This window comes from Argiope bruennichi, chromosome X1 (assembly GCF_947563725.1).
Source record: "Argiope bruennichi chromosome X1, qqArgBrue1.1, whole genome shotgun sequence".
In the NCBI taxonomy this organism is placed as follows: domain Eukaryota; kingdom Metazoa; phylum Arthropoda; class Arachnida; order Araneae; family Araneidae; genus Argiope; species Argiope bruennichi.
Genome location: NC_079162.1, coordinates 100,738,629 through 100,882,807, shown reverse-complemented (window position 1 = coordinate 100,882,807; position 144,179 = coordinate 100,738,629). Strand labels below are relative to the sequence as shown.

General features: G+C 28.8%; 1 long non-coding RNA gene across 2 annotated transcripts; it reads right to left on the bottom strand.

The window, feature by feature from the left end:
* Positions 1-23,299: 23,299 nt before the first annotated feature.
* LOC129958105 (uncharacterized) lies at positions 23,300-135,004 on the bottom strand. Of its 2 annotated transcripts, none has more exons than XR_008783148.1 (3): positions 134,943-135,004; positions 86,381-86,529; positions 23,300-23,385 (listed from the first exon to the last, which is right to left on the bottom strand). It is a non-coding gene; the product is annotated as an uncharacterized LOC129958105 (long non-coding RNA). The 2 variants fall into 2 exon arrangements; XR_008783147.1 differs by lacking the exon at positions 23,300-23,385 and adding an exon at positions 77,989-78,115.
* Between the last annotated feature and the right edge of the window lie 9,175 nt (positions 135,005-144,179).

Sequence of the window (144,179 nt, the reverse complement as noted above, 5' to 3'; positions counted from 1 at the left end):
TGGTAAAATGAATTTTACGCCTTTTTATTGACTTCCTTATAAGATTAAAAAAATGTAAATAAGATATAAATAAAAAAATTCTGCATTGTTAGCTGTAAATAATTTTGCGGATTTTTTTTTCTTTTTTTTTTTTTTGTCATAGAATTTTTCAGAAACAACTAAAGTTCAAAACTATTTATATAAATATTTAATATTCAATACGGACATAAATACACTTTTTAAATATTTATGAAAAATGGCAAATAACTAAATAATTTTAACTAAACTATGTAATCAGGTTCAAAAGGATTTATGGCCATTTCTGATTATAAATCCAAAATTACCTCGATATTTGAACTTTAATTAATTAACGTCCATTTGAAACTGTAAAACTCAAGGATATATTCCAGTCATCTTGAAAGGCAAAGCACTGAACCACTGTTTATGACTTTATAAAACACTATTAATCACTATTTACAACTTTATAAAACAAATGACGCAAAAGAATAATCAAAAACTAAATTCTTATTTACTTAGCTTCTGAAATTTTACATATTGATTATGGTATTTTTTTTCAATAAATACTCATGAAAAATGAAAGATTTTCGTAAAATTCTAATCCAACAGATGGCAGACATTTTATAGTTCAAAGTTTGAAATCGTATTTATTGTTTGCCAAAGAATTCTAAAACTCTCCGAGCATTTGCACGTGCATTCGACAAAATAGGGATGAGACGAAAGATGAAAGGAAGAGATGTTTACGTTTAACAATAAAGTAAATTCCAGAAATACGCACATCCTTCTGTGGCTCACCCCTTAATGAGATAGAATCGTTAAAAAGTAGTCGTCTCAGGATATTGAAATGAAATAGCCTTTCGTGTCGCTTTCCCATTACAAAGATGACTAAATATGAATTAAACGCTGTCCAATTTTTATTACACAATTATATGTGGAGATAAGTTACATTTCTAAAGATCTAGCATTGTTACGAATATTTCACTTGCTTCTTCGTATCTTAAAGTTTAAAAATTTTGTATAATCGCATGTTGTAGATGAATGTAAACATTTATAATATTTCCAGAACATATCTGTCAAGTTATCAATAGATTTAATTAGATTTCGATTCCATGTAAGTGGTGCGATATGGGGTAAGAAATTACCATATCGTAACACTTATATTAAATTGTGGAAAATAATTTTAATAAAAAAATATCCTTTTTCTAGTCCTTTATGAAAATATTGTTTTTAAAATATGATTTCACTAATTTTTTTTTTTGAAGTTCGAAAGTATCTTTGAGCACAATTTAAGCTAGTTAAGTTTTAAATATATATAATTATTAAAGTTTCATTAGATCTAAATATCTTAAACCATATCCGTAAAAATTCATCTATATATATAAAACAGGACCTTTCCTTCACAATATAACATTCGGTATTAATTTTCTAATGATGAAATAACAATCAGGTATCTTAATATTCGATTTTGAAATATTAAATAATGTCTTATATATATGGCTAATGGTATGGTCTTCTAAGCCTTTAATACTAAAAAGACGGGGTTGGTCATTTTGACAGCAAATGAATTTTAAAGTTTCTTATTTTCCTTGCTTATTCGTTGAATTTTATTTATTTATTCACTGAATTCTCCTAATTATTCATAAAGAATGTGTAGAACAAATACTATCTATTTTTTTCATTATAATCGTCTCTAAAAAAGCAAAACCTAGAAATACGTATTACGGTCATTTTGATCGTTGCAAAAATATGTGAAACAATAATGTGTTCTCTTTTCTAATTTTAGTCTATCTGCGCATTATTTGTCGTTGATTTCCCGGGCATTTTAATATGATTTGATTGAAAATGGTATAAATAAATAGATATCATTGCATAAATAAATATTATTCCACGTGCTTGTTAACTGCGCTGTTTTTGTATTTTATTGGTTGGTTGAATTGTGTTTTGTGGCGCAAGAGCCATACTTGGCTAAACTGCGCCAATTTTTGCATTTGAAATCGACAATTTGCATTTTGAGTCAGTTTTTTTCCATAAACTATTCAACATATATTTTCCCTCGTAATGGTACAAAGAACCATTGATAAAAGAATTTTTTTACAAATCTTCGAGAATTTATGTAAAACAGATACTGTTTCGGGTCTTATCTCTTATTTATCTCATGTTCAATATATTCTTGACAATGACAGTAAGTAAACGTCAGTGATCTAATGCTAGTTTTTTTTGTTTTTGTTTTTTTTACAGAAAGTGTATTCAAGATTTCTTTTCTGAATCAGAAAATGAAGGAAATTCATTCATAAACTTCGATTTTTTACATGCAAGTCATTCTAGATAAATAATTAGACGACAAGGATGAAAGGGTTTGAAAAATTAAGTAATAGTGTCTTATTTCGGATCTAAATATTTTTAAAATAATAACCAGTATGTAATTCAAAGAAATCATGATATATTTATTATAAGATCTCAAATCTGCGGTATTCAAAGGACTTTCAAAAGATCAATTTGCTCTAGTAAAAAAGATCTGGAAAATGTTCAACGAAAAATATTTACTTCATTATAAAATAGGTCAAAACATAACAATAGGAAAGAACTATTCCAAGGAAATATACTTAGACTATTAAATAATATAGATTGCAAAAGCTGGATAATCTCGAAGCTAAATTTAGGATAACAACTTATGTTTGGGGGAAAAACATTTGTTAAATGTCTTTCTATATTTTAAACACACACACACACACACACACGCACACACACACGCACACACATGCACACACACACACACACACATATATTATTGTTTTGATAGTTGAAAAATTACATATAGATATATTGATAAAACTGCAGGACCATTCCATAATATTAAAAAGAATATTTGAATTAACAGCTTCTGTGTATCTTTAAATTTCGTCAAAACTTTAGAAGTAAGAAGCTATGAATTGTAGAATTTACCTAAATAATTGAATCTCAAAAAAAGGATAACTGCATTCATGCAAAATTCTTGATCATAATAGTAACCCTCTTAGGCTATACTAAGTAAGAAAATAGAATGAAATTATAAAATGTAATAATTAAATATATTAATTAAAACTTATTTTAGCAAAAAAATGTAGAAAAAATTTAGTTTAGGGTCATTTAAATAGAGTGGCCAAAATGACCGCTCCCAATTTCAGTATGTGGAAATCGTCATCTCATTAGTATTAAACTTGAAATTTCTTTTCATTTTTTAATTATTGATCGCTGCTTTTGCAGAAACAAAATATGAGCAAACTTGCAGTAGAATATTCCCCGACAAACCTATAAAAGAGTATCAAAAATTTTAATTATATCTGCAAAAACATTTATCTGGATATCCTGAAATACCATTTTGACTGTAAGAATTATGTAAATATTTTGTTTATATTTCGATTTACTGCATTTTATGCTTTTCTGGTAAATGTATTTCCAATGTCAATCAATTTTCACCACATTTAAAATATCCACGAGATACTTTACATTCCACTGCAAATGCAAGCTTATTTTGCATTAATTTTTTGAAAAAAATATTTCTTATTACAAATTTTAGTTTAAATATGCTAAGAATCAATTAATATTTTTCATAGTATTTGAATTACTTTCCACAAAATGTTCAATATTCCATCTAGTATATCTAGTGAAAATCAAAATAAGGTTGAATTTCTTAAATAAATGGTAAAATATTTGAAGATTTAGCAAAAATGATTTATGGTTTTAAAGAAATTAATTTCAAAATCCCTAATTAATAAATGCGTATTTGGATTATCAGATATTTCAAACGATGCAATGAATTTATTGCGATGTATTTTTTATAATTTTAAATCTTCAGTTTCACTTAATTTGTTCGGAATGGCAAAATTTGAATTTTGAAACCATTCTTCACTCATTTAACGATACATTATTTTGGGGGGAGGGGGGATTTGATACATTTGTGCATCGTCAGTTATAATGCACTTATTTAATACCTTCAGAATAATTAACTGAGAATATTAAATAATTTGTCAATGTTAACAATTTAGTTAAAAGACAAAACTAATTTAGTCTATTAACTAAATTAAGTTTTGATTCTCTGTCAATGGGATTACTTGATAAGTGAGTTGAGAAAAAAATTTGATTTTCCCATAATGCTTATAATAATGAAATGTAAACTAAGAAAGAGGAAAATAATTTTTTTAAATGGTTTCGATTGTTTACTACGTTAATAAAAGTTATTTATAAAAACTGTTCAAATAAAAGCTTTTTCCTACTATTTCTGAGTGTTTTAATATATATTTCCATTTTGAAAAAATTAATTTATTTAGTATCTGACTCTTGAAAGAAGTTCCCCAAGTAATATATCTTTTGAAATTCTAAATAATATACTCTACACCCTTCTGTAATCTAATAATTGCATCATCTAGCATCTTTTCAGGGCAAAAACAAGATATCTTCGTGGAAAAAATATTTTCAAATTTTATTCTATTTCTGCGATATTTTAATAAAAATTATTTATTAATGGAACCATAAGTTTACATTTTATTTATAATATATACTGAGACGCAATTAGAGTAATTGAATAATATTATAGAAAATTCCTTAAATATCATACATACAAATTTTAACAAGCCAATATTAAGAATGAATCAAAAATTAAAGATACTTTCCTTCAATAAATTGAAACTTAAGAAAGAGAAATTTCAAATAAATAATCACTCTTTTTTTTCTAGAATCAGCATACTATTACACTATGACAGAACTCATTTTCAAGGACACGTTTCAATAAATAAACATTTCCAATAAACTTGCAGAGATAATTTTATTAACTTTTTTCGTTTTAATATCATATGTGTAAATCAGTACAACTCCAATCTAAATAACTCAATACTTTTAATACCAATTCCTTAATAATAATTGCTCCCGAAACTGTTTTCGGAAAGGCACTGATAGTTTGCTTTTAATTTCTGTTTTCTTTTATGCTACATCGACTTTTGATTAAAATAGAAGATTGCGTCTTTTCCAGGAACTAATATTCCTTTGCTTCCAAGGAGCATATTCCAATACTTTCTGAGCCTAATGTCTTCCGTAGTTTGTATGCTGTTCTCTTTGCCGGAAGAAATGTGTTGTCAATATGTAGATATTTCACTATTACACTTTCTCAATTACACAGGATAGCGTAAATTTGTTTAAATCTTTCTTTGGGTTATTTAGGAGCAATTTCTATTTAATACATAACTATCAATTGCTGGAACGTACACTAGATTTTTTTTAATATCATAGTGCGCTTATCAATCCGGAAGAAACATCATTTCTTGATAATTTTGCATCCTTTTACTTCGACAGTCGCTTTTTTTATTTCGTATCATTTTCCGAAGTAGATTTTCTCTCCTTTTCATCATGGTTTATTTCATTCAAACCTTTCTATTATTTTACATATCAATTTTTACTTTCTGTTTACGATTTCAAAATTTCTTATTAATATTTTGTTTCTAGTATTTTTTTAGTTCTCATATTACTTGTTTGAAAATCTATTCCTGGATTGTGCGCAATAGTAAATAAAAAAACAAAAACAGTTAATTTTCTTTCCTCTCAGACTTTCTATTTTTCCTCCCTTTTTCTTTTCCGCTTTTTTCGTGCGTTTTAATAATTTGCTCTGAAGTTATTTAACTCTAAATTGGCATGAATTTGAATGTTGAAATGCTATATAATCGCATATTTATTATAATTTTCGATCGCATATTTCGATATCACATATTATTATGTATTTCATCATTTATCATTGTTGTTCGTTTGTTAATTCAGCTTTTAATCCTTTGCGATATATATGCATTTAAGTTACTGTTGACAAAATTTAATTTATAAGAATTATCATTTATTTCATATTGCGATACTCCAATCCAACCCGAATCGGATTACAATAAGTAATAAATCGCGACTTGACATAAATTTATTTCGAATACAAAGCAAAAGACATATAGATGAAATGAATCTAATTATCAAGCTTACAGCAACAAAAATTTTTTCTCAATTGTTATTTCATGAAGAAGGGGTTTTCATAGGGCAGCAATAATAATAATTTACTGACAAACTAGTCATTCTTAACAATATTATTTGGAATATAATTAAACTTAATTTTAAAAATTCCACAAAAATTTTCAAGACATTGAAAATCAAATAGTATGAAATGCGGCATTGTAAGATATTTTTTATTAAAAATTGACTTTGGTATCGAAAAAATTACAAAATGTTTCCTAAACATAACCAAAAAAACCCATCAAAATTTGACTTTACTGTATAACGTCTTTGATTCATGATTAATAAGTTATTGAAAAACTGAGTATCTACATAAGAAAATGATATTAAACTCCAACACTTTCATTTATGAAATGTAGAATAAGAATGATAGCAAGATGATATATCCAGTAAACTTTCATATACCCATCTCTCTCATTAACTAGCATTTTAAGGAAGTTTAATTCAGGAAACTTAAAAAGAAAACTAAGTTTTACATATGGATTTTAGTAATCTTGATTCCATGTAAAGAAAGAAAAAACAGGAATTTGAACTGTTTTACAGATATATTTTAAAGTAGCGAAAAATGTTGTATAATTTGGTACATTTTATAATTCTCTGTTCAATAAACATAAGTTTTGATATTAAAATGCTTTTTTAAACAAACTTCTTTAATCCAACGTTTATATTAATCCAGTAATCCTTTAACCTGATTTCTGCCGGACTGTATTTAAAATTAGAAGCAGTAACTAATATTTGCATTAGATTAAAATACTGACAGTTCCTCGTAATAAAAGACACCAAGAGAAGATACAAGATTATTTTCTGGAAACGACAGTAGGATAAAGAAATATAATGATTGGAGATTTTAATTTTTAGTATCAATATTAAAAGAAAAGCGAAATATATAGCTATTTTCTATTGTAGATGAAAACAGAGATTTTGATTTCTACAGCACTAATTTTTAGCAAAAATATTAAAAGTAAGAAATACCGCATTAATTTTTAGCAAAAATATTAAAAGTGGATGAAAATATAGATTTTCTAGTCTGCAGCATTACTTTTAGCAAAAATATTAAAGTAGATGAAAATAGAGATTTTCTAGTCTGCAGCATTAATTTTTAGCAAAAATATTAAAGGTAAGTAAAACATATAGCTATCCTCTTCTGTAGATGAAAATAGAGATTTTTTAGAGTGCAGCATTACTTTTTAGCAACAATATTAAAGACAAGTAAAATATATACTATCTTCTTCTATAGATGAAAATAGAGAGTTTTTTGTCTGTAGAGTCTACAATTTGATAGTGAGGACTATTAATTTTCATAAATAAAATGTATATCATTATGTGTGGAAAGAAGTTCGAAAAGAAGTGAATTCATTGTTTAAAAAATATTTCCTTAGTGATGAGACAGAATACATAAAAATTGCCTGAAGCAAATACATTCATGTTTTAATGAAAAATTCCTCGAATTGAATATATGTTTTTAAATATCGCTTAATAAATATGAATGCTTTTCATAAAGAATATATATTTAAAAAAAAACTTTTATTTTCAAACTTCAAAAATAATGTTTTTCTCTTCCAGCTAAAAATTCCGTTTTGTTTAAGGAAAGATATAATAGCAATAATAAAATTCTTTCTTATTATGTCTAGAACTTTTTTAGATTTAATAATCAAAAAAAGAAATTTTGTAACTTTTGAAGCTTCATAGTTTATAATAAACAATTAAGTTTAAGTTTAAGATTTCATTGAATAACAAATTTTATATTTAACTAGAAGTTTCAACGTTTCCTTGAATTCAAAGGCAGGCAAATAACAAACATGTTTATGTGTAAAACTTCAATGTGAATCATTAACTATAGTTTCAAATGCAATTTTTTGTTAATATACGTCATATTTTTGTGAAAATTTTGCACATATTTTAGAATAAAACGGAAGCAACAATAATTATGCGTAAAAAACGCGATTTGCTTAGAATAATTTAAGATGGTACAAACATCATTAAAAATGAATTCAAAATCTAAACTACAATTTTATTTACTGACGATTATTCATTAGATGAGTAAAAAGCGTATTTATTTAAATAAAACAACATTTTGAATTTAATATTTCTTCCCATTTGAAATGAACCCTTAAAAAATGTATCAACGATCATTATTTTAATTAAAGATGAAACTCAAAAATCACAATTCTAACGAATTAAAATAGCTTTTTTTAACAGTAAATCTCAATATTTATAATTTAAAATATACTCTTAATTTTTCTACATTCTATACCATTGTTTTTACAAAAGGGTATTTTCAAAATATCTTTAATGTCATTTTCCCATCCTGAAAACCAAAGAAAGCAATTTTAAAAGCTTACATTAAAAGGAGCTTACATTTAAAACTTACATTTTTTTTACCATAACAAAAGAGTTGAAAACATTGTTCACAAAGGGAGTAAACAGCTTTTTAACAACGATTGCAAAATTTCAATGTTAAACAACAATTTTAATACCCAGTATTTCGATAATTTTTTATAAAATTTCACTCTCTTCACTCTTTTCTTCTCTTATTAATTGTAAACATTTTCCCGCTGTTTAAGAATACGATGATAGAAAATTGCTGAACCTTATTTATTAAATAATTCGTTTTTCATATAAATAAGCTTTATTCACAAAAAAAAATTAATCTTGCTTTTAATTGCCCAACTGAAAATCCGAAAGAACAAAAGAAATATTTTGCGAAATGAAGAAAAAAAAGTTAAGGTGAATTTTTCTGATTGATATAAATATTTGTTGCGCTTATTAATCCTTATGTTTATCAGAAAAATGTGTTGTTAGGAGGAAAAACTCAATTACCACAACTTATTTTTATATATTTTGATGGAATAATTATCAAGTATGTTTAAAAGTCAAGCGAATAATTTTCAAAATTAAAAGATTCAAATATTGATTCTTATGTTCGCAGTGTATTCGGTTAAATATGTAATAAATCATTGCTTTTCACTATGCTTGCAGAGATTCAAAGATAATGATGAAAACTTGAAAAAGGAAAAAGATTGCCATTTGCTACCAATGCATCATCAACAAAAATGGGATGTTTAATGTGGAGATGTTTATCAAAATAAAAATATTTTCAATACTTGAAATTTATAACTGTTTCATAAAATGTATTACTTTCAGTTTCTAAAATTTCTGAGTAAAGAGTTTTCAGAAATATAGTAAAATATGAGAAGAATATTTTGATAAAAGAAAAATATTTTCAAAATAAACTATCATTGAAAAGGCATCATTATAACAACTTAATCCTTAAGAATGATTCCTGTTTGCGAAAGCTGAATCTTATAAAATATATAAATATTCCTAGACTAAAGTTATATAAAATGTAGTAAGAATATTCATTCCCAAGTGAAATTTGAAACTTTTTTTGGAGCTAAAGTTTTTCTTAACTGTCGGGCTATAATACACTGTCGGATATAAATTTATTTTAAAATTCCAAGAATTCCTTATCGTTTTCTAAGTTATTTTAAAACAATTTAAAAGGGCTTAGAAAAGCTTTTAGATAGCTTAAAAGCTATTTAAAATAGCTTAAAAACCGATGAGTGATGTAGAGTAAAATATCAAAAACGTATTCCTAAATTCCCCTTGAAATTTTTAAATACCTCATATTTTATTTATATAATAAGGGATATTTAAATAAAAATGCAAGTTTGAAAGACACGTTTTCCTAAGTGTATTAAAATGTAATTTTTTTTAAAAAATTACTTTCTAATTTTGTATTTTATACTTTTAATCCATAATATTGAAATCTTTCAAAAAAATTTTACTAAACTTCTTATTAAATGCGTAACGTATACGTGATTCCAAGTCGAATTAAATTAATTGATAAACTTCTGAAAATATTACAGATGTACCGGGTGTCCCATAAATTTGTAAATACTTTAAAAATTCATAAAAATTAAAGGAATGAATATATTATAATGTGGTTTGCGAAACTGTTATTCTCATGAAGGGGGATTTTTTTTTCATACAAAAAAAAAAAAAGAAATAGTTCAGAAATTTGTCGATAGAGGGCGCTAAACACAAGCAAAACATACAATTCTACAGGAAAAATACTTTTATTTGCATGCAAGCAATTGTTTACATGCGTATCACACCAGTACTACAGTACTTGTTCTATGTGTCCGCCATCACCACAAATAACAGTTTGGAAGCGGAAGACAACACTGGTAACTGCATCATACAACATATCCGGATGAATGCATGAGATTTCGTGGCGAATGGCTTCCTTTAGCTGCACTAACGAAGTTGGCCTATGGCGGTACACCCGAGACTTAAGGTAACCCCATAGCCAAAAATCAAGGGGTTCTTTTTTACAGGGCTTTTCAAAGAAAAAAGGGCCTACAATAATGGATGCCGTGAAACCACACCAAACAGTAACCCGTGGTGAATGCAGGGGCTTCTCAGTGTAAGCATGTGGATTCTCATGTGCCCATATTCTACAGTTATGGGTATTAATTGCTCCATGCAAAGCAAAATGAGCCTCATCTGTCCACAATATTTTCAGCAGCCATCGCGGATCATCTTCAATTTTCGCCAAAGCCCAATTTGAGAATTCCAATCTCTTAGCTGTATCATTTGGTAAGAGCTGATGTAGTGATTGCAATTTATATGGGTACAATTGCAATACACCATGAAGGATACGGTACACCGAAGTCTTTGGTATACCAGTTACTCGTGCCACTTCTTGTGCGCTACTGACTGCACTTGTAGACTGTTCCCTTAGCGTGTCCATTTGCGAAGAGACATCGGGGGTACGGACTGTTGTTAAACGAGGTGCACCACTGAGTGGCCGATGACACAAACTTCCAGTTTCTTCGAAACGGCGTACTAGGGAAACAAGTCCAGCAGAAGAGATCGGACCTGAACCTTTCTTCAATCTTTTCTGGGTCCTAAACTTTCGTAAGGCTTCAGCCACCGATTCGTTGCTGACATAAAACAACTTTACCAATAGTGCTTTATCCACCAGTGTCAACATCTTAATACAAACCTTATGCAAACCTTTAGAAATGATGTGTCAATCGCTCACTCTGCCTTTCATAAGACTTTAATTTGCATTTTTCCACTGATTTGCTTGTGTGCAGCGCCCTCTATTGACACATTTTTGAATTATTTTTTTTTTCTGTATCAAAAAAAAATCTCCCTTCATGAGAATAATAGTTGCGCAAACCGCATTCAAACATACCCAGTAATTCAATTTTTATGAATTTTTAAAGTATTTACAAATTTATGGGACACCCGGTATATTATCGCCGAAAACACAGAATTGTACAAAATTTGATAATTCTATTATATCAGCGCTTAAAATATCAGTGGTGAAATTTCACCTTTATAAAATTGAAACAAGTAAAGTTATATAAAAATGCATAAAACGCAGTCTGAAATTTTATTTTATCAATTAGAAAAAAATCATTAATATCAGCGCATGTTGTAATTAAGGAAGAAAATTTGCCTGCATTCGGTTGGAATTCGGCTTTTGTGCGTAAGGAAGTTCAAAAATCTATTCTTCAATTTAAAGTAACTATTGTAAGAGAGCTAATTTAGCTCGAATTTAAAACTTTCTATGCCTGAACAGGCTTCTATTCTTTGTAGATTACAAGTTTTAAAATTTAATAAATATTAGTTGTCAAATTTTTAATTTGTTATATGGCTCAATACATTTCGTGTAATTTTAAACCTAACCATATTGTTACGAATCTGTAATATTGCTTCCCTGCTATGTTCATATTCTTGTAAGTAGAGAATTTTACATGTAGCTCTTATCGGTGATGAAAGAGTGTCGGGGCAATCACCCCTGTTTTAGTGACTATTTGGCGATGATTTGTAACAATTTGATTTATTTATATTGGTAACAAAAATAAAAGGCCCGGAATATTCGACAAATTTGGCGACGGCCTCTTTAGAACTAAATTTTCAGCGTTTGTTTTAATAAAGTCGATGACCTGCCATGGAAGCTATAAAAAGCGAGTTCGTTCGTTCGTGTTGAGCTGAAGCGAATAGTTGAACGCGTTCATTCTGAACGTTTTGTGCTATTATGATTGTTTATTATATATAGGATTATTCAAAATTATGAGTACAAACTATTAAGGGAACTAGAAATACTAAATAAAATAAAATTCGTGTGTGTTTTTAGGATTGGAAGTGGCATTCGGATAAGTTTCAGGCTACACAATGATTTAAAAAATGGTAAACTAATAACGGATAAAGATTCTTTAATTCCAGAAATTTTTCCCTTGGAAAATGCTTTTCCCTAATAACTGTTTCGTGAAAGATCTTCATAGTTGAAAAGCATGAAATGACGGGCTCTTTCAATGCCCTCATGCAATCTGCCTACGGATTCTTGCAAAAGAAGTGCGAATGTATGGCATCTGAGCATTCTTGAACTCTTGAATTTTTTTCCATGAGCAACAAAAATCTTTAACAACAAGCACTGTAATTCAACAATTTTGTTTTGTTTCCGTGATGCCTACCTCCGTTGACAAGTTGTACGTTGAATTTTGAACTGTATTGTATTGTTTCATAAAAGTCGGTACAGACTTGGTAGAAAACATAAAAACTCATTTTGTGAGTGAAAAATATTGACCACATTGAAGTGGTGTCTTTAAATTTTAATTTTTATTTTATGATCTTTTTGGAGGCTTAAGAAAGTGGAGAAAATTAGCAAATATTTAACTACTTGGACAGCATGAATTATATTTCATTATGTACAGAAAAAAAAATTAGTTTAGATAATTCGACGAAAATGATAAGTTAATAAATCAGTTTATTATAAAAGCCTTATATTCGTTACATATATCAGAATAAACAGAATATCAAACTAATCATTGTTTCGTTTGTTATCACCAAGTTTAAGGACTTGTGCATGATTTGTTTAATTAAAAAATCACACTAAAGCATAACATATAAGTCTATATGTTAACCTAATTCCTCTGATGGGAAAATACTACAACTAATAAAGAAATCAAAATAATTAATCAGATATTTTTAAGAAAAGAATCTGCTGCAGGCGACAGGTTTGATCTTATATTTCTGAGAAGTTAATGGTGTAGTTTCTTTCTATTACATCTATTTTGATTTCAAAAGTTCATTATTTATTTGAAATGTCTATCATGCTTATTAAAATACCTATTTATATATACCTGTGACATACGAAGGTAATGGAATCGATACAAATGGCATCATTTTCATGAATCAAGCGTTATGGAATAATAGAACTCGTGCATCGCTTAATATCAAATTTCACATCTTCTTATATTGTGTAGTACTTCACTGAAGTAAAAGGTGTAGTAAGTGAATGAGAAGTTATCACATAAGTAAGCAGGTTCTATCTTCCCCCATGTTTATAGCAATGTTCTTTGATCGAGTTACCTTCAGTCCTGTGACAGGACTTACTTTCTACCGGAGAAATTAGTCCATCACTGTGAATTCTGCTGTTTTAATAACCAGAGGGTTATATTTGCAGGGGCATGAAGCGGTGTTGTGTTGTGTTTTAGTCACGACTCCAACCGCAGTTTCCTGCCTGATATTTTCAATAATGGATGACAATAATTCAAATAAACGCCCGAACTCAGACAGGACGCGTTTAACTCTGATGTGGTTATACTGCGTTGTGTTGTCTCCCAGAGTGCGTGCATGAAAGATCGCCAAATAAGTAAGTGGGTTCTTGCTTCTGATAGGATTATAGTAATATAATTATATTAGCTCCATTTCCGATTTGGAGGGGGGCTCCTCCTACTTAGAGGACTCTGTACCCCAGCCAGGAAAGGAAATTAGGTTACTCTCCGCGACTCAGTTTCCTGCATCCTGTCGATAAATGGTGCCTGAGCCGCTGTAGGCAGGAAGATAGTAACTCATTTATGACTACACTGCGTTAGTACGAGACTCCTTTTTACTCTTGCAGTATGCTGAATCAATAGAGAAATTAAATATCTACATTTCTTTTTATGTATATCTTGGATGTATTAAATGATTTCATTGAATGATATTCTAGTTTGGGTGTTTTTAAAGGAAGAGTACAGTAGTTGTCTTCATTTTCTAGTGTAATTTTAATTGTGATTGAATAAAAATTAAAATTCTTCATTCACTAGTGAAATTTCAATTAGTGAAAGAAGCGAAATAAAATTTCAATAATAGCTCCTCGTTAAAATGTCTAAGTCAGTCACCCTTCCTTCGCTCTTTGTCTTTTTTTTTTTACCATGTCTTAAAGATTGAAGTTTATTTTAATAAAGAACTAGTGTAATTCAATAAAAGAGATAATTTCAATAAAAAAATCTGTACAAAGAATTTAAAACCGAATTATTATTGTAGCTGAAAATAATTCAACAGTTATGCAAATAATTTCCATCAGTACAGATGTTAAAGAAAAAATTTCAGTCTTAATATATCAGTTAATGGAAGATTTTTACTGTAAAGCCGATATTAGAATAATAGTTAAAAGTCTTAAAGGAAACTAAATAAACATGCACGCAACAACCTTACTTTATTTATTCTATATTACCCTTTAACCTACTTTTAAATTTATTAAATCTATATTACTATTTAATTTAATCTGTAAACATTAATTTGAAGGATTTAAGGGATTAACTAAGTATTTGAACAGCTTATTTTTGCGACACATTAATGAGGCGTTTCGACTTAAAATATAAAATAAATCAAAGTAATTTAATTTATTTTCCTTACTGAATACCCGAATTTATTCACCAAAGGTAAATTCATTATTGTTATGGGTGCATTTATTTCCCAAATACGGCATTTAATTTGAAAAATTACAGTTCACTTCCCTTATATCTCCCTTCTGGCAGATTTTCATTTCTCCCTCCACTAAACATGAATACCAGTCCCTTTTATTGCATTTAATCAAAAATAATACATTCAATATACAAGGTGGTTATAAATAAAGTAGCACTTTTAAATAGTCATAAAAGGAAAACTACTGGAGCAAATGTTATCCAACTTAGCAAATTGGATAACATTTGGAAAGTTCAAGAGAAAATTTATGAGTACATGGAAATTTCTTTTCTTCCAAAAAATTTCAAAAACTCACCACCAATGGGGAATGGGCGCTGTATCCAATATTGTTAAGCAAAATAGGACATGAAGACTCCAGTTTCAAATGTGTTTAATCGTTTCTGAAACTTGCTACAAAGCATTTTCATTGTGTGTTATCTCAAAAGCATTGTTTATGGTGATACTCTAAGCAATTTGGCGGAACTGAAGGATGCGATACGCCGACATGTGCGTAACATTCTTCCTGATAGGCTAAGAACTACTGTTAAGAATGAAGTAATACGATTTAATTTGATTTCAGAAAATGGTAGACGTCACATTGAACAGGCTTTATAACAAGTTTCAGAAACGATTAAACATATTTTAAACCGATGTCTTCATGTCCTATTTGGCTTAACAATATTGCATTCAGCGCCATTTCCCCCATAGTGGTAAGTTTTAATTTTTTTTTTTGGGGGGGGGGGAATAAATTTCCGTGACTTTCTTTAATTTATTACCAAGTTTGATAACAATTGGTCCAGTAATTTTCATTTTATGACTGTTTAAAAGGAGAAACTTAATTATACTCACCCTGAAGAATAAATACTTCCTGGAAATACTAAAATGTTTTTCATCTATTATAAAACTCAGTAAGGAAATACCTATAAATTTTTCAAGCAAATCTTTCGATGTTAATTTAATCGTGAAGAATTTCATTGTTATTTTAAGATTAATGACTTTAACAGAACTTAAAAGCATGTTTCTGAAATTGTGCTTAAAGTAAAGATGGGAGTTAACAGGAAGGAGACCCGGTACCCAAATTTTTTTTCCACAATTTTTATTAAAATTTTCAAATTTTGTAATAGATAGATGCAAGTTGTGCAGAAATATAAAATTCTAAAATATTTTTCAGATTCAGAAGTTACAAATTTAATTTTTAAAAAAAATTAAGCTTTGTTTAAAAATGCTTCTTTTTGGACAATTTTCAAAATATTTTCCCCAAATTTTTTAAAGAGACCTCGGAATGCATGTAACATAATTAGGGATCGGATTTTTGATATCTATATTAGTTTGTGAAAGAAAAAAATGTTCCACAAAATTTTATGAAATTTTTTGGAAAATATCGATTTTTTCACTTTGAACATTTTTAGAAAAAAATTTAATCAAAATTTTAACAAATCCATCCCTCATTCTATTAAACATACATTTAAGAGTGAGCAGAAAAAATTTCATGCAATTACAACAAAATGTGATTGACTTTTAACATTTTGTAGCAGATAGAATTTTGAAAAAAGCAAACTGAGAAAAACAGCTTTAAAATTTTCATCACAGTAAATTTATAATAAAAATAGCTCATATCAAGTTAGTTTTTTCTCAGAGAAATAATATGGCATTTGTAAGTGCTAAGATAAAAAAAATTAATATACATTATTATTATAATTATTAATGACCATTATTATAAATCGGGATTATTAGAAAAATGGGGGGGGGGGGAATTACAAAATGTTCCCTTTTTTTACTCAGTATTTTTTTTTTTTTTTGTAAAAATATTTATTAAATGATCTGCTGTTCTGTTTATCAAATATCTAATAATACACAGCAAAAATTCTAGACCATATGATTGAAATTCAAATGAAATTAGCCATTTCGAAATAGGTAAATTTTCTAGACAATGCATACGGCGAAAAACAGTTTCAAAAACATAAATACGAAAAATTTCCAATATCAAATAGATTATATAAATACAAAATATTTTAAATAATATATTATCATTCAAACATAATTCTATAAAAATTTTGTGTTAAACTGAAGTATATAGATGAAACAATCAAAGTATTTATTGACATACGCAATAACGACATATTTGAAAATGGCCAAAAGAGAATGTACAAATATTTGTATAGCAAGGTAATATAATGTGTTATTATTCAATGCAATATATAATATAATGTAATTTTCTGTGTAAAACACTTATAAGATTTACTGATTCAATTTAAATTATCAATTAAATTTATCATCAGCATAATTTGAAGAGGGAGTCGAGTTGATTTTTTTCACAACAAGAGCAGCATATAACTTTCAGTTCATAAGAAAAACAAGATTTAGCATCCAGCTTCAAATTCAGAGTCTTTTTAAGGCAGTCTGTACAAGCTACATTACAAAACAATTTTGAAATTGGTTCTGTTGAAATAAAAATATATTTGTTTTCTTCCAAACAAATATGAGTTTTATCATCTAGTTTCGATTTCACTGACGAAGCTGACAATCGCGATTTTGAATTGGTTTCAATTAGTAGATTTGATTCAATCACAGATACTTTGAGCGGTTTTCCACCTCTTGTTATTTATAACAAGTGAATGGGATTTCATTTTATGACGAGGCATTTCCAAAACCAATTAAAAAGCAGGTAAGCTATAAATAAATTCTGTAGTCTTGAAAAAGACAGTTTAGTTTTCAAAATGATTATAATAACCAGTCAGAAATTCAATCGAAAAGAACAACGAAAGCAGTAAAACAATAAACAAACAAGGATTTAACCGTTATAGTTTCAAACAACTTTCCTACTTTTAATTTCATGGAAAAAATAAACGGTTTGGCTACTCGCACATGAAATATGTTTGATGTAAACACATGAAGTGGGCGTGGCACCCGATAACGCGTTAGACAAAATAACTCCATATCTCGCTAAATACTTGTCGGATTGTTTTGAAATTTTCAGATTAATAAGTCAAAGCTTCAAGTACCATTATTCACTAAAAATTAAAAAATCGATATTTTCATCGATTTTCCGAAATTTTTCTGGTACCGAGTCCCGAGTAAGGTATCGAGTGTATTAAAACATAAAACATTAAGAATCACTTTCCAAATCCTTGCTTACCTAAAAGATAAATTAAAAGAAAAAAAAAAGAAAAATTTCAAAACGATGACAAACTAAAGGCTAGTATATGTCAGTTGAAACCTGTTTAATAGTGTGAAAATGCATATTGACTTGTTATGAAAGATAAAAAAAAAATAGGTTGATTTATTGGTTTATCCAAGAGAGGAAAATTTGACACTGTCCTCTAAATAAGAACATTGGGCCTGAATGGGTTAATTGAAATCTTTTGATTATATTGAATACATTGGGTATCCATTTAATATTAAATTATTTTATTATTTTAGTTTTGAAGTTTTACTGTAAAACCGGAGTTTTATTTTTAGTATTAAGGCAGTTTTGCCCTATCCTTTCCAAAAGTCACGCCTATCTTTTCCGTAAGTTGATAAAAATCTGCGTGAGGGAAAGGAAATTTAATTTAATTTATGAAATAATAATATTTTAGTGTATATACAACAAAAAACAATACAATTTGTTATTATTTACATATTGAACATATGACACAAATTTTCAATGATGTTTTCTACTTTTCGTAATTTTTGATACTTTCCATCAATAATTTTAGAAATACTTTTATAGGAACTATTTTTACAAAAATCAAAATGGTTTTCAATCGTTATTTAATCATTTTCAATCACAGTTACAGTAATGATCTCTCAAGCTAAATTTTCACTGGGTGCTGAGACAACATGAGTTCGCATTAATATAAAAACTAAAATTAAATAAAATATTTTGGCTTTTAAGTTCATATATGTAAAATGTAACGTAACATGAAACGTGATAAAAAAAACCATGTAAAAAAGATTTAAAATATAACATTTTGATATCAAAATTGGATAAATCTGAAAAATTGATGCTGAACTCGTTTGTGTAGGATCTGAAATGAATGTAGAATAAAAGAGTTCAGTAAGTAGTAAATAAATTTAACCTATTCTTCGGTATGAAGAGAGTATAATGGCACATTAAAATGTTACAATAAATCAACCAATTTTTACAGTAATTGCCAAGACTAAATTATGTAATTTTGAACAGAATTTTGAAAAGATTTCATGATGCATCAGTGAGAAATAGTTTTGGAGAAAAGTGATATATAATATGATGCGCTTGGAACAACTGGAAATATTTATCTAATTTGATTCGCTTTTATTTCTCTGAAATAAATAAGCCCAAAATTGTTCAAAACCTACTATATTATAATATAAAGAGTAATTTTTAAAAATATTTTTCATTTTTTTTTCTTTTCGATTTTTGTTTACTTTAGTTTCATTACATTAACGGACCATTTTAAAGCAATAATACGCCTATTTTCGAATTGACCTCCTAATTTTGAATCATGGTCAGAAGAACAATATGGTACCTCAACTGACAGGCTCCCCTTCAAACTTCCGCACCTCATCAGCGATGTTTTGTGAACATTTGATCCGAAGTATTCGATGTGAATCAGAACTTTTAAACAACTGCTCTTCGTTAGAATTGACAATTTCTTTTCGGATATAAATTGTTGATTTGTTTATTGTCAAACAGTTACAAGAAAAATTCACATCAGATGCTTGGCAATATAAGTATAGATTAGAAATCAAGGGAAAACATTTCAAGCGAGACATCCCAAAAAATCGATATTCAAATGCATATGTGCTATATTAATTTTGTGGATAATATTTTATATGTAAATTGAAATTTTCAGACTTTCCAATATAAAAGCAATAGTCGTGGCGTAACTACAAAATAGGATGTTAACGCAGAAACTAAGAAAAGATAGTTTTCTTAAGTAGGTTTTGGTCCATTCCTTGAAATCATCCGATATCGTCCTTATTATATCAAAATGTTGTATGTCAAAAATCATATATACGATACGATACGATGTGTAAAAGCGGGAGCTGCAGGCTACAGACATGATTTTGGGACAACATTCAACAATCACAAATAATATATATTAAATTGATATCAGATGTAACTAATCTATATACATATTTTACATCAGTGAAATATTCCAGTAAATCGTACATAAGAAGTCTTGATATTATATTGACCATATCTTTCTTTTATGAAAATATTTCTTCTTAAAAACCATTAACTTAAATTAATAGAACTAAATACCTGACTTTCTCATTTATTGCCGTTTTTTTCTCTGATTCTCCCTGAACCAAATTGTTAATTTTCTGACTCACAGTATCCAGAATCAGATTTTTTCCTACAAAATTAAATAAATAACTATCAAATATCAATATTTCTCTCTATATATACTTATCATATAAACTGTTTGACTTAAAAGTCATTTATTTGAAATATTTGTAAAAATAACTAAGAAGAAATGCTTGTAAAAATAATTGGATAAATGCGATATCTCTGCATTTTAAACCTTTCATCCATGAATCGCATAATATTTTTCTAATAGATTTTCTGACTATAGTATGCATCGTTATCCAGATTGAAATTTATTATAAATAAATTCAATATTAAGAAAATTAATAAAGATATTTTCATGAACTTCTTCATTTTACTAATTATTCTTATAAATCACTTTTATTAAAACAACTGGAAGTCTACATAAAACAAAAATTTACAAATTCGCTAAAGCGGATAACGCCATCATTAATGTTGCCAAACATTTTCTATGTGAGATACTTTAATTATGATAATTTTTAAGTAGCTTTTCATATTATGTTAAATTTATCATTTACGCTTTTAATAATTATTATTAGCATTTGAGACAAGCCATAAATAAGTAATTTCTGTAACTGGATTCTCTAAAATATAAGTAATTCCTATTTTTATATGCCTTCTGCTATCAACAAAAGTCACTTATTTACAAGTATTTCCCTTTTTATGAACACCATAACCACCTTTAAAGACACCAAAGACAATAAAAAACGCGCATTATATTTTCAAAATAATATCTAAGATTTCTTAATTATGAAGATTGTTTAGAAAAGCTTTTTTTAAACATCCCTCAAAAAAAAAAAAAACTTATTATGAAGCATTATAATGAACCACGTAGTCTCAACCTTTTTTTTTTATTATAAGCAAATATTCGATTTTAAACTAAGCAATTTTTTAATGCTCTTGCATATGCTTTTGTCCCAAAATAGGATGATTAGCTGGAAGTTGTTTAGATTTAAGAGAATGGCTTTTGTTTCTTAATAATCTTAAAAGCCAAAATTCGTGCAGTGTCGACAAACAAGATCTTTAGAAGAAGCTTATGTTTCATACAATTGCTCCCAAAAGAGAGCTTAATATTTTACTCTAATATAGTCTGCATTGTGTGCTTACATTTTCTAGTGGTTTAGTGCTCATATTACTGGAAAGTATTGCTAATGAAAAACATATGTGCTCTAGATTGTTTCTCTTGATAGACAGTGTAGACTATTATAATCATGAAAGCTAATGTAGGAGACTTTCTGAAAGACAATTTTGTATTTTTTTTTAATTTACTTCTTTCTTTATTGCTTCTGTTTTCTTAACAAAATAAGCGGCATTATGTTGCAGTCATGTTTTAGTATGATTATTTTCAGTTATGTATGCAAATCATTGTATCGAAATTTACTCACTAGAAATATTTTTATAACCTTTCTTCATTGTTTCTAGAGTTCCTTTTGAAGAATGAACTTTTAAAACATTTCGGTTACTCCATGAAATTTTTGAGAAATGACTATGAAATTTATAAGAAAAATATAGCATTAAAAAGAAAAATTAAATGATCCCAAGTATTCAAATTAGCAAATTAATTAGGTTACTTTCAAATATTATTAATAATGTTCATCCAGTAAAAAGTAATTTAGTATATAATCATTTTCACTTTGCATTTATAGGGTTTAATTTAATTAGGTTGACATGCCGTTTCAAGTCTTCAAAAGAACTATATTGTAACTGGTCTTGTAATTTCGAATGACGGTCAGATAATGAAAAGACAACAGTTCTCATCTACACATCCATACCTCACTAAATAAAAAACATCCGACCACAGTTATTATAACGTATTCCAGATTCGTATACTCGAAGAATTTCGCGTAATTGGGTCTCAAGCCCACGACTGTCAGAATCTGACCATGAGTCAAGCGTTTCTGTACCAGTATTTTTTTCTACCTGTTATTTCGCAGAGTTACTAATTCGTGCATACCTGAAATGAGTTTTTGGAATTTACGGATGATTTCACTACCAACAAATGGAAACCTTCTTATGAAACAAGAAACCATTCTTTTATAACGTAAGTTCTAATGATATAAAAACATTCAAACGGGGATATTTGCTATCTTCTTAGATGGTCATACGTGCAAAGCTGAAAATTCATGTAAGAATCGGCTTTATAAAAGAGCCAATTACAAATGTTTTCATTCATCGTCACCATATTTAGATCAGTATAGATAGATCAAATTAATGCTCGATATCCTAATTTTTTGTGAATTTCTCTTATTTTTTAAAAGCATGTGTAACTCGAATGCATCCAAATTTTATAAACCCCTTGACCAATGAATTTACTTAATTTCCTAATAGATGACACATCCTATTTGGGACATTTATTATTATTTCAATCTTTATAATAATATAGAAATATTACAGATATTGAAGCGTTTCTGATTTTTTGCATTTTAAATCACTTTATTCTTTCACTTTATTACAGATTTAAAATTGAAAATTCAGCAGTTTGATGCTCGAGTTAGACTCGTCATTGTGTACGAATGGGTTAATAATTATAAAACTTTTTCTTTCAAGGTTACAACTATTTCGCTTATCTGATGGTTGATACTATATTTTGCTACTCTCATCTAACCTTGCGTATGTAAGACTGTTTATTTCACTTTTCTATAGACCTATAGTAAAAAAGCAGATGATAATTTCCTTTACCACCTGCTCTTACATGACCTTCCCAATTAATAGATTCTCCTAGTATCTCTAGAAATTAGGCGTGCAATGCCAGTTAAATGTATGTATCTAATGAATCTGAAAGATGTAATACCGTATGTCCTTTTTCCAGTTTTCTGGTAAACAATAAATTTTAAGAAACTTATTTATAAATTAACTCGATAAAAAAATATAATAAGTGCCGGTAATATTAGTGGTTACATTCGAAACATTATGGTTCGGATTCTATCCTCGTTGTCTGACCTTTGTTAAGAAATCATGCTTTCATTACGTTTATCCGATGAAAAAATGCAATGGATGTCAGAGAAAAGAAGCTTTACACGCTAACAAACATTTTATTTAAGAATATTGTTTAATTTTAGAAGATGTTTTCAAAATACACTTTCAGTTCTAGATTATTTTAGTTCTCGAGTTTCTTCAAGATTTTCTAAATCCTAAATATATGGCATTCTGTTCCAAATTGTTACCTGTATTATTCACATTATTATCTTCTCAAAAAGTTTAGATGTGCTGCTCTTCTTTTGGAGAAGTTTGAACGATTCATCTGAATAAAATACAATTTCAGAATCTTATAGCATACTTTCATCCTCTGTAGCATGTTATTTGGATTCCAGTATTCCTGGCGCCGCCTTCTGAAATCATATGTCATATGGTATCAGTTTGACATTTCCAAAACAACGCATCATTTGTGATGCGTTTGTCAATAGAAGCAGACATTTCTGAAATATTATTCGTCCTTTAGGCATTGTTATTAATATGAAGATTTACGAACATCTCCTATAGGCGTCTATATGGAGATTTTTTGTCATTGTAAAGGTCATCTTGCAATTTATTTAACTTTTTTCAACTATCGTCAAAATTTGACTTTAAAATTTCATATTTGCATGTGATCGCTATAAAAATATGATGCTAACGAATAAATTTATTTAAATATGTGAAAATAAATTAACGGAAATAAAGCGATTTTTTTATCATTATACTAAAACAGCAAATTAATTTTACTCTGAAAAGACTTTAAAACGTTTTTGAGAAACGATAGCATAGATTTGCATCCTGCTTAAAATATGAGTAAGTTAAAAAAAAAATCATATGACTCAATAAAAGGTATCGCTTGAAATTTAAATGAAGTTTTTTTATCCTGACATGAATATGGAAAAATTATACAATTCAATCATAGACAGATATTTTCCTATTCATTCAGACATTCTTTATAATTACAGAACCAATATAAAATTATTTAATCAATTTAAATAAATCTAATATTCAGTTAATTAAGAATATTTTCCGATTTCAAATTCTGCCTATTTACAAATCAGTAAACAATGCTGAAAATTCTTTTCGGGCTTTCTTTTACGAAAAAAAAAACATATAAAAGCCTTAAAACATCTTTTTTCATTTCTTTAGATGTCATAATAAATAAAATGAGTTCCATTTTATATATGAAGAATAATAACGATGGGTTTGTTGCGCAAATTAAGTAAAGAATACTGAATTTCTTTCAATTACTATACTGGAAATCTTATTCAAACTTCCTTAATAAAATTGAACAATATGAATAAATTCTAAAATTTCTAGATTACAATAATGAAGGAATCCTGACATCTATCCTAGCATCCTAGCATCTATTTATTAACAAACATATTCATTAAGTTTTAGATAAATTAAGCACATTATATGCTGAAATGACTCATCTTCAATTTAATATTACCTTTAATGAAAAATAAATATTGATTGGTTATTCATAAAACATTGAGGAAAAGTTTTTTAAAAGTAATAATAAAAATAATAATAGTTCTGATTTTTTATTTTATTCAAACACCCTTTTTCAAATAATTTTCTTCAAACACTTAACAACAATATGACCGATACTAAAATAATTTTAATAAAATCCTGCTTAAATCTGAAAATTTACAGTAAAAAATAGCTTGAAAATAGTTTGCTAAAAATGCACAGGGTCAACATAAATTTTCTAATAGGAAATTTTCTTTCGTAAATTATTGTAAAATGAAAGAAAAAGGCATTTACATACATAATTTAAAATATCATAAACTACGGTATAAAGAGTACAGGCTGGTTGTAATTAAATCCCAAGGACCCAAGAAGAAAAACTATTAAGAATATCTTGAAAAAGTTGGGTATTTGTAATTTTTACAATATGGGGAAATAAATTACGCAATTGAAAGACGTTAATTAATTTTCTTTCAATAGATGACGCTTTTTAATTAACCTTACTTTGCAGATTGATATTGTAACTCATTTTTCTTTGTCAAAACATGAACTGAATTATTACAATATGTGCTCAATGTGAGCTTTCAAGTCCAATCAAATGCTGCAGATACAATGCAGAAGGACCCACAGTAACACAAAGTTTCTTGCTGAATTTTCAAGACATGTTTAGAAATGTTGCTTTCTAAATTAGCAATAAAATTATACTTGTCTTTATAGATGAGAAGTTTAGGACACTCCTACAATTAGAAGTCCCCAGGATTCAAATGTGAACAGGGTGAAGAAGTATTATGGAAACATCTGTTAACTATGTGATCTTCATTAAAAGTAAGGTGAAGCAGACGTTTATCAAACTGAACATTTCTTCTTGTATAAATATTTGTAAATTAGACTTTTTCTCTCTTGAAAAACAGGGTTCACATTATTTTTTGAAATTTTACTGCAACTTGTGGCTGTTACGGTACAGCAAATTAACTTAGTCGGTGCAATATTTTCGAAAATGTGGACCAATAATAAAATCAGCAGCTGTACCACACAAAGCTAAAACAAAAGTTGAATGCAAAGATTTTCCTAAAGCTGCATGCGAATTAGATGAACCCTGTATCCTACCATTCTGTGTGTTGGCTTACCCTTATAAAATCAAACGTGCTTTATCAGTCCTCCAAATCTTTCGAATCCATAATACGCTGTCATCAATTTAAAAAGAGTGAAGTTGGCAAAGTCAATTCTTGGTTGTGGGTCTTTCGTTGTAAGTCTGCAAAATTTTATTTTCATACGGATAACGTCGTAAAATGTAGGACAAGATTTTACGACAGTCTTTCATGGTATTGATAAATTGCATTTCTAGCTCTTGTAAGTCGATGATCCACTGACCATTAATAAATTGCTTCCTTTGTTTCTTCCACAATTTTCTGATTCACAGCGTTTTATCCTCTCGTTCCAGAAACTCCCCGATTTTTGTAGCTTCAAATTTAATAATCACTTTCTTCATGACGTTCACAGACATCAGTCTTCTCTGTAGGAGGAGGATATTCTTTCAAACCAGCGGTATAATTGCCATTCTTTTGGTAAAAATATTTTGAGAAAAAAACACTTCTTATCACCGATAAAGTTCTGGTTACATTTTAAATGTAATCTTAATAATTTTATAAGCAAAATATCTTTAAAATTAAAGTGATGGACGTTTTGACATAAGGAAGGAAAGGCTTTAGCAAGCTACAATGCAATCTGTCGAAAAAAATGAACTAAATATTTTATTTTGTAATTGATGTCCCAATGCTATAAATATTACAAATATCAAGTTTCTACACTATATTGTAAATAGTTTACTTTTAAGGTCCTGCAAATACTTGAAAATTTATAACTACCTTGTATATTTATTTATACATAAATATTCTCAACATTTGCATTCAAAATTTAAAGAAGCAAATTTATATCTTGAGATAAAATGATGCATTGCAATTCCAGATTATGAATTATTAAGATCTTCTTTTAATTAAAATAACTTGTGGATTAATTAATTAATGGATGGACTTATTAATCATTAACTTTATGGTTTTATTTGTTTCAAAATGTATAAATTAATTATCGACAAACTCTAATTATTTATTTTCGAATAAAACTTTTGGGAAACTAAACTAAAACTTATAAATGGCAGTCAAACCCACGTCTCGTCTAAGAAAATCTATCAGTACAGATGTTTTCCTGTGAGCAATAGCTCTAAAAAATAATAAATTTGGTATCCCAGTTTCCCTTCTTATATTTTTACCATTTAAGAAGATACAAAATGTATCACAGGTGAGAAAAATCTATCACATCCTTTCAAATATCTAGCAGATACAAGCAATAATAAATTGTTCTCTTTCTTCTCATTCAGCACCATTCTTTTCGACGTATTTCAGTATTAGGTAAAGAAAAAAAGAAACGATAAGACATTTATCTTTATATATGGATAAGAACTTTTGACAAAGTTCAAAATAAAGTAGGGTATTGAATGACTTGAAAACAAATATTTCAAAGTTCCGACGGAAATATGAGGAAACTAAAAAGGGCAGAAAAGAATTGCACAATTCCCTTATTTTTAAAAGATGGCCTAATCAGGAAGTAACTCAGAAATCTTAAAAAATAGCCCAGAGGGAATATAAAAAGTCTAATTATTATTCATCTAAAACTAAATGTTCTTATTAATTCACCACAACAATGTTTGGACATGAAATATCAAAAGTTATCAAAAGTGATTGCACTGACAGGCAATAACTTAAAACTGTCATTAACTACAAAATCATAAACAAAAAGCTCGAGGGAATATCAAAAGTATAATTCATAACAGTCTAACATTTCATTTATCATTGACTTGGTTTCAAAATCTTAGAAGACCAAATTCTCACTTGGATTTTAAAAAGTACAAATCATTTGGAATCCAGCAAAAATAAATTGAGAAATATTATTTTAACTATCTAGTGGACCTTGTAAAACCTTAAATGTGTACCTAGAATAAATTTTAAATAGTTATTGGTGTCTCCTGAAAAGTTTCCATCGTTTGACTTAATTTTTAACCGACGATATTAACTTGTTTATCTTATTCCATCATACTGGTCTATAAAGATATGTGCTCAGTCAGAATTCTCTCTGAAAGTCTAGACTAAAAAGAAGAGAATGTTTACTGTGCGTCTAAAGTTTAGAATCCGGTCTTCTTTAAACGATAAATTCGTCTTTCTTGTTGAGTTTCCACTGTAAATATTGCGAAACGTGAGTTGAGTACAAATTCATCCAATTTCCATTTTGTAAAAGCTCAAAAATACCTTTGAATTAAATTAATACTGCACTATTATCAAACGTATGTAAAAATTCAGATTTTCAGCAGCATCTAAGTCACTTCAGGAATGAATTAAAATATTGAAAATAGTTTTAGTAAATTCATTTTTAAACTGATAGGGATATTTTATATTTCAGTCATCATGCATCAGTATTTTATATTTCAGTTATTAAACTTCTCTTTATGCTTTATACAGCTGTATTTTACATTTCATTTAACATTAACATTTTTCTTTCTAATCTTGAAATCAATTGTTTCTCCTTTCGCTAGGAAAGGGCATCCTTAAAAAGAAATCGCAGTTTAATTGATGATTATTGTGTGAAGGTATTAAATTTCTGTTCTCTCAACGATAATACACAAATGTCCGAAATGTTAGTTTTAATTGTGTGTGTGTGTGTGTGTGTGTGTGTGTGTGTGTGTGTGTGTGTGTGTGATATATTATCTATCTGATTACGATTATGTTCAGAACCTTTTTTTTTTTACCTGATATCTAAAACCATATATTTCACTTTTTTTCTTTTCTCTTTCATTAGTATTCTCTATACAGTTTACACACAGTAAGTACAATCCGTTGTTACCATTTGTTTTTAGGGATTTTTTTTCCCTTTATATAATTCTCACTTTGCTAAAACATTAAATATAGCTGTGATAGGATGTGACACCGTTGGGATTCTCTGTGGAGATCCCTGGATGGTTTGTCGTATCTTTCTTTCTTTCTTTCTTTTTTTCTCTTCTTTTCCTTCCATCTTATGCTCATCCAACTGGTTAGATAACTCAATGTTATAGGAAAAGGGAGCTTAGGATGGAGTTATGTTATGTCTTTCTCACTTTCCTTTTATTAATATCTCCTTCGCGTGTTAGCATTTACACGCACCATTTCAGTACACAATCTGCTTATCTGGTGCCCTTTTTTTATTTATTTCCAGATAATTTAAGGATTCCTGGTAAATCTGGAAACAACTCTTTAATCATATATTCCATATTTATACTTTATAATATAAATTATAACTTTAACGTTAAATAGATGCCATTTATTATCCAAAAATAATTTTTAATCCAAAAATAAATGCATCGCTTGGAACACTTTTGGAAAATACAGCCTCATTGAGAAATATCTCAACATATTTATAGAGACTATGGAAATAATCCCATTCTTCTAATTGAAATAGAATTTGGATTGCAGCGATAGCAAATTTTATGCATTATATTTCTTTAATAAAAAAAATTTAGCACCGAATTTCGTCAAAAGATGCTAATATATTAAAAACAAAAAAAAGCATTTATTTATATAAATAAAGCATACAAAACATCAATTGCGCTGTAACGCTATATGTTGAAAATATTTATTAGAGAAAAAAATCTGGCTGTATATTTTATTATATTATTTTTTTATTATATGAGAATATCCAGATTCCCTTGAAAATAAATACTTCACAATAAAATTACTTTATCTGAGCCAAATATCACTTTTACAATAATTTCAAATTCTACAGAAAAAAGAATTTAGAAAAAAAGAATCTTTGGATTATTCAGATTACTCTGTTATGAATACTATACAGTAATTTGAATTATCCAAACATTTTGATATTTTTCCAGGAACGAACTAAATCACTTTCCACAAATATTATGTCTACAGCAGTCATTAACGCTATGAGTCTTACTCCAAATTAAAATGAGAATTGCACTTTTTTCCCGTGAAAAATATAACACTTCATGTTATATTTTTCCCATACTCTGTGTATGTCATATTCTACTACTCCCATTCTCGGGCAAATCGTATCTTACAAAAGTAAGCATATTTAGCAATCGCAAGATGGGAATCAGGGAATAATCAAAATTTCCGCATCTGAATTCCTTATTCGAAAGGTAGTTGGCATCACTACGGGACGATGCCAAATGTGAATTGGGAAAGACCATTTCTGTTTCAATGGCAGATACACCACCCAGAGTTGTCGAGCCTAGACAAAGAAAATCCCTTATTCAGTACCCGAAGAAATTTTGCATCCTAAAAAAGAAATAGTATGGTATAGTTTAACACACACATTCATCGACATACCGTCAATTTTTGAGAAGTAACAGTAAATCAAATCCAAACTTTCTCCGGCATTAATGGCATCTAGACATGTCAAAATATTTTGGGATCCAGGGACATAAACACTGATGCAAAAAATTAGTTTCATACAGGATGGCAGGTGCTTTTCCTTATATTTCTCATTTTGTGAAACGTTTGATAAAGCAGTATTTCATAGAATAACAGGTAATGAACCATGATGTGACTTTTTCTGACACTTTCATCGTCATACCATCAATTTTTAGAAGTAACAGTAACTCAAATCCAAACTTTCTCCATCACAGGATAATGGCATCTAGATATGTCGAGAGATTTTGAAATCCAGGAATACAAACATTGAAGCAGAAAATTGGTTTCATACAGAATGGCTGGCACTCTTCCCTACATTGCTCGTTTTGTGAAACAATAATAAAGCAACATTTTATATCATCACAGGTAATCAACCATGATGCTCCAAACACAAAATAATCTCTCTAGCATGATACCATTCAGGGGAAATTCCAGTTACAGTGTTTTTTGAAAATTAAAATCTACTTTAACAAACTAACATCTCCGCCAGATCTGAAGGATCGCCTTCAGTACCATATTCGAACCGCGGTGGTCTGGTGGTAAGTTCTCGGCTTGTGAGCCGTAGGGTTTAAGGTTCGAGACCCGATTCCACCGAAGGACCGTCGTGTAAGAGGGTCTGTTGCACGTTAAATCCGTCAGACCAAACGTCCTCCCGCTGGTGTGGTGTGGTGCGGTGTGGAGAGGGGGATGCCAGTTCAGGTGTCGTCCTCGTCATCTGCCCGCGGTTCAAAATTACAAGGTCCGTCCCAAAATAGCCCTAGTGTTGCTTTACAATAGGACGTTAATATAACTAAACTAAACTCAGTACCATATTCTGCATATTCCATATCCTGCGTACAAAATATAGTGCCGCAACTAGAGAACATCGTTCATATTTAGGAAAAAAAGTGTTAAATATTGAATATATGTGAAAAGAACATAATGCCAACCATCGATACATTTATTTTTCGGTGTTTTTTAACTAATAAGTAGCAAATGCATGATTTGAATAGCAATATTTCATTCTTTAATTCATGCTTAGAAATAAAACCCATTCCAAAAACTGCTGAATAAGGATATTTCTCCCTAACTGTGTATCTTGATGTTTATCTCCAATTTTTTTTATTCTTTTCTTCCTTTGATCGTACTGAATCTGATTAAATTAGAATTTCCTTTCCTTACCATTCACATTAATTCTCCAAGAAACTATTTCTATTGCTTCTCTACTCCCACGGCTTCCGCGGTTTCCATGGCATCTTCTCTGCCGGAAGAATCTCGTTGGCTGTCATTTAAGAAATACTTTCACTGTTATACGATTCTGTCGCTGCGCAAATTCAGTGTTCGTTATTTTCGAATTGCATTTAGCGTTAAATTGTGTCTTTTAATTTGACTACATGACTTATTTTCACCCCTCATTTCAAATTTTTGTTTCAGTTTGGGTTATTTGTTGCAAAAGAAAAGGAGGTAGAGGGTTTCAGTTTCTGCTTAACATTGAATTGTCACCTACCTGTGCAGAAAACAAAAAAGATACATATTTTCACTGTAGTGGACTGTTTTTTTTCTTTCTTTTTTTCTTTTTTCTCCTTTTCTTTTTCTGCAGAAGCAGATTTTTCTGACTATGGTATATCCAATTTTCTCAAAATTTTTATTTGAATTTGCATTTCACTTCGCATTAGTCTCTGGAAGATCTTTTGTCTTGTAATTCTGTGTCTCAAAGATTCCTAATATCGGATATGCAACATTCATTTTCAAATTTGTTATTATCATTTTTCAATTTTATCAAGTGTTATGTAACGAAAACAATTCATTAACGCACAAAGAGAATATTTCTATGCTCCTTTCGGCAATTTCTGCATTTAATGATAGCTAACAATTTATTATTTTAATTTTTAATTTGATATTTTCAATCATTATTTTAAAATGAAACACTAGATTATATTCTTTGCGTTCACTGTCGTGTTCGTCTTTTTTCTTCATATTTATTACTTTATACTTATTAAATATGAATGCGAAATATTTTTCACGAACATTTAAAAAGAATTTATTTTTTTGGAGTTTATATTTTCTGATATCCTTACTGAAAACAACCTGTAATCATTATATTCAGAAATGTTCCTTTGAAAAATCCTGATTTCAATTACAAAATGGCAAAAAAAAAAGCATTAATATTTATATGCAAATCAGAGACAACTGAACAAAAAGAAAGTATATCAGACACTGTAGATCAGATCATCCGATATGAAAATTTTATTTTTCATCTACAGATTCATGGAAAATTAAAGTTGCTTTATCGCAATAAAGTATAATTAAATTCAAAATCTTATATTTAATAAATTCGTAATTCCATAGTTCCTATTTTCTAATATTAGAATTCAAAGCAACCGGCAACATCATATTCAGAAATGACCCTTTGAAATATCCATATTACAAGTACAATATTATAAAAAAATATTGAAATTAAATTATTAATTAAAAGTTAAAAAATTTCAGTTTGTTAAGTATACTATACATCAGATACACTAGCTTAGATCAGATAATCAGACATAAAAATTTTGCTTTTCATTTACTGATTCATATAAAATTATTCATGTTTTGTCGCAACAAAATATAAATAAAGTTTAATTACACCATTATCTAAATTCATAATTATTATCTATATACAAAAAAATATTACTACTTTTCAATTTTATTTCAAAATTTTACGTTGTCATGAAGTATTTTTACAAAATAGCTGTTTAAATAAGCATTTTAACTAATTTCAAAGGTAAAATTAAACAAAAAATGAATATCATATATATGTTACGGTGAAACACCGAAATCTGGAGAATGTCGACATTCACCGGTGAATGTCGACAAACACATAGTCGCTTGGTGTATATCCGAAATATTTGCTAAATACCCTTATTTCTGACTTTCACCGGTGAATGTCGACATTCACCATGCACTAATGGTGAATGTTGAACATGTCCGAGATTTATATTTTTTCTCCGTAATTCAGTCGCGATAAATTTTTCGCCTCTCTTTCTTAGAGGAATAACTAAGAACTTAAAACACATAGTACTTTCAAAATGAGAAAGGACAATAATAGAAGTAAAAAACTTACTTAATTATACAGTACGTTCTAAATGAGAAAATAAAATAATAGTAATAGAAAACTTACTGAATTATATGAATCAAATCTTATTTATTGCAACAACTTACACTATTCGCCAGGATTTGGCGGGAGACTCCACCGGAACAAAGGATTTGGCGAGAAACAGCCAGTCGCATCTTTGTCGGCTCCTCTCTTTTCGACCTCCACCAGATCATATCTGTGATTGTCGACATACACCGGTGAGGGTCCGAATGTACAAGAATGTAATGAAATATTCGATCTTTCACCGACGTATTTGGTGTTTGTCGACATTCACCGGTGAATGTCGACATTCTCTGATTTCGGTCTTTCACGGTAACATATATAAGTTTATTCCGTGTATCTCGGAAACAGCTCAAACAATTTGGATCAAATTTTATATTTAAATAAAATTTTGCTTTTTAAGTTTTTTTAAAAAATATAACTAACTATGAGAGCCTTTTTCTATTTGCTCTCTTACTGACAATGTCATATAGCACCCTCTCAGACCCGATTTCACCATGGTAAAAATGAGTGCAAGTTCAAAAATATAAGAAATGATAAATAAATTGCGAAATGAATACTGCAATATAGCAAATTGTTTCGAATATCGTGTTTAATTAAGTGAATTCATAATTTTATTTTTATTTAAATAACCAGTAGTATTATGTAAGTAAGACTGAAAACTATTCATACGTAATCAGTATGCGATTGATATCTAAATATTTTCTACTGAAACACATGATTTTACAAAAAAAAAAAAAAAAAAAAAAAAAAAAAAAAAATTGTTTGAAGATATTAGTTTTTCAAAAATCCAAAGTATTCTTTATTTCAATTTTTGAATTTCGGTGTAGAATGAATAAAAATAGTGAATGAAATACAAAATGTGCAGCTAAAATACAAAACTAAAGAAATGAATTCTTTTTTTTTTTATTCATGACTTTTGATAATGTTGCTTTAAAAACGGGACCTTAAGGTGTACGTACACACTAGATTTTTTTTTAAATTTAACTTTAAAAATCCAATTTTTTCACAGTAGGTCATTAATATATGTTTAAACTCATTTCAGTGAGAAAAAACCATTTTACACTAATTATTAATTAATTAAATAATATTTAATGAGCTAATTAGCATATTTTTTGAAACATGATTTCTTAAATTCTAATTTCTACAGACACACAATTCTAGTTGCAATTTATGCCTAATATCAGTCTTCATGTTGTCTGCCTCAGTTATAAAAAATATATAGTTTTCTTTTAGCAATTTTTTTATCAACGATGAATAGAAAAAGCGAGATTTTTTCTGTCATTTTAACTTTTAAATAGCTATTAAAAATTTATTTCTATAAATATAACTTTTATTGAGGCGCAAAACATCCACTGTTTCATACAGATTATTTTGATATATCAATAATTGCATTTGGTTCATTTCTTGTTGAGTTATGATTGTTTCAATGAAGCAACATAGTGGAAAAATATCATTCTTCCTAAAATGAGTAAAAAACACCGAAACTAGAGTTTTTAGTGAAAGTACCTCAAGAAAAATACTTATAACTCGAAAAATATTCCGAATATTGACAACATCTTGGTATCGTTTGAAAGGTAAAGAAACAGGGAACATTTTAAAGCAATAAAAAAACATTCGATATTTTGAACGATTATCGAAGTTTCAAGTGTGTATGTACACCTTAATGTATCTAAACTAAACTAAGGACATTTGATATTAAGTGTACTTCTGGATACAAATTTGAAACGTTTTAATTGATGGGGAGCAAAGTCTCATTTCTGCCTTTATATACAATGGAAATGAATTTGCTGTTTGAAAATACTCTTTTTTTTTTTTTTCAGATGGTAGAATGCACATCTATTTCGAAAGAGACATTAAACAATAATGGCTTGCTGAAAAATTCATAGTCCGAGAAAACTTTATTCAACTCATGTTTTATTCAACGAAAATACTTAGAATGCTTACATAAAAAATGCTGTTAATTTTCAGACTTTAGAAAGAAAAACCTTTCACTTCCTTTCCCAAACTGAATTTCAAAACAATAAAAAGTAGTATGGAATTTTAAAAGTCCTTGTTTATTTGTACTGTTCGTTTGTAAAAGTTCTTTTCAAAAACTAAAATCGCACATTTTAAAAAAAATTCTGCTTTATAAAAGTGTTAAATGCAACTTAAATATGCATTTAAGCATTGATTTTTTTATTTTTAGAGATTCCTAACATTTAAAAACTTATAAACCTTCATATAAAGAATTATTTTATAATAAAATAAATATTCCTGTATATATTTAATATAATATTTCACATGTACAAATGCGATGCATTATGAATATTTTTTTGAAATTTAAATAACTTTGAAAAGAGATTTGATTTCTATGGAATTATTTCAGCTGTAAGCTATTCTTATTACTAGTAGAATCAGTTAGAATAATTAGGAAAGAATTTCGAAATTGCTACAATCTTTTTCTTTTTCCAATATAAATTGTTCTTAATAAAAGTAGAACCAATTTACGTTTTTCGGGCATATAATTACACTCTGCAAAGCTCACTAAATGATGCATTTTTTCTCAAATTGATTTATGTGTTAATCAGCTTAATTTAGAGGAACGCTTCTAATCACCCTCCTATTTTACCAATTACCTTACAGATTATTAATAATTGTGAACAAATGTTTCGGCTTCTGACCACAGAAAAAAATTAATTAGTAGAGTCAATATTTGAATTTATGAGAAGCTACTATACATATTATCCCAGAATATTTTTTACTGCCTGTATTTAATTATCTTCATTTTTGATGTTTTTCTGCAAAAAATTCTTTTCTATTTCATGGAGTATAGCATCGTTGCTATTTATAACTTTTAAATATATTCAGTTTGAAATAATTTATGACAATTCTTTCTCATTTTTTTTCAGGAAATGAATTATTATAAGAACAGAAATGACAGCACATAAATACAAATGAGAAAAAAAAATGTCTAGCAAAACAGACTTTAAAAGTAGAGTTTTCACTGCAAGCAAAGTGCAAAATCTACAATTTATCTTATTATTATTTATTTATTTTTGTATTTACTCAACCTGAAAAAATACTTTAACTTTCAGAAAAAATCTGCTTCTGCCAGTGGATTTGGGAATATAACTATTACCTCACTCACCATATTGCAAACTGGTTCCTAACTACCAAAACAACTTTTGATTTAGACAAACTTACGCTCTTCAAAATCCTTCTATGCAATTCATCACTACCAATAACATCAGTTCTGGAGACAAATGATAAATGGGTCTTGATTCCGGACTTTATTGATCAAAATATAGTATCCTTGAAATATTAGTCATAAAGATTCTAGATATGTTACTTCTTCCATCTCCACAACTTCTATATTTTATTGAAATTAGTCAAAATCATCACATCAGATTCCTCCATTAACATTACATTTTCTTCTTCCTCGTTGACAGTTTTTTTTATTTATAATTAACTTCAAATTATAATTAATAATTAATTTTTATATGTTAGCACATATGTAGATCACATAGTAAATTTTTAATGCTAGTTTTTAATTAAGCATCAAGTAATATACATTTATTAGTGCAAATGAGAACTCCTGCATTCCTACTTTCAACATTAGTTCGCACCACATAATAAATTGTTCCATATATTTTTCTATTGCATTAAAGCCACATTCCTAATTATCCTGCACTGATAATTGTCAGAGGTAACTGAGAACACTAACCCGTTTGACCGGAAAAATTTCAGAGATAAAAACTTAAATTTCACTAAACAGTTATATTCTACAAATTCGAAGAAATACAAAGCTTAGCAGCTTGTCTGCTCATAATCCAATGATGGGTCATCTATTAGGGCTGCAGAGCTGCTGCACCACCTAATCTAACTTTTAACGATAAGATTTCCTTTTTTTTTTAATCAAATTCTTTTACTTTTCCCCTTTGAGACTTCGATACTGTTTCCTTACTTTGACACTCTGGGGATCCAATTAATCAGTAAAAATGGAGAAAAGCAATAAAAACTTAAAAGTAAGGCAGTAAATGAACTATCAAGGAAGAGAAGAGCATATCAGGGTAATCCATCTGGCAGCCCATGAAAACCCTCTGTGCGATACAACCCATTTCCCCCTTCGAATTTAGAGGCTCTGGAACTGCAATCAGAGCAGACCCACTTTGGAACGGCGATCGTTATTTTTTTTTCTCTTATTCCCATCTAAATTCTACCTTCATTTTTCTCTGTTCTGTGGTGTGTCCCTCAGTACATATTCATTAGCTTTGGTTTTGATTATTGATTTCTTAACAAAAACGCAACTGCTTTGCTGAATATTCCTTTTCTTTTGTTAGAGGTGAGTTGATAATTTTCCAAAACGTTAATTAGGGAATGTGAGGATCAGTTATTATTAATTATCACATGTAAAAAACGATGAAAGTTGCAAATAATTTTTTATGTAACTTATTTGGTATTCCTCTCTGGGCGAGTTTTGTCTAGCCGACTGGGCAAAGATGGAGATTAGGAAGACTCAGATAATTTTATATCTTGAATTGTCACTTCCTTCTTCACATAATTTTCTATTTACCGAACTATAAAGGATTTATATTATATACATGTTATTTAATATGTTTGAAGTACAACAAACTACTTTCAATTTATTGAAGATTTGAAATTAAAAATTTTAGACTACTTATAAGTAAGGCATGTTTTTTTCTTTTAAAATAATAATCTCTCATTAAATATTTTTGCAGCACTATCAAATTCTAAGCTGATAAGCCGGTAATGTAACTGCGAAAAGAACGAACAATAAAGCTTGTGGAATACTAGGTTTCTTCTTTTTTTTTAACTCTTAGATCCAATTAAAATAAGAAAGTGTTAGAAAACAATATTGAAAAATATGGACATATATTCTTCTTTTAAAAGTCTTAAATGAGACACGTACTTCCCAGTCAACTGAGGCCTCAACACTGTGTACAACATTCATAGTTCTCATTACTCCTTCTTCCAAACTATCCTGCTTGGCCTTATTTGAATTCAGTTTTAAGTTTCTTTTAAATATTTTTCTGCGTGGTTGGAAGATTGGCCAGGAAGTTGCTAGTTTAATATCCATTCTTGTTATCTGATGACTAATGAAAATTAGAATGGTTCCAAAATGTCCATCGAGTCACTTCCAAAAGCGTCGTTACTGGAGATTAAACTGTATACAACATTTATGTGTGGTTGGAAGATTGGCCAGGAAGTTGCTAGTTTAATATCCATTCTTGTTATCTGATGACTAATGAAAATTAGAATGGTTCCAAAATGTCCATCGAGTCACTTCCAAAAGCGTCGTTACTGGAGATTAAACTGTATACAACATTTCTGTGTGGTTGGAAGATTGGCCAGGAAGTTGCTAGTTTAATTGCCATTCTTGTTATCTGATGACTAATGAAAATTAGAACGGTTCCAAAATGTCCATCGAGTCATTTCCAAAAGTATCGTTACTGGAGATTAAACTGTATATAAACATTTCAAAACAAAGTTATATGTACTTACGGTAATTTTGGAACTGCTCACAAAAAATTGATCAAAAGATAAACTTCTTTTATTATTTTATATCTGCAAATATTTATAATAAAAATTTCTTTGGAAAAAAGATACGATTTCCTAAAATATTTTGAAGAAATTACTTTGCCAACCGAATAAATTCCATAATCTTCTTTGAAGCCTTTAACTCTTCTTTCATATGTGCGGTTGTTTTTAAAAACTACTTTTCAAAAAGCATGTAATATCTTTTGTCGATTCATTGTATTCTCTTTCAAAAATTAAAAAAAAAAAAACTTTCACTAAATAAAGGCTTTCGCTTATAGATTTGAATTGGAAAATGTCAATGATTTGTTTATTCACTCTCAACAAATTTCAATTTTAGATAACAAGCTTTATTGCCAGATCAGTTTCAGTTACATTTTATAAATTTGTATTTTTATTCATTAAGTATATTTTCAAGCTGTTTGAAAGTTCCTTTTATTAAACTCTAAAAATGTTTAATAAATATTACATTTATGAAAAAATTAAAGTATTTTATTGTTCCCGTAAAAAAATATTTTAAAAAATGGTATTTTAATATAGTATTTATAACAGCCCAATTTAAATTCGGGGGAAAAATAAAAGCAGTTTTGAATTTGCTAATATAAATTAAGATTTGATCAATAAAGATCAAAAATAAAGTTCATTATTTCACGACTGATATGGGTATTTTCATAACTTTTCATTTTATTTTTATTTTAACATCAATTGCTATCTATTTATATTAACATAACATCTATTGCTATCTATTTATATTAACATAACATCTATTGCTATCTATTTATATTAACATAACATCTATTGCTATCTATTTATATTAACATAACATCTATTGCTATCTATTTATATTAACATAACTGTAGGTTTGTTTCCTTGAACCTCAGACATATCTCTAGACAGAATCAAACAAAATTTAGCACACTTATTTTTTAGCATCTAGAAGGGTTAAATGTGCCATTAGAAAATTTCAACAACCCTCTGAAAGGAAAGAAATGGAGGTAAAATAAATTTAATTTTGCACGCTATAGTTTTAGAATATATCATTACACATAAGTAATTGTGCACCATATTAAAATGTAATAAATTGACTTTTTACTACCGTATATTTCATTTATGTGCTACAATTTTTTTAAATTTAATAAATTTTTCAAAATTAATATAAACACAATTTATAACGATGCTTTTTATTCTCTTAAAATATTAAGCCATTTTTTCTGTTTAATCACATTTTGTGCGCTTTTATAAATTTTAAAGTTTTATTTTCTTCATTCCTTTTCACTTTTACATTTATTTCTTAGTACCTGTTAATATACGAAATAATTAAATTAACTTTAAATACTATCGTTTAAAACGTTTGCGATTTCTTTTACTGTTTGCCTTAATTTTGTCTCATATTTAAAATTCGTGTCCCAAATTTCATTTCCTCGATTGGCATTTCATCTCTTTTTCAGATTTTCACTCGATAAATTTGCTTAATTTTTATTGATGTTTTATCTAAATTTATATACTTTATTGCACCTGTTTCAAAAACTTTTTTAAACGTTTCAAAGGGCATTTTCTATTAGTTTTGAACTGGAAAATTTTAACCTTTTTAACTTCCTTAACTTTAATTTATCTTAATAATTCAGAGATGTTTTTCCCTGTTACCCGTTTCTGTTACCATGCCGGCTTTTACCTGGTGTCCCAAAAACGTCTAATGGATTTTGAAAATCAATATAAAAAGATGGAATTCGATAGAAATGTATCGTTCACGGCTTTACACTTGGGAAATCAAGAAATTTTATCCCATGAAAATGAAAACGTAGTTAACATTGCCACCAACAGATGGAGCTGTGAAAGATGGTTTTTTTATAGATGTCAGGAAAATTTGTCTTATACTGCACCCCATTATTAAAGTAAATGGGGGCTACATTGAAAACATAATTGTTTAATTTTTTGAAATATTTTCATATAGATTTTCATTTTTCCTATTTTGCAGTGCCATCTTATGGTGGCAATGTTAATAAAATTTGCAATTTAGTGGAAAAAATTCACTGATTTCCAAACCATAAAGCCTCAAATGTCTGTCGCATTTCTTCTTTTATTATTATTATTATTACTTATTTTCAAAATCCATCAGTCATTTTTGGGATACATTGTATGGGCTTGAAAGTTGCTTACAAAATCTGCATAAAACCAACAATACTTCCTCAATAAATAAACACAACGAAAATATTTTCACCTGCGCTGGCTTTCCGTTGAATACACGTTGCATCGTGTTCCGTGATAATTATTTACTTGAATTTAACTAAATTTTATAACTATTGGAATTTAGTTTTAAATAGAAATGAGTATTAAGAAATCTACATTCAGTATTACATCAAATATAAATCAAACAAGTATTTCAGGCCAAAAATTGCTTTTGGTTGTCTACTCTTAAAATGTATATTCTGTTAAGTTAAAATTTGATATCTTAAATTTGCCAGAATAACCTTAAAAACTTCATATTTCTCCCACGATCAAATATATATATGAAAGTTCTAAAACATCTTGTGGAGTTCAATATAAGAATTCAAAAACTGTACAACATAAAATTATGTATATTTTATTTTTTTACACATATATAAGACAAACAAACAGAGGTGGGGCGGCCTCAGAGACAGTATGTATAATTATTATAGAATTATTGTTTTTGTTTCTAATGGCACTTGTCATTGACAAGCCCACTGACTTCAGAAGTCAGTTATTTTAAACCAAGTGAGCGTCTCTTGTTTTTACAGTAGCGCCGTATAGGGATAAGAGTCCGACCTAGCTACACATGTCACAGCCCTTTTTACGGGGCAGACTTCAATCATGGATTTCATTCACTCATCCACAGATCGTAATTTAGGCCTGAATCAGAGAACGATCCCCCCTGATCAAGTACCCCCAGTGGTATTACTCTCGACATGGAGAACTTTGTGACCACGACAGATTTATACGTGTGCCAGCCACAACACACACGGAGAGTCTTCAGCCGGTGAGGTTCGAACTCGCAATCCAAGGGACGCTAATCCAACGCCCTATCAACCAGGCTATCCAGGCCCATAGAATTACTAACAGCTATAAACTGCTTTGTTAATAATACTGCAGAGGTCATAGGAAATTAATATTATTCTTTAGAAAGAAAAAAGGCACCAGTTAAAAATTATGTATATAAAAAAAAGAATATTGAAGCTATGGAAAATTGTAAATATATGATTTAATTAGAAATGTTAGCATTTGAAAAAATTTCTAAAGTGAACTGAAGAGAATTTCTTGCCTGTGAAAATGGACATGTATAGAATTTTAATATTAAAATTTGGCATGATAAGAACACTGAGTAATTCAATGCAAATAAAATGAGGAATTGACCTTTTAAAAATCTCTGGGATGTATTTCCCGGCTACATTCCTTATTCACTGATTATACTGCCTTGTGAGATTACGCTTATTAATCAATTTCAAAGAAATAAAAGTTTATTTTAAAAGCTAACACATTTGGAATCGTACCAGAATTTATCCAAATGAACCTATTCATCAAAGAGCATAAATACATTTTTACATGTTTTTTTAATTACCGCTAAAATTCAAAAAGGCTATGAGTAGAAATCCTGCAATCAGTTTACGGTTAATGGATAATCAAGCAGAGAAATCCTTATTCATTCAACAGACCACCAATCGGAAGTTTAAAGCATTACATTTTCTTAAGATAAAAACAAAACATTAAAATGCGATCTTTTAAGCAGCTTATTTCGATTCTCTTCCTTCAGTTTAAAAAAATAGGAAATAAGCAGATTCCATGGTTGAGATCATTTCACTGATCATGACAACGAGAGAGGCATTAACCTTTTGTTTTTCAATGGAATTGAAATCTTGTACCACAAAAGGGTCAATAAGTTAATTCATTTTTGAAAAGAATGATCGGAATTTTATTTTCTGCCTTTGAATGAAACATATGGTGATTTTTTTCATAGAAATCTATAGATAAATTGAGTTCAATTCACAGTAATAGAATTTACTTCGATGTAGTATCAACTTTTGCTCACAAACTTAACTTTTACTTTTTCTCCGTTAAAGCGAAAAATGACCAGTTTCTGAAAATGAATAATTAAAATACATAATTCATACTGGCATTTCTCTCAATATAGAGAAATTATATTTCAAAACAAATAGACTCGTTGGAAGTTAAGTGGGAAAAAAAATCAAATAGGAAATAGGATCTTGGATTGAAGTATTTCTTTAATTTGTTCTCTTTAAATTCCTGACATATTTATCAAATATATCCATAAACATTTGCAAGTCTGAAAATAAATGAGTTACTCAAAATTGATGTAGCTACCAAATTTCCATACATTTTTCCCAATTTTCATAATACTGCAAATTTACTAACATTCATTAACTCATAACTAGGATCAAAGTCTATCCTTTTGTTGTTAACAGTTAACCAATTTGAACATAATTAACTTCTTTTTGAAGCTCTAACTTACATTAAAAAGAAGTAAAAAAGGGCCAGTTTTTATTCTGTAACGTTTAGGAAACAAATAAATATATAAAATGCAAATAGAAGACTCAATATATAATAGCAGAATCCTAAAAAAAAAGGATTTTTATTTATTGATGAAGAATTTGTGAGTATCATCTTAGAACTATTCCCATAAAAAAAGAAAATTTTATGGATCAGCAAAAGTACTAAATTTATTTGATTTAATGCTTTTAATTTATCAACATAGTATTACATTTGTTGGTATGAAAAAGCACTTTTTATATAATAATGACTTTAAGAATATATATTCAATACTCAAACGATTGATACGAAGGATTTTGAGTGGTATAAGATTAATATCAACCTTAAATTTCAAAAAAAATATATCGTTTTGTTGTAATGATCTTCTTAAAATTCTATCATTTTATTCCATTTTTTAAGGACTGATACGGGTAGTCTCATTAAAACGTTTAAATAAATTGTTTTTAAGTCATTTATTAACTCAGATTGGTCCCCTTGGGCAAAGAAGCATTTTTTGTGCTTCTATGAATGAAATATAAACTACTACTGATTAAACAAATAACATTCTACTCGGTGGCCAACGCGAAATAGTCCCATTACGAGTAGCTTATTCACTTACCCCTCAAAAAGTGGTACGAACGTCCACAGGCGATGGGAGCAACCAAAACAATTGCTGTTCTCACCAGGAAAGTGAGAAAAAATCACTAAACAGGAAGTGTGTCGTGACTATATCTAAAGACAAAGCAAATAATTTGTTTCAAGATGATCAATTTTTTTGCATGATTTCTCTTATTGAAAAGAACTGTGAACATGAATATAATATTTATTAGGTATGCTTATGAGGTGAGAAGTAATCCTTTCAAACTTTGACTCTATTAATACAATTAATTACTGTGACTGCAAACATGATGTGCAACTTAAAATTCCATTCAATTATATTCATCACACGTCTAATATTTTCCTAATATTCTTATTTTCGTTTGCGTATTGAATATATATTCTTAAAGTCATTATTATACAGGGTGTTTATAAAGTCCCGGACCCATTTTGATGTTTAATAACTCATAAAATAATAAAGATATAAACACACTTATGACATTTATTGATGGAATAACTCATATATTTTCCTTTTCAGGTTTGAATATTTTTACTTTTGTAAATATCATCTGCGCGTGTGGTTAATTTCAGATAATTTCATTTTCCAGTCTAAATATCTGTACTTTTCTAAATATTGTCTGCTTATTCATTGCATTTTTCTCTCTTTTGTTTTTGTCAACTATTGCAATGTTATGTTTACTTTCGATGTGTTTGTTCGATGTACTTTTGTATGTGATGTTTTATTCGAGCGGATATTAAGGAGAATGCATACACCACAAGAGAAAGCACAGATTTTATGGTGGTTCATAGAAATGAAATCGATAGTGCAAGCACAGAGAAATTTCAGAAGAATTTACCAAAAAGATCCTCCATCCAAAAACAGCATCTTGCGGTGGAAAAATTTTTTCTAGAAATTGGAAGTATCGAAGATAAGAAACGTTCCAGACGTCCTTGCACAAGTGATTTTGATGTTGAGCGTGTCAGAGAGACATTTTTACACAACCCTAGAATATCTGTGAGATCAGTGGGAACAGAATTGGATATGCCAATTTCGACGGTGTACAAGGTTATTAAGAAAAAATTAAGACTGCATGCATACAAAGTTCAAATTGTTCAAGTTTTGGAACCGAACGATAGGCCTAGGAGGATGGCCTTTGCAACAGATATGCTAAGGAGGATAGAAGATGCTGCTGATTTTCTGAAGAGCATAATGTTCTCCGATGAAGCATCCTTTCATGTTTCTGGCATTGTTAATCGCCATAAAGTGCGCAAATGGCTCTGTGGATGCCGACATGCTTGTCGCTACCTGGCGTGAAATTGACTATCGACTTGATATTCTCCGTGCGACGAAGTGGGCACACGTGGAAGTTCATTGACAAGGGTCATGAAACTTTTTGAGTCTATTTAACCATTTATGTTATTAATTTTAATCTATCTTTATTATTTTATGAGTTATTAAACATCAAAATGGGTCCGGGACTTTATAAACACCCTGTATAAAAAGTGCTTTTTCATATCAACAAATGTAATACTATGTTGATAAATTAAAAGCATTAAATCAAATAAATTTAGTACTTTTGCTGATCCATAAAATTTTCTTTTTTTATGGGAATAGTTCTAAGATGATACTCACAAATTCTTCATCAATAAATAAAAATCCTTTTTTTTAGGATTCTGCTATTATATATTGAGTCTTCTATTTGCATTTTATATATTTATTTGTTTCCTAAACGTTACAGAATAAAAACTGGCCCTTTTTTACTTCTTTTTAATGTAAGTTAGAGCTTCAAAAAGAAGTTAATTATGTTCAAATTGGTTAACTGTTAACAACAAAAGGATAGACTTTAGTTGATTACTTTATATTGGTTAACTTAACTGACAACTAATTTGTTAACTTAATTGAAACTTTTTTCGGTAACTGTGTTAGGATGCAAGATGCCCTTAGCAGAATGGTAGCAAGTTTGTGTAGCAATCCTCTTGTGAATCAATCGGCGAGCATTAATGAAATGGAAGAGTTGCATCAATTTATTCAAAATCCATCATTGATGTAAATTAAATAGAAATTGAGATTGTAGAATGCAGTTAATACTATATTGATGGAAATCAGAAAAGTAATTATCTATACATGCAATGTCGATTTAATTCGTAAAACAAAATTAATATTACATGTAAAAGAAGATTATGAGATAAACTATAAAAGCTATTCACTGTTTTGAAATATAATTTAATACATGAAAGTTAGAAGTAAGGAATCTGACTAGCATAAATTAATTCTTCTATATTTATGCTTTAGACACCAGAGAATTCTCTTGAACCCATAAAAAGAAACAAGATGTCTATTGTGATGGAAAAGTTTACATATTTGATTGAATTAAAAAAATAAAGTAAGTGAATATTCGATTGAATTTTTTGTTATTAATATATCTCGTTTTCCTAATTTTCTTTTTTTCAAATTAGACCGGCATCAGTTTTTTTCTGAAATATACAATAAAGCTCATTAGACATACAACTATATTTTCGAATATTAGAAATATAAGTTTTAATAAGGTTGTAGATCGATAATTGGGGCGGTCAGCGATAATTGATATTTATTGTTCCATCCTTATATCTCGAGGTTGCGAAATTCAATGCAACCTCCCATTTCCCAACTTCCAAGGGCGATACAAATGCACGAAACCTTATGAAGTGAATAATTCTGCTTAACGGAAAGCTTGTTCGAAACATCAAAGCCACAAAATTCAAACATCGCTATCAGTCTAGTAGTTTCATGAAATATAAATTTACGAACTGCCTTTTCTTGCACTAAGTTTATTTGGGTTTAAAAGATTTACGAATATCCTTGAAAATTTATGAACATTCATCATCGATTCGTTTCAAAAAATGCATATTTGACTAATGATCATTTCGGTTCAACTTGTTATTTTAAGTAAGTTATGAGGGGAAGATAAATGTAGTGTGTGTGCGTGTGCGTGTGCGTGTGCGTGTGCGTGTGCGTGTGCGTGTGCGTGTGCGTGTGCGTGTGCGTGTGCGTGTGCGTGTGCGTGTGCGTGTGCGTGTGCGTGTGTGTGTGTGTGTGTGTTTTCCGGTTTTTAAGCAATATTTGGAGTTGAGAAATTAAGAGTTTTCTTTTAGGAGGAAAAATGCAAAGAAACCATAAAAACTCATCTCCTTTTTTTTATGTAATCATGATTGCGGTTCTGACAATAAATATTGATGATGTTTTAACTTTTCTTTTGTTTATTTTTCTTTATGTTGTAATTTCTATAATGGAAAAATGAAATCTATCAAAAATTTCTGACAAGGAAATTTGTTATTAAAACGCTGAGACTTTGATATTTTACAGAAAATAAATTATTTTTACTTTGACTTTGTTTCACAAAACATTTGACAAATTTATGCCTTTCTACAAAACATTTACCCGATTTCTTTACTTATTTCTGTTGTTCTTGAAGTACAATTATATGGAATAGCATTGTAAGCGTACTATTTATAATATTATTTTAGAGAAAAGCAATAAATAGTAGCATTTAAAACACTGCCATTATTTCTTACTAAACCGATAATATACTAATGGTGGAAATTTGAAAGATAGCAGTCGCAATATAGCCGATACAATATATATATTTGCTTGAAATATTTTCAGATTTTCATTCAAAGAGTTGGAATGGGCATGAAATCCATAGAATACTCGAAACAACGCCAGTTTTATTGTTGGTTTGCACGAGTGATCTATCGAGACAGGAAATGTGTGTAGAGTTTAGTAAGCGATTGTAAAGATTTTGTAGCGATTACACTTTCGCATTTCAATTAAGTTTGAAGAATCAATCGGCATGCGGTTTATTCCGTACCTAGGAGTTGAATCAGAAAGTATAGCGTACTAGTACGGGGCATCTTTAAGGCGTATTTTTACGTTGTCGACTGCAACACAGAGATTAAGTAGCATCATAAAATATCCTTCTAGAAACCAATTAAAAACATATTTATAGGGAGATAGATTAGAAGACATTGGGAAAAGCCTAAAGACTAATATACCATTTTATACAAATTCTTTATTATTGCTAAATTTTGAAGTTTGTAAAGATGAAGTTCCAGTTCCGGTGCTATAATTTTCCAACTAACAAGAATTACGAGATTTTTCCTAAAATATCTATAGTAGCTTGAAAATACGAAATCTTTTTTATTAATCGAATCCAAATTGATACGCTATATGAAAGAAGTTGTAAAATATTAATGTGAGCAGATTATGAACTGAAATTGGGGCCATCTCTGATTTAAATAAAAATGAAGGGAAATAAACTAAATTCATTGGAATAGTAAATGATTTTTATTACATGATTTTATTTAACTTGCCTGTTTTCATGCTTATAATGCTTATATTAATGCTTATTCTTATTCTTATGCTTATATAAATTCTTATGCTTATTCTTATTCTTATGCTTTCATGCTTATATAAATTCCGCGCTTATAATGTTGAAATGTTGAATCATTTTCTGCAAGACTACAATTCTGAAATTGTGTACAGCTGTGTATTCCCAACAGAAGGCAATTATTTAATATTTTCAGATATTTATTATTTGTAAGGCTCTTAATTAATTTTAAATTTCTATTTCAGACCAAAACTTTGGAATGGTTCAGACAACGTTCTCCCGAAAAGAGCTGCAATTGATTTTAACTATTTTGACAAAATCAAAAATAATTTATGACAGAAAAATAATTACTAACTTCCGAGAAAAAAATTATTTTTTATCTAAGAAAGGATGAAAATTATAAGCATTAAACTTATTTTTAAAATTAAGAAAATTATGAGTATTAAAATATTTATTTTTAGAAATTATTAATAGCAGAAATTTGAATGTATTTTTACATAAAAAAATTCATTAAAAGATTAAAAATGATTATGAATTACAGAATACATTAAAGATTAAAATATCGAAAATAATAAATAGAGCTTTTTGCAACAATCCCGCTTTTATCAGTGTATTAGGCAGTAGAAAACAAATTTTAATTAAAAATGCAGAACGTGAAAGCTTAGTTCTCAGAAGATAATACGATTAGAAAACCAAAAGGTAATAAATACCATGAGATAAAATACATAAGAATTCATTAAAAATGATTCATGAAAGTGATGATAATTATTATTTTATTGAGAACATTTGTATAAATGCTCGAAGCTTTTCTTATTTTCTTTTAATTCTAAATTTGTAATAAATAAATTATTTTCCTCCTTTTAATAATTAACAAAAGAATTTTTTTTAAAGATTGTATTTCTATATAATTGTATCTTTTTTAATAATTCAACAAAAAGCGTACAAATATTTCCTTTTGTCAAGTAAGTTATCCAAATTTTAAAAAACACTTGTTTAATAAAAATATATACCTACTATAATATATTGGAGGCCAACCATTCGGAATCAAAAAGGAAAAATCATTTTTAATTTTGAAAAAATTAACACTAATAAAAATATATAAATTTTTTTAAATAAATTTTCGGTTCACAAAGTTTGATATAATTTTTTAGATATAAGTGCAAATTATAGTATTTAGCTGCGACGTTATATTGAAATCAATAGCCTATAACCAAAAACCTATTGAAATCAATAGGTTTTTACCCACATATTTAAGTTTTCTTCATCTTTCTCAAAAGTTTTCACATTGTTTTTACAGCTGAAATTTTATATTTTAATCCTGAAAATTACAGTTTGGCGCAGCATAGCCAACATCATGGCTCTTGTGCCAATAAAATCCAGAAAATCCATGCGACGTTACACATTTTGCAAGTATTCTTTTATAAGAACTTTATATACAAAGTGTGCAGTAAAATAGGCATCTGAAAAAAGTGTAAAATAATTTTTAGAAAATTAAGTTTTAAAAGAAAATTCGGAATTTGAAAATAATCTTCTTTATCCTAATTTCATTAGAAAATTGTGTGACATTTAAATTCATTGGAGAAATACATTATATTTTAAAAATTAGAATTCAAAGAGCTTTTCAATCATCCAATAAAAATTAATAAAACTAATTTATAGCAATAAACTTAAATAATTTTAGGTATTGTAGATATATTTTTTGAAAAACTGTACTTTTCTCTTCTTTCAAAAACAACTCAAAATATTATTAAAAGATTTCTTTACATGAATTTTGAAAATTATTAATAATATTAATGCTTTATGAATATAAAAGATATAGTCAATGAAAAACCAAAGCAGGTGACATTTACTTCTTTTAGAGTAGCAATACAAGCTTCATTACTAATTTTATATTGGGAAGATATTAGTAAATTTTTAAGTATTTTCCCCCTCCCTTTTTTTCCATACGCAATTCTCAATGAAAAAAAAATATACAGAAAAAAACGAGGTATCAAAGCCCACTTCAACTTCACTAATATAGACGACGTCAATACCAGTTATTTGCCTCAAACCACAAAATTCTCATATCAGAGAATTTCTCTCCAAATTGAATCCTAACAGACAGTTTCCCCGCAAAGGCGTTTCAGTGGAAGCATGAATGCCCAATACAATTGCCATTATCTCATTATTCTCACCTACTATATTCAGTAAGCCCACTCTGTCTATTTGAGATCAAAGTAAATGGAAGTCAGCTGAACGTGTGTCTCGAAGCATTCAGTTCTCTAGCACAAAGACTCTCTATACGAAGCTGTGTTACCATGTATAGAATGCGGGATAATTATCAGGTTTGACGGTTATTCTCATAGGCAGGGTCGAGCGTAATTAACGATGGAAAACTAATTGCTTCATCATCCGGACGAAGAACAAAAGACCCTTCACTTGCATTCGTTGATTTAGTTTTTGATGCAGAACAGGTGGTATCGTGAATGCCACTTTTCGAGACATTGGTGAATAAATTGGATTACATATCAAGTATCGAAATGGATTCTGAAACCTTTGTCGAAAAAGTAACTGTCTTAAAGAATCCTTCAAAGAATATTTCTCATAAGGAGAATTATTAAACAATTCTTTCTTCCCTTTATGGAATTGTCTTCATCAATAGAGAAAATAGGGATATATCGAAAACAAACTGTTCATCTACGGGACGACTATATTAATAGGATTAATCAGAATAGGGCACTTGATGTGAGGTAATATGAAAAGTCTGCACATAGAAAACATGTCTTATCCATGGGAAATGGAATTAATATTATCTTAATTTTTTATTGCTTTTCTGAGGGATATTTGGCAATTTTTCACGATCAATAAATTTGCTTCGCTCTCTTTCAAATGAATAACCATTTAATTTTTTTAACTACATAAAGTAAGAGTGTCAGGTTATTTTTCAGAGTAATTTTATAATTTTTATGGTCTAATATATTTGTTAGGATTAAAATTATACATTCAGAAGAAAAGATAATCACATAATCGTATAATCATTGAATTTATAATCAAATACTTTCTGCTTACTAACTGAATATAGAAGTTCAACGCATTTAGGTGCTGCGGAAGGCTTTTTCATAATATTTTAAGGAATATTTGGACACTATGATAGAATCTCTTGTACCGTCCTCGATATCTAACCTGATTGCATTTCCCCCAAACCCGTCATGTCAAATCCTGTCGATACTGCTACGTTTAGTGGTGGCGGGGTGGTCGGCTGTACGCAAGAAGAAGAAACCCGTCATGTAGCTTCGAAATGGTGTGCATTTCAAAAATCGAATAATAATTGTAAAAAGAAACCAACATAAATATTTTTCTTAAGCTCCCAAATAAAAAATAGCCATGTCTGTGTGAAGAGGTACCTTCTTAATTTTCAAAACATTTGGATAGTGAAACTTTCCATTTTGGAATATTTCTTAATTATTTTGTTATTTGCATTAAAAATGTTATTTGACGTTTGAATGTTTTTATTTTTTTATTGTTCATTATTTATGTTTTTTAATTTTTTCAATGGAATTCCAATCTACATTGTTTATAAAAGGGCAAAACATAATTGCATTTGGTGTATTCTAATGCAGCTGTAATATAATTATCAAGATAAACCAAAGAATTAAATAACCTGAAAGATTTTGTAATCGTGGTACATCAATAATATTAAGGCATAGATATCATACAAAATATCTCTCTTCACAATTCTCAAGACGAACTTTATGACCTCACTAATGATCAACCATGATTTTCCAAACGTTTGACCTTTAAGCTAGCTGGATACTACTCCATAAAACTTCCGATAATGCAATATCCTGAAAATTAAAATCTGCTGTAATAAACCTACATCTGCTCCAGATTCGAAGGAAAACATTCATGACAATATACTCTGTATTCCATATTCTGCTTACAAGGCATAGTTCTAGACTAGAGCACATTGTTCAGATTAAAGAAATAAAGGATTAAATGGCGAATACACATATAGATATATTTCCACCATCTGAGCGAATTTTACACTGTTTTGTATTGAATAGATAACAAATGAACGATCTCAATTATCAATATTAAAAGGCTTTATGTATTCGCAGAAAAAAAAGCAGTCCAGATACTACTGAAGTGACCGAATTATTCCTCGCTAGCTCTTAATATTGATGTTTCCCTATTAATTTTTTTATTCTTCTGTTTCTTTGTGCTCGTACTGCATTTGATTAAAATAGAATATCGCTTCCATCCCAATCCCATTCATTCTCCAAAAAGCAAATTCCATTAGTTCTCTAGCCCCGCAGCTCCCGCGGTTTCCATAAAGTCCTCTCTGCCAGAAGAATTATGTCATTTAAGAGATATTTCATTGTTATATGACTCTGTCACTACACAAATTCATTGTTAGTTACTTTCGAGCTACATTTGGGCTTTATTACTTCTATGCTTTATTTTTAATACAAGACATTTTCTCTCTTTATTTCAAATTTTGGGTCGGTTTCTTTCTTCTTTTATTTCTGTGGATTGTTTGATTGAAAAGCAAGAGCAGTGTTTGCTGCTTCTGCTGAACTTGTAGTTGAGAGGGATTAAGAAAGAAAAAACATAGGAACATATTTTTAATATTACTGCTGTTTTCTTTCTGAAAGAGCAGATTTTTCCGACATTTGTGCGTCTAATTTTTGAAACTCTTCATTCAAAATTGCATATTCTTTAGCTTTAGCACTACGCAGTCATTTTTTTAAAAATTTTATGGGACTTTTGTTTTGCGAAGATTTCTTATTTTCCTATGCAATTTTCATTTTCATATTTTTTATTATTGATTCATTTTATCAAATATCATATACATTATATTTATATTTACATTATGTCACATTTATATTATTTACATTACATCACATTTTCGCAGCCTAAATAATTAATTCATACTATAAAGACTATATCTCACCTCCTTTAGCCTTTCACAGCTGTTATTGATAATTTTTAAAAACAGATTTATTTCCATTCTTAATTTATATATTTTGAGTCGGCATTTTAAGATACAACAACAAAAATATATTCCTGGTTTTTACCATCATGTATGTTATTCCTTATTATTATTCTGAATTCCTTCATTAGTTTTCTTCATGTTTACTATTATATATTTAATATACATGAATGTGAAATATTTTTTCATAGATGTTTTTAAGAAGAATTTTTCATGTCATATTTTCTGAGATACCGATATAAAAACAACCTGGAAACTCCATATTTAATAAATTACTCTCTTAAAAATCTTTATCTGTATTGCAATAGTCTAAAAAGTATTTTTAATATTTATATGAAAAATAAAGACATGTGAACTAAAGGAAATTCACATATCAAATTCGATCCTTAATAATGGAAAAAATGCTTTTCATTTAGCAGTTCATGGAAAAATAATATTGTAGCAGCCAAGTATAAATAATTTTAATTATTGCATTATCTAAATTTAATTATTTTTATATACAACAAAATAATATTACTTTCCAAACTTGGCTTTAAAAATTTTGCAAACAACGTTATGAAGCATTCAGAAAATGCTTAAAATATCTCAGTAGAAAGCAGCCATTTGAACAAGCACTCTGAATGAGTTTCTAAGCAAAAAGTAACCAAGGACAAAGAGAAAAATGGGGTTAGATTTACAGTGTAGAATCAAAACCTCAACAGAGAAAATCTTCCCTACAATAAAATTGTATTTCACTGCTTACATCTGATGTCAACCATGACGACGGGGAAAAAAAATTCCAGCGACGGAATTTGTAATTGAAATCACATGCACTAGCTGGTATTTGTATTGAATAGATTTCTGACGGCTTCAGCAAACTCAAGAATAACAGCTAATTCGTTTGAAGGATTTGACATCAAGAATAAGGAAAACACGGAGATTGGAATCGGAAAGATGTGGCAAGAATGCATTCAAAAGTGATTTCTTATTTCTCCTCTATTGATGACACTTGGAGTTTTATATCGTCCAGGACACCAATTTAACGGCCTTTATTACAAGTAGTGCGAAGTTTTCTTTCTTTCTCTAGATATGATATGTTCCTGTAAACAGTAGGAGGCCTTCAAGTAATGGATTTATTGCTTCAAACTATTCTTTTTTTCTAAATGATCAGAAGTACTTCTGTGTTAAGACATAATATTTAATTAAAATTGCGTGTAATTTTTGAACTAAAGAAAATTATCTTCTCTTTGTTTCCAAGTTTATTTCATATGAATAAGATGTAATGTGAAATTTTAAAGACCTTTATTCGTATAAACAGTTCTTTTTCAGGGCTTAGTAATAATAAAAAAAAAAATTGTGCAAGATCTCACATTTTGTGTTTTATCAAAAACAGATGAATGCATTTAAAAAGTTTCTTTAGGTATTAAGTCCGACAATTTCTTGCAATTTCTGGTATAAAAAACATAGCAGCACTTTCATAGGCAATTATTTTTGATGAAATAAAAAATCCTGCGTAATGAATATTATTTTTTTGCTATTGTTATGAGCCTGTAAAGTTGTTTCCCAGCGCTGTTAGTTCTATCCCCAGAAAGACTGATTTACAATCATCTGCATTGGATGCTGCTCGGGTGCCGAGCCAGTGACCCCAGAGCTTGGTGCCAAACTTGGCGACCATTTGGCGACTTAGTAACGAATTTGGTGACTTTGGCTTCAAAATAGATAATGCCGGAAACTTCGAAAATTTTAATTATCTGTCCATTAGGAACCGAGATACGCCTGATTGGCCTAGAATGTTCTCGGCACGCTTCCCGGGAACTATAAAAGGACAGCAATCTCAAACTGCGAGTAGTTGTAGTTGGAGTCGTAGTCAAGTATCGAGTCTTCTATAGGATAGTGAAGCAGTGGCGGAGTGCCAGCGTTGTGTGGAGCCCAAGCTATTGCTGAGCTGAGCTGTGTGACTAGTCCTGTTGTCTATTGTGGAAGCAGCGTCGTGTAGTGTGTGGAGTAGCCAGTCATTTAGTAATGAGTCAGCAGCTGGATACAGCTAAAGCGTGGAGACAGTAAGAACTTCAACCGTTTGGAAAGACCGTAAAGCGAAGCTCCGAGGATCCCCTCTTCTGCTGGATTCTGTCTGGCTTCTTTGTGTGCTGTGGTCGATTACAACTTGGGGGCTACTGTTTGCTGTAGTATGCTGTCTTGTGCGTACATCTCGGCTGTATATAGTTGTCGTCTTTGTATTCGTCGTTTGTATTTAATAAACGTCGTTTTTTTCTACTGAGGCCTGCTGATTTTGTTTTCACACCACACACCCACTATAGGCTAACCCGGTGTTCCATAACACTATTATATATGAGTTACGTTATGAATAATTTCTGATTTTATTTTTAATAACATATGATTGAGTCAATGAAGATTTGATTTCCACGAAATTATTTTAGATATCAAATATGCTTATTATTAGCAAGGTCAGTTAAGGTAATTAGGAAAAAAAAATTTGAAAACTCGCGTTGTCATTTTTTTTTTTTTCTTCCTTCAATTTAAAATGATCATATGAGAAGAACAATTCTGCATTTTTTGGGAACATGCAATTATGTTCTACAAAGTTCTGATCACAGTAAAGAATTGATTTGAAAAATATGTATTTGAAATGACGAAATGCTACAGCACACTGCTTCAGAATGTATTTTACTACCAATTATGGATTACTTTCCTTTTTTTTACTGTTTTTCTATGAAAATATTTTTACTTCATAGAGGATCACATATAAAATATCATAACTATTGAATAATTTCATTTTGAAGTAATTTATAATAATTCTATCTCCAATTTTATCAGAAAATAAATCGTTATAAAAACAAAGATGAGTGAAAATCCTGAAGCATGAGAAAGAAAATTTTATGACTTAGAAACGGTTATTAAAATCAGTAAAATCTAGTAGTTCAATTTATTATTAAAAATAAGAACTTTCATTGCTAACAAAGCGCAAAACCAACAGTTCATCTCTTTATTGCTTGACATTTGCGCAGCTTGAACAAGTACATTAACTACTTGAAAAAATCTACTTTAACATTGGGATTTGAAAGTATCTTTATCATCAGACGTATCAAATCATAAACACTATTAAAACGAATGTTTATTTAGCCAAATCGGTGCTCTTCAAGCCTGTTGTATCCAGTTCATCAGCTTTAATTACATCAGGGTAGGAGAGATACGGCTAATGTACCTTTCTTCTAGACATTATATCAAAATATACATATTTGTATAGAAATACACTTGTACATATCTAGATCAAAATATACATATTTGCATAGAAATACACTTGTACATATCTAGATCAAAATATACATATTTGCATAGAAATACACTTGTACATATCTAGATCAAAATATACATATCTGTTTAAAACTCAGTCATGGGCGATTCTAGATAAATTATATCCAACATCTACAAAACCTCCAATTATTTTTGAAAAGAGATATAAATCCTCCTCTTCAAATTCCACCATCAGTAATATTTTCTTCTTCGTATACGAAATTAATTATTCTCTTCCGCCTCTCATATTAAACAGGTTTAAATTAAAATAAACTACCAACTTCCGTACTTCCATATGCTCCTGATGACAAGGCGATATTTTAATATTTTCATATCCCAATTATAAGGAAGTATTTTAAGCTTCAGTTTTATTCTTGAATAAGTGAACTGTTTTCTGACATTGTTCCCCTCCCCCCCCAAAAAAAAAAACCCCTTCAGTTTGTACTTTTGACGGAAAAAAAATATACTTCAAAGAACTAAAGTTTGCTTGTAGATAAATATATTTTATTTTTAAAATATGAAATCAAAAAATTTACTAGACTTCGAATACTTAAACGTGGAAATTAAGAATAAGGGATAATTGTTTAAATTTATATATTATATATTGATTAGAAAATTGTAAATGGCTATAAATTATGAAATATACAAAAGACTAAAATATCAAAACTAAGAAAGAAATTTTTTGCATGAAAGTCACTTTTATCAGTGCAAAAAAAAGTAGAAAGTATTTTTTTGCTAAAAAACACCCTGATGGTAAATGCTTGAAGCACTAAAAATTATACGACCAAACAAAAATGTATATTATTAAAACGAGAAAATCTAAGCATTTCTTTATAAACTATATGATAAATGTGATTGAGATTCTAATTCGTTTGGAATACTTGTATCTGGGTATGACACTTTGCTCTTATTTGATAAATAAACTATTTTCTGCTTTTCAAAACACTGAGAAAAGAATTTTTGAAAAAACAGATTATATTTATTATTAACTTTTTTCATTTTTAATAATTCTTCAACTCAAAATATTTTATTTTGTCAGTTAACTCATCCATAATATTTATTCCCATCAAGTCGTATTCCTATCTCATATAAATATTTGCTTATTATAAGCACTGATAAGGGAAAGAGCGGGAAAAAATTCTTCATATGAAATTTAAAGTGTTTAACAACAATTTTCTTCTAATGCAAACATTTTGCACATTGAGGGTAATTCACAGCACAATATTCAACATCTTATAGAAAACAGCATGTCAAAAGCAGCTATCTACCATACGGAGCGGAATCTCACATCCGAGAATGTCTCTCCAAATTGAATCCTAATAGACAGTTTCTCCGACAAGACAAGTTTCAGTGAAAACATGAATGACTGGCGTATTTATCAATATCTCATTACTCTCCTCTACTATGTTTAGTAAGCCCACATAGTCTATTAGAGATCAAAGTGAATGGAAATCAACTGAACGTGTGTCTCAAAGCATTTAGTTCTCTGGCTATAGCATAAAGACTCTCTTTGCGAAATAGTGTTACCATTTTAGAAAACGGAGTAATTAGAAGGTTTGACGATTATACTTGACGATACAGTCGCGGATAATTAACGGCAGAAAACTGATTATTTCAGCATCTGGATAAAGAATAATATACCTCTTACTTGATTTCGTTGGTCTTGTTTTTAATGCAGAATGAGTGGAATCGTGAATGCTTCTTTCTGTAATACTTTCGAGACAGTGGTGAATAAATTGCATTACATATCAAGTATTCGAGATGAATTCTGAAACTTTTTGACAGGAGAATTGCTGTAATATTGTTGGTTAAGAAAAGTATGAAATTTAACGATTACTTATTCCTTTCTAATCTTACTTCACGAATAGCAAAAATAGAGATACATCGCAATTTGACTATACAGTTCTGAAACGGCAATTTAAATTGGATTAATCAGGACAAGACTTGTTTCTCAAAGTATTTAAGATAAATAATCTGTATACAAAAGACACAATTTATCCAAAGAAAGAATTGAGGAATAGGAATTTTAACTATCCTAGTTTTCTTATCTTTTCTTTAATTGTTTTGTTATTTTAGCATAATATTTTTTCTATTTTTACAACTATTAAATTTTCTGAATGAATAAACGTTACTGCTACTTTTTTAAAGTGGATAAAGTATAATTTTCACACTCATTCTTAATTTAAGAGAACAAGGAGTCTTTAGGTTTGAGTTATATGCTTCGAATAAAAAGTATTTACTAAAATACTGACAGAGTCTTCGCTTTGGAATCATAGACTTCCTCCTCAAATCCCAATAGACCATGAGCAGAATGTATTCATGCCACGTGCACGACTGTCTGTGGAATGTTTGAATAGTATGGCAGAATCTTATGCCGTTTTCTGCATCTGATTCAATTACATTATGGCCAAACTCTGCTGAGTAGCTTCCGAATAGAATATATTTCATTAATCATGCAATAAAATAATAAGCGAAAAGAAAAATATTATTTTTCTTCCTTCGTCTCCTTCACAGATCAAAAAGGCTTCCACTAATGTGCAATTTTACATTATAAAATTTAAATGATCCCCTGTTTATTTGTGTCAATTTTTTCCTTTCTTAACGAAGCAATTTGATTATTTTGACAATACAATTTCCATGCCTAAATTTAGTAAATTACAGTCAGAAATATTATTATCTACATGTTAGCTTTTTTGAAAAATCATTTTTTAGAAGAAGCTTTAGGAAAGGTCATAAAAAAAAACTTAAATACAATTAATAAATTAGACGAACTTATTTTTCTTCTGCCTCTTGCAATAACTTATTATTATTACCTGTTTTCATAAAAAATATATTGTGAAATTTTTCCTTTTAACATGTATTAAAACATTCCTTATTTTTTTTTATCATTTTAAACAATATAATTATTTGTCATTTGGATATTTGATATCATTATTGAATAGTTTCATTTTCTTTTTGTTCATTATTTACATGTTTTCTAACGTTCCAAGTACATTGTTCCTTCAATTGTTTAAACAATAGTATAAAATATGGCATCTTTTCTCTCTAGTTTATCCTAATGGAATTGTAACATAATCACGAAGGCAAAGCAAATGATTCAATAGCCACTATTTTAGACATGATTCATTTTATTTTAATGAAAGCCTTTTGTATTATAAAAATATGCAAAATTGGTTTAAACTGGAACAAAGCACTCGATTTTATTGTGTTTTTTTAATTGTATCAATTGCAGCGAATGTCTTTTGAGACGCACATTCTCCCATAAATGAGTCCTTAATTTTAAAACAAAATACTTTTATGAGCTCCTTTATTTCAAAGGAGCAAAATAAAAAGAAATATTTGATTATACTCTCAAAAAATAACAGAGCTTGATTTCTTTTTTATGAAATCTCCTTAAGAGACCTTTTTTTTACAAATTATTAAATATATATATATTTTTTTTGCATAACAATGCGTTTGACGATCTTTTTTTTTTCTAAATTAAAGCATTATTGAATAATAAATTAATGTTTTAAAGTAGCTACCCGAACTTTTAAATAAAAGACGATCCACTATTATTTTTTTAGAATAGAAAAAATATCTTTTAATTCAAAATAATGAAAGATGTTTCAATTTGTTCCATAATTTTAAAAACAATTTCTTTAAATAAACTATCATTTATTAATTTCATATTTTAGTTATAGAATTATCTCAATAGAATTTTTTTTTATTTTCTGTTTGTCGTATGTATCTAAAGAATATTTGGAATGAGATATTTAAGAGAACGTGAATCCATTTTTCTTCATAGTACAAAATTGAACAGACATTTCTTCATCTATAAAACCTACACAAGTGATTTCCTGTGAGTTTATTTTTATTTTTTACTTTCTCGCATGAGAAGTATAAAGAGAGTGCTGTAATTGTCAAAAACTTTGAACTCGAGATTTTTGCAAATTTTCGCATTTTAGAACCTCTCTGAGTTCGGAAAACATATTTTTTCGAAAATGTCCATCCGTCTGTCTTTCTCTACCTCTGACAAAGAACTGAAAAACAATTAACGGATGAAAATGGCTCAAGAAACTAAACGGATGAAATTTGATATATGATTTGATTTTGAGGAAAATCCTGTCCGGCTGTCCGAATATAAGTTAACACGATAACTATAATACGAAGAAAGCTAGATAGATAAAATGTGGTGCATAGATTTAACATCTATAGTGTAGGCATTTATCAAATTTTGAGTCATATCCAGGGAACGGTTGACCGTCTGTTGGTCATTACTTTCAGAAGCATGTAAACTCAATATCTCAAAAACAAGACTTAAATATATGAAATTTGCTATATAATTTTGTTGCTTCAAGTATAGCTTTGTATAAATTTTTTGTTTCAATCGGAAGGAAAAAACTTTCCCAAAACACAAATTCGATTTTCGGATACTATTAACCACTTGCCGAGGGTTAATAACCAAAAAATTAGTCAAAGATCATGTAGTAAAAATTCCACATTCACGTCAAAAGTTAATAATTCACAATTATTATTTTATACAAGGTGTTTTCTGTCTTAACTTTATAAGAGAATATGCGAGAAAATTTTGGAAGACTACTCCTGCTAGTTTGACTTAAGTTTCTTTCTCTATCTCTCATTTCTAAACGAAAGAAATAACATTGACCTTATACTATTTAGAACCGCCATGAATTGAACTATAAATACAAATTGTCGGAATAAATGTTTGAAATAAGGTCTAAAATATTTAGAAACTATTCTAGATAACTTTTGAATAGATTTGAATGTCGAATCATTTATTATATGTTAATTATCTGCAAAAAAGTTTCCAAGAACTTACGATGTTTATATAAAAAATAAATTATCTTAGGCTACACAGTAACCTAAAGCTGACAAAAAATACCCCAAAATTCTGCCATTTACGAAGCCTATACAATTGGGTAGCTAGATTCCAAATTTCAGATTTCATATTTATATATTTTTTTTAAATATTTGAAGTTTTCTGGTGTTTAAATTCTCAAATTGAGGGCATGTGGTTAGCTTCGTTTTCGTTTTGAAGTAATTTCCAATTCTTATAGTTAATAAATTAAAAATAATTTTGAGTACAAATCAATTCATTACTTGAATGGATATATGTTTTCAATACTCAAACTGTTTTTGTTTCTGTTTTGTATTCTTTTTGAGTTTTCAGAACTACGTTACGAATATTTCCATAGCTTTTCAAGACCAGATTAAAACTTCTAAAGGCCAAAAACAGTTTTTACACGAAGTGTTTATCACTTATTTATTTATTTATTACTGAGAAATTTTATATTCTAATTCGTCGCTATTTCTTATTCATTCTTCTACTGACAAAATAACATGACTGACTGTTCTCATATTATTTAATGTTTTGAAGAGTTCGTTGACTAATGAAAACAACAACCAGCCCGAAGGCACACAGATAAATAATATTGATTGACCGGACCGCCGCAACAGCAACACTGGTGGGAACTGTGGTTTCACCGGCAACGGTAGAACCCTTCCCTAAGGAAGTACGTCCCATCATCGATGGGAAAAGCCAAACCTCCTATCTTTACGTGTACCCTCCAGGGTGGTGAGAATCAACCACCATTCCGGAAGATTCTAATCCTCATTTCGAGGTGCCCCCTGGGGGGATACAACAATTCTAAAAACTAGCCTTCTGCCGACACTTACATGAGAATTCAGAATGGAAATGTTTCTAATGCAGGTATGAAATCAATGATGTATAAAGACGTGCAATAAAAAATAAAACTAACTAATTGTGCCGATTTAAAATTAATTAAAAATTAGAAGGTATTAAGCATAAAAGTTAATATGAATTATTATTATTATTATATAGCTGTGCATCCTCTTCAAAAATTTTATGAAATTATCATGTTTTGATTAAACCGAGTAATCTGCTGCTTAACTATACTAATGTTATTGATATTGACCAAAATAATTATTGAAATTTTTCAGAGTCAGCTTTTCAATTCCATATTAAATTTTGTTGCTGATAATCCAACTAATTAAAAACGGTTGAAATAATTGAATTATTAAAAATTAAATATTTTATAAGAGTTTATTAAAACTTCAGAAATTATAATTTTTCAAAATTTTAACTAAAATTAAAATAGCGGTATTTGCTAAACTGACATTTTCTGTTCAGATCATGTTAATGATACAATTTTCAATAAAAAGACAAATTACTTTTAATATTAGAATGTATGATTTTTTTTTTTTTTTTTGAAAAAGTATACTCAATTGCCTTAAACAGAAAGGCATTAAACTACTGCACTTACGCAGCTTTTTCCATTAATATTCTAAATTTTCCACTTTTGTTTACATTTATAATTACTAAATCCAAAGAAATTATTTGCAATAATCTACCATTTATTGAATGAAATGCTATTCTAATTTATTAACAGAATAAAAGGAATCGTATCTGCAAAGAAATTTTAAGTGCTAGTTGCTGATAATAGTAATAACATATTGCAACTTATTCGAATTCTTAGTAATAAGTCATATTTCTGAATCCGAAATCGAAATTCGATTTTATAAATTTTGAAAAGACTTTGCATAACATTTTAGAATGCCATCTTCACATCCAGTTGCAATGACTACATTTATTGTGGTCATGTGCAAGTCATAACAGTCAGACCTCATTATACCTCGACTGCCAGCTGAAATAACGTCACTTAATAGGGATTTGGGAAAACAAAGTAGCAAAGGGTGATTATTGCTATGAAAACCATGCCGCCATGAAAACAATAAGCGTTCGCGAATTTCATGGTTTATAAAACAGTATTTTCTCTCATTCCTTTCTCGTATGATAACCCAACAAGGATTTTACATTCAGTAGTCATTTAGAAGTAGAAAATTATTCATATTCTTGCTCTCGCTCCTGCACTTAGCCATTCGAACTGACAAGGAATCTTCATGATTCTAACAGGGAAGTGTGTATTTAATGTGATTGCTTGGAAATTAGGTTATAAAAATGTATAATAGAACGATTTTTCATTTCAGTTTTCTAGTAAAATATATCGTATTTTATAGAGTGTTTTTTTAATTAAAACCAAATACAATTTAACACTTTCTATTCTTCAAAATGATTAATAAATACATTCAGATCGAGGTTTTCTCCAAGACATTTGACCACGATTAATAAATACATGGCAAATATACTTTAATGAGAACACTGGTTACTTAAAATCTCCGAAATTCATGACCTCAAAAATGCCAAAAACATGCCTATAATATTTTTATCCATTCAGAAAATAAAGTAACTTTTTGAAGTGAAATTTCATCTTTATGGTCAAACAAATTATTTACAATTATTTCCGATAGTTTGGATTTGTTATCAAATCCTTAAATCCTTTCCATACATTTGCATGCTTTTTGGAAATTAAATCGGTAATATTTTTTAAGGTATCACAATCTTTCCTAATAAAAATTAAAGAAAAAATTGCAAGAAGAAAAAAATATTTATTCTTTTCAAAATCGGGTTAAAATATTAATAATTTCATTACTCTTACACTAAACTTAAATTAGTAAGACGGTAAGTAGATTGGAATTAATAGTTATTAGTCAGTAAGAAAGAAAGTAAACTATTTATCAGATTTACAATCAGGTAGTAAGGTTAAAATGTACTAATGCAAGAAATAAGATTACATAACTTCATTTTCAAAAACAAAACATTTCATAATTTTTCTTAAATAGCTATTACAATGCTTATTTAATGGTATGAATAAAAATGTACAGAGCTTTAAGCAATAACTTATTTTTTTATTCAAACGAATAAAATGATAAATAGTTTCTTGATAATACAATTTTTCCACTTTCATATATCAAATGTAAAAGCTAGTAATATTAATAAAATATATTATTGGTGTAGATCCAACATTTCAAATTAATTACTTATGATAAAACATTCTATATACTTAAATTAAGTCATAATATTTTTTTTTCTGTCATTTTTGGCAAGTATTAAGTTATTCTTACACAAGACAATTTTTTTTTAAATTACGAATGTAGTTTTATTTTACGTTTTCCTGATAATTTCTGCTGAATTTTTTAAAAAAATACCAAATGATGGATTATCCAAGTGAATGAATATTATTTGGGTAAGTAATGTGCCAGTAAGAAAGTTAAATCAGCCTAATGATAAGAAAATGCTGCATTTCCCATTATTTTATCACATCACAATTTAGAAAATTCCGACCAAAACAAACGTACATTTTACGTTATCTACTCTTATCATCAATGTGTACAAGATTTCCTATCGGGCTAAATCAGTGATGCTCTACAACTATATTATTGGTTCCTTTTACTTTATTTAGAGTGGTTGATCCCGTTATAAATTGAGTTAAATGTGTTCGATGTAGTTGAGTTCAAAAAGGAACAGCTGTTAATAAGAATTCGATTCATTCATTTTTCAAGAAAGGATTTTAAAAGCCGTTCTAAGAAATCAAATGAAACTTATTACAGTGTCAAGTTCTAGAAAATTAATCAATATAGCTGTCGTTCATTCATCAGTTTCTAAGAAAACATCACTCATGTTTTTTCCACCTTGTTTGTACATATTACGAGGATGAAAAATGTCTCAAAGATGAGAAAATAATCTTTCATATCTGTTCAAATACCTAGTTGATAAAAACGATAATAAATTGCTCTTTTCCCTCTCTATCGCTGACTCTTCGTAACGTATTTAAGTAAAAAAAATGTCAAAATGGCATTTATGAGCACATGGGGATAAGAAGAGGAATTTTATACCATTTATGGAACGACAATATTACTCTGAAATGTGTTGCTCTGAAACATTTCTGCAATTCTTGTTAAAATTTTAGCCTTTAAATTTAGAAGACGAATTTCTTATTATAAATGGAAAAAAAAAATCACGGTTGTGTGGATTCGAGTCAAATATGTCAAAAGCAATATGAAAAATACCTTTCAAATTTAAAAAATGTATATATATGGTTTATTTAATTAGGGTTTTAAATTTCATTTTAATTAGAGTTATAAAAGGGATTAATGCTGCCATTAGTGACTTATTTTCTTTAATTTCTTCAAAAACTGACAAACGGTAAAATACTAATTAAGAATAAATATTCTAAAGTAGAAAATTTTAGATTGTGATTTATTTTGAAGTCAGAAATATATTTTAAAATTTAAAAAAAAAAAACAGCTTACAAACAATGTCGCTTAGTTTTTGTTCTGTGTTTCATTTTTCATTAAAAAAAATGTCGCATGAAAAAATACATGCTAAAAATAAAAATAAAGGAAACGTCTAATTTCATTAATTTTAATTTCAATTATTATTTCTACACATTTTTGTTTTCAGGATTATTTGACTTTTTTAAAAATTTATCATGCAGCTTTTAATGCACTTTTCGAATCATTTGCATTTTATTACTTGCATGATGTGCTTACAATTCTGTTGAGTCGTTCACAAATTAAAATGTTACAATTTCTTTGAAATTCTTTGAAATATGATATTTATACTAAAATTTTAACAATTTTAGCTACAGACATACTGGCATACTAGAAAAAAAATGCGAAGTTATCATATTTGTGAAATGCTCGCTAGAAACAGTAAAAAGTGTTCTAAAGGATCCGCCTTCTTATAGAAAAAAGAGCTCTGTTTTATTATGAAGGGAGGTGTGCGTGTGCGTGTGCGTGTGCGTGTGTGGGCGCGCGCGCGCGAGCGCTGGTGCTCTACAGACCAGACCGTCTGATGTACAGCTACCAAATTTGATACATATATACCTTGAAGAGAGATGACATTCATTTCGTAGCGATTTTTTGAAGTTTTTATTAGAGTACCAGTTTAAAAATAATTTACATTTTGCTGTTTTTTCGCTATAACTTCCAAGAATATTTCACAAATGCTATCAGGACATTTAATTAAAAACTGCCCGATAGTATAATTGTATAAAAATACTCTCAGAAGTACCAAGAAACTAAAGTCTTCCAAAACCAAAAATAAAAGATTAAATACCCAAAATTTCTAATTCATGAACAGTTTTTAAAACAATTTTTATATTTCTCTTGCATAATTCAAAAAATGATACCTCACATACCTTAATTGTCATTGTTAAAAAATGCCACAATGTCTTTTGTTAACTGGTTTATGCACTTCAGTGCCTTTAAATCAGCAATTTCCTTTAATTTGATTGCTGTTTTTGCAGAAGCTTTGCAAGAACAAATCTATGATATAATAGTCAAAAACGTAATATTTGTATATTGTAAAAATATTTAGACTTCGTAGAAATCTCTATATTTGTGGTTTTAAAATATTTTAGCATTAAATAATTTTTTTTGATAGTCAAAGGTATATATAAATTCAAATTATGGCGATTAAATTTCAAATATGTCTTATTGTTATAATTTCAATATATCTTAGTTCCTCAAACTATATCCTTAAGAAATCATCCGCTTATAACGTCATGGTCATGCGTTTTTTGGCAAAAATAAAAAATAATATTTTTGAAACGAAGGAACATCAAATACTTTAAGAGTCATTGTTAAAAGATGCCATAATATCGTATATCATATCGTAACATGGTTTATAGTATGCACATCTATGCCTGTAAGTATGCAATTTCCTTTAATTTAATAATTATTGGTTGCTGTTTTTGCAGAAGCTTTGCAAGAACAAATCTATGATATAATAGTCAAAAACGTAATATTTGTATATTGTAAAAATATTTAGACTTCGTAGAAATCTCTATATTTGTGGTTTTAAAATATTTTAGCATTAAATAATTTTTTTTGATAGTCAAAGATATATATAAATTCAAATTATGGCGATTAAATTTCAAATATGTCTTATTGTTATAATTTCAATATATCTTAGTTCCTCAAACTATATCCTTAAGAAATCATCCGCTTATAACGTCATGGTCATGCGTTTTTTGGCAAAAATAAAAAATAATATTTTTGAAACGAAGGAACATCAAATACTTTAAGAGTCATTGTTAAAAGATGCCATAATATCGTATATCATATCGTAACATGGTTTATAGTATGCACATCTATGCCTGTAAGTATGCAATTTCCTTTAATTTAATAATTATTGGTTGCTGTTTTTGCAGAAGCTTAACAAGAAAAAATCTATAAAATAATATTCAAAAATGCAATATTTGTGTAGATATCTAAGATTTCAAAAATGTCAGAAGAATTTATCTGGATAGCCTGAAACTATATTATTTTTACCGTAAGAATTCTGAAGATATTTCAATTGAGTTTCAAGTTGTTACATTTTATACTTTTCTGCTATCTATATCTAATATGTGAATCAGTTTTTGCCAAGTTTAAAATATCCTCATGATACTATATATTTGAGTACAGCTACAAAAGTATACTGCGATAAAATTTTGCATAAAAATGATGTTTATAATTACACACTCTAGTTCAGATATCTTAAAATTCTTCTAATAATCTGCATAGTATTTAAATAACTTTAAACAAAATGGTCAAATTTTCTTCTTGTAAATCTAGCGACAACCAAAATAAAGTTGAAGTTCTTGAATAAAAATTTAAATGCTTGAAAATTTGCTGAAAAAAATTATGGCATTAAAAAAAGGATTTCAAACTCAAAAATTAAATTTTAGACTATAATATCTTTATTATGTAATTTTGCATGCTTTACTTTCACTAAATTTTGTTCCGAATGGCCAAAATTGAATTTTGATATCCATTCCCCAGTCCCTTCACGATGCATAAATTGGTTTTGAATTTTGTAGATTTGCATATTTCCAATGATAACACTCTGGTTTGATATATTTAGAATAATTATCCGTTAATCTATTAATTAAATTAAATTTTAATTCTATTTCAGTGGATCTTCTAGTAAGCGATCATCGGGATGACCAAAAAAATGATATAATTACGGAGTATAATTCCGTCCTCAGTTATATGTTGCCTATGTGATTGTTTGACTCATGTACAATTTGTAAGGGTAAGCCCTTCTTTTAAAAAAATACCGTAGTGTCTAAAATGCCTTATTTTTGAAGTGCAGGTATCACGAAAAATCTTAATACCGAATCTAACATAAGTCACCGTAAGTGTTCCCATTTATTACTTCACCCTTTCACCAGACCTCAATCCTTGCGACTTGTTTTATGATTTTATCTCGAATCCAATGTTTATGGTGATGATAAAGAATTAGGAAAGACAAAAAACTACAATGCACATACATGCCAGTCTCATTCCCAACGATACGCTAATATCCAGTGTTCTGGGCGCCATAATGCGATTTAAATTGTATTGAGAAGATGGTATAAATGATTTTCAGCACTTCTAGGAACGATTAGAACAATTTGAACCGATGTCTTCACGACTTATGTCGTTTATCAATATTGTATTCAGAATCTTTAGCGTTTGTAATGTGTGTGTTTTTTCATAAAATAAATTTTTATGGCCTCCAACAAATCATCACCAAGTTTTGATAAGATATTCTCCGGTAGTTATTCTTTCATAGTTGCGTCAGGTGTTTACAAGTAATGTTAATTGTAAAGATCTTGAATAAGTAATCTTAACCCTCGGTAATCTGGAAGTACTCGTACTCGTCCCTTTTATGCTCTGGCTTCTTCAGAAGGTTTAGTGGAAAGCGTAAAAAAAAAAAGTCTTCACATACGAATTTTAGTAGCCTAGATTAGATGAAAACAATAGAATTTTAAGCCGCTTTTTTAAATATTTATTACATATAAGATAATTCTCTGTATAATTCGGTATGTACTGTAATATTTGTGCAATAAACATAGTTTTGATATTAAAATACGCTTTTTAAAATGAACTTCTGTTAATGCGATCCTTATGTTAATCCTGCAATCCTCGAATCTCTCAATTATACTGATATCTGAGAGTCCATAATATGAGATTAGAGGATTATTGGAAAAGAAATTTCCGGCAATCTGCTTATTTAAAATTACATAAAATAGCTGGTATTTAAATAATTTCCTAACAGATCCTCATATGTAACAACACCAGCAGGAGACGGAAATTTACTTTTTGGAATAGACAGTAGGATAAATAAATATGAAGGTCGGAGAGTAAAATTTTTAGAAAGAATATTGAATGAAAGTGAAAAATATAGCTGTCGTCCTAAATGGATGACAATAGAGATTTTGTGGCTTTAGAAACTACTGACAGGTTGGTTGTGAGAAATGTCAGAACATTCAGCAAATAAAATGTATATTTTTGTATGTGGAATAAAATGCCAAGAAAAAGAGATTTTACTTTTAGAAATATTTTTTTCCTAAGTGACAAGACAAAATCTATCAAAATTAATTATCTGAAGCTAAAACATATATTTTTTAATGAAAAATTCATTAAAGTTTGTAGAAGTATTTAAACATTGTATTCATATATTATTATTTTTCATATACAATACATAAGAATATAATACATATGTATGAGTACATATGAATATGTATAAGTATAATGTCTATGAAAATTATTCATATCAAATTCGTTAATAAAACTCTTAATTATCAGATTTTAGGAGTAAAAGTTTCGTTTCCTGTTAAAAATGTTTCATTAAAAGAATGAAAGTACAGTAGTCTCAATACATCTAGCCTTCCTATCAGATTTAATCATTGAAATATGAAGTAAAACTTCAAATTCAGAAGCATTTAATAAACAATTAAATACAACTTATAAATTTCCTTCATTTTTAAATTTAATAATTCCTAGAATTTGCCGAATGTACAAAGCTGTTAATATAAAAATTTTAAATAGTAAAAATGAAACTTTCCGTATGTAGGTTATATAGTGTTTTGATAACTTTTATAATATTTTTGTAAGAATTTTGCACAAATTATTATGAATGAAACATTTCAAAAACTAATAATAAACTGAAATAAAAACGCTATTTGATTAGAGTAATTTGAAATGTAAAAAGCCATTCCTAAACATAATTGAGAATTCCGATTTTTTTTTCTGGTTATTTTCCTGATTTTTTTTTTCAGCAATTCAAAATCTCGACCATAATTTGATTTACTGATAGTAATCCTGTAATAAAAGACAGAAAATAAATGGAAGAAAATTTTTTTTTATTTGAATTAATAAAATATTAGATTAAATATTTCTTCGCAATTGAACTGAAACTTCCTAAAATTCTTCCGAGATAATTAGTTTACCGAGCGATGAAATTCAACAATCATGTTTCTAACTTAATAAAATAACTTTTCCGTCATCAAATTTAAATATTAATCATTTAAAATACATTTCAATTCTTTTCATACTTATGTTTTTTTTTCCAAAAAGTATTTTTAAGATATCTTATAATCAGTTTCCTATCACAGAGACTCAAGATCTTAAAAGTTTACAACTAACAGAATTTTTTTTTTGCCAGCAATATTTATAAATAAGACAAACAGTTTGTAGTTAAAGAGTACGATAATTCAAAATCAGATAACAAGTTTTCATGCCATGTCTATTTAAATTAGTTTTCATAAAATTTCGCTCTCTTTTGTTTATTGCAAATACTTAAGAATGCCTATCCATAAAATTACAAAAAATATGTGCGAAATAATTCGTAGCACTTCGAAATAAACTTCATGCCTGAAGAAAACTTTAAGACCATGATAAAAATTATCTAATTAAAATTCCGGCTGCATTGTGTAAGAAGTTTTGAATTTTCCGCGTAAAAACCAACCACTTATCGGAGAAGAAAAACGTAAATGTAATTTTTTTTTTTTTTTTGTTATAAATATCTGTCTTATTTTATAGTTATGTTTATCATGAAACTTTTGATGTTAGGAGAAAAAAAAATCTGAACTATCAATTAATACCTAATTTCTTTTTTATATTTTGGTGAAATAATTATCAAGTAGATCAAAAGTCATGTGAATAATTTGTAAATTTCAAAGAATAAATTAGGTTCATTTTGAAACCATGAAATTTATGTAAGATTATGTAAGTATACTGTATAAATATAGTTCATTTCGACGGGGTAAGATCTGTTATTTTTGGAACAACAAGAAATTCTAAAGACCTTGGAAAACTAAAATTATTGTTTGAAACATTAGCCTTTATTTTCTACTTAATGGACATCTCTAAACCATTAATGCCAGAAACCGCAATGTTTTTTTCTTCTTTTTTTCTTTCTTCACATCTAATAAATTTGCACGATGAGTGCTTGCATAATTAGAAACCGATCCGACGTCTAAAATTGCTCTAAAACACAGTCTTTCTCCATTTTTAGATTCGATATAAACATTTACTGTATCTAACAAGACGGTTTTCACTCGTTAAAAAACAGCTGGTTTTGGAAAGCAATAATTATTTTCCTTTCGCGCTGTTTATATTTCAATAGCCACTAGGCCATATGGCGGGAATACTTGAATCGAGAGATCTATTGATATTAGAGATTGTCGCCGGCAATGAGTCATTCGACGAAACATTCTGCTTATCGAAGGCACCAGAACTATTTAATTCTTTAGAAATATGTAGCAGACTATTATGCTTTTTCTCACATTGATTGCATAATTATTTCGATGAACAATTACTTAAATGATGATCCGCGATTAAGCAATTAATGCATAAATTATGTGTTTTGACTACATCATATCCTTCTTTAGGGGAGAGAGTTTTTTAAACATATCACAAGAATGTACTGGATGCTATAAATTGCGCAAGATACATTTTTTTTTTTTTTTTTTTTTTTTGCATTCGAATTTAGCACAAAACTTTTGTTTCGAACTTGAATAGAGGGTCGTTTCGTTTTCAGCAAATTATTCCTGTGAACGTTTTCCAAGACCTGGCTTCTTTTTTCCATAAAAGTTAATAACTTATCCAACTCAGGTACTTCGGTATTATTCAATGAAAGCGCAAACTGTTTTTGACTTTCACGATCCAATTTTCTCAAAACAATATTTAAAATAATGACATCAGACGAATTGTTTCTTTCAAACTTTAAATTTTTTAAAGCTCTTAAATTTCTATTTATGTTATCAACAATTTTTCTTAAATCTTTAGGCGATTCTTGTAACAGTTTTTCGATTTCTAGAATTGATTGAATATGGTTATCAACAATAATTCGTTTGTTTTCATATCTTTCTTCCAATGCCTGGAATATCATCTTCTGTTTCCAAAAGTTCCGCTTCATTTTTAAGCGAAATACGAAGATAATGTAATTTTCCATTATGTGCCAAATTATTGTTGCATATAATAACACTATTAAATTGACTTAAATATTGCAAATACTAAATAATTGCCTGAAAATTTACACAATTTGACATAGAAACTTTTTTTTATTATCTTTAGTATTATTCATATCACTATTTATTTTACAGTTTTTAATGAGATATTTAATTGTTACCTCTAATTTTCAAATTTTGGAGTCGATATCCAACAGTTCATCTTCGACTTTACCCATTTCAAATTCATTCTTCATAGTGTCACAGTATTTTTCACTCAGTTCGCAAACGGATGATTTTAAATCTTCTATTTAATTTTGTTTGTAATTCGATTTCATTACTTAATTCTTCATCTAATTTATCTAAAGATAACAAAATTTTCGAAACGAGCTGACTGTGCTTTGACGCTCCCTTTAATATTTAGTTTTTTCCATATTCATGAAATGAACATTATTCATACACAATCAAATATTCCACGAAACTAATCCATGTAAACGAAAAGGAATTCCTTCAAAAACTCCGACTCCACGTACCAAAATGTAGAAAGCAAAATGAATTGTATGCTTCAATTTTTCTATGAACTTTTGGCGAGTGCTGGTTCGTTTTCTGAATGATCAAACTAATTTCTAGTCAACAATATTTAATTAATAATTCCATACTTTTCATTACAGAAAGCTCGCCATAGAATGCCAACCACGAAATGAGACACGAACAAGAATAATAAAGAACAAAAATCAGAATTTATATAGAAGAACGATTGCCACAATTGGCGAACTATCATCTGGCATGGCTATAATAACAATATTTTTCTTTGATATTTAACAGATGAAATGGATCACTAAAACAGAAAAGAATTCATTTTCATAATTGTCTGAACACTTCAGTTTTTTCCGATGTTGTGTAGATGTAATGTTCCTTCATGCTCCATCAAAAAATCCCAGTAGGAATGGTCTCCTTAAAACCTTCTCACTTCCTTCCTATTATAGAGGTTATCACCCAGTATAAAGATAGTAGACATAGAGCAAGATCGTGAGCAACATGAGCACTCAGATTTTATTTTCAGTGTCCTGCACATCAGAGCTTTGTGCTTCTTGTTATAGGGATAAGAAAGGAGAACGCATTAGGACATTATTTTTTTCCAATGATTATAACCAAATTTCAACCTAGTACTACAATTTTAATTACAAGAATCCATACCAAATTTTATTTTTCTAAGTCATTACATTTTTGAGCTACGCCGTTTATGCATGCATATATAAAGAAAGACGGACGATCAAACCCCGATGAAGGCAGTTCAAAATTCGAAAAACACTTGTGACCTAATTTCATCTGTCTAGCTCTTTGCGTTTTGCAAACATCGGGCTCACTTGTTAATAGAGAGACAAATATACATTCTGCGCATGGAATTAGTTCAAAACTTGATCCCAGTTTCATCTTTTCAGCATAAAATATTTTTTGAGCCATCGTGTTCACAGATAGATTGACAGAGCCATAGACAGATAAATATAATTCCAAAAATATGTTTTTCGAACTCAGAAAAATCTAAAACGTGGTCAATCTCAAGTTTGAATTTTTTAACGAATGCAATGCTTTCTTGTTATATACTTCGTATACAAGAAAGTTCAAAGAAATCAAAATAAAAAATCTTAATTTTATTTCAAAATCGAAATGATAATGTATTAATATATCAAAAAAATAACTTAGTTAAATATTACGCCGTTTCTTAATTTTAAAAACAGACAGCAATTTTTAATTGGTCCGTTATAGGGCAAAAGTAATGTCCTTTGTTCAAAAAGGAACTTGCGCTTTATAAGAGATTTCAATAATCGTTCTTTTAAAGAGTATTCCTTAGTTTTTTTCCTTCTGTTAAAAAGAAAAAAGAAATAAAACAAGTTAGTAATTGCAATCATTCAACTGCTTGCGACACGAAAGAGGAGGACAAACATTCGTTTTCCCCGAAATTGGGTTTAGTTTAGTTATATTAACATCACGTTTAAAGCAACACTAGGGCTATTTTAGGACGGACGTCGTAATTTTGAACCGCGGTCAGATGACGAAGATAACACCTTAACTGGCACCCCCTCTCCACACCACACCACACCAACGGGAGGACGTTTGGCCCTAACGGATTCGTGCAACCGACCCCCTTACACGGCGGTTCTTCGGTGGGATGGGGTCTCAGACCTGAAACCCTACGGCTCACAAGCCGAGACCTTACCACCAGGCCATCATGGCCCTCCCCGAAATTAGAAGGCTTGTACATTCAAACGGTAATCCACCATTCAGTACTCTACCCCTTCACAGCTTTTTAACTTTCTCGAAATATAAAGGAAATATTGTGAACGTCCAAAAATTTGAACTCGAAATTTTGACGAATTTCTACGTTTCAGACCTTTCTGAGTTCAACAAATACATTTTTGGCAGTATGTCTGCTTGTGAACATAATACATATGAATATTTTTTTTTTTACTCATTTATTTTTTACAACTAAAATTATTCAAAATTTTCTAGCTATAATACATGTGCTGTTTCTTGATATTAAATATCAAATGCATAAACCAAAATACAAATTTTAAAACATTTGAAAAATTCATATACCTTTTAAAAATTAGAAATATTGTTAAGAAATTTAATAAAAACACTTTAAATACTTACTCATTTTTGTGTATAAAGCAGTAAGTATTTTTTTTTGTTTGTTTGTTTTAATCGAAAATTTAAAATACATTCTAATGAAATCTTAAAACAAATTTTTTTACCGGATTAACTATCTAGGGGACCAAAATTTATAAATTCAACATATAATTAAATTAATCGATTGACTGATAATTAAGATCTAAATCTATTAAAATATTGCGCAATCAACGCGAACATAAAAGTGAGTAACATTTCATATCTCTATCATACTTGGAAATGAAAGAAAAATCAATTGTGGAATTCTATCCTAAAAATACAACAAACCAAGTTCTATAGAAGTGCATAGAAAGCAAAAAAGGTCTTTATTGTGATCAAGAAGCATCGGCCTCAAAATATATGTTAACTCTTGTGAAAACCATTTTGAATCGGCCATTTTGTTGAGTACATTTGGAAGTATAAAAAATCCGAGTACGTTCGAAATGAATTTATTGAGAAAAGTTCTAAAATAATTTATATATATTATATTTAATTTTTGCATTAAAAAGATTGTAAAAATAAGTACGAAACCAAAATATGCCAATTATATTAAAAAACGTTTTTTAATTAAAAAAAATTGGAGCGTATTTTTTTTTTTTTTTTGGTTAAAAAAGGATATAAAGATAAAATCTTTTAGCTTGAACGTTTACCATGTAAATTGCTTAAAATTTGGTAGATAGATTAAGAAAGATATTATCTAGTTCCCGAGATAAAAATCAGATGTATTTTTATCCACTCTTAATATATTAGAGTTTCTATGATAAATAAAATGAAATTTTCAATTTTTTTCACATAATGAAGATTTCAAATAACTATAAAATATTTCTGAATGAATGGATTACTTATTCTGTCGTTGAGAAACTGCAGACAATATAAAGAAAATACTATACCAAATTTGAAAAATACATATGACTTAAATTTTAATTTCTGAGGTTCTTCGTAAGAAAATTCTATCAAACATTAAAATTTAAGAAAATGGCGTTTAAATATTCAAAATAGCACTCAAACGCATATAAATGCAGATATAAAAATCAATGCAATTTCCAGAAAAATGGACTTCGAAATAAGAATCAAACAGTTTTGCAAAGAAAACCGTTCAGATATTAAGAATATTAAATAAAAAATTCATATTTTTGAAAAAAAATGGACTTTTCAACTTACTCACCTTCCTTAATTTATAGGAAGGACTGTCAAGAAAGATAATATAGCTAAATTATAATTTTTTTTAAACGGAAATACATTTCTAGTATTTGTGTTTTGGAATTTCTTAAAAAACAAAAACGTTAGTTTCTAAAAAAACTCGCGAGTTTGTAAATTTTTAAATAAAATATATTGCGTACTTAATTATGAACATATATTGCATAATAGTTTATTATTATAAATTTCAGCAAAATTTATAAATTCATGGTTGGGATGATTCAAACAGACAAACCTACTAAAGTGTTTTCAATAGTTACATTAAAAAAGATCTTTTGTTTGACTCAACATTCAGCCTCATTACCAGTCATCTACAAAAATTAATAGAACTTAAAATATATATTTTAGTTATCTACTTAAAAATACAGGCTAGCTTTTTCGATGGGGAAATAGCATCTACAGGGAGCCAGAAAAAAAGTATGTCTAGGCTGCCAGAAATTTAATTAATGGACGGAAAAAAATCATAACCTTTATTCCTTAATGAAGGTAATTATGAATAAACGGAGTGTTGTTCCTTAAACTGGCCGAAACCTGAACGATGTAGGGAATCTTTCATCAAATTAATGACCTTGCAAGACACCCTGGCTTAATCATTTTGATGTTTCTTTATTCATTCAATTCAATGCCCAGCTTTTTTACGTGTTCTTATAATCTTAGTTATGAGTCTATCTCGAGTATAAATATTCCGAAAAATATTAACTTATATAATAAATTCAAAAATATTATTACTAATAAAGACAACAATATATTTAATCAGATATCTTTAAGACGAAAATAAATTGCATGCAGTAGATATGGTATTATTTTTTTCTGAATGTGAATTGTGCTTGTTTTTATAATTCCTCCTTTCGCTAACAGATTATGTGTTAAATTTTAAATCACCCTGCGATGGTTAATGCTTTGCTGCATAAACATCGATTCAGATTTTATGAAAAATGAAAACGTTCAAAATAAGCCAGTGAAAGATATGAATAAAGTATTAATGACCTTGAAGTCTGAGTGGTTAATGCCTTAGTTATCTTAATTAATGACTTGGTTTTCTTAGTTGACGTAATTTTCTTGGATAATGACTAGCACATCTATATTTCAAGATTTATCATTTAATCTAAAATAATGTTAAGATTTATCAAAGTCAGAAACAAAATGTTTGCATGAAATGGCGTCACTGTAGCAGCTGTAATACTCATGCATCAAGCGTTATTCCATATGCCATGTAACATCAACATGTCTTACATTGTACTGTAACGGGACATCTACTTGCTCCTGCAAATTACTCCTTCTGCTCCGAAATAGAATAACACGCCACTTTCAGTTTTGAACTCTTGTAATACTCATAAATCAACCGTAATTGCAGATGTCATATAGCTTTTAACTTCACTGTTTTGTAAAAGAATGCCCTTTTTCTCCTGCAAGTTGCTCAGTCAATTGTAAAATAAAATTACTATACCACGTTAAATATATTGTAGGCGCAACATTAACTTATCAATTGTAACTCCACATATCACATGACATTTAACTTCATATCTTCTTACACTCTATTGTGACGGAGCGTCCATTTTCTCAAGCAAGATGCTGTCAGTTCAAAATAAAACTACTTTGTCACGTTTAGAATGCAGTCGAAACAGCATTCACATGACAATCGTAACTGCACGTCCTTTTGTAGGACAGGTAACAGTTTTCACCGGTAAGATACTCAATCAGTTACTTAATACAACTTTCACAGGACATTTGTCGTTGCACTACTTGAAAAGAGATTGTTTCAACTGATTTTCTTTAATTGATATTGCCACTAGTAAAACCAGTAAGTCTAAAAAGGAAACATCTTTTAGTTATTATGAAGTAATAACTATATGGTGTGGTATAATGGAAATTGTTTTAAGTAACGAGCAAAAGAAATAAAAATAAAATATCCATATCCTAGTCTTTTATCCTTTCTTTATCTCTTTTATAATCATATATATTAAATTGGAAAAAAGTATATCTCAATAAAATAATTTCGATATAAATAACAATTTAACTCGAATTGTTCTTGATAATAATTTTAACATATATATAAACAGTTAGCAACAAAAGAGAGATTAAATAAAAATATCATTATTTTGGTCTTATAACGAAACCAAATAGCAGGAAATTTAAATCGTAAACAGAATCTGTAAATATTAATTAAAAGTCCAGAAAGACACGGAAAAACAATCATGGGAAGTAAGAATAGAGCTTTAATTTCATAAACCTTTATCTCATGTTTTCTACGTGATAAACTGTAATTCGAATCGGAATAACAAGAAGTGTTTACGGGATTAACTTGCCATTAAAACCAACTATTTTTCCACATAATAATAAGGTACATCAACGAGAAATATTTAATTAAATAAACGTCATTTAATTTATTCCCTTTGTTAACTTCCCTTAATTTATTCACTTTAGAATTTTTTTTTCTAATATGGATGTACGTATCTCTCGCATATGTCATTTAATTCGAAAAACTACAAATTAGTTTCCGTTTCTTCCATTTCAGGCGCATTCATTTCTCAATCCATTAAAATGTTTAAAGTAATCCTTCTTTATTGTAATCAGTTGAAACTAATGTATTAAAAAAAATGAATATTCCTTGAAAAAACTAAAATGTCTCGCTTTTAATAATTCAAATCTCTCGATTATCATAAACAAGCTTGAATCAATAAACATCTGATAACAAAATATTTTAGTTTTCTGTCTTTATAATATTAATAGGTGGATTTGGCTTCATTATACTTTCAAAGCAACCAAAACTTATCTCCCCCGAGTATCTGCTAAATTTTTTAATATACAAAAAAGCAGATTAATTTAAAACTACGGTATCGATGATATTTTTGACACTTTTATGTAATTAGATTTCTTTCATGCTTGTAGGTATTGAATTTAGTAATCATTTTTCCCCTTTCTTCTTGAAATGGAATGATTGAAAATAAATTTTTATTTAGAATTTAATTAGTAGTTAATCATTAATTTAATCAAATTTTGTTTTCCCTAATGATGGTGATGTGCTGGTTGTGAATTTGAAAAGCACTAAATCTCAAAACTAAAAGGAAGAAAATTATTTTAAAAAGTTAATTCAGCTTTATTAAACTAAAAAAATTGCGTTCTTTTGAAAACGTTTTTAGTTTAAATTTTTAAACGTAATAAAATTTTAATATTCTCACAATATACATTGATGCATTCATTTTTTTTAATTGAATCTGCCTTCCATGGAAAAATTGTGACACTTTTTAAAATTCCATAAAATTATATAATCAATAATAAAATCCGTTTTTAATTATAACCAGCACCCACGTGCCCACAAATAAACTATTTAACATTTTCACTGGCCGCTGAGTTAAGCCGCGTTTACATAAATATTACAGCTACAAATTAAAAAATAAAACAAAGTTCTTTTTAAGTTCATAATTTTAAAATGTAAAGACATTTTGAAATTACAACACTGAATTAAAAATAGTTAACTTCTTAAAAGATTTATTTATTTATTTTGTCAATCGGATTAGATAGCATTTTATATTTTTGCATGTGTTTTTCTATTGATTCCACTAAAAAGTACCACAGTATTTGAAGTATTTGTGGATTTTGAGCAATTTTTGATCGAACTATAGTATCTCTTAATGATTTGATATTTGCTTTTAAGTTCAAAAAGAGATAATTTGATGCACGTATGACACATAGGTACGGCGATTAAAGCGTTCAATTTTTTTTAAAAAATGCGATGTCAAACTCACAATATTAATACTTGAAATAAATCCAGTATAAAAGATTTTATAAAAAGGAATGCGGTTATTCATCTACTTATAAAAGATATTCCGGCACATAAAAAAGTCGCTTTAACTCGAAATCCTTTACAATAGAAAATAAAACAATTTTTTTATAGATTTGCGTCGCTCTGGAAGGGGAGGAGCAATGAGAGTACATGGCTAAGAAACTTTCGGATGAGTAAGCGGATTCTCTCTTCCATTGAGGGTATAGATAATGGTGAAGCGCCCATATTGGCCATATCCATACCTCTTAAAGGAGTGCTTACAGTTGACTTTAATATTGAAATTACTATTACCTTCGGACGGTCATTTAGATGTACTGGATAGCTTCAAACTAGAACAAGATGATTTTGTATGAATTTTATTGATTTCCAAAAATATTTATATTGAAACTCAAATGTGCACAAATAAAAATGAGGATATACCTATCTCCAAGGATTGCATTCTTTAAAGTGATTTCTCTTAACACATATGTCTAGAACTATCATGATTTATTACACTTCGTGTACCAAGTAATTCTGTTTGAATATATATACTTTTAAAAAAATCAAAGTTATTAAATTCGGAAAAGAATTAATCGTAAAATTTCATGAAATCTAAAGTTAGCACATGATTTTTACTCGTCTAAATTATTTTGATTCGAAACATTTACGATTATGACTTACAATTTATAAGCAATTTGTTTATATTTGGATTTGTAATTGCTTACTAAACTAGCAAACTATTAGATTTAATTCTTTTAAAAACTTATTTATTTCACTTGTTTCATGTTTATAATGATAAAATACTGTAATCGATTTTCCTCTCATTTTCTTGCCGTATTGTAACTATACATCCTGGCGTTTCTCGATAACAATACAACTTTTTTAAAATTTTCGGAATATAAGAATAAGATCATCATCAATTTAAATTGATTTTGATTCCTTGCCAGTGCTACTATCTGGTAGTATGTTTGAGAAACAACAATTTTTATGATTAAAATACAGTAGAAAATATTTTTTTAAATGTAATTTGCTATACAGCACGTCAAAAGTAGTGGTTTTGAAAAATATTTTTAGTTAAATTCTTTAGTTTCCGGTAAGTTATGAAGACGAGGACTCCATTCTCCAGATTTAAACAATTACTTTTCAGGTCAGTTATGAGGATGAGGATATATGTATGCTACTTTTGCTTATTATTTCCGTCTCCAGGTTTTAACAAATGAAAAGGAAGGTAAAATTATGAATTGCTTATAAGTAGAGGAAAAGGAGATGAAGCATAAAATATTAAATATTGCTTCAGATTATAAACGCAGGTGACATAATGCAATTTCAAACACTTTTTATTAAAAGCTTTATCGCATGTTTTTAACTGTTTGCCACATTTTTCTTTTCATTAGTATCGAGCGAAAATAATAAAGCTTTCCCAATGTAAATATTTATGTTCTGTTGCTCAATACAGTTATGTTTTAGATATGGAAAATATTTTAAACTTTAATAACCATTTCTTTAGTTTCTACTTCATTCTTTCAGTTCAAACAAATTTCTCTTGGGATAACTTGAGAAATTATTGCTTAAAATACTATTTGACAGAAATTATAGAATAAGACCTGAAAATAGTGGTCTGAGGAATAAAGTTTGTAGAAATAGTAGAAAATAAATAGAAAGATCCTAACACCAGGATTTAAATTTTCATCTACCAATACTTGAACTATAATTTAAAATCGAAATATCTGATATTTTAAATATTAAACTAAAACTAACAACATCTATTATTCCATAGGCAATATTTACCAACTAGAATTTTAAAAAATTTATTCTAGTTTTCTTAAAAGGCAACAGAGAAGTATATAAGTTTTATGTTTATTCTGGAGCGCTATACAAAGTTTAAAACGAACGTTATTTTCTGAAGGGATGGGAATAAAACCTTGAAAACAATTTTATTCAGTAAATATTTACAGAGTTTTTATTTTGAATGGAAGAACTTTCTTAAATAATCAAAAGTTCTAGGTTAGAATATAAATCCCAAATGTAATAACATTGAGAGAAATTTCTCTTATCAGTATTTCCTAGAGTTATTTGCATTTTGCTTATTTAAATTTTTACTTCATTTCTATTTCCTAAAATTCATCTTATTTCATTGTCTATATTTCGACAAATGCATGGCTACGAAAAATCTTAGGAAAAAATATTGTTAACATTCCCTCGTCGATTGTAACACTAGGAAATTTCCAATAAGTATTTCAATCTAGTACATTTCCAATATTAATATTTCTGTTAAAATACCAAGATATTTCATTGGATTCTGGATTTCTTTTTAATCGTTTCAAAGAAAATGGGCTGAGTCTGCATAAAAAATAATATCTGTTACACTGCAACTCAACTTTTACTCCATAGATTATGAGCTACCAGATTAATTACTAGGGAATAAAAGGACTATCATCTATTTCTCAATATGACTTTGCTCACTCTTTCCATTTAAACGCAATGATTCCATTAAATACATTATGCGAATACTAATTATAGATGTAGATGCCACTTTATATAAAAATACGCAACCAAGTTTCATTCCATTATATTATATTGAGCCATGATGAGTTGGATTATATTATATTGAGCCATGATGAGTTGGATTATATTATATTGATCATGATCAGAGGGGCATGGGTTTGATACCGGCTTCCACTAAAAATGAAATTAACCTAGTAAAGTTTAAACTCGTCAGTGTCAAGATTAAACAGAGGTTCAATCATTCCTGTGAAGGTGTACAGTGTATGTGTGTAAATTAAATGCCATCATCATCATTATCTGATCACGCTTTAAAATTCTCACCATACCTCCTATCTCACGTACTAACACAACATTTATCAAACTAATCAGACATGCAAGTGAAATTGCTGGTAATATTCATCGTTTGTATTTTTTCCTTGAAGCAATTAAAGTTGAAAGAAATTTTTAAGAAAATATCTGGAATTCAGTAAAACATTGCATTAGAAATCATACATTCGTAAGCTGAACCTACAAATACTTTTTTTTAGTTTCACTTAAAGTGAAGTCTTGAAATTTATTAAGAAACGACAGACATTAAAATCAACAGCTACTTTCTATTTCATTGTTTTTTTTTTCCTGCTTTCAGCTTGGTGTTCACAAGCTTTTACTTTCATTGAGATTCATTTCCATAAGTCGAAAATGCTGCATTTATTACCTTACAGGAAAGGGCTTACAATGATCGGATGTATCTGCCAAGTTATTCATTTACCACTCAGAGCGAAAGTCTCATATCAGAAATCTTTTCGGCGAAATAAAATTTATTAGGGATTATAGTACATTTGTCCGCGCAAACAAGTCTCAATTAAACCTACAATGCTTTATACATTTGTCCTTTTATCTATCTAGTCATATCTATAATATTTAGAGTACCCATACTATCCATTAAGAGATCAAAGTAAATGGAAGTCTGTTGAAAGTGCATGTCGAAGCTTTCACTTTTCTGATTGAGAATATAAAGACATCTTTGTTACCATGTTTAGAATACGGGATGATTGCTGGACTTGACAGTTATTCCCTTCAGTAGAATCGAACGTAATTAACGATTGAAAGCTAATTACTTCAGGGTCTAAGCGAAGATCAAAAACCCTTCACTTACACATTCACTGAATTTACCTTTAATGCAAAATGGATGAATTCATGCAATCTATGATCATATTACTTTCTAGTTTTTGGTGATTTAATTGATATCAAGTAACAAGATGAATTCTGAAAAGTCTGTTAAAGAGAGATTCTCAGAAAAAATAGTGATAAAGAAGTGTTTCAAAATTTAAGGTATTTTCTTTTCCATTTTCATGTTATTCAACTTATTTTTGCCAAAGACGGGAGTAAGGATTTTTTTACATCTGATTGTAATCTTCTTAAACAACTATCTTAATACTAAAAGATATGAAAACACTTATTTTATGCTATTCAAGATGAATATTTTTTCTGGAAAGTACCTTTATAAAATATAAAATACGAAGATGGAAATAAAAACTATTTTTGTAATCCTTACCTTTTCCTTCATATATTTTGCTATTACTTTAGATCTGCAAAGTATTAAGAAATATTTCAAAATTTATAGCTTTGTCTTTCCTTTTCTTCCTGTTATTTAAATTATCTTTCTCAAAGACTGAAGTAAGGATTTTTTCGACAGCTGATTGTTATGTTTTTTAACAGTTCTTTTATGTTCTTAACTGTATCTTACAGCGAAAAGTGAGGAAAATACTTTTATTTTATGCTATTTCAGTTTAAGAATGTATTTTCTGGAAAGTACCTTTACAAAACAGTAAAATATGAAGATGGAAACAAAAACTGTGCCTTCCTGTCTGACATTTTACTATTACTTCAGATCTGCAATTTACAGTGATCATTTTTGCATCAATAAACACGTTTAGCTTTTCCTATTTCCTGTTTGTAAAGAAATTTTGTAATCAATGTTTCAGTCATTTCCTTATGTTCTAAATGACTGAAATTTTGTATGGTTTGAACCCTGTATTCAATAACACTATACTATTTTAATATTTTGAAAACAAAAATTATCAACTTGTTATTCATTGAATTAAATTATGCTTCCGTACCACTAAAATTGAGAAAAAATTAATTTCAAGATTCTATAACATTTATAATAATGCATTATCAATTCAAGATTAAAAATAAATCCTAAAAAAATAATTTCTGCCGGTTAGTACCTAAATAAAAGTGTACCTTTAAAAGCTTATAAAATAAATTTTTCTTATTGGTAAGTAATATTGTCTAAACTTACTTACAGATGGAATTTATTTTGGTGTGACATCAACTTTTGCTCCCGAACTTAAATTTTACTTTTCCACTGTTGAAGTAGGAAATGATCAGCTTTTGGAAGTGAATAGTTAAAATATTACTTCATATTTGCATCTCTTTCAAATACAGGGAAATTAAATTTCAAAACAAAAATACTCTTTTGATTTTAAATGAAAAAAGTTTCCAGTTGGGAAATAGGATCTTGGATTGAAGCATTTCTTTAATTTACGCCTTTTAGTTTCTAAACAAATTGATCAACATTTGCAAATCTGAAAGTAAAGGCATTTCTCAAAATAATTCAACTACCAAATTTCCATAAATATATCCTCATTTAAATCATATTGCAAAATTATTAACATTCATTGACTCATAATGAGTTATATTTTAAGTGGGAAAATATTAATATTAAACTTAAATTTGAAATATAGATTTTTTTTATTGTAATAATCTTTGTAAAATTCTAACCTTTGATTCCATTTTTGAAACACTCGTATGGAAATTCTCGTTGAAATCTTTAAATAAATTATTTTTAAGTCCTTTATTTCCTAAGATTGGTTCTCATTGGTAAACAAAAGCATTTCTTATTAAAAAATTGATAGTGTTAGTTCGATTGTCTTTATATTTTTTTCAAATAACCTTTCATTCAAAAATAAACGTAAAGAATCCCCCCAGTCTAGTTGATACATATGAGAGGATTGGAATGATCCGGTCATCACCACAAATAATCTCCTACTCGGTGGTCGACACCAAATAGTCCCATTAGAAGCGGCCCATTTACCTACCCCTCAAACAGCGGTACGTACCGTCACAAACGATGGGCTAAAGGAGCAACAAAAAAATTGTTGCACTCATCAGGAAAGTGAGATCAAATCATTAAATAAAAAGTTTATCGAGACCATATATAAAGAAAAAAGAAACATTTTTTTTAAAGTTTATCACTTTGTTTGTACGATTTATTTATTGAGAACTGCGAACTTGAATATACTTCTTGTGATATAGCTCCGTACGAAGTTTGCATTTCAACATTTGACTGCATTGAATTTTTAATGTATATCAATTGACACATCAACGCATTGATTATTAACTACAAGCATGCTATTTAACTTGAGATTCAATTCAGTTACATTTATCACACTTCTTACATTTTTCAACTTCCTTATTTTCGTTTGTCTGTTCAATATATCTTCATATTGCCTTTACCAGACAAAAAGTCTTTTGTCCAGACAACAAATGTTAAATTATGTTGATACATTAAAAAAGGATAGCTTGAATTCAAGGTTCTTAACCTCTGGATATACAATAATGGCATTTCAATGACATTACTTAGTAATTGGTTATGCAAGGTCAATTGAGGAATTATTTACAATATAACAATTAATTAATAAATCAAAAGAAGAAAAACAGAATTTACATGAATGAATTTTGGCAAATTCGGTTCATCGCTAAGTTAGTGGTAAAGCTAAAATGATTTCCTAGACATGCAGAGATGGTGAAATTGCTTACCATTTCTTGGAAGTAATGGATCGTATACTTCAATTTCTTTAAATGCGATGTTTTAGCTTTTGTTGATTTTTTCCAAGAACCGTGTTGAAGGTTTCTTATGAAAATCTTGCAAGGTTGCGACATTCAGATCTTTTCCTATGCCTTTGTCCCTAATAAAATAAAGATCACATGTAATAGAAGATAATGAGAAATTATAAAACATGTCCGCTATTTTGAAACATAATTTAATGCATAGTAGTTAGAAAGAAAATGAAAACGAACAAGTAATGTAACTAGCATGCAATTTAATCCAAATTAATTCCTACATATTTAAGTATAGGCAGACTTTCAATAGTTAAAACCATGAAGGACAACAAATGTATATGGTCGTGAAAAAGTTCATTTATTATACCGAATTTTAAAAAAAAATAAAGTAAGTAAATAGATTGAATTTGATATTGATATATCACATTTTCTTTTTTTCAAACTAGGCCGACGTCAATTTTTTTTTCTTAATATACAATAAAGCACATTACTCTAGACATACAACTTTGTTTTTGAATATCAAAAATACAAGTTTTAATAATTGGATATATCGATAATTAGGACAGTAAGCGGTAATTGGTAATTATTGTTCCTTCACTACACCACCAGTTTGTGAAATTCAACGCAACCTCCCATTTCCGAACTTCCAAGGACAATGCAAATGCATGAAATCTTAAGAAGAGAACAATTCTGCTTAACGGAATGCTTATTTGAAACAGCAAAGCCATAAAATGTAAGCTTCGCTATCAGTCTCGAAGTTTCATGAAATATAAATTTACTAAGTGCCTTTTCTTCCGTATAGTTTATTTGGGTTTAAAAGATTTACGAAGATCCTTGAAAATTATGAACATTCATCATCGATTCGTTTCCAAAAATGCATTTTTGACTAATGATCATTTTGGTCCAACTTGTTATTTTAAGTAAGTTATGAGGTGAAGATAAATGTATTGCGCTTATATTTTTTCTGGTTTTTAAGCAATACTTGCAGTTGAGAAATTTAGGGTTTACTTTTAGAAGGAAAAATGAGAAAAAAACAAGGAAACTCATCTCCTTTCTTTTCTACAATCATGAGTGCGGATCTGACAATAAATATTGATGATGTTTATCTTCGCTTCGGTTTATTTTTCTTTATGCCGTGGTTTCTATAATGGAAAAGTGAAATCTATAAAAACTTTCTTACATGGAAATTTGTTATTGTGTCGCTGAAACTTTGATATTATACCGAAAATAAATTATTTTTACTTTGACTTTGCTTTACAAAACATTTAACAATTTTCTGCCCTTCTACAAAACATCAACCCAATTTCTTTATTTTTGTTGTTGTTGAAGTACAGTTATTTGGAAGAACCTTGGAAGCTCACTATATTTAAAATATTTTTTTTTCGAGAAAAACAATCAATAGAAGTATAAAAAACAATTGTTATAATTTTTTACTAAATAGATAGCATATTAAGAGTGGAAATTTGAAAGGTAGAAGTTTTAGGCGATACAATATATGTATTTGCTAGCAATATTTTTAGATTTTCACTAAAAGAGTTTCAATAAATTCAGAAGCTGTAGAATACTCTAAACACCACCAGTTTTATTGATGACTTGCATGAAGCGGTCTTTTTGCGATAGGAAATTTATGTTAATTTAGTTATAAAATTTAGTTGCTTCTTTGAAATCAGATTACTTGTGCATTTCTATTCAGTGATGAAGGATCAATCAGAATGCAATCTTTCCCATATCTTTCCGTTTAATCAGAATGCGTTGTGTATTGATATGTGGGCATCAGTAAGGCGTATTTTTACCCCACGAAGATTTAATATGAATCATAAAATGTCCCCTTGTAAATAAATGTAAAAGTATATCTACTATGAAATTGGTCCGAAGGCATCTGGAATAGGCTAAAGACTAAGATCCCAATTTTTAAGTAATTAATTGGTAAATTTTTGAAATTTCCATTTCAGGGTATCACTTTCCATCTTACAAGAATTTTTTCCTAAAATAATTACAGTAGCGGTGAAACTCTTAATAATTCTTATTAATCGATTCAAAATTAAAAGCCATTTGAAAGAAATTCGATCATGTGAATGTGAGTTGATTATGAACCGAAGTTTGAGCCGTTTCTGATTTAATTAACAGCTGATGGGAAATAAACATAGTCAAATTCATTAGAATGTTAAATGTTTTTATTGCATCATTTTATTTAAATTGACCGTTTTCATGTTAGTAAATTTCATGCCTAAAATGTTGAAATTTTGTAATAAATTTTGACTCATTTCCTGCAAGACTAGAATTTTGAATAGCTGTGCATTTACAACAGAATGCAATGATTTAATATTTTCAGATTTTTATTATTTGTAAGACTCTTAGTTAAAAATTTTTATTTCAAACCAAAATGTTTGAGTTGTTCAGGCGATTTTCTTCCCTAAATATAACATAACGCCATCCTGTGCCCCCGGTAACACCTAGTTATCTAACCAGTTGGATGAGCACAAGATGGAAGGTGAAGGGAAAAAAAAAAGAGGATAAAAGAAAGAAATAGACGACAAACCATCCAGGTATATCCACAGAGAATCCCATCGGTGTCAAATCTTACACGACCGTATTTAATGTTTTGGCGAAGTTATAACTAAATGGTGGAAACAAAAATACACAAAAACAAATTGTGACAGTGCGTTGAGAACTTAAAGAGAAGAGATTACTAATTGAAAAGGAAAAGATTGATAAATACATTGCAAAAAACATCAATATGGCATGTATAAACATATAAACAAACATTGTAGAATCAGAAATCTGTAGTGTCCGTCTGGGTCCTGTGGTTTTTATTTTCTTAGTGGAAATGTGGTTCGTTGGTTCTGTAGAGTATTATACTTTTGAGGGAATATTTTCGGCTGATTTTGACAATTGGAATTTTGGTCTTAGCTATTGTGTGGTCTTAAAGAGGTCTTGGTATTTATGAATGTGATTTACTATGTAGTGGATCTTGCCGCGTGAAAGGGTATTCGATGCAACTCTCTCGTAACTTTCTTCCTCGAGACTTGCTTCTGACTTTCTGATGTGCCATGAAAGAGTAAGCAGTCGGCGGATTAGTGAATTGGGGATCCTATCTCCCCACAGTGGAAGCAGGGAAAGTTGGTCAGATGGAATCTGTGTAGGTATGTCGGGAATGGGCCATGTCCAGTGAAGAAAAGGACATCCGTTCTGTTCCAGTTGGCCGCGTAGAGAGAAACTTTCGGTATTATGGTGAATGTGGACCGGCCTGTTTCGCCCTTTTCTCATTCCTTTTGCCTTTTGTCATCATCTCGGTTTGGTGAATATTCTTCAAATCACATCTTTGAAGCTTTACTACATTCCGATCTTGATTAGTACTCACCGCTGTTTCGGCTGGTTTGTCCACCGATTCACTCCAGTCAGAGTCTACATGTGCCTTGATCCATGAAATTTTAATGTGGGTTACAAGAAGAAGGGAGAATGTATCGCTTACTAATTGGCTGTTGGATTTTGGAAAACTTGAGATTTCTATACTTGCTTTATAATCGACATAAATAATGATTGGATCTGATGAAGGGAGAGAGGTTGCATATTTGACTGCTCTATTGAGTGCTAGCGTTCTTCCCTCAACAGCTGTAAATGATTTTAGATGTTTTGACAAAAACAAAAATCATTTGTAAAAGACAAAAAATAATTACTAGCTCCTGAGAAGAAAAATTGTTTTTAAAGCAAGAAAGGGTAAAATATCATAAATATTAAACTTATTTTTAAAAATCAAGAAAATTATGAGCAATAAAATATTATCTTTAGGAATTGAGAATGAAGAAAATTTGATTACATTTTTATTTTAAAAAATTGAAGATTAAAAAATGATTATGAATTCCAGAATACATTAAAGCTCAAAATACTTAAAATTATAAATAGAGCTTTTTGTGAGAATCCCGCCTTTATCAGTATATTAGACAGACGAAAACAATTTTTAATTAAAAATGTAGACAAAAAAGAGAAATTCGAAAAAAACAATACGATTAGAAAACCAAAGCATAATAAATATCATGAGCATTCATTAAAACTAAATCATGAAAGTGAAAATAATTCTTATTCATTGAGACCATTTGTATAGATTCTTGACTCTTATCTGATGTTTCTTAATTCCGGATTTGGAATAAATTATTTTCCGGTCCTTAATTACTAATAAATGTATTTTTTAAAAGATTGCATTTCTATTTAATTATATATTTTTTAATAATTCAATAAGAACTATACAAATATTTCGTTTAGTCTCATCAGGTTTGTTTTATCATCCCAAAATTTATTAAAAAACACGTTTTATCATTTATAAAATTATTTACCTGTTATAATATGTTGGAGATTAACTGTTCGGAATAAAATAGTAAAAAGTGTTTTTATTTAAAAAATTAACACTTACAAAATTAATATAAAATTTCTTAAAAGATATTTTCATTTGACAAAGAAAATAAATTTTTAGATGTAAGTGCAAATGATAGTATTAAGTTTAGTCCTTTTAATAAGAAAACTTTTGAAAACGATTCATCTCGTTTTCAACAATATGAGTGGCTCATAACACTTTATTTAACATCTTATAAAAACGGAGTACCATAGCCCTCTTCAAAATTCAATACTAATAGCAAATGTCAATGCCAGTTACTTGCCTTGCATCATGTAATTCTCATATTCGAAAATTGCTCTCGAAATTGAATCCTAACAAACAATTTCTCCGCAAAGCACTTTCAGTGAAAGAATGAATGCCCAACACAATTGTCATTATCTCATTATTATCACCTACTATATTCAGTAAGCACACTCTGTCTATTTGAGATCAAAGTAAATGAAAGTCAGCTGAACGTGTCTCGAAGCATTCTGATCTCTGGTACAAAGACGTCCTGTACGAAACTGTACTACCATGTTTAGAATGCGGGATAATTATCAGGTTTGACGGTTATTCTCATCGGCAGGGTCGAGCGTAATTAACGATGGAAAACTAATTACTTCATCATCCGGACGAAGAACAAGAGACCTTTCACTTGCATTCGTTAATTTTGTTTTTGATATAGAACAGATGGTATCATAAATGCCTCCTTTCGTAGTACTTTCGAGACAGTGGTGAATAAATTGGATTACATATCAAATATCGAGATGAATTCTGAAATATTTTGTTGAAAGAGTAACTATCTTAGAGAATCGTTCAGAGAATATTTCTGTTAAGGAGGATTATTAATTCTTTCTGTTCTTATTAAGAATGTCTTAATCGATAGTGTAAATAGAGATATAACGAAAACTGATTGTTCTATTACGAGATCACTATCTTAATAGGATCACCCTGAACAGGGCACTTGTTTTAAAGTATTTAATATGAAAAGTCTGTACATAGAAAACATATTTTATCCATTGGAAATGGAATTAAAGTTATCTTGACTTTTCTTGCTTTTTCTACGTAATATTTAGCTACCTTTTTCAATCAATAAATTTCCTTCTCTCACTTTCATATTAATAAGTATTCACGTTCTTCTTTGAAATTGAATGACATAAGAGTGGTAGATTATTTTTCAGAGTCATTTTTAATCTTAAATGTATAAATTATATACTATTTAAAAGAAAAAGAGAGCCACACGAGTAATAGAACATTAGATTTATGATCAAACATTTTCTGATTTCCAAATAAATATAAATCTGCAAAGCATTCAAGTGTGGCACGTGGCTTTTTAGAAATATTTTATAGAACATCTCTGCACTATAATAGAAACTGTGCGTCCTCTGTATCTGACCTGATTCCATCGCCCCCAAAGGCATCGTGTAGCTTGAAATTGAGGTGCAGTTTACAAATCGAATAATAATTATTAATTTAAACCAACATAACTATTTTATTTAAGTTTCCAAAGAAAAACAATCAAAACATTAAATTTTCCAATTCAAAATATATTGGAGCATTTTTCAATTGTTTAGATATTTACATTAACATTATTATTTGATACATGATTTTTTTTTCTTTTCGTTATTTGTGAATGTTTAAAAAATTTTCAACTTTATTCTAATCTGCATTGTTCATAAAATAGCAAAATATGATAATATCTGCCTTTGGTGTATCTAATGGGGATGCATTCTAATGAATTTATGAATTAAATACAAAACTAAACCAGAGTATTTAGCAACCTAAGGGATTTTGTAATCGAGAAATATGAACAACGTTAGCGCATAGATAGAGCATAAATATTATGCTGAATGTCATTTTCCATAAAGTTGAAGAAGCACTTCATGGTTTCAAGAATGATCAACCGTGATTTTCCGAAAGATTGACCTTCTAACTAGTTCGATGCCACTCCATGACACTCCGGTTATGGGGTATCCTAAAAATTAAAATCTGCTGTCATGAACCTGCATCTGCTCCAGAATTGAAAGAAAATATTCGTGACTATATTTTCCGTATTCCATATTTTGCTGAGAAAGCATAGTTTTAAACTAGCGCACATTGTTCAAATTAAAGAAATAAAGAGCTAAATGGTGAATATACATATAGATATATTACCACCAGTGGGGCATTTCTTGTTCTGTTTTGTATTTAATATATAACAGATGCAGATCTGAATTATCAATGTTGCAAAGTTTTATTTATTTGCATATATAAAAAGCAATCCAGATACTACCGAATTAACAAAATGATTCCTCACTTTCCTCGCTTCTTTACATTGATGTTCCCCTATTAAGTTTTTTATTCTTCTATTCCTTTGTGCTCGTACTGCATTTGATTAAAGTAGAATATCGCTTCCATCCCAATCACATTCATTCTCCAAAAAGCAAATTCCATTAGTTCTCTAGCCCCGCAGCTCCCGCGGTTTCCATAACGTCCTCTCTGCCAGAAGAATTGTGTCATTTAAGAGATATTTCATTGTTATACGATTCTGTCATTACACAAATTCATTGTTAGTTACTTTCGAACTACATATAGCAGTTATTACTTCCATTCTTTATTTTTAATACCAGACATATTTTCTCTTCTTATTTCAAATATTCGCATGAATTCTTTTTTTTATTATTATTTCTGTGGATCATTTGGTAAAAGACGAAGGGAAGAGGGTACATTTTCTGATAAACTTGTAGTTAAGAACGATTAAGACAGAAAAAACGTAGGAAGATATTTTTAATATCACTCCTGTTTTCTTTCAAAAAGCAGCCTTTTCTGAGGTTTGTACATCTAATTCTTTTCAAACTCTTTATTTAATTTTACATATCCTTTTGTTTTGGTACTATGCAGTCTTTTTAAATTTTGTTATAATATTTTTGTTTTCCGTAGTTTCAAAGTTTCTCTAATTTCCTATAGAATTTTCATTTCATATTTATTATTATTATTATTATAGATCGGTTTTATCAAATATCATATGCAATATTTATAATTAAATTATATAACATTTATTTTATATATACATTATACTTACATTATATCACATTTTCATAGCTTAAATATCTAATTCACACAATAAAAAATATATATCTTCTTCCGACATTTGTAGCACTTATTCTAAATTTTTTTAAACTAATTTGCTGCCTTTCGTAATTTAAATACTTTGAATCGGCATTTTAATATGCTACAAAAAATATATTCCTTGTATTTACCATCGTGTGCGATATTCCTTACTATTATTCTGAATTCCTTAACTTTTTTACTTCATGTTTACTATTATACATATAATATATATGAATGTAAAATATTTTGTGATATTTTTAAGAAATATTTTACATCTTATATATTCAGATACCCATATAAAACAACCAGGAAATTTCATATTTAATACATTACTCACTGAAAAATCTTTATCTGTATTGCAATAGTTTCCAAAGCAATTTTAATATTTATATGAAAAATAAAGACATGTGAACTAAAGGAAATCCCCATATCAAATTCACCAGGTCGAATCAGTTTCTTAATTATGGAAAAAAATGCTTTTCATTTAGCAGTTCATGGAAAAATAATATTGTAACAGCCAAGATAAATTTTAATTATTGCATTATCTAAATTCATGAATATTTTTTATATACAACAAAATGATATTACCTTCCAAACTTGGTTTTAAAACCTTTGCAAACAGTTATTTGAACAAGCACTCTGATTCAGTTTCTAAGCAAAAAGTAATCAAGTAAAAAGATAAAAATGGGGTTAGATTTACAGTAAAGAATCAAAACCTCAACAGAGAAAACCATCCCTACAATAAAATTGTATTTCAGTGCTTACATCTGATGTGAACCATGACGACGGGGAAAGAAATTCCAGCGACGGAATTTGTAATTGAAATCACATGCACTAGCTGGTATTTATATTGAATAGATTTCTGTCGGCTTCTGCAAAATCAAGAATATAACACCTAATTCGTTTGAGGGTTTGACATCAAGAATAAGGATACGGGTATTGGAATCAGAAAGATGTGGCAAGAATGCCACACTAAAGAGATTTCTTATTTCTCCTCTATCCATAACACTGAGTTTTATATCGTCCTGGATACCAAGCTAACGGCCTTTATTGCAGGTTGTGCGAAGTTTTATTTCTTTCTCTAGATACAATGTCATATTCCTGTAAAACGTACGAGGGCTTGAATTGATGGATTTACTGTTTCAAACTATTCTTCTTTCTAGATTATCGAATTCTTTCTAGAGATAGAATATACAAAATGTTTTGCATGAAAAAATTCAATTGTTCAATGATAATACATTACATAATTCTTCTATTAAAATTGCTGATAACTTTCAGACTTAACAAAAGAAAACTCTTCTATTTCCTTCCCATGTGAATGAAGAATAAGCATTTCATGAGAATAGGAAGTTGTATGAAATTTTAAATAATTTTTATTTTTTAAATAGTCCGTTTTTTAGAGCTTAGTTATCAAAAAAAAGGGGAATTGAGCAAGATCTTAAACTTTGTTTTATTAAAAACAATTAAATGCATTTTAAATCCATATTTTGGTATTAAATACCATAATTACTAGCAATTTTTGACTTTGAAAAGCACATAAGCCATTTTATAAGAAATTATTTTATGAGAAATAGGTTTTAATTTGGAATTTCATAATGCATTTTATATATATATGTAATGATATTTTAAACTCTTAATTTCAATTTAATTAATTTCCAAGATTTTATCTTAATTTAACCCATCGTAACTTCATTCTAAAAATATTCTCTTATTTCGTGATCCAATTCCACTTTCTCTACTTAATTCAAGATAAGCTTTATAAAACTGCTGAATCTGCTAAACGCCGATTCTTTCACACGCTCGGCGTGAAGGGGTAAAAAATGTCCAGTAAGCAATTCTTTTTTAAAAGTTCCATGTGTTTCCGTGACATGTGATTGACATGCGTCAGAAATCCCTACTGAAATCTTAATATATTAGCACTGTAAAGAAATATTTTCCCTATCAAAATCTGAGGTTATATAAGACCAGGGATAAAATGTCCAAGAGCTTTTTCCTCATTCCTTTTCTGTGTCGTTCTGCGTTCTCATCCCTTGTACATATGCATGCTTCTTCAAAATGAAATAAAACTGCGTCACGAAATTAAAAGTATCTTCACTGTCTTCAAACTGCATTCTGCTTCACATAAAATAATGCTTACATATTATATAATATATATATATACACGATACATTATGAATATTTGTTATTTTCACTAAAATATGAATAGAACAAAAAAAAAAAAAACGTTGAAGAAAAATTTGATTTCCATGGAATGATTTCAGATTTTAAATATGCTTATTACAAACAGGATCAGTTAGGGCAATTGTAAATAAAATTTTCGAACAAGAACGTAGTTACTTTTTTTTTTTTTTTTTTTTCATTTTTCCATTTAAAAAAATCTTATGAGAAGTACAGGTCTGCATTTTTTATAAGCATGCAATTTGTTCTACAGAGTCTTCTAAACAATGCTTTTCATTACAAATTTATTTATTGACCAATATAATTTACAGTAACTTTCCTAACTACTCCGATGTCTTCCAAATCACCTTTAAGATTAGGAATAATTCTGAACATATCTTTCGATGTCTGATCACAGTAACGAATTTATTTGAAGAAAATTTATTTTTGGAATGGTGAAATGCTACTGCATACTGCCGCAGAAAGTATTTTACTGCCTATAATACAATATTACTTCTCATTATTTTGTATGAATATGTTTTTATTCCACAGAACAATGCATCTAAACTATCATCACTAATAACTTCAATTCGAAGTAATTTGTAATAATTCTATCACCAATTTTATCAGAGAATGAATTGTTATAAAAACAGAATTGATTGAAAATAATGATGCATGAGTAAGAAATATCTATGACTCGGAAACATACATTATAATTAGTAAAATCTAGTAGTACAATTTATTATTAAAGAGGAGAACTTTCACTGCAAGCAATACGTAAAATCAGCAGTTCATCTCTTTATTGTTTGATGGTTGTACACCTTGAACAAGTACATAAATTACCTAAAAAATCTGCTTCAACATTGAAATCTGAAAGTAGAGTTAACATCTGGCTCATTAAATCACAAATAGTTCCTTGATTATTAAAATATATTTTTTTTATTTTTTCCAAATTGGCGCTCACCAAACAGGTCATATCCAGTTCCAAAATTAATTATATCAGTTTTGGAGAAATACGAATGATAGTTCTTCTTTTTGGATATTATGAATCAAAATATGCATATTTGTTCAAAAATCTGCCATAGATAATTCTAGATAAATAACATTCATCATCTCCAAAACCTCTCATTTTTTTTGAAAAGAATCATAAATCATCCTCTTCAGATTTCTGATTCAGATCAGAATTACATTTTCTTCTTAGTATACCAATTCCTTTTTTCACTTCCGTAATTGACATCAAACAGGTTCAAAATAAATTTAACTATCAGTTTTCATACCATTAATTATATAATAGTAATACCAATTAAATAGTGTTACAAACCTGTAATTTTGCTTCCCTGCGCGAATAGTGTCATCATAAGAAAGACTGATTTATAGTCATCCGTATTGGATGCTGCCGGATGCCGAGCCAGCGATCCCAGAGCTTGGCGACGCATTTGGCGTCCTTGGCGACAAAATGGATAATGCTCGAAACTTCATGAATTTTGTCGATCCGTCCATTAGGAACCGAGATGCGCCTGACTGGTATAGAAGATTCTAGTCCCGCCTCCCAGAACTATAAAAGACCGTCACTCTCAAGCTGTGTGTGTCGTGTAAGTCGTCCAGAGTCATCGGCGGGAATTGTAGTCGGAGTCGCCGACCGACAAGTAACGAGTCTTCGAGCGGATAGCGAAGAAACAGCGGAGTGTCAACGTTGTGTGAAGCGAGTGCTGAGTTGAGCTGTGAGCATCGAGTCCTGTTGTCTACTGTGGAGGCAGCGTCGTATATTGTGTGTAATAGTCCGTTGTGAGAAATAGTGAGTCGGCAGTTAAAGCAAAAAGAGACAGTGAGAAGTTAAGCTGTTGGAGAGACCGTATAGCGAAGCTCCAAGGATCCCTTCTCCAGCTGGATTCTGTCTGGCCAATTCGTGTGCTGTGGACGATTACTACTAGCGGGCTATTGTCGTCTGTAGTGTGCTACTGTGTGCTGTCCTGTGTTCGTCTCTGCTGTAAATATTTGTCGTCTGTATACTCGTCGTCTTTATGTACTCGTGTCTTCATGTAAATAAACGTCGTTGTTGTTTGCTACTGTGACCTGCTGATTGTGTGTCTCCACACCATATCACTACCACTATCTATACGAACCCGGATGCAGAAGAGAAATTCGTAATAATACAGCTAATATACTATTGTGTTATGTATATAGTAGTATATTAAGTAGAACATACGGTCGATTATTTTAAGCATCAGGCTTTAATTCAACATAAAATAATAAATATTATTTGCAAGACTAAACGCTGTCGCATTTCAAGATTTGATATTATTTCCTGCCATATTATGAATTATTCCACAAACATGAAAAATGCGTTCAATTCGAGCCAAACTCTAACAAAGGCTTCTACTGCGTTAAAAAAAGCCTGTTCTTAACTATTCCCATTAGTAAATGTTAGAGATAATTAAGGACACTAGCCTTTTTCTCATGAGAAAATTTAAAAATGAAGATTGAAGGTTCGTCGTAAGTCTTTTACCCCACATACTTAGCACTTGACCAGCAAATAACCAGAGTCGAGACAGAATAAAGAAACTTGCGAAACATTTAGTTTTTCTTTTTCCTCTACTCAGATGCAATTAAAGTAAGCAATCGCTAAATATAATACTGCCAAATGTGGGAAGGATTTTTTTCTTCTAAAGTGTCTTAAACAATGCATTTGCTTTTTAGCTCCCTAAGACTTTACCAATGTATATTATATTTAATATTTTCTATTAATCTTCGTTCCAAGTTAGTTAACCTGACCATATTTTAATTCCAATTTAAATTTCTATTGAATATTTTTCTGTGGATCTATAGTTCATGTTAAATCTGCAATCTAGGGTCATTAGTTCTCCAAATAGGGTGGTGTGAAATTTTAGATAAAGCAATACCTGCGTATTTGTTCTCCCCATCATCAGACCAAAGTTCAAAATTAGGAAAATGGTGCCAAATTTTCTCTTCAGTTGCTTTGAAACACAACGCTAATGGAAATAAGTTTAAATAAATTAAACTTGTATTTTTAAGTGGTAATTCTGCAAATTAACGGCAATTCTGTAACTGATCATAATAATTTATTTATAAAAAAAATGAGCTTCTTTCTTTATCTCTTACAGGAGAAGATTTTAAAATAAAATTTTCGATGGAAAAAAATTCTAAAATACTCCAAATAAATTAATTTGTAAATCAAATAAATTCCACAATATCCTTTGAAGTCTTTCTCTCTTCTTTCATTTACTCGGTTGCCTTCAAAAATTACTTTTAGAAAATCTATGATATCATTTCTGAATTCAAGGCATTCTCTTTCAAAAACTTTAAAAGTATTCATTGAATGCCTTCTTTTATAACTTTTATGCCGTACAAGAAAATGCCAATTACTTGCATATTAGCTAAAATAAAATTTATTTCAGGTAACAAGCTTTATTGCCAGACTAGTTTCATTCGGCCTTTATAAGCTTTCTTTTTGTTCATTACATATTCTCAGTTTTTTCCTGCCTATCCTTAAAAGGATCTATAACAATGCGAAATAAATATATGGTAAATTGTGGCGTCTCATTATTCCAGAAGAATATATTACAAAAGGCTTTAACACTATATTTATAATTGCCCAATTTAAAATCTGTAACAAGATATAAGCAGCTTTCAGTTTATTCATAAAATTTTATCAATGAAGATCAAATGAAGTTCATTCTTTTGTGATTAATATGAATATTTTCCCAATTTTTGAATTTAAATTTTGTTTAAAATATTCATTTATCAAATGCTATATCATTATAGATTTATAATCTACAGATGATTGTTATAGATTATCTTAGGCGAAATTTAAACATGAAGGAAAATAAAGAAACCTGAATAGACTGAAAGAGCATTTCTTGATACGATTTTCTTTAACTTGACATATTTCATATTTATAATTATGACATTTTGTAATCCATTTTTACTCATTTCCTGAAAGATATGAATTCCGAATTTTTATACAGTTATGTGCTCCTAATGACAGATCAGTAATTTAATATTTTCATATCCTAATTATCAGAAAAAAATTTATGTTTCGATTTTCTCACATTGTTTTTCCCAAAGCAGCTGTTATCATTTTTGATGAAACAAAAAATATTTATCAAAGAATGAAAATTTTGCTTGTAACTAAGCATATTTTATTTTTAAAATACGAAATCAATAATTTTACATGTATTAGAATATTTAGTCTTGGAAATTAAAAGTGAAGAATAATTTATTGAATTGATAGGTGATAGAACATTTAAATCATTAGAACATTATAAATGATTATAAATCATGAAATATATAACCATTTCAGAAAGAGAAGGAAAATTCTTTGCGAGAAAGCCTCTTTTATTAGTGTAAAAGAAAGGAAAACATTATTTTTGATTAAAAGTCTGGATAGTAAAAGCTTGAATCACTATAAATGATACATTAATAAACCCAAGTCACAATAAACATTAATAGAACGAAAACTTTTAAGAATTCCTTAACCCTTAACTGGGGAGGTGAGATTTTAGGACTTAACTGGGGAGGTTCGGTCTACGAGACCGCATTTTATTTACACTCAAATTAAATTTTCTAATGAATGTATTAGTATGAAAAACTGCTAATACATTTTGTAGATATTTTTCTTGATATATAGATATGTTTTAGAAATTTTTCAAAATATATTATTGAAAAAAGTAAATGCGTTGGAACATATATTTTCTTCTCAAATTGCATGTTACAATAAATAATATTCTTTAAAAAACATATTAGTTTCTTCTTTTTAAATGATATTTATTTTTACAGTATATGAATGCATATAGAAGACAATATAATGTAAAATTCAACAATTATAGGAAAAATAAAAAATAAAAAATTACAGCGGGTAAAATTGGCCCTTTTTTTATCGGCTTGTGTGACTTTCATAGCACGGTTTTCTAGGGTATTTTAAACATAAAGGTTAAGAACTAGTATAAAAATCAACCTATAAATTCTATATATATCTTGGTATATTAAAATATTTTATAGATTTTTCAAAATACATAATCATTAGAAATATTAATTATATTTGAACATACATATCAGAATCAGTTGAATGCGAACTTTCATCGAAAAAACTCTTCTGTACTATTATCCTTATCACTAAAATCATTTACTGCTTCATTTAAAAGTGTCTGGGGCACTGCTTCATAATAGGATAAGTAAATTGGATGATATTTCGGGGTCCAAGTTTTAGCGCCATCTGCTAAGCCTTGTTTATTACTGGGACACTAACAGGGAGATGCGGTCTCAGAGACCGCGCTCGAAGAAATAACTAAATTATTTTAAAAAGCATTCGCTGAAATCTGTTGAAAAAGTGCACGTGTATTCAAGGTTACAAAACAGGTAGCTACAGGGTCAATCCATTCAATTGAGCTAAAAATAGAATAGGGGCGACTGAAAATCCATCGCTAGCGGTCTCACAGATCGCACGTCCCCAGTTAAGGGTTAATACGCTATATAATAAATGTGATTAAAATTTTAATTCATTTGGAGTATTTCTATTTGTGCATGAGGTTTTTATAATTTCTTTCAGCATTTGATTTGAAATTTATATTGATATTCCTATATTGAATGAATATTTCAATTTTTCAAATGTTTGATAAAGAAATTGTTTTCTGCTTTTCAAAACACTGCGAAAAAAATCTTTTGATTATATTTATAATTCAATTTTATTTTATTTTCATTTCTAATAATTATTCAAGAAAATCTCAAAATATTTCATTTCTTTACATGACTCATTAAATGAAATTTATTACATCAGATAATATTCTCATCTTATAAAAATGTATTAACATATTATAATAATGTAGTTCAGTCATCCGGAATTTTTAAAAAAACACTTAATTTAATTTATCAGAACTGACGGCAGAAGGGAAAGCGTGAAAAAAAAATTCACTTGACAAAGGTGGCATTAAGTTTATTTTTACGTATATGAAATTTAAAGTGTTTAACAATTTTCTTTTAATGCAAACATTGAGGGTAATTCGTGGCACAATATTTAACACTTTATAGAAAACGGAGTGTAAAAGCCAGCTATCTACCTCACAGAATGAAATCTCACATCCGAGACTTTCTCTCCAAATTGAATCCTAATTGACAGTTTCTTTTAATGCAAACATTGAGGGTAATTCACGGCACAATATTTAATACTTTATAGAAATCGGAGTGTAAAAGCTAGCTATCTACCTCACAGAGTGAAATCTCACATCCGAAAAATTTCTCTCCAAATTGAATCCTAATGGATAGTTTCTCCGAGAAGACATGTTTCAGTAAAAACGTGAATGCCTGACATATTTATCAATATCTCATTATTCTCATCTAATATGTTTAGTAAGCCCACATAGTCTATTCGAGATCAAAGTGAAGGAAATCAACTGAACGTGTTGTCTCAAAACATTTAGTTCACTGGTGATAGCATAAAGACTTTCAGTAAGAAACCGTGTTACCATGTTTAGAATAAGGAATGATTATTAGGTCTGACGGTTATTCTTATTGATAGGGGTCGCGGATAATTAACGGGAGAAAACTAATTATTTGAGCATCCGGATGAAGAACAAAATATCCTTTATATGCCTTCTTACTTTTAATGCAGAATGAGTGGAACCGTGAATGCCTCTTTCTGTAATACATTCGGGACAGTGGTGAATAAATTGCATTACATATCAAGTATTCGAGATGAATTCAGAAACGTTTTGTCGGGAGAGTTGCTGTAATATTGTTGGTAAACAAAAGTATCAAATTTAACTAATATTTATTCCTTTCTAATCTTACTTCTCGAATAGCAAATATAGAGATACATCACAATTTGACTGTACAGTTCTTAAACGGCTATTTAAATTGGATTTATCAGGACAGGGCATGTATCTCAAAGTATTCAAGATAAATAGTCGGTATACAAAAAACAATTTATCGAAAGAAACAAATGAGAAAAAGGAATTTGAATTATCCTAGTTTTACTTACTGTTTCTTTGATTTTTTGCCATTGTACCATGGTATTTTTCTATTTTTACAACTATTAAATTTGTTTTATTCATTTCATATGAATAAACGTTCCTGATACTTTTTGAAAGTGGATAAGGTATGATTTTCAGAGTAATTTTCACACTCATTCATAACTTTAGTGAACTGAGAGTCTTCAGGTTTAGAGTTATATGTTTCGAATAAACAGTATTTATTAAAATAGTGATCTAGTCTTGGCTTTGCAATTATAAACTTCCTCCTCAGATTTGGAGTCATAGACTTCCTCCTCAGATCCCAGCAGTTCATCTGACCAGAATGCATGCAGGCCACGTGCATGACTGCTTGGGAAATGCTCTATAAAATGTTTGAAGGGCATGGTACAAATTTATAAGCCGCTCTCTGCATCATACCTTATTACATTATACCCAAAAGCTGCTGTATAGCTTCAAAATAGGTTATATATCAATAATCAAGCAATAAACTTTATTTGAAAACAACAATATTATATTTTATTCCTACGTCTCCTTTCACAGACCACAAATTCTTCCACTAGTGAGTAATTTTACATTATAGAATTTCAATGAACCCCGCCTTTTTTTTGTTTGTTTGTTTTTGTTTATAATACTTATATTTTTTCTATTTTTTGCTAATTCTTAACGAAACAGTTTGATTATTTTGACTGCACAATTTCTATGCCTAAATTTTATACATTAAAATGTAGTAAATTACTAACAGAAATCTCATTATGTACACTTTAGTTTTTATTGAAAGTTATCTTTCGGAAGGAGTTCTAGGAATAGCTCATAAAAAATTCAAATAGTGTTTAAAAATTGAATGAAACGTATTTCGGTACCATCTCATGTAATAATTTGTTATTACATGTTTTTATAAAATGTAGATTGTGAATTTTTTTACTTTTAACGGTTATTGAAACATACTTCAATTGTTTTATTATTTTAAACAACATAGTTATTTGATATTTGGATATTTGTTATCATATCATTGAAAATTTTCATTTTCTTCTTGTTCATTATTTACGTATGTTTTTATAACTTTCCAATGGCATTCATCCTCCAATTGTTTAAACAATAACATAACATATATCTTTGTCTCTGGTTTATCCAAATAGAATTGTAACATAATCACGAAGGCAAACCAAACAATTCAATAGCCACCATTTAAACATAATTCTACTCAGATGTCTTATTTTAATGAAAGCCTTTTGTATTAAAAAATATATAAAATTTGTTTTATCTTCAACAAAGCACTCAGTTTTATTCTGCTTTTGAATTGTGTCAATGGTGACTAAAACCTCTTGAGACACACATTCTCCATAAATGAGTCCTTAATTTTGTAACAAAATACCCTTATGCACTCAGTTATCCCAAAAGAGCAAAATAAAAAGAAAAATTCGCTTAATACTCTCAAGTAATAATAGTGCATGATTTTTTTATGAACTCTCCTTAAGAGACTTTTTTTATAAATTGTTAAAAAAAAGTTTTTGCATAACAATGTGTTTTGACGATCCATTTTTTTAGTAAAACATTATTGAATAATAAGTTCTTTAATGTAGCTACATGAGCTTTTAAAAAAAAGATGAACCATCATTAGTTGTGTTTTTTTTTCGAATTAAAAAAATATCGCTTGTTTCATAATATTGAAAGGTTTTTTTTAAATTTGTTTCACTATTTTAAACAAACTTTTTAAATAAATCATCTCTATTAGTTTTTCATTGTTAATTATACTTCATATTTTAGTAATAGCATAATCTGAACAGAACTTATTTATTTTCTAGTTATCGTATGTGACTGAATATTGAGAATGAAGTATTTAAGAGAGAAGAAATCCATTTCTCTTAATAGTATAAAAATGTATGGACGTTTTTTCATCTACGAAACCTACATAAGTGATTTCCTGCTAATTTATTTTAATTTCTTATTTTCTCGCATACGATGTATAGAGAAAATACTGTAATAGTCAAAAAATTCGAACTCGAGATTTTGACGAATTTCCACGTTTTAGACCTCCCTGAGGTAGAAAAATACATTTTTGGGAAATATCCGTCTGTCTGTATCTTTCTCTATCTGTGACAAATATAACTAAAAATCACTGAGTTAGAAAGAAGAATTTTGGTATATGGTATATACAACAAATCTGTAATAGATTTGAGGAAAATCCTTTCAGAGAAAGTCTGTTTGTCCGGTTGTCTCAATACAAGTTAACACGACTACAATATGAATATATAATTTGGTACATAGATACTAGATAGATAAAATTCGATACATAAATTTAACATCAATAATGTAGACATTTATCAAGTTTTGAGCCAAATCCAGTGATCAGTTGACTGTCTGTCTGTCATTAATTTCAGCATCATGCAAACGCAATAACTGAAAAACACGATGACTTAAACATATGAAACTTGGTATGTAATTTTGTTGCTACAAGTATAGGTTTGTGTAAAATTATTTCAATCGCTAGGGAAGCAATTTCCCATGCTATTAACCGTATGTCAAGGATAGATCGCCAAGAAACAAACCAACAATCACACAACAGATTAAGTAAAAATGCCACGTTCACGCCAAAAGTTAATAATTAATTACTGTACACGAATACCATACAAGCTGGGGTTTTTTTTTTTTTTTTGCCATAACTTTATTAACTTATAATATGCTAGAAAGTTTTGCAGAGACCACTCCTCCTGTTTTGGTTTATGTTTCTTTCCCTACCTCTCATTCCTAAACGAAAAAAATAGCATTGTCCTTATACTAGTTAGTATCGCTATTAAGATGTACTATAAATAAAAATTGTTGGATTAAATCTTTGCTGCGATGTCTAAAATATTTTACATTCATGTCCACAAATTAAGGATAATTCAGAGTCACGCTGAAGTCGAGCTCTAAAATACATATATCACCCGTAAAATGTCTACACGCATCTTCAAAACTCATATGCAAATTGCATTAAACCACCAGATGACACCGATAGTACGTCACAATGACGAGTGTAAGAGTGACGTATAAGGAATACAGACAAAGAAGTAAAATTGTTCGCAAACGCTTTATAAGCCTTTCGGTGCAATAACCGCATAGTTATGACACAAAGGACGCATTTCGATGATTTTTTACGTGGCAGAATTATCGGCCGTTTGGAATATGGGCGTACCCAGCTGGAAGTATCCAAAGAACTTGGAATCGCCCCGAGTGTCATCTCCAGGCTCTGGCAACGACTCAAGATGATGGTAATGTAAGTAGACGGTACTTCACAGGTCGCCCCCGAGTTACAACACCGAATGAGGACCGGTATTTGGCAGTTACTGCCAAAAGAAACGGACGGATCACAGCATCAGACCTGTCTCATCAGCTCTCTTTAGCCACTGGTACGATAGTTTCGAGGCAGACCGTGTACAGACGCTTAGGGCAGATTGGTCTATATGCTCGTATGCCTATCAGATGTGTTCCACTTACTGAAACTCACTATCGCCTGCAGTTAGCCTGGAGTCGAGAACATGCATTGCGGACACCACAACAGTAGGCTTGTGTGATGTTTTCCGACAAGTCCAGGTTTAACTTGCAGTCTGATTCTCGCTTGGACTTTCATATGGAGAGAGCCAGGTACCCGATACCACCAAGAGAAAATCATTGAACAACACCATTATGGTGGCGCAGGATTGCTTGTTTGGGGAGGAATCATTCTGAGTTCTAGATCTGATCTGTATGTTTAAATTGGAACCATGACAGGCCAAATTTATCGGGACGTCATTCTGGAACAACATGTACGTTTGTTTCGGGGCGCCATGGACGCAGAATTCGTGTTTATAGATGACAACGCTCGTCCTCACCGTGCAAACATCGTAAACGAATGCCTTCGATCGGAGGATATCACCCAGTATGGACTGGCCAGCATTCTCATCGGACTTAAATCCAGTAGAGCATGTGTGGGGCATGCTTGGCCGACAATTTGCAGTCCGTCAACCACCTCCTACATGTCTACTGGATCTTCGGAGAGCATTGCTTGATGAGTGGTGTAATATTCCCCAAAATCAGATCGATAATTTGATACTCAGCAGGCCTAGGCATTGTACGGACTGTATTGCATCGTCTGGAAGACATACTATGCATTAACCGCCATACCTACCATGTAATATTGGTTTTTGTTAATAGGTTTTTTTTTTTTTTTTTTTTTGCAATTTACTTCAGGGAGCAAAAAAAAAATCACAATTTTCATTAATGATATCAAACATATAGCATCTTTTTTGCTCTTTACGTTTTGTTTAATAAATAGGCTTTACAAATAAGTCACATTTGGTTTGCTTCCGACTCTTTACCGGAACTTGCATTATCCTTAATTTATGAACATGAGTGTAAAGCCGTTCTTGATAATTTTTTAATCGAGTTGAAACCAGAATCATCTATTGTATATTAAGTATCTGCAAAAATTTTCCAAGAACTTACAATGTTTATAAGGGAATTAAAATTATCTTAGGTATACCTTAAAAATAAAAAAATATCCAAAATAAAATTCTTGCATTTTCGAGGTCTTTACGATAGGGCAGTTTGATACGAATTTTAGAATTCATATTTATATAGTTTTAAAGATATTTGGAGTTTACTGGTGTTTAAATTCTGAAATTCTGGGTATTTTGTTAGTTTCGTTTTCGTTTTAATGAAATTTTTCATTCTTAATGTTAAATAATAAAAAATAATTTTGAGTACAAATCAGTTCATTAGCTGAAATGGATATCTTTTTTCAATACTCAAACTGTATTTGTTTCTGTTTTGTGTTCTTTTTGAGTTTTCAGAACTACGAACATATTCATAGCTTTTCAAGACCAGATTAGAAATTTTCAAGGCCAAATTCAGTTTCTATACGAAGTGTTTATTACTTATTTATTACTGAGAAACTTTGTATTTTAATTTTTTTTTATTTTTCTTATTCGTTCTTCTATTGACAAAATAATATGACTATTATTATCATATCATTTAATATTTTGAAAAGTTTATTACTAGTGAAATTCTGAAAATTAGCTTTCTGCCGACATTTACGCTACAGTATACACATGTTTCGAATGCAGTTATGAAATCAATGATGTATAAAGGTGTGCAACAAAAACTGAAACTAACTAATTAAACCGATTTAAAATTAATTGAAAGTTAGAAGGTTTTAAGTATAAATGTTAATACGCATTATTATTATTATTACATATCTATGCATACTGTTCAAAAACTTTATGAAATTATCATTTGGATCAAACCAAGTAATCTGCTGTTTTCTATACTAATGTTACTGATATTGTGCAGAATAATAATTGAAATTTTTCAGAGTCAGTTTTTGAATTCCATATTAAATTTTGTTGCTGATAATACAATTGTTAAAAACGGGTGAAATATCTCAAATATTAAAAATTAAATATTTTATAAAAGTGTTTTTTTAAACTTCAAGTTTTAAACTTTGAAAATAATGGTGTTTTCTAAGCTAACATGTTCTGTCAAAATCATGCTAATATTACAATTTTCAATAAAGAGACAAATTTCTTTTATGATGTATGATTTTTTCAAAAAATTGTATTGAGTTGCCTTATACAAAAAGGTATTAAACTATTGCACTTATACAACTTTTCTTATTAATATTCTAATTGTTTCAATTTTGTTTAGGTTTATCATTAATAAATCCAAAGGAATTATTTGCAATAATCTACCGTTTATTGCATGAAATGCTACTCTTATTTATTAACTGAATAAAAGTCCATCTGACTAGAGATTTTAAGCTCCAATTGCTATAACAGAAATAACATATGACAACTTATTCGAATTCTTAGTAATAAATCATATTTCCGAATCAGAAATCGAAATTCAATTTTAGAAATACCAAAAAGGCTTTTAATAACATAACAGAATTTAATAGAATCTTCACGGCCAGTTGCAAGGACTATATTTATTATGGTCATGTGAACCACCTCAACAACAACCAGACCTCATCATATATCGACGGTCAGCTGAAATAACGTCACAATAAGGATTTCTGAAAACTGAAAGCAGGAAAGGTGACTATTGCTACGAAAACCATGCCACCATTAAAACATTAAGCGTTTCGGTAATCTGATGGTTTATACAGCAGTCTATTTTCTCTCACCCCCTTTTCGTGCGATTACCGAACAAGATTCTTACATTCAATAATCATTTAGATGGAGAAACTTATTCCCTTACTTACTCTTTCTCCTACAATTACCCATTCCCACTAACCAGTAATACTCACAATTGTAACAACATGGCAGTGCCATTGCATTTAGTATGATTGCTTTGAAATTAAATTAGATTTTAAAAATCTATAATAGAGTGATTCTTTATTTCAGTTTCCTTGTAAAATATATCGTATTTTATAGGTCTATTTCATTAAAGCCAAATACAATACTTTCTATCCTTCAAAGTAATAAATCGAAACATTATAATCGTGGTATCCTTCAAAGCATTTGACCACGACTAAGCATTACATGGCAAACACTTCAGTGAGCATCTGGGATACTTAAAAACCACAAATTTAATTAGCGGCAAAAACACACCTTTAATATACTATACAACCAAAAAATAAATTTGTTGAAACGTATTTCAGCTTTAAAAATATTTTACAGCTAAATAAATATTAACAAGTACAGAGTATCAGAAATAGTTGTAATCAAATCCTTACATCCTTTCCATCCGTTTACATCCTTAGAATTAAATCGGAAATATTACTTGTTTCCAAGGTATTAAAAGCTTTCCAAACTAAAATGAAAGAAAAATTTGCAAAAAGAAAAGATTTTGAAGTAATTCCTCTAACACCATCCATATATTTTTCTTGGATATTTTTTCTTTCAAAATCGGATTAAAATACTAATAACTTGATTATTCTTACACTAAATTTAAATTAGTAAGAAGAGTAAGTAGATTAGAAATAATAGTTATTAGTAAATAAGAAAGAAAGTAAACTACTTATAAGATTTACAATAAAGTAGTAAGGTTAAAATGTACTAATGCAGGAAATAAGATTACAGAACTTCATTTTCAAAAACACAACAAAATTTCATAATTTTTCTTAAATAGCTATTAAAATGCTCATTTAATGGTATAAATAAAAATGGACGGAGCTTTTAGCAGTAATTTATTTTTTATTCAAACGAATAAAATAATAAAAAGTTTCTTGATAATACAATGCGGACTTCCTTCACTCCCATAGTTCAAATGATAAAACTAATACTGTTAATGAGATATATTATTGGTGTAGATCCTACATTTCAAATTAATTACTTACGATAAAGGATTCTATATATTTAAATTAATTAACAATATTTTCATTTAGTTATTTTTAGCATATTTATATTTTAAACAAGAAGACAAATTTTTTAAAAAAATTGCGAATGTAGTTTTTTTTAAAGCTTTCCTGATAATTTCTGCTAAATTTTTAAGAAATACTAAATGACTGATTATCCAAGTGAATGACTAATGTTTGGAAGTAATGTGTCAATAAGAAGGTTAAATCAGCCTAATGATAAAAAAATGCTACATTTTCCACTGTTTTATCATATCGCAATTTCGAAAATTCCGATAGAAAAAACGTACTTTTTATGTTATCTACTCTTATCATCAATGTGTAAAAGATTTCCTTTCGGGGTAAATCAATGATACTCTACTACTATATTATTGGCTCTTTTTTACCTTATTTGAGTGTATGACACTGTTATAAATTAAGTTACATGTGTGCTGGATTTACTTAAGTTCAAAAAATAACAGCTGATAATACGAATTCAATTTATATATTTTTTAAGAAAGGATTTTAAAAGCTGCTCTAAGAAATCAAATGAAACTTATTACAGTGTCAAGTTTTAGAAAATTAATCAATATAGCTGTCGTTCATTCATCAATTTCTAAGAAAACATTACTCATGTTTTCTCCACCTTGTTTGTACATATTACGAGGATGAAAAATGTCTCAAAGATGAGAAAATAATCTTTCATATCTGTTCAAATACCTAGTAGATAAAAACGATAATAAATTGCTCTTTTCCCTCTCTGTCGGTGACTCTTCGTAACGTATTTAAGTAAAAAATGTCAAAATGACATTTATGAGCACATGTAGATAAGAAGAGAATTTAATACCATTTATGGAACTGCAATATTATTCAGAAACATTTCTGTTGAAAAAGTGCATAATTCATTGTATTATGTTGCTCTGAAACATTTCTGCCACTCTTGTTAAAATTTTTGCCTTTAAATTTAGAAGACGAATTTCTTATTATAAATGGAGGAAATTTTTTAAGTTTGCGTTGATTCCAGTCAAATATGTCAAAAACAATATAAAAAATATATTAAATATTTAAAATAAAATATGTAGATAGGACAAAATATTAAAGTGGAAAAGCATCTCATATCAATAATTCTTATCAGGACTTTTAATTAAAAACTTCCGAAGTTGAACGTGAAAAAGTTTCATTATAATTGAATGAAAATACTCTCAGAAGTAATTAGAACTTAGTCTTCCAAAACCAGAATTAAAAGATTAAATAACTAAATTTCTAATTAATTAATAATTTTTAAATTTTTTCTTGCATAATTCGAAAAATGATACCTCAAGTACCTTAATTATCATTACTAAAAAATGCCACAATGTCTTATTTTGTTACGTGGTTTATGGTACGCACTTCTGTGCCTCCAAGTCAGCAATTTCCTTTAATTTGATTGCTGTTTTTGCAGAAGCTTTGCAAGAACAAATCTATGATATATTCAAAAATTTAATATTTGCGCATAGTAAAAATATTTATAGTATTTAGCAATCTCGATAATTGTGATTTTAAAATATTTTAGCATTAAATAAAAAATAATTGTTTAGATATTCAAAAGTATATATAAAATCAACTTGGTTAAATTTCATATATATGTCTTATTGTTATAATTTCAGTATATCTTAATTCCTTAAACGATATCCTTAAGAAATCGTCTGCTTATAACGTTATGGCCATGCGTTTTTTGCAAAAATAAAACATTTTTGAAATGAAGGAACATCAAATACCTTAATAGTCATTGTGGAAAGATGCCATAATATCGTATATCATTTTATTACAAGGTTTATGGTATGCACATCTATGCCTTTAAGCCTGCAATTTCCTTTAATTTAGAAATTGATTGCTGTTTTTGCAGAAGCTTAACAAGAATAAATCTATAAAATAATATTAAAAAAATGTAACGTTTGTGTAGATATCTAAGATTTCAAAAATGTCAGAAGAATTTATCTAGATAGCCTGAAGCTATATTACTTTTACCGTAAGAATTCTGAAGATATTTCGATTGAGTTTCCGAGTTATTTCATTTTATGCTTTTCTGGCATCTGTATCTCCAATATGAATCAGTTTTTGCCACATTTAAAATACCCTCGCGTACTATATATTCGATAACAGCTACACAAGTATATTGTGATAATATTTTGAATAAAGAAGTTTCCAATTAAAAATTTTAGTTCAGATATCTTAAAATTCTGCTAATAATCTGGATAGTACTTGAATCACTTTAAACAAAATGCTCAAATTTTCTATTTGTGAAGCTAGCGGAAACCAAAATAAAGTTGAATTTCTTGAATAAAAAGTTAAATATCTGAAAATTTGATGAAAAAATATCTGGAAGATGAAAGAGATGAAAGATTTAAAATTCGGTTTCTAAACTCCAGATAAATAAATGAACTATTAGACTATCAGATATTTCCAACAATAATATGAAAGTAGCAATTTTTTATATAATTTTACTCACTTTACATTCACTTAATTTGTTCCGAATGACAAGTATTGAATTTTGATACCAATCACCCAATCACTTCATGATGCATAAATTGGTTTTGAATTTTGTAGATCTGCATATTGCCAATGACAGCACTCTTTCATATTTTCAAAATAATTATCCGTTAATCTATTAACTAAATTAAATTTTAATTCTATTTCAGTGGGATCTGCTAGTAACAGTGAATGAAGGCGTATAATTCCGCCGTCGATTATATGTTGCTTATGTAATTGCTTGACACATGTAACACACAATGCTTGACACAATTTGTAAGGGCGAAACCTCCAAAGAAACCCCAGTGTCTAAATTGTCTTATTGCTGAAGTGCAGGTATCACGAAAAATCTTAATATTGAATCTAAGCGAACGCCAGTCATAGTAACAATTCCCATTTATTAGCTGACCCGGTCACCAGACCTCAATCCTTACGACTTCTTTTAAGATTTTATCTCGAAGCCACTATTTATGGTGATAACAAAGAATTTGGAAGAACTGAAAACTAAAATGCACAAATATGCTAGTAAAATTCCACCTCATATGCCAAACTCCAATGTTCAGGGCTCCGTAATGCGATTTAAATTGTATTGAGAAAATGGAAGAAATAATTTGTAGCACGTTTTGGAACGATTAAATCTATCTGAACCAATGTCTTCATGACTTATTTCGTTTAAAAATATTGTATACAGCATCATTAGCGTTAGTGGCGGTGTTTGTTATTTTCCACCAAATAATTTCTCATGTTCTCCTTCAAATTATCACCAAGCATTGATAAGATCATCTTCGGTAGTTTTTCTTTCTTTCCTCTAATCAAATTTATCCGGTGCTCTGAGAGTTCATGGTATAAGAATGAAGGATTTAAAAAGAAATTTCCGGTAATCTACTGATTTAAAATTACATAAAATAGCTGGTATTTAAATAATTTCCTAACAGATCCGTATATGTAAAAACACCAGCATTAGATAAAAATTTATTTTTGGAATGGACAGTAGGATAAATAAATATGAAGGTTGGAGAGTACAATTTTTAGCAAGAATATTGAAAGAAAGTGAAAAATATAGCTGTCGTCTTAAATGGATGACAATAGAGATTTTGTGGCTTTAGAAACTACTGTCTGACAAGTTGGTTGTGAGAAATGTCACTACATTCAGTAAATAAAATGTATATTTTTTATGTGGAATAAAATGCCGAGAAAAATTGATTTTACTTTTAGAAATATTTTTTTCTCCTGAGTGACAAGACAGAATATATCAAAACTAATTATCTGAAGCTAAATCATCTATTTTTCAATAAAAGATTCATTAAAATGCATTAAACATTGTATAATACATATGAATATTTTTCATGTGAAATACGTAAATAAAACTCTTAATTATTCGATTTTAGGAGTGTCATTTTTTTTATCCTGCTAAAAGATGCGTTTTATTCTCTTAATTATCATATTTTAAGAGTCTTTTCTTTTCCTGCTAAAAATTGCGTTTCATTAAAATTGTAAGGGTACTAGTTATAATCGTTTTCAAAATATCCGGCCTTGTGCTCAGATTTAAACACCAAAATAGGATGCAAAAATTCAAGTTTAGCAGTATATAATCAATTAAATACAACTTTTAAATTTCTTTGATCGTCAAATTTCATAATTCCGACAATTTCTCGAATGTGCAAAGCTGTTTATATACAAATTTTAAATAGCAAAAATGAAACTTTCCGAATGTAGGTTATATAGTTTCTTTTTGCATGTATAATATTTTGTAAGAATTTGGCACGAATTATTAGGAATGAAACGTTGAAAAAAAAAACAATAATACGCTGAAAGAAAAACGCTATTTGCTTAGAGTAATTTGAAATGTAAAGAACCTTTCTTAAAAATAATTAAAAATTCTGATTTTTGTTCTGGTTATTTTAACGATTTTTTTTCTTTGAGAAATTCAAAATCTAGACCATCATTTTATTTACTGATAATAATCCTGTAATATAAAATATAGAAAATAAATGGAAGGAATTTTTTTTTTATTTAAATTAATAAAAAATAAGATTAAATATTTCTTCGCAATTGAAATGAAACTTCCTAAAATACTTCAGAAATAACTAGTTTACCGAGCTATGAAATTCAACAATCATATTTTTAACTTATTAAAATAGTTTTTATGTCATTAAATATCAATATTAATCATTTAAAATAGATTTCAATTTTTTCATACTTCTGTGTGTTTTTTTTTCCGAAAAGTATTTTTAGATATCTTTATAAATCAGTTTCCTATCCCAAAGACCCTCGAACGCAGATCTTAAGAGTTTACAGTAAAAAGATTTCTTTTTTTGCTAGCAATATTTATAAATAAGAAACAGTTTGTAGTTAAAGAGTACGATAATTCAAAATCAGATAACATGCCATGTCTGTTTAAATTAATTTTCATATAATTTCGCTCTCTTTTGTTTATTGCAAATACTTAAGAATACCGATCCAGAAAATTACGAAACATTATTTGCGAAATAATTCATTGCGCATGAAAATAAACTCGAAATACATGAAAAAAATTTTTTAATCATGCTTTAATGATAATGAAGAATTCATTATCATTAAAGAATGAATTAGAGAAAGCCTAATTCAGAAGTTTGAATTTTCCTTTGATAAATCAACCATTTACCGAAAAAGAAAAGCATTAAAATGAATCTTATGGTTGATATAAATATTTGTCCCATTTAATTATTTGTTGTTATGAGAAATAAAATTCAATTATCAATCATTATTTTTAATATTTTAGTGGAATAATTAAAAGTCATTTGAACAATTTGTAAATTTAAAAGAATCAATTAGGTTCATTTTCAAAGTCAGAAAATTCTGAAAGTCAATAATATAACACAAATATAATCAAATAGTCAAAGTATTGTTAGAGATTTCAGAAAGAAAAACAATATATTACTACAACCATTATAATTCGAACAAAAATGTCTGAATTGCAGTAAATTATAACTAAAAAAAATTATAAAAACAAGCGAAACATTCAAAAACTATTGATCAAAATTGTAGTGAAGCGGATCTTAAATAACAGAGAGATAAAAATAACCATTGAGGAAAACTCAACACCAGCTTAATCCGACTTTATGAGATAAAGCTGCTTAACTTACAAATGTTAGTAGGTAATTTATATAAATTAAGAGAAACGAAAACAGTTTTTATGCATATGTAGCACTATGAAAATAAACCGGACATACTATTTTAAAATAAAATCAAATATGTGATAGTTCACACTACAATATCACTAAGTAATTCATTTAATATATGTAAATTTCCGTACCCAACATACTGTGCGGAAAATCAAAGAGTGATTTCTAAATTATCCGAAACAAGTTTCACTAAATACAATTTCACTGAGGGCCACTTTAGATATGGAAATGAAAAGCTGTCAGATAAATAAGCAGGCTCTCGCTTCGTCGGTGGGTATACTAATAGTGTGGGGTCGAATTTCCTCCACATCAATGTCGGGTTGTAACTCTTTGGGATTGGAAGTATCAGCTGCATCGTATTGCGAACCAATTGTGTTCATATCACGGCCTGATTTATTTGTCTTGGTGGCTGAGATTACTCTGGATGATACGAAAAGGCAGCGGTGGCTCATTTAGGGCGACTCAATGCGCGTAAACTCGGGAAAGAAACTAAAAAATATGATTGTTTGATTTTCTAGCAATACATGCTTTAATTGATTATTCCGTTTCAAAGCAATGACTAATTGTTCAACATTTCAGACCAGCTTAAATATATTGTTAAAATCCATCGGACGAAATAAATCACAAACAGAAAAAATTCCTTTTCATAATTTTTTTAACATTACAGCTTTTCCGATGCTGTGTAGATATAAGTTCCCTTTATGCTTCCTCAGAAACGCCCAGTCGCAATTTTTTTCCTGAAACTTTCTGATATACTTCTTAATAAAGAGGTTATCCCCCAATATAAAAATTGGGGACCTTGAACAAAGCAGTGAGCGACACGGGCACAAAGAATTTTATTTTCAGCACCCAGCACATGAGTGTTTTGTGCTTCGTATTATAATGATAGAAAGCTAGAATGGATTTGGACATTTTTATTTGATTCAGCGATTATAACTGAAATTCGGTTCTGCAATTTTAGTTAAAAGAATCCATACTAAATTTTATATATATATATATACACATCATTGCGTTTTTGAGTTACCGCATTTATGCGTGAAATGCACAGACAAACAGACAGTCAAGCATCGAGGAATTTAGTTCAAGATTTGAACAAGATCGACACTTGAAATTTTAAAAATATTTGCAAAATTTCATTTGTCTGGCTTAAATCATTTTTGAGCTATCGTGTTCACATATAGACAGAGTGACAAACAGGTTGAAATAATTCCAAAAATATGCTTTTCGAACTTAGAAAAGTCAGAACGTGGTCAATCTCGAGTTTGATTTTTTTTTTTTTAAATCTCACGTTGGATTTTTTTTTAACGATTACATTTCTTTTAATTTGTATATTTCTTATACTAAAAAGTTAAAAAGAAATTAAAATAATATCTTAAGCTAATTCCAAAATCCAATTGGCGATATATTAATATATCTAGAAAATTACTCAGGTAAATATCACACTTTCTTGTTTTTGAAAACAGACAGCAATTTGTAACTGCACTCTGTTATAAGGCAAAAGTAAAATTTCAAAAGTCGTTCTTTTAAAGCCCATTCTTTAGTTTTTCTCCTTCTGTTAAAAGAAGAAAGAAAGAAATCAAGTTAGTAATTGTAATCATTCAACTGCTTGTGACACGAAAGAGGACGACAAACATTCGTTTTCCCCGAAAATAGAAGGCTTGTACATTCACAGGGTAATCCATCATTCAGTACTCTACCCCTTCACAGCTTTTTAACTTTCTCGAAATATAAAGGAAATATTTTGATCGTCTAAAAATTCGAACTCGAAATGTTGATGAATTTCGTTGATGAATTTCGACCTTCCTCGGTTTAACAAATACATTTTTGGCAGTAGATCTCTTTGTGAACATCTCAGAAACTATTTGAGTTAGAGATATGAAATTTGGTACGTGGACTTCTAATATAATTTGTAGATATCTACCAAATTTTCAGAAAAAATGTGTCTATTTCGCTCTCTGAGTACAACTGAACTCGGTAGCTTCAAAATGTAATAGATAAAATTTAGTACACAGGTTTAGCAACTAAAATGTTACGAATTAACCGCCTATTGGTCTGCACTTTTGCATGCATGTTAACGCAATAACTCATAAATATAATGACTTAAATCAATGAAATTTGCTATATGATATGTGACTACAATCGTAGTTCAATGTCAAATTTTGGTTTTAATGCCGAAAACCTATATTTCTATCTTTTCCGTCTATGCTTTCGCAAGGTCTTCTTAGCTTTATAAATTTATTGAGAACAATTTAATCGGAGAATCTCCAAAAAAGTTTCAGAGAGACCACCCCCGCTAATTTAAAATGCATTCATCGACATTTTTTTTTCTTCTTTACTCTCTCTGAAAGTCCCACGGGGAGGAGGGACACCGCATAAGTGAGAATGAGAAGTTTCCGGCATGGTGGTTGGTTCTCGCCACTCTTGGGGGTACATAAAAAGGTGGGGGCCTGGCTCCTTCCATTGATGAAGGGACGTTGTGGTGAAAGCTTATTAGCCAGACAACAGCTACGAAACACGAGCAATTGCTTTTGTCTTGTGGTCTTGTTACTCGGTTGCGAACCACGAGGTCCCAGGTTCTATCCTTGCTCATACATAACAATCCGCTACAACGTATTTCCCTTGGGAAGTATTGTACCGTGGCCGGTTATGGCCCTTAGAACTCAACAACTGTTCCCGCCAGCGTTGCTGTCGCGGCGGTCCGGTCATTCAAGTTTTTCCGTGTGCTGGAAAAACTTCTCTCTGATACCTTTTTTTATTCAAAATTTCGAATTTAATTTCACACTTTCTTGTTCGTTTACCCAGTCTGTATTAAAAATATGTGTCATAAGATATGAAAAAAAAAATCAATTTTGCAGTAGTATCCAATATATATATATATATATATATATATATATATATATATATATATATATATATATATATAGTAGGGGTGGATTTTTCAGGGAATGCATCAGCAGGTCGATATAACAATCAATATCAATAGATTTTTAATAATTAAACTAAACCATCATGATGGATTAGAAACACTTTCAAAATTGACCATGAACTTTAAAAAAAATGAATTCAAGTGTAAATTGCCGGACCTCTAAGAAATATTCAATTATTTAGATCTGAATGGATTTGCTCAACTTTCGTGAAAAGTATAGAATGGAAACGGTTGTTTCTATTTTATTTTTGCAAGAATATTTTTTTATCTTTGAACGAATTTTTGCGGACTGTCATATTATGAAAATAAATATTTATCGATGATTCGAAACCTGTATAAAAACCCCAAAATCTACTTCTAGCTAAATTGTTATCTAAGTTTGCTAAATTTCTGAATCTCGAAATTTATCGAAGTATGCATTTGAACTTAAATATAAAACATCGTGTCTCCATTTAGTTCTCGTTTTATGAAAATAGTTAATGTTATAATAGAGGTTACGAGGGTTACAATTGATTTCTTACGGAGATCTAGAAACATCAAATGTAGAAAAATTCTTTGATAGAGGCAAGTTAATAGATAGACTAAGCCTATTTATTATCAAACTCACAAAAACTTTTTTATAAATTTCTTAGTTAAAGTCAATCTTCTTAAGAGAGACTTTTACATGTCTAATTAAATGCGCTTCATCATGAATTACTTCAAACAAGATGCAAACACATGTGCAATAGGATATTTTGTTACTGAATTCTAATATTCTAAAAGCTTTTTATGTTCTACGATATTCCGGCTAGAGAATGTTTCTTTTGTGCATTTTTTGTAGCTCTTTTTCGAATATTCTTAAGTGGAGAGAATGCATACTCAAAAGAAATGTTTTCCATTCAATTGAAATTCTGAAATCAAACGGAATTCTTCAGCTATTCCAAAAACTTCATATGCAGACCTTTTTACAATTTTCAGGATTTCTTTTAAAAAATAACAAGTATTACTGAAATTTACAATCACTTTTTTTAATTCATTGTTACTATCCCCAATATTCAATTTCTCTCTACCTAGTGAAGCATTCACTCGATTTCATTATACATTTTGCTGTTATTTTTTCGTAGAGCTGTTTACAGATTTCAGGACAAATTTTTAAATGATAGTTTCGCAACAATAAAAATAACATTTTATTTAATGATTTGATTATTTTTAATGTAAAATAAGCAGCTAATTTTCTCGAGAAGATTAACAACATTTATTCGGAGAATTTTAATATCCGAATAAATGTTGTTTTATATCTCTGCTGGAAATTTTGATTTTAGAAAATGATGCTAAACTATCATTTCCCATTTATGCTTCAGTAGAAATTTTAATGTTTCGATGTCCATTAATTGCTGAACCTTTAAAGTTTTAGCTCAAAGTATTCACCACCTCCGCATTTAGATTAAAATCATTTGTCAAATTTTATGAAATGGATTTTACGAATTGTTAATATTTGCAGTACAATTTAAAACTTTTTCATCTACGAAACAAACGTTTCTACCATGTTATGACTGCTTTAAAATTCACATCTGGAAACACAGATTTATTAAACAGAAGCTAAAACAATTGATTTTATTTTCTTATGCTTTTTTATTATTCAAAGCTTTTCTTAAGTGTTGAAAAAATTTATTAAATGATTTTCAACGCATTTAGAAACAAAAACCAATAATTCCTTAATTTTTTTCCTGCTTAAATTGCTGAAATTTAATGGGAGGTGAACATTTTAATAATATAAATCTATATATTATTAATAATATATCTATAAATCAATATATTTTATATGTATTGTTCTTGAAAAGATATTATAGTTTCCTTTGGAATTATTAATTAATGTGTGTTTCTTCCGTTGCCTAGAAACACATTTCACCTATATGAAAGAATTTTTTAAATTTCTTAATTTTGATTTTTCATTAAATTTTTGTACTTTTTCAGTAAGTTGATACAAGTAGGTAAATATCCATGTACAATATTCCCAGTAATTGAATATGAAATTATTTAATGTACATTTTAGGACATAAAATTGTTCTTAAACTGCCTTTGAAACGTCCCAGGAGATATTTATTAAAAAGAAAAATGTTTTCCATATTTAGAATTCGTAACTGTTTCTTAGAATGTATTATTTCCATTTCCAGATTGTTTTTATAGATAAAATGCCTTCAAAATATCACCGAATACTAGAAGCGTATGTCGAAGACAAGTATAGCTTCAAATCAAAGTATCCACAGAGGGCATTAATATAACTTTATTTTTTAAGGCTTTAACTTAATTTCTCGTGTTTTATGTTTGCACTGAGCTTTCTAAAGCATCTTTAACTTATTATATCAAATAGAAAATATATTGGTTTTTGATAACAAAAGAATATAATAATAATTTTAGATTTCTTGATATTTAAAGAATAAATCAAATTATTTAAAAAATTGATTTAAAAGAGAAAATTATCATATAGAAATTAATTTGCGAAATTGTTATTTTTGTATTCCATAATATTTGCTCCATGAATTATGAAATATGTTATATAGCAATAAAGATAAAGAGATCTGAATACCGAAATAATATGTTTCATCGAAAATCAAGCAATATCATAAAGAACTAAAAATATATTATAAGCATAAGAAAAAAAATTTGATATCAGTATATTATAAATGTTTTCAGTTGCAATTTAGTTATAACTTTTCCATACGCTCCTCACAACCTTTGAGATTTTTGTTTGACATTCAGCTTTTTATATTTTCACTAAACAACAATTTTCCCTTTCTTTTAATACACTACTAATAGCAGTTTATGGGGGGAAAACGTTTTTACATTTATTATTCAGCTTAAAACTTATTTATATTTGCAGAAGTTGAATCTTTTGGAATAAATATATTTTCAGACCAGAAATAGAGAATGTGATATGTGAATATTTATTTCCAATCAAGTTTCGTAATAATTTTCATTTTTTATCATTTATTTTTTACAATTAAAATTACTCTTTATTTCCGATCAATAATACATTTATATATAACAAGCTGCTTAAAAATTCGGAAAATGCCGAATGCTTTTGTTTCTTGATACATATTAAATATCCAATATGTAATTCAAAATACAATTTTTAAATCCTTCGGATACCACATAGTATACCATTAAAAAATTAGGACTATTTTTAACAAGTTTAATAAAAACATTTTTAATAGACACACATTTTCGTGTATAAATCAGCAGAAAATTTTAATTTCAATTATTTTTTACTTTTTAATCTTACATTTAAAATATATCAGAATGAAATCTTAAAAAAAATTACAAAATTAAATATCTAGCTCTCCAAAATACGATTCAAAATATAATTAAAATTTATTGATTAATTGATAATCAAGATCTACACATATTAAAATATTGTATACTCATCACGAACATAAAGGTAAAAAATTTCAATTTTCTATCATACTTAGGAAATGGAAAATTTTGAGCGCAAATATATGTCTAGTATTTGAATTTTGGAATTCTTAAAAAGCAAAAGTATAAGTTGCCAAAAAAATCGCAATTTATTAAATTTTTAGATCGTTTATTATATTTTAAGTAACCCTCAACATATCATAAGTAATCGTTTTATTTTGTAAAATTCAACGCAGAATTTAGGAATTCATAGTTGGAATAATTCAAACAGACAAACCTACTAAATTTTTTTCTACTTAAATTTAAAAAATCTTATTTCTCTAAATATTCAGCTTAATACAAAGTCATCGCCCGAACTTAATAACAATAAATATATATATTTTTTAAATTATCTATTTACTTAAATTTACTGGCTAGCTTTTTCTACGGGGATACAACAAAAACAGGGGGTTTGGAAAAAAAGTATGTCTAGACTGCCAGAAATTTAATTAATGGACGGAAAAAAAATCATTACCTTTATTTCTTAATGAAGGTAATTATGAATAAGCAGAGTGTTGTTCCTTAAATTGGTCGAAAGCGAACGATGAAGAAGATTTTTCATCAAATTAATGACCTTGCAAGACGCCCTGGCTTAATCATTTTGATCTTTTTTACTCATTTAGTTCAATGGCAAGCATTTTTAAGGGTTCTTACACTGTTAGATATGAGCCTATCTTGAGATATAAATTACAATTCAGAACCTACTTGATTATGGCCTTTAATTAAATATATTTTTTGAAACTTATATCTAAAATTATCAATATGCAGGATGTTTCAAAATTCACAGCAATTGTTAAGATAATTAAATTGTCTAAGAGAAGCCATAGGAATATTTGCCGGGCGACTTCAGTTGGTTGAAGTAGAGGATACGCGATGATTCAGAGATGACAAATGAATAAAAGATGAAAAGGTTATTTAGAGTTACTTTATTGGGAAGTTCATGAATTCATCTAGTTTTACAGCAAGTATATTTTCCCTCCATTCACACTTATGTGACCTTTACAGTGGCAAATCATTAATCGACGAAAACAGAAAACAAGAATTTCGATTTGTCCCAGCATTTTAGGAACATATTCTCACGGTGAGGTTATATGTACGCCATCTTAACATTCGCAAATTGTTGTAGGTCCTCCATACATCTGGGAATTTAAATGATTAGCGCTAGAATTGATTACACCGATGACGAACGACGTCCTCTTTCCCATCTAGTTGATCTTTCCTATGTGATTTTTGGCTTGCTTCTGTGATTCGTACTTTCACTAAAAGTTTTCAAGTTAATTTTGAATAATACTTTTTTTTAGTTAAATCATTGTATCTTAAGTTCAGATTTCTCCAAAATATTAAAAGCTAAAGCTGACCCGATGAAAGTTATAAATAGCATTGTAGCTTTTTCTTTAATATTTTCCCCTTCCTTTTTTAGTACTTGGAATAAGTAAATTAAATCATAAAATACTTATCTCTAGGGAGAGCAAAAAAATATATTTCATTGGATCTATAAACAAACACTAGCTTGTATATAATCCAATAAATATCGATAAAGAGATAATTTTATTATATGTAAAAACCTTTGCAATTAACAGAAGTAAATGGTCAAAATCCACTCCTTGGATGTTTGCTGTCAGCAAGCTAGGAACTTCCGCAAGTGTTAATTGATTGCAGAGCCATTTTCAAACGTAGAATATGTTTCTGCATATTAACTTATATTCTCCAATTTATAAATATTGCTACTTATAAAGACACCAATATATTTAATCAAATATCATTAAGAAGGAAGTAGGTTGGATACAGAAAATATGGTATTTTTCCTGAATGTGAATTGTGATTGTTTTTTATAATTTCTCCTTTCGCTAACAGATTATATGTTTAATTTTGAATCACCCTGCTATAGTTAATACGTTGCTACATAAGCATAGATTCAAATTAGATTTTATGAAAGATTAAAGCATTCAAAGGGAAAGATATGAATAGAGTATAAATTTCCTTGGAGTTTGAATGGTTAATGACTTAGTTGCTTAATTAATGACAGATTTCTTCGTGTTAAGGACTGGAACATCTATATTTCAAAATGTATCGTTTATTCTTAAATAATGTTAAGATTTATCAAAGTGGAAGCAAAATGTTTGCATGAAATGGTGCCACTTCAATAGCCGTAATACTCCTCGTCAGGTGTTACTCCTCATACCATGTAACAACTACTGTCAGTCGTCTTACACTGTACTGTAACTGGACGTCTATTTACTTCAAGATTCTCCTTCAGTTCCGAAACAGAATAGCAGTTAAGTTTTGATCTATGAAACATTTACGAGTCAATCTTAATTGCATACCTCATATAGCTTTTAACAACATCATTTCTTACATTTTTATATGGAACACCCTTTTTCTTCAGCAAGTTGCTTAATCAGTTGCAAAATTAAATTACCATGCCACGTTAAAAATGTACTGTTGAAGCAACGCTTACGTGTCAGTCTTAACTCCGTAAGTCAGATAATATTTAACTTCACATCTTCTTACACTATATTGTGACAGAGCGCCCATTTTCTCTTGCAAGATGCTTAGTCAAATGAAAATAAAACTACCACATCACGTTCATGCATCGATGCAACGCTCACATGTCAATCATAACTACTCGTCCTCTTACACTGGGTTTCGGGACGTCTTTTTCTCCAGTAAGATAGTCAGTTGCTTGATACAACTAACACAGCATGTTTGATGTATTACTGATTGAAATGCGATTGTATGAATTGTTTTTGTTTATTATTATTACTATTGCCTAGAAATGAAACATATTTTAGCTGCTATGCAGTTCCTGTGTAATGGTATGGTTTTTAGAAGCTAACAGAAGTAAAAATAAAATCCAGATAATAGTTTATCCATATATTCGTCTATAATTATTTCTTCGTACTTTATCTCTCCTTTTATCATGCATATGAAATGGAAAAGAATATTTCAACAAAATAACTTCGACAAAAATAATAATTTAAACTCCAATTGTTGTTCTTATTGAGAACAATTTTAGCATATATACAAACATATAGCAACAAAAGAGAGATTAAATAAAATTATCATTATTTCGGTATTATAACGAAGCCAATTAGCAGAAAATGTAAATCGTAAACGGAATCTGTAAATATTAATTAAAAGTCCCGAAAGACATGGAACAACAATCATGGGACGCAAAAATGGAGATTAAATTTCATAAACCTTTATCTCATGCTTTCTACGCGATAAACTGTAATTCGATTCGGAATAACAATGAGTGTTTACGGGATTAACTTGCCATTAAAACAACTTTTTTTCCCACTCACTAATGAGGTACCTCAACGAGAAATATTTAATTAAATAAACGTCATTTAATTTATTCCCTTTGTTAACTTCCCTTAATTTATTCACTCTACAGATAATTTTTTCTAGTACAGATATACGTATCTCTCGCATATCCCATTTAATTCGAAAAAGTACAAATTAGTTTCGGTGGATTCATTTCTCCATCCATTAAAATATTTAAAATAATCCTTCTTTATTGCAATCAATTGAAACTAACAGATTCAACAAAAAATAAATATTTCTTGAAAAAATAAAAATGCCCGGCTTTTAATAATTCTAATCTCTCGATTAGCAAACAAACTTGTATCAATATGCATCTGATAGCAAAATATTTTAGTTTTACGTCTTTATTATACTAATAGAGTTTTGCCTCATTGTACTTTTAAAGCAGAAGGAACTATCTCCCACAGGAGACTGCTAAATTCAAAAAAGCAGCTCAATTTAAAACTACTTCGACAATATTTTTAATGCTTAAACGCTTTTATTTAATGTGATTTCTTTCATGCTTTTTAATATGGAATTTAATAATCAATTTTTCCTTCGCTTCTTGAAATGAAAGAGGATTAAAAGTTTCTACGTTTATATATTGTGTAGTGTATGAATGTACATTATTTTACTAAGAATTTAATCATTAATTAATTTTTTCCGCAATATTGATGAAACAGTGTCAGTGAGTTTAAAAACACTCATCTCAAAATTAAATTGAAATAAATTTTTTAAAAATTCTGCTTCTTTAGTAAACTAAAAAAAAATGTTGTTTTGAAAAGGTTTGTCGTTTAGATTTTTAAAATCATTAATTTTAATAATCTCACAGTATTTACTGATATTTTCTTCGTTTTTTTTTTTTTTAATTTATTGTGTTTTCAATGGAAAACTTTTATAAAACTTTTATGGAATACTTTTTTAAAATTCATAATATCTAATCAATAACAGAATCCATCTTTTAATTATAACTACCCTTCATGTTCCTACAATAAACTATTTGATATTTTCAGTAAGCCGTTTCATAATATTCAGACCATTGAGTTAAGCCGCATTTGTATAAATGCTATGCTACAAATAAAAAAAAAAAACAGTGCTTTTTAAGTTCATAATTTTGAAACGGAAGAAAATTTTGAATTTACAAAAACGCAACAAAAATACATTGTTGACTCCTTAAATTATTTATTTTTTCATATATCAGATTAGATGGCATCTTCCATTTCGGTAATATGCTGTTCTATTTATTTAACTGAAATTTACAACAGTATTTGAAGCATTTATGGATTATATGCAATTTTTGATAGAATTATAGCTCCTTTCAAAGTTTTAATATTTTATTTAAATTGAAAAAATGGTAATTTGATGCACGTATGACACATGAGTAGTTAAAATTTTGAAAATAATTTTACACCAAACTCATAAAATTTGAAGTTAAGGTGTACGTACACACTAGATTTTTTTTTAAATTTTAACTTTAAAAGTCCAGTTTTTACACAGTAGGTCATTAATATATGTTTAAACTCCTTTCAGTGAGAAAAAACCATATTACACTAATTATTAATTCATTAAATAATATTTAATGAGCTAATTAGCATATTTTTTGAAACATGATATCTTAAATTCTAATTTGTACAAATACACGATTCTAGTTGGAAATGATGCCTAACGTTAGTTTTGTTGTTGTCTGCCTCAATCAAGTTCTAAAAATATATAGTTATTTTTTAACAATTTTTTCATCCACGATGAATAGAAAAGCGAGATTTTTTCTGTCATTTTAACTTTTAAATAGCTATTAAAAATTTATTTCTATAAATATAACTTTGATTGAGGCACAAAACATTTGCTATTTCATACAGATTATTTTGATATATAAATGATTGTATTTGGTTAATGTCCTGTTGAGTTATAATTGTTTGAATGAAGCAACACAGTGAAAAAATATTTTTCATAAAATGAGTTTTAAAAAAACCTTAACTAGAGTTTTTAATGAAAGCACCTCAAGAAAAATAATTATAACTCGAGAAATATTTCAAATATTGACAGCATCATGGTATCGTTTGAAGGCTAAAAGATCAGAGAACATTATTAAGCAATAAAAAAATATTTGATATTTTGAACGATTTTCGAAGTTTCAAGTTTGTACATACACTTTAAAATAAATCCACTATAAAAGTTTTCCTGAAAATGAATCTGGCTATCCATTTATCTATATGGAAAAGAGATTCCAGCACTTACAAAAGGTCGCTTTAATTACAAATCATTTGAATTAGAAAATCAAGCTATTTTTTATCGATTCCCTACCCTCTGGAAGGGAAGGTACAATGGACGTACATAGTTGAGAAACTATTGAAGGAATAAGCGGTTTCTTTCTTCCCCTGGGAGTATAGGTAATGGTGAAGGGGCATACTGACCATATGGGTCACACCTCTTAAAGGAGGGATTTACATTTGACTTTAATATTAAAGTTACTATTCCCGGTGGACAGTTATTTATAAGCATTGGATAGCTTCAAACTATAGTAAAATGATTTTGCATGAATTTTATTGATTTCAAAAATATTTATATTGAAACTCAAATATAAAGAAATAAAAATGAGGATTTAACTTACTTTAAGATTTTGCATTCTTTAAAGTGGTTTTTCATAACCGATATTCCTATTTGATGTGTTACAATTCATGTACCAATTAATTCTGTTTAACTACATATTTAAAAAAAAATTAAAGTTATTAAATCCGAAGAATTAATCGTAAAATTTCATGCAATCTAAACTTAGCACGCACTTTTTTGCGTCTAATCGGTTTTGATTCGAAACATTTAAGGTTATGATTTACAATTTATAAGCAATTAACTTCGATTTCGTTTTGTAAAGGCTTAATAGACTAATAAGTCCGACAACTCTCTTACTTAATACTTTCATTTAAATTTACTTGATTTATCTTTGTAAAGATGGCATATTGTAATCGATTTCCCACAATTTTTCTCAACGTATTGTAATTATTCGTCCTGGTATTTCTCCATAATACAGTTTTTAAATTTTCAGAATATAAGTATCAGTTTATCTATTTAATAAAATTTTGATTCCGTACCATGGCGCCACCTGTTAGTGAGTTTGAGAAATAAAAACTCTTATAGCTCAAAAACAGAAAGAAAAAAATTATAAAATTTAATCTGTTGTTTAGTGCATTAAAAGTAGTGAGCATTTAAAACATTTTTAGTTAAATTCATTATTGCTTCAGGTCAGTTAAAAGGACGTGGATATAAGTATATTGTTTTTGTTTATTATTTCTCCCGTCTCCAGGTTTAAAGAAATAGAAAGGAAGGACTATAAAAATCTGTATTGCTTATAAGTTAAGTAAAAGGAGACAAAGCATAAAATATTTAAAAATTAATTTATAAATGCAGATAAATTAAGGCAATTTCAATCACTCTTTATGAAACGCTTTATTGGATGATTTTTTTTTTCTATTTGTCACATTTTTCTTCATTTCGTTTATACAGATTAAAACATAATAAAGCTTTTTAAACGTAATTTTTTCAGTTTTATGGTTCAATACAACTATGTTCGGAATGCAAAAGTTAATGGAAAATATTTTGAGCTTTAATAGCCATTACTTTAGTTTATATTTAATTCTTTCGGTTCAAACATATTTCTCTTGAAATATTGTCGCTTAAAAGGATATTTGACAGAAATAATAAAATAAGACCTGAAAATAATAGTGTGAAGAATAAAGTCTATAGAAATAATAGAAAGTAAATAGAAAGATTCCCATCCCAGAATGCATAAGTTTTTATCTACCAATACGTGAACCATAATTTAAAATCGAACTATCTGAGATTTAAAATTTAAAACAAGAACTAACCATTCTATTATTCCGAAGGCAATATTTATCAACTAGAATTCCAAAAAAATTATTATAGTTTTCTTAAAAAGTAACAAAGAAGTATATAACTTTTATGTTTATTCTGGTGTGCTTTCAAAGTTTAAAACAATTCTTATTTTCTGTAGGGATAAGAATAAAATCTTGAAAACAATTTTATTCAGTAAATATTTACGGAGATTTTATTTTGAATGGAAGAACTTCTTAAATTATCAAAAGTTCTAGGTTATAGTAAAAATCCCAAATGTAATAACGTTGAGATAAATTTCTCTTATCAATATTTCCTAGAGTTGTTATCTGCATTTTTGTTTATTTAAATTTTTACTTCATTTCTATTTCTTAAAATTCTTCTTATTTCTTTGTCTACATTTCAACAAATGTATGGTTAAGAAACAGAAGAAAATATGGTTCAATTCCCTTGTTGATTGCAGCATAAGGAAGTTTCCAATAAACATTTCAATCTAGTACATTCGCAATATTAATATTTCTGTTAAAATACCAAGATATTTATTGGATTTTGAATTTCCTTTTGATCATTTCTAAGAAAATATGCAGGGTCTGCATAAAGAGTTATATTTGGTACATGGCATCTGGGGGCGTTTCCTTTTCAGTGTGGCATTATGAGTTACTAGATTACTTTAACGACTCGGAGATATAATGACAATCATCTGCTTCTCAATACGACTTTGCTCAGGTCAGAATTTCTGTTTCCATTTAAACGCAATACATACAATTAAATCCATTTTAAGTCTAACAACTACAGATAAAGATTTCACTTTGTATAAAACTGACCCACTATCTTTTCTGCTAATATATCATATTGAGGCAATATGATTTGGAGTTCAGGATCAGAGAGGCGTGGGTTCGAAACTGGCTTCCACTAAAAGTGAAATGAACCTAGTAAGGTTCAAAATTGTCAGCATCAAGATTAAAGGGAGGTTCAATCATTCCTGTGTTGGTGCACTATGTATGTATGTAGATTAGATTAGATGCCATCGTCATCATCTGATTAAAATTCTCACCATACCTTCTATCTGACTTTCAAACACAACATTTATCAAATTAATCAGACATACTATCAAACTGCTGGTAATTTTTGGTAACAGCATTTATCAAATTGCTGGCAAAGTTCATTGTTTCTATTTTTTTCCCCCGAACCATTTAAATTTGAATGAAATTTTTAAGAGAATATCTGCAATTCAACACAACATTGCATTAGAAGTCATACATTCGTAAGCTGAAATTTCAAATACTTTTTTTTGTGTTACTTAAAGTCAAGTTCACTTATGGTTCAAAATTTATTAAGAAACTACATACATTAATTAAAATCACCAGCTACTTCCTATTTCATTGTTTTTTCCTGCTTTCAGCTTGGTGTTCACAGGAAAGTTCTTACAGGAAAGGGCATACAAGCACAACACTGGGCTCGAATGCATCTGATAATGACTAAGCTATTCATTTACCACTCGGAGCGAAAGTTTCATACCCAAAAAAATTTCTGCAAAAAGAAATTTAAAACCCTTAAGTTGCACATTCGCTGATTTTGCCCTTGATGCAAAATGGATGAATTCGTGCAATCAGTGTTCATATTACTTTCCAGATTTTGGTAATTTGATTGATATCCATCAACAAGATGAATGATAAAAAATCTTGAAGAGAAGTTCTCAGAAAAATGGTAATATAGAAGCATTTCAGAATTTCAAACGTTTTCTTTCCCTTTTAGTCAAATTATTTTTGACAAAGACTGAAATAAATATTTTTCTACAACTGATTGCAAAGATCTTGAACAGCTATCGTACAGCGAAAAGCCAAGAAAATTCTTTTTTTTTTTTAATATTCTGGAAAGTATCTTCACAAAACAGTAAAATATGAAGATGGAAACAATTTTTTTGCAATCCTTACGCTTTTCTGATTGATATTTTCCTATTATCTTTAGATCTCTAAATTTGCATTGATAATTCTTGCATTAATAAACACTCACGAAACTATTTTATATGAAATAAAATATAATTTACAAATTGGTTTTCATGTCTTTTTTAAACTTTTGAAAGTTAGTAAGAGCTGGTAGATTTAGTGATTTGAATTTAGAATAAAAACAATCACTATAATGTCTTTGTAGAATCGTGAATTTTTACTTAAAGAAATGTTGCTAAATTCCTCGTCATCATTGTTACATCAATGTATCATAAGTCGATAACCAGAAGAGATTCAGAATATGATGAACAACGTGAACCAAAAGCGACTTATGAGATTTTGCGACAACAGACAACAACAGTTTGAGATCATACGCAATTGATAGAAGAGAAATTTGAGAAAAAAAGTATTTGCATCAATAAAATTGCTTTGTCAAATTTGAAATAAATACGATGCTTTTATATAACTGTGATATCATTTCTTAAATTCGAAATCAAATAGCATTATATCCAATAGCGATTACCTAAGAAATTTAATTAAACAAATCAAACAATGTACGAAAGAGACAGTAATGATTTTTACATCCTCATTTTTTCAAAATTACCACTTATGTTTTTGAAGTACCAGTATAATCATTTTATGGAATAGCTTATTTGATCTTTAAGTGCTTTTTTTATTCAGTGTTTGCTTAAACAGGTGGGGTTTTTTTGATACCATTACTTTGAGAAATCAGTTTCGTTTTTTTTTAAAATTAAATTACTTACAAGAAAGATCGTAACGTATAAACTACCTATCTTACTAACCCAAATTTATATGAAAATAGATTTAGATATCCTGTCCTCGCCAATTCATTTTTTTAGCTTAGGAAGTAAACGACAATTTCAAATTATTTGATTTGCTTTGAAATAATTATGATTTATTTATACAGAATTTTTCAAAAGTCTAAGCAAAAAACAGTAAGGAGAGCTTAAACATTGATATAAATCATGTTTGCTTACAAAGACAGGGCTGGAAAAGCTAAACATTGGATGCAACAACAGAACAAGAATGCAATGTGGAAAACACTGAAGAAAATTTTATGAAGCAATATTATTACTAAAATAACTGGTAGACACATAAAAATCAAATGGACAGATGCAGTCCTAAGAAATGTTCTAATCATTCATAAAGATTCAAAACTATTTAAGAAGAATTGCCGAATATTTTACTGATATATATAATACCGTACCGACTAGGATACAGGGCATGTATTCCGCTAAAATCCACAGCAAGAAAATGTTTGAAATGTTTCATGAGAAAATAGTTGTCTTAGAAAACCTACACTGAGTGCAAAAATACAATATTTAGTAAATAATTTTAGTTAAACAATTATTTAATTAAAGTGCTATTTAGGGGCTTAAGTAGTATTTTTTAATTTTAATAATTTTTTCTTTAATTTTAAAATACATTGTTTCTCAAATTCATTATTAGATGACAAGTAGAACAAATTCTAAATCGTGATCAATTTTTAGCGATTGTTATAATAGTGATTAAACTGAAGCTCTGTAATTATTATAATAGTGTATTTTCAATGAGAATACACAAAAGTACAAACATTCCATCTCTAAACATAACCACATAATTTTGATTTTTGAAAAAAGTTATTCAAAAAGAAAAAAATAAATTCCAAAGCAACATTTTTATGAACATTTTCTTACCGCTTAATTAACACTCATTTTCTTTAGTCACGATTGGGAGGAGGGACTTTTCTCCCACTACAGTATATGCGTATAAAATCGCATACATTTACTTTAGCTAGTATTTGCATTGTACAACATTTCAGAAGTTAGGATTTCAGGGCATAAGCTAAAGTATTTTTTGAATTTGACAGCAGAATGAAGAAAATAAGGAGATTGAAGGTTCCAAGCTATAGCAAGAAAATTAAACTCAAGAAACGAAGTCGCAGTCCTTTTATGTACATGACACTCGAAATTTTACAATTTCCAACGTAGAGGCCTGACAAGTCTCACAGGCTGATTCTAAGAACTCATTTCTTTCGCTGGATATTGTATGCAGCATGCTAAAAGAGTGGAGTACTTTTACAGTTTGAGATTATTTTTTTTTCCTCAAATGAAAAGGCAGTCCTCGTAAAAATTGCTTTACTGAAACCGACAGAATCCTTTTTCAATAAAATCTACTGTACAGAAAAGGAAGTATTTTTTTAAATTAAAAATCTCGGATGAACGCATATCAATATTTTTTACATGAAATCTGTAAATAAAACTTTTAAATTACAAATTTTAGAGAATAAAATAGTCATCTTCCTTTCACAAACAGTTTTTAGTTAACAATTGATGCAAAAAAACGTTATAAAAATTTTATGCACATACACATACAAAAACAAAATTGCCCAAAGATTCAAAATTTAAATATCTCTTCAAGATTTCGTTTCAGCAATGGATTTTATATTCCATGAGGGTTTGAATGATAAAAAATATATAAACAGTTTATAAGCAGTTTTTCAAAAATATAAAAAAAAAAAACGTACACATACTAAACCTAAAATATGATCCTAATATGCATGCAGGATTTGTATAGAAATTTATTTAAAATTATTTTGAATAAAAAATTAGAATTAATCATAAAAACTTAACAAATATTTTTATCTGCATTCCAACATGATAAACGCTGTTTAAAATAATTCATTTATCAGATTTTCTGAAATTTTTTCTTAATTTTTTGATGAATCCAAATTCCAGTAAGGAATTTCACAAATTCCTTACTGGAAGACTTTACTTAAATTTCACAATTGCAAATAGCAATTCGAGGAGGAAACCAATTGCTTTGTTGGTAACCAATAATTTTTTTAAAAAAAAGATTTATCTTTAATTTAAATTGATCTTTTGAAAATATTTTGCAGCAGAATTTGTCATCAGAATCCCAAATAGAAATAAATAAATATTACATTTTATAGCAAAAATGCATTAAACGAATTCATTAGAATAAAACAAGATGAATTAGGTCTGAAGACTTCCAGGGATTTTTCCTGTGAGGGTCTGACTTGCGTACAAGTACTTACCCCTCATGGCCCTAAAATACCAAGAAATTGAGGTTTTTGAAGACAATAATTAATCATTTGCCCTCCCAAAAGTAATTCGATGCATCATTATTTACCTAATACAAAGATGTGTTTATTGCTCTGAAAAATAAATATACACAATTGATTTAAGTCGAATTTGTTTGAAAAATTAATCTGCATCTTTTTACCATTCTGCAGGCGTTTTTAACAATCAAATTTGAAATATAAATAAAACGTCAAAATGATGCCCCGCCTTGAATGATGAGTGAGAGGCACCATCCGATGCAAAGGTTTAATATCAATAACAATAAAATACTCAATAATAATAAGCAAAATATTATTACAAAAATCAAATCTAAGCGAGACCACAGCAAAATTGAATCTAAACGAAACACTACAAGACCATTATCAAATTATCAAACCAAAAAACTTCGTTAAAATATAAAAGAAAGAACATACCAGTTGAATGCAAAAACAATCCTTACGCTTTTATAAAGAAAATTGAACTTATCACTGCAAACAATCATATTCAACTTTCCCTCGCTTAAAACTGGAAACGCCTACAGTGACTCGTCATCAAATGAAACAAATTGAAAAATCTCAGCGCCATCTATTGAGTTGAAAAAAAAGAAAAACTAACAAGCACATCTTTAGTTGAGAAAATTTTAGGATATAAGTTACGAAATAGATAAAACTTTTCTTATTAAAACTTCTATATTGCTATAGTTTTTGAGAAAATCATTAAAAGTTAAGTTTTGAATGATTTTAATTTGTTGTACTTGCTGAAATTAAATTTGATTTTTTTTTTAATTTTGAAAATTTAAATTTAATTTGTTGAATGTTGAATTAATTTTTTACTTCATCATACGACATTTTGTTATTACAATTTTTTAATCCTGTTAAATTTTGAGAAAATCAAATTTTTGAAAACTTTAAAGTTCAAGTTTAATTAATTTGAAATTAAATTCATCCCTTTTATTATAAATACCCATCAACGTTTTTCCATTAGAAATGTATATGTTTAAATCCAAATAGGTAGCTTGGTGTTGATTTTCGTTCATTTTAGTTAAACTTAATTCTTTTGAATAACAATCAATAACAACATTAGAATTATCTATGTTTATCAAAAATAAATCATTAATATATCTCCAACCATTCATTAAATTATGTTTAATTATTAGTTTATCATTAGTAATGCAGAAAAACATTAACTAAAGCACTTGAAAAAGCTGTTTTCATTGGAATTCTTTCACTTGTTTATAAAAATTAATCCCGTTAAAAATATAACTCTCGGAAATATTAAATTTACAAAATTCAAGCCAGTTACTTTTTGTAATAAAATCTCTAATTAAATATTCGTCATAAATAAAAGTACAGAGGAGTTTTCAATACTTGACGAAAGTCAGACCCTTCACAGAAAAAAATTCCAGGTTTGAATCCCTCCCTGAGGGTGATTCTTGATAAAGTCTTCAGGCCGGATTCATTATGTCTTTCGTTTTTTTTTTTTTTTTGAATTTAATTCATTTAATACATTTTTGCTTTTAAATTTAATATTTATTTATTTCTATTTGTTATAAGTTCATTTGTGTTTATTCCATCTGCGTCATAAAAAACATACAATTTCAATATTTATGATTCAATGTAAAATATACTTATAAATTCTTTATCAGTTTATTGGATGCATTTAAAACTTCTTTCCTAAAATTTGTAATACAGTCTCTCAATTTTTGGTCAATGAAATCGCATACGAACATTTAAAATCTTCCATTGCAAGAATTTTTCCTTTAATAAATTTCTTCAAAATAGCAAATAATCGATTTTTAAAAAATGTCACTTTTTTAAGTTCAAATACAAAATTTTTATATAAAATCATTTTCAAATAAATTTCATATTTTATTTTATCGATTATTTGCACGTTCTACTACTTAACAAACCCTTCTAGTAAAGTTATAACAAATCTTTAATTAAAAATCTAAATACATCTTGAAAAAAAATTCTTTTATAAAAGAATTTTAAATTACGCCTATATCTGCTTAATTTAAAATCTGGCAGTTTGATTACAAACAGTTTAACACTTTTCTGACTTTAGAAATTTTTAAACTAGTAAATCATCAAAGCCTTTCAAACAAAAAGTTCATTCATTTTCGTTTAATATGAATATTTACTGAACGACAATATGTTGCGGCTCATCATAAATAATGTCTTATCGTCGAAGAAAATTAAATTATGAAAACTAACGTTACTGTAATTTTATTAGTAACTATAAATTATATTTAAAACTTAGTCGAAGAGTTAATAGAATTTCAAACATAGAAAGAAGATTATATTTAAAATAATTAAATTTATGTCCTCCAGTAGTATAGAAAATCTATGATTACACTAGAAAGGAAAATAATCACCAATTACGATGGATGAATTTTAATAAACAAAATAATAAAAACATATAATGCCATGTAAATAAGCGAAATAATAAAGCAAGCCGCTATTTTAGAAGGCCTTTAATTAAAAGTGAAGAGCCATCGATTTCTATAAAAAATATGGGTAAAAATAATGAAATTTGACATCATAAATAAGGATGATTAAACATAAATAATAAATAACTTTATAAAATGAAGAAAGAGCCTTTAGGAAACTAGAATGCTTTCAACAGTGATTTTAATTCTCTGGTTGCTCTAGATTGAAAGAGCATATTGATTATAGAGCTTCAAAACATTTTAAATTGATCAAATATTTATATCCCTGAAAAAATGTATTCGCAATTGGATGTATCAGTTAAGCCAAATAAATTCATTTCCGAAGAAGTTTTTTGTTCTATTTTTTAATATTTTCCCTGAAACTACATGAGAATAAATCTGCTTTGTCTTTCCTCAAAATATATTAAAAAGATAATAAATGAATTTATAAAATGAGTGAAGAATCTTTAAAAAAATTGTAGAAGGTTTTTTTACGACGGTGTTTAATTCTCTGGTTGCTCTAGATTTCAAGAACATATTGATTATATAGCCTCAAAAAATTTTAAATTGATCAAATATTTATATCCCTGAAAAAATTTATTCGCAATTGGATGTATCAGTTGAGCCAAATAAATTCATTTCCGAAGAAGTTTTTTTGTTCTATTTTTTAATATTTTCCCTGAAACTACATGAGAATAAATCGGCTTTGTCTTTCCTCAAAATATATTAAAAAGATAATAAATGAATTTATAAAATGAGTGAAGAATCTTTAAAAAAATTGTAGAAGGTTTTTTTACGACGGTGTTTAATTCTCTGGTTGCTCTAGATTTCAAGAACATATTGATTATATAGCCTCAAAAAATTTTAAATTGATCAAATATTTATATCCCTGAAAAAATTTATTCGCAATTGGATGTATCAGTTGAGCCAAATAAATTCATTTCCGAAGAAGTTTTTTTGTTCTATTTTTTAATATTTTCCCTGAAACTACATGAGAATAAATCTGCTTTGTCTTTCCTCAAAAAATATTAAAAAGATAATAAATAAATTTATAAAATGAGTGAAGAATCTTTAAAAAAACTGTAGAATGGTTTTTTACGACGGTGTTTAATTCTGTGGTTGCTCCAGATTTCAAGAACATATTGATTATATAGCCTCAATACATTTTAAAATTAATCCGACTATCTACATCCCTTATAAAATTTATCCACAATTGGAAATATTAGTTAAATTAAATAAATTCATTGTCATAGAAGTTTTTTTTCTTCTTTGTAATATTTTTCCTGAGACTACATAGGCATAAGTAGGCTTTGTCTTTCCGCAAAAGATCAAAAAGAACGAAACACAATAAAAAAATACAACATCAAAATATTTTGAAACACAATATCAAAACAGTTACAGGCTATAAGAAGATCAATCACATCGATGTTACGATATTTTTAGTTCTTAAAATCAGACAGCAGTTTTTAGCATTACACTTTTAGCAAGTAAAACAAAGCTTTTAAAGTCGTTTCTTTTTTAAGGTTCTTCCTTCGGTTTTAAGAAAAAATTCAGCAGCGGAAAGAATTCAACTGTTAAGACCAGAATGAAGACGATAAACATTTCGTATTTTAAGAGGATGGAAACTTGGGTCCTTGGACCATAAAAGGGCAATCAATCAGCCTGTTCTACTCTTTGGCGGCTTTTTTTAAGACAGCCATCAAAATCTTTTTCCCCACCTATTCTTGGAACATTTTGGAGATTTATTTATTTATTTTTGCGCACATCCAACAGCAGTATTACTTTGATAGAGTGGAGGAATAATGGGTTATATAGCACCTGAAGTTGACTTTAAAATGGTATAAGCGTTCACCTTCTGCAATTTTTACCATTTCTTTTTCTCTATTAATGCATAGATGGCTCGAATTTGGTTACGAGAAAAAATAAACCGATATAAAGCAGTATACATCTTTTCAATGTGAAAAAATCACAATTTTTAAATGTAAATAAATTAGTTGAAATTTACAGAAATCAATTGATTAAAAATCAATTTAAAATCAAAACTGATTTAAATTTAAAAACATTTTGCTAAAATCAATTTTTAAAAGCATACTATTCTTAGTGTATTAAAAACTAGAATTTTTTTTTAATTTTTATTATTTTTTGCGTTTTAGTCCTTCGACATCTCCTGACAACTGGCAAGCCAAACTAACTTTATTCCACTGATGGAATGGAAAAGAAAAGGCAATGTAGGAGGAAAGGTAGCTCACTCAAGGAGTTTGAGTGAATGAACACACCAGACCCCCGAAAGTTAATGAAAAAGAAGGAAAACAATGGTTTTCAGAACTTCTTTGTTGCAAAATAATTAAAATGCATATAGAGAGAGTTTTTTACAAACAAAAGAATGTAAATAAAAACCAATGTGCAGAGAAATTCCTTTTGATCATTAACTAGGATAATTTAAAACGGTTTTCGATTCCAAAATTTTCAAGATGCTACGAACTGTAATTTATAATTTATCCTTATAAGCATTGTGAAATAAATTCTCAAATCCACCAGCAAATGGAATTGTCTGTATAAAACAAAATTTAACTAAATTAATCAATTAAATGTTGAGCTTCGAAAATATTGATATAATATAATTTCATCGAGAATTTCAAATTTTTAGTACATAAAGAAATGAGAAAGTGCAAAACTGATTACAAAACTCCGTTTTCATAAGCTTTAAGCAAATTAAGTAACAGCATTGTTAAACTAATGCCCAAGTCCACCACCTGATTGCTCTACTTTTATGAAAGCAAAACAAATTAAAATACTTGAAGGAAATATAAAAAAAAAGCATTCATATAAGGATGATTTGCAGGCATGGTGATTTCCTATAAAGAGCATGTTTTTCTTTACTAACATTATAGGTGATTACCTATAAAGAGCATATATTTCTTTACTAACATTATAGGTGATTACCTATAAAGAGCATGTTTTTCTTTACTAACATCATAGGTGATTACTTAAATGCACTCTTTATAAATCTGAGAATGCTTGCATCCAACATTCATTAGCTATCAGAGCACCATTCAACTTCTCTAATTTAACATTTCAGTCAAATGGTTTTAATACTAGCTTTTAAATAAAAATTAAAGGAATCTGAAGTTGTAAACCCGCTCACAAATGATATTCTTATTTACAGTAAAATTATCTCCGAATTTAAGGAAATAAAACCTGTTTTTCTTTTTCATTTTAATATAATTGTTCTATCTTTTGTTTTTGCATTTCCGTTGCTCCTGTTTTTAAAATTTTATTTCCCCTATTTTTGACTGACAGAATCTTTGAGATGGTTTTTTGAAAATGCTTTTATGAAATTATAATGCAGTGGCAGATAAAAATTTAGAAAATATATTGTTATTTGCATTTTATGCTCTGTTCATTAAACATTTGCTATTTTCCATACCATAATTGGCTCTTTTTTAAAAAGCTATGAACACTAATGAGTAATCTTATTTCGAAATGATATTGACCGAAGCATTAGTCCTGATGTTTTTTGCAAAGTTATTTAGTAAGATGTAAGTGGATGAATCCTTTTTAACTTTTTAACTAATCAGTAATCATCAACATTAAGAATTCTAAGCATTTGGATAAAATCTAGCTGTGGATAAAACATTTAAAACGGCTAGTAGTTAGAATTGGAACAAAACTATATCTTGATTGATTAAACTCAAAATATCAGCAAAATCTATAAGAAAAATTGTGAACTGAAAAGAAAGACTTGTAGAAATAAATAGTAAAAACAGTCTTTTAAGGTAGAAATAACTTCTCGGTATTTCTTAAAAAGTACAGAATGAAAATTAAAAAAAAAAAATCTATTTTTTTTTCTTAAACATCTGAAATTTAAAAAAAATGGTTTCAATAAATGTTTCAATGGTCAATTTCTTTTTTTAAAAAATAATAGCTATTTTCAGTACAACAATGATTCATCAAACTGCGTCTACTAAAATTCGAATGTTCTATTCGAATTTAAAATGTCAAATTTAATTGATTATTTATTAATGCATACTTTCAAAACACAAAATATACTATCTGCTTCCAGATAACTTTTCATTCTCTCTGTTTTTCTTACAGTAATAATGTTACAAAATCTACACCGACGAGAGTGCCTAGCTGAAACTTTCTCGCATCCTCAACAATGAACATCTTATCTCCCTCCCCCCACAAAAAATTGTGAACCTAGGGTAAGGCAGCGAATGCTTTGCGTGCCACTAGCAATCAATAGTTATGAAATATGAGTCTATGGAATGAATCTAGCAATTTTGTTAAATCTATCGTGAGAATATGTATTTTTGACACTTTTTCCCCGACCATTTGGAATCAAAATTTTACACGGTTTGATTTGGTTTTGTTTAGTTATATTAACGTCCCGTTTGAAGCAACACTAGTGCTATTTTGGGACGGACCTCGTAATTTTGAACCGCGGTCAGATGACGAGGACGACACCTGGGCTGGCACCCCACTCTCCACACCAGCAGGAGGACGTTTGGTCATGACAGATTTAACGTGCAACAGACCCCCTTACACGACGGTTCTTCGGGGGAATCGGGTCACGAACCTGAAACCCACCGGTTCCGAAGTCGAGACCTTACCACCAGGCCACCACGGCCCTATAAAATTTTACACGGAGTTGCAGTTGAAGTCAGCAAGACTGAATACCAAATTTCCTTAATATAAATCATTGCGTTTACATGCAAACGAAAGTACAGACAGACAAACGGTCAATATTTGATAAATTTGGTTTGAAGTTTGAAAAAATTCTACATTTTAGATGCTAAACTTGAGTACCAAATTTTATCTATTTATCTCTTTTTGTTTTTTAGTTATCGACTTCAATTTTACCCGAACAGCAGGACAGACAAACTTCTTCTGAATGGATTTCTTTCAAAATTTGATATAAATGTCTGAATTTGGTCTTAATATACCAAATTTCATTCTTTTAGCTCAATGAATTTTTGAGTTATCGCATTCACGGACAGACATAACGCCAAAAATTTGTTTTTCCAGCTGAGGCTTGAAACTTGGATAGCAGTCTAAAGGTCATATGACTCGAATTATTCAAAAAAAATTGATAGATTGAGTTTTATTTTATAAATAATTCATTTTTACTTTCACATATATGAAAAGAAAGTACTGTCGAAAAATTCGAGCTCGAGATTTTGACAAATATCCACATTGTCAAAATCTTTCCAAATCTCCGTGAGATAAAAAAAAAAATGAATTGTGTACGAATGTCCTTCTGTGAGCATGATAATTCAAAACGCTCTGAGCTATCTACATGAAATTTGGTGTAAAGACTTTACATCAAATTTATACATTTCTATCAAATTTTGAATGAATTCCATGAAAAATAAGTTCGTGTAGGCCTCCGTCCGAATGCAAGTGATAACGATAAAATGTATAGAGCTAGATATATAAGATTCGGTAACACAGGTTTAGCATCTAAAAATGTAGATTCTTGTCAAATTTTGAACCAAATCCAGTCTGTATTTTTGCATACATGTCAAAACAATATTTCCAAAACGTAGCAACTTAAGTGAATGGAATTTGGTTCACACTTTTAGCATCTATAGAGGTGACATATCAAATTTTGAACCAATTCTGTTAAAATGTTGTCGGTCTAGTCATTCGCATGCTTGAAAAGGCATGGACTTAGGAAAAAAATGACTACAATTAATAACATTTCGTATGTTATTTTCTGACTACAATTGCAGTTCTATATAAAATTTTGGCTTCAATTCATAAAAGAAATGACATCCAAAATACATATTCCCGGGTATTTATATATAAACAGCATGACAGGGATTAATCGCCAAAAAAATCCCAGGCTATTAAAAATATTAGTTAACTACAAAGATTTAAATTTCGTAATTATTGTTTCCAAATGCCATAAATTTATTCACTGCTACTTTTTGAGTTATTTTTGCAACTTCTATACTTCGCAGCTAGAGGCACTGAAACCTGTCTAAACAAATTCAGCATTGTCACTTTAGTGTAGGTATATATTTCGACCATGGCTTACGAGACGCCGTTTTGAAAGTAAAGGGCTTAAAAGGACTTAACCAGTCATTCAGTAACAAATACGTATAGCGAAGTTATCAAAAACGAAAATGCAATTATTGATATTTTCAAAGAAGTTATGTTTCTTCAAGCTGCTGGTGTTTTATTGTAACTAGACTTTGTTAACTATGGTTGGAGAACACAAAATTAATTGCATACTTCAAAATTATATTTTGCATGAAAAAATTTTTCAAATATCAGATACTTAACAACTGTACGAAAAAAAAAACTTCGAAAAATGTATTCGCATTATTAAAATCTTCAATCGAATTGAATCGTAAAAAGACCTTTATATAGTTCTTTATCATTAATTCATTTTTAATCATCTTATTTATTTTATTATGCTGTGCATCGATTTTTTTTCCCTTACAAAAAGAGGTTATGACAAAAAAAAAAAATTCACAAACCAGTGTAATTCTTATTGATAAAGAATGCCTGAAAACGTTCTTCAAACTGTTTCACTTCCCGTAACATTCGAAAACAGAAAAGAATGAGCCTGTTATTGTGCAGGCTTATACGAAAGAAATAGCACTGTGGCTAAAACCTTCCTGATTTTTTCCCTCCTCTCCTGAATATACACCTCTACTGATGATATGCTAGATCGAAAATGCCAATGACAAAATTGGGTTATTATTAGGAACAGTTTTTCTTGATCATTAGGATCACAATCAGATAAATTATTAAATAAATATATAATCTGAAAACGCTTAAATAGGCTGCATTTTATTTACACAAATGACATCATAATGCAGAAAAAAAATTCTAGAAAACTTTATTTTTTGGCGAAAAATCCCTAAATTTTGCCAAGTTTCACCATTTCTAGCAAATATACATCATCTTATGTTTTTTTATTATTATTATTTATGTGTTTAAATGCACATAACCATTTATTTTCAGAAGAAAAATTAATTTACAATTTACAAATTGAGAAGAATGAAATAACAGGAACAAACAAAGATAAAACTTTAAATAAATATCAATAAAGATAAATGGGAGCATATAAGATAAATATTTCACTAAATTATTTCCAAAACTTTGCTACAAGATAAAGAACTATAGACTTTCGATCACAAAATTCATCAAAAAGGCAGAGTTTTCACCATTTTAGTTGGAAACCTTTATTCAAGCATATATCTGGCTTTTTTTTCTAGCAAATAAAAAA